The 106870-nt window shown below is 39.8% G+C and overlaps 5 protein-coding genes across 8 annotated transcripts; 4 read left to right on the top strand and 1 right to left on the bottom strand.

Moving 5' to 3' along the window:
- The first annotated feature begins 14870 nt into the window (after window positions 1-14870).
- Window positions 14871-23189, top strand: kiaa0040 (KIAA0040 ortholog). The gene is made up of 2 exons (XM_029525518.1): window positions 14871-15042; window positions 18315-23189. Exon 2 carries the CDS (start codon window positions 18815-18817, stop codon window positions 19136-19138), a length of 324 nt encoding a protein of 107 aa, XP_029381378.1. The 5' UTR covers window positions 14871-15042; window positions 18315-18814; the 3' UTR covers window positions 19139-23189.
- A 2807-nt stretch (window positions 23190-25996) lies between these two features.
- On the bottom strand, window positions 25997-61654 carry tnn (tenascin N). 4 transcript variants are annotated; one of them, XM_029525270.1, is made up of 23 exons: window positions 61638-61654; window positions 57684-57781; window positions 52335-52532; window positions 51907-52107; window positions 51440-51814; window positions 47372-47505; window positions 47133-47262; window positions 45352-45534; window positions 44936-45025; window positions 38645-38908; window positions 36862-37116; window positions 36314-36577; window positions 35623-35886; window positions 35056-35319; window positions 32735-32998; window positions 32204-32467; window positions 30366-30496; window positions 29794-29932; window positions 29513-29664; window positions 29100-29196; window positions 28822-28986; window positions 28148-28311; window positions 25997-26835 (listed from the first exon to the last, which is right to left on the bottom strand). In XM_029525270.1, the coding sequence occupies exons 3-23, from the start codon at window positions 52528-52530 to the stop codon at window positions 26689-26691; spliced, it is 4143 nt and encodes a 1380-aa protein (XP_029381130.1). In that variant the 5' UTR covers window positions 52531-52532; window positions 57684-57781; window positions 61638-61654; the 3' UTR covers window positions 25997-26688. The 4 variants fall into 4 exon arrangements, with proteins under 4 accessions (XP_029381130.1, XP_029381129.1, XP_029381132.1 ...); XM_029525269.1 differs by lacking the exon at window positions 61638-61654 and having other exon boundaries at window positions 57684-57819; XM_029525272.1 differs by lacking the exons at window positions 35623-35886; window positions 61638-61654 and having other exon boundaries at window positions 57684-57819.
- Window positions 61655-69595: 7941 nt separating this feature from the next.
- On the top strand, window positions 69596-71771 carry mrps14 (mitochondrial ribosomal protein S14). The gene is made up of 3 exons (XM_029525424.1): window positions 69596-69683; window positions 70531-70695; window positions 71119-71771. Exons 1-3 carry the CDS (start codon window positions 69615-69617, stop codon window positions 71299-71301), a joined length of 417 nt encoding a protein of 138 aa, XP_029381284.1. The 5' UTR covers window positions 69596-69614; the 3' UTR covers window positions 71302-71771.
- A 369-nt stretch (window positions 71772-72140) lies between these two features.
- Window positions 72141-76031, top strand: cacybp (calcyclin binding protein). Its single transcript, XM_029525199.1, has 6 exons — window positions 72141-72258; window positions 73509-73719; window positions 73839-73935; window positions 74041-74140; window positions 74584-74678; window positions 74993-76031. The coding sequence occupies exons 1-6, from the start codon at window positions 72241-72243 to the stop codon at window positions 75153-75155; spliced, it is 684 nt and encodes a 227-aa protein (XP_029381059.1). The 5' UTR covers window positions 72141-72240; the 3' UTR covers window positions 75156-76031.
- Window positions 76032-77213: 1182 nt separating this feature from the next.
- plk3 (polo-like kinase 3 (Drosophila)) lies at window positions 77214-83980 on the top strand. Its single transcript, XM_029525500.1, has 15 exons — window positions 77214-77560; window positions 78580-78687; window positions 78785-78901; window positions 79172-79301; window positions 79444-79531; window positions 79940-80035; window positions 80145-80343; window positions 80503-80629; window positions 80838-80953; window positions 81046-81166; window positions 81284-81367; window positions 81666-81828; window positions 82041-82170; window positions 82389-82499; window positions 82654-83980. The coding sequence occupies exons 1-15, from the start codon at window positions 77345-77347 to the stop codon at window positions 82849-82851; spliced, it is 2004 nt and encodes a 667-aa protein (XP_029381360.1). The 5' UTR covers window positions 77214-77344; the 3' UTR covers window positions 82852-83980.
- The last annotated feature ends 22890 nt before the right edge of the window (window positions 83981-106870 follow it).

The raw sequence follows: 106870 nt of genomic DNA, 5'->3' as shown, positions 1-106870 counted from the left end.
ATGTAATCAACTGAACAAAGAGTGTGTTATGGTGGAGTGAAGCCAAACCTTTCCACCATGCGCTTCTTTTACTTGCTTCACTATTTAAACTCCCCTTTCAAACACTAAAATCAGCAAACATGGCAAAGAATGTATTCCTTTAGCAGGGCAGGTGTTATCTGCAGTACGCCCATCAAGCATTTTGCTTTATTCAGTATTCACACTGTTGCACAAGTCTTCAGTTCCAGTTAGTTTACTGCAGTTTTCCGGAAACTATCATTTTTAGTCTTACGCCTACTTTGTGGGAAGAAACAAACATACAAAACTGGCTCATCTCTGGCCTCATACTATCAAGGTAAAATTAAATGTTTTCATTTACAATGGAGGGAAATCAATATCACCATCGCTGCAAGCAAATCATGGTCTCATATGCATTAACTGTTCTAAATACGTAGATATTTTCCTCTTGGAACAGCTGGAAATTTCATGTTTCTGTAATTATGTCATTTTAGTCAGCAAATCTGGTTTGTTAATACAACTGTACATTTTTCATCTTTATTTTAGAGTTGGAAACAGTAGTGACTCTCCCATTTATAAACTACTACTAATACATTCACATAGATAGAGAGTTGAACATACTGCTTCTTTTGATGTGTCCCCCCTTTTAACTGCAAACTAATTCATAAAGCCCACCATAACTGTTAACTGCTGTATTTTTAGCCAGTGCTGTGTTAAAGGATGGCTGGAGCCTTCTGCATTTTGACTGAATGCAAACATGAGCCTAATAGTGAATGTCATAGGAAGACGTCCATTTCTTTGCTCATTGTGGTAAGAGCTGCTCCTGTAAGGTTGATGATAATGTAGATTATTGGGTACTTAACCTGTAGTAGAACCAGAGAAACAGTCTCTATGGCAACATAAAATAAACATACCTTGAAGTACTATTTATGGCAAGCTGTTTCAACATGTGACCTTTCCCAGGTCTGATTTATGTTTCAGTGTCACAGCGACTGTCTAAGAGCCTCTCACATGTTCCTCTTCCCATTGCTATTTATTAGAGTAGGGAATTCGCTATTAACTACTTAAATGAAGTTTGCCTCAATGTATTTTTGTACCAGGAAGAACAGAGGTCAAGAAGCTTTGCAGAAAAGGAACAGAACATTTGTGGGGGATTTCTCTCATGGCAAATTATAAGGTGCTCTTTAAACTTTCAAAGTGGAAGCTCATGTATTAATTATGTTTTTTTGTTTGTTTGTTTTTTCCAATTATCCTTCACTAATTGAAGTTGTTCAGTCAATGACGAAAACACAAGAGAAATTGTTTGTCGAGTAGTCATTCTATAGAAAGCCTCTGCCCCGTGCTTTATTTCAGGCTAACGATATATACTTCTCAATATTTATATATACGTAAATGTTTCTTTTTTCAATAGAGTTCATCTATTGCTTTAGACAAAGGTTAAAATGACAAAAAAAAAAAAAACACCTTTTGATTTGATTATTGAGAACTTTCAGGCGAACAAATAATTTGAAGCTGAGCAAATGCAGCCATCTTGTCATGAAAACATGTACAACGTTACCCTGACAAAATTAATAAGTTGATCTTTTTTTGCTGTACGGTAGCATCAAGCAATTTAACTTAAAGATATTAAATTGGCATGGTTTTTGTACAGTATGTTTTTCATTATGTAAAATTTCATCGCGTCATTCGTCTGCATCAAGTTTTAAACACAAGTCTCAGTCACTGGAATACACTGACGCTATGTCAGTTTGTTTGTACCAAGCTTCTTACAGGGAACTTGTTCCCCTTATTTATTTCATGGCTGGTTATTTTAGAGTTTATCACTCTGTGACTGAAACAACATTGTAAAAAAATTTAACACTTAATAATGACACTAGGTCCTCTATGGTATCAAACTAAAGACTGCTTTATTTCATGGGTTTCCTTTTACAAGTTGATTGTAAATTATCTTACCACCGTGTTTGGTGGCATTTGTTATTGAAACCAGAATAGTGATTTGAATTCTTGCCATGGAAATGTAAATGTTGACAAAATTGGATCTTGACTGTCTGAAAAGCTCATATATACTGAACGTATGGATTTATCGTTGGATAACCTTGAAAATTACTGTCAAATTTAGCTCTAGTTTGACTTAAACATGTACTATATAGTTCCTTTTTTATTACATTTTCTACATATTAATAAAATATTCAAATAGTCCTATTTGGTGTCTTTTTTCTTTCTCTTTTTGTTTAGTGTGTGTTGATGGTATATATAAAACTTATGGGAAAATACTTAGACCTTAAAATTGCTGCACAAACAAATCATCAGCGAAGTTTGTTCATTAGTTAAGCTGTGGTTGCTCTAACTACTGCCAATTTTTTCTTCAATCACACTTTCTCCTGATTGGAAAACTGTGATGCAACAACCTCCATCAAATTGTGTGTTGCCTGCAGTGAAAGTGTGTCGCGTGCTGGTACTTTGGTGGTTTGTGATTATACATAAGCTCCTTTAAAAGGTCTCCTAAATTAACGTTATACCTCCCAACCAGAAGCTGAGTCATTAACTCAATGGCAACCTCCAGGGCTGAAAATGAAGCCAACGCTGCAGTTATGAAGTTCCCCTCATGCTCCCGTATGGTCCAACTTTACAGAAGAAATAAACTTGTTTGTGGCCTGGAAGAAATTTTAAAGATATTTATACCAAACCACAAAAAAGAAAAAGAATACAATTATACAGTTTTTTTCCACAACTTTTTGTTTGTAAAGTTTGAAATCAAATTATACTAGATTTTATATACATTATACATGCTACAATGATCTTTTTGGTTATTTAAAATGTAACTGTAACAGTTGTTACAGTTGTACACTGTAGCATCTCCTCAATTGTATTGAATTATTGACATTTGGGAAATTTTACTAAAACTTGCTTTAAAAAACGTGTTACACTGTGATATGCATGGAAGTGCGTACATGATGATGATGATGATGATACCTCTCCCTTATTTTGAGCCAGAGAAAGCCCTGCCAATAAAGTAATGAACTACCAAGAGCCAAGTGACTCCATGCCATAAACTTTTCATATTATCGCCACCTCTAATTGGAGGTCATTAAAAACTGAAGTAAGGCCAGCAGTAGTTACAAGTGAGCAGTGAAAGGTGCCATCATAAAAGTCTGCCGGTTTGTGGTTTGCTTCCAGGACCTCTAATTTATGCTCACACACAGAGGCACAGCAGACCTGCATCACATAAAACACATCTGGAGTCCTGTGGTACAACATTCATTCAGCATTAAAAATGTACTCAAAGGGGATGATCCAGAGCCCAACTTCACTGCTGAAAATGTACCATAGTGGGAAGCATACAGCTCAAACCACGCCCATGTCTGTGTGTTATGTTATGAAACTACTGACAGCTTAGCCTGGCATGAACAGTAGCAACTCCAGGATGTAAGCCCCTTCTGTCCACTCCCATCTCTCTTCTTGGACTTCCTTTGGTTTTACTATAAATACAACAGCTTAAATTTGATTATGCATCCATTACCACACACAAACACGCGGGCGCGCGTCAACTTCAAAGAGGTTATAAACTGACTAAATTTGCTGTGTACATTTACTATATCTTATCAAATTAAATTTGCCATTTAGATTCTCTCTCAACATTAATACAAACAGTTGTTAAGAGCCATTAAAGTGTCAAATGCTCACTGGAGTCACACATGACAAGATAAATACAAATAACCTCAAATCTGCAATTCTTTTATTCATTTTGAGATATTTCTCCACAATGGCACATAAACGGCTATCAGCAGCATTGCTGCTTGTTTGTTTGGGTTTTTTTATGCTCACTAATTTTCATTTGAATACTTATCTTTATTGTTTTATTAAATGTATTTAAATGTCTTCAATTTTTTTTTTTTATTAATGCTATTATACTATATTATATCAAGCACTTGGATTAGTGTGTTAATGCTTCAAAACTACAAATTCAGGCTTGTTAGTCATCTGAATAATCTGGTCTAATTGAAGATTTAAATTAGCTGAGGACTCCACGGATGTGAATCTTCCAGCACACCTAGTTTGAGCATGTTTACTAATGCAGAACTTGAGATGCGCACGCATTTCACAACAGAAGCTACCGATTTTATCGCAACAAGAGATAATCACAAACACTCACTTCAGCAGTTTTAAGATCCATTGGTTAATCACAGCACACTCTAATTATCCATTAATTATCCATTCAAGTGACTGGTCAGCAAAAACAACTTGGTAAATAATGAGCCTGCTGAAAGTTTGTGAATGCAACAGAGGAAGGCTAATAAATGAGACATACAGAACTAGTAGTGTAGTAAAGGTCGGTGTGAAAAGCTCTTGTTCAGTCTTAATCAAAACAAAACACATGCACAGATTAAACGCCTTAACTGTCTTCTCTGGCAGTGATGTTGCAGTTCCATCATGAAATATTCTATTAAAATGAGGATGTGAAATATTTGTCAACAGAAACTGACTTTTTGCAGTACTTTGCAGCGTCACTTGCTTAACCCAGCTGGTAGATTTGTCATTATTTACTCAATATTCAGGACACTTTGTCTTATCTGTCCACTCCATACGGTACGATTGTCTCAATTCTGAGCTGTTGGAATACATCAAGATGTCCTGCACAAATAAAGAAAAAAAAAAAAAAAAACCCACAAGATAATTTGGCTGACAACTATGTGGTGTTGTTGACATCAAGGCTGAGAGTTTTTTTCAGGGCCGCACACAAAAACGCTCAGATGATCACACGTCTAATTGCAACCAGCAGGTGGGGTACTAACTTTTCTCATTCTTGTAGCCTGCAGCTGACCTTTTGTTTTTTTCATGACATCAATAATTTCATGACCTAACTGTGACCCAGTATGAGCTGAGAGTTTGGCTATTATATTGTATAATGTGTAATTACTTTAAAAATCTAGATCATTTCTGTTAAAACGGTTTTGCTACTTTCTGAGGTGATTTGGCACGCACGCTGTACTTCAGCAATATTACACCTTATAGCTGCCAGCAGTTAAATATCAGCCAGGGGGAAGCAATTTCAAAATAAAACCAACACTCAGCAGATCCTGGCTGGGCTGCAAAAATGACTTGACCCTTCCAGGATAAATGAGGTCTTACATAATCTCCAAATGAATTAGGAAAAGTTGATTTGACCTTGACTGGAGTGTGCTATATTACAAACTTCAAAAAAATGTATATATTTTAAATTATGAATCGATTACAACATATTAAACATTGATTTTCATTAATTAAATCATATTAATTGTCCCATCTAGTAGCTCCTCTTGGAATCTAATCATAACTGCATATAATTAATTTCTTGAGGTGAAGTTGTGAGTGCAGCCATCCGATGTCAGCCCTGCCCCACCACCATATCCTGCGTTTACATTTAGACTCATTTGTCACTATGCCTCTTCTTTAAAACAAACCTGGTTATAATTTTGTCAAACCTGCACTGTTCCAGCGCTGGATAATGGATTGTGTATTTGCAAAACATTAAGATGTTGACTTTTGACCAGTTGACCATCTCCTTTGCTTTGCTTTCATTTTTCACATCCTCTTTCTTTTTTCTTCTGCACTTCCTTATATTCACTTAAGATGCCTGGATTCCATCTAGTTCGTTGCAGATGCCTCCAAATGCTTTGTGTATCTAACCACCAACTCATACGCTCAGGCCTCTCGACGCTGCTCTGGCTTGCTTATTTCAATTTATCAAATTGGCTCTCTGTATTCCTTCCACAAGGGTTCTGTTCACTCATCACATTTTGATTTGTTTTTGATGTTTCAGAAGTGTGAAGCAAAAAATGTTTTTTGGTTCCCCACTTGTCTGCAGTAGATGTTTTTAGATTTGTGGATGTTTATGGGTCCGGACTAAACTAAGTCCGGAGTGTTATTTAATTGGGAAAACCTAGGAAAGTTTTTGCGCTTAGAAATTATAAGTAAATTCTACAAGGGCAATCATCAAGTCAACTTTACTTGCAAAACCTTAGGTAATTTACTGATTATTAACATGGTCATTGAATTTTACTTTCTATCTTTGTAAGTTTTAATTAAAACTCATGCATTAAACTGAAAAAGCTCAACTAAAACCAATGGCTTTTCAATGTAATTTTTTCAAGGTAATACTTTTTAAATTTTTAAAAAAATTTTTATGGACTATATTTAACATTCACATAACATTTTACATAATTTTTCTGCAGTTTAAATTGTCAAAATTTGCTCTCAATGCTTTTGTTTATTGAAACAATGACTTTTTAAAAAGAATAAAAGAGGTAACTGAATTTAACACCACCGTTATTTTTCTTAAGTTTCAAAACATATGTTCACAGCTATATTCATATCACTAGAATAGATATAACTTCAGATTGTCCTTTCAACCTTTCTATACATTACATTTTATAACACACAGCTTCAGAATTCTAAATATTTTCTGCTTCATTTTAATTTGGAATAGTATGTATGTTCTGTGATGAACATCAACAACTTATGAAATGCAAATTACTACACAATTTTTTTTTTACCTGAATAGTCAGAAGGCAATTCTTTGTGACACAGCCTGCTGTAGTTACTGCTTCAGAGGGCACTGTGTCAGCTGTAGAACGTTCTTGCTTTGGGCTTAAGGACAAAAAGACAAAGACAAAATAATACATTAAAACTACGGACTCATGTAACCAAAATAAACTGTACCACTGTCAAACCAATCAATTTTTTAAGATATGCTGTCAACATATTTTAAAATATTGCTCTGACCTAAAAAATTACACAAATTTCATACAGAATCAGAACTGTTTCCACAAATGTTAAATCTTAAATTAAGAAAATCCTGCATTTGTACTGCTGTGATTCTGTTCATTTCCTCAAAAAAGCAGCAGAGGATTGCTAGATTCACATCGCTGAGTCATATGTATGAAGTATAATGCAGAATAAAATGTAAACAGTGTAAACGGATTTAGAATAGAGAGCAATGAGGCCTCATATCAAATTATGAGCAAAATATAGACGAGCAAATTAGAAATAAAGGCCTCCAAAAAGGTGATGGTCCTTAAAAAGCACGTTGAAGCAAATTACCACAGCAAATGTTTCTGGATAGATCATTTTTGTTTTCTCAAATTCCCACAAATCAATCTCAATTTCAGATACTTAATGCTAATCAGTAGCTCTATTCCAACTCAAAAAGATGGAAAATGCATCATTTAAACAAGTGGTACTTTTAGAAATATGACACATACGTCTTTACATACATGGAATAAAAAATATACAGCCGGAGTAAGAAACCAAACATCTGAAATGCCGATAAATTAAACGATATTTGACATGATAAACAGTGAAATTCTGTGGGAATGAACATCTCGCCTGCCCTGTTTGCTCTGCAGATGCATAGACCGACTGTGTCAGTAAGATTTTATATTGGTGTCAAACTAAGAGTACCCCGCAAAAATAACAAAAGTAATGGCTCCCTCCTTAGCTTATTTATGACAGTTTATGACAGTTAGCATCAGGGCTTGACTGGCTGAAAGGGGCTTTGGTGGTGGTGATCATGCCATGCAGTTCAAGATGAAACCCATCTCTGTCAGCTGACTGTGTTATTGACTACAACGTTAAGTTTCTGTAGCCGCAGCATCACGAAGGAAGTGACATAAATGCCCTGCCCCGCTTCTATGCCGGAAAAACCCTGAATGTCTTACCTTGAAGATGATTTCGCCGCTCCTGCCTCCATGACGCCCGGCTGCCGTCGCCATCTTCGTGGGTTTTGGCGGACAACGAAGCGCATGCGTCCTGTAAGCGCGTCCGGAGGCGCATGCGCAGAAAACACGCAACTGCTAAAACTTGTTTCTACGTTCATGTGCGATGCGAAATATTACGTGAAAATACGTAGTGACATATGACATAAATCACATATGCAGTTTTACTTGAATAATTCCAGTTCATACTGATACTTACAATTAAATATTGTTAAAGTTAACCTAATAAATATTACTATGCAAAATCATTTTTCCGGTGTAGTATCCATGTAGAAGATAAAATGCAACACCAAGCTTTGCTTTAGTTGTGATAGTTGGATGATGGTTTTTTGAAATTCTGCTTTTAAGGGGTTTTCATAAATAAATTGGTCATCATTGTTTGGACTGTTGTGTTTCACCTGGGCAACGCAGCGACATAGGGATTTGGCGCTGTCACAGGTTTGGTTCCCAGGTCTGGGGCCTTTCTGCACGGAGTTTGCATGCTCTCCTCCTGTTCGTGCAGGGGGAGAGCATCTGCAGAAAAAAGCTGTCTCTGTCAAACCGCTGTGTGTGAAGAGACTTTTGGCTACCTGAGGTTAGTATAGCATGTCTTCATTTATCAGAAGTAAGTAACTTAACTCTCAAACTAAACCGAATTTCACCTTAATACGGACTTTAATGAGTCTGCAAAGCTCCACAGTTTTCACAATGAATATCTGTAATTACAGCATTTTGTCTATGAGTAATTTGGGCACAAAAGTTATTATGTTTTTTTTTTCTTCTTCTTCTCCAATAAGACCAAAGTCGGTGTCAGATATAGAAATCTAATTCCACATTGTGCTTTTTCTTTATTTGCTAATAATAATAAAACCACATATACTGCTATACTACCAGAAGATGATTGATTTTTTGATTGGCTAACCACATATAGGAGTTCACTACTGCTTTGTTAAGGGAGCAGGGAGTATGTCTTTAGAGAGCCACCTGTTTTTCTCCTCTCTCTTTACCTTTCTCAACTCTTTCCCTTTTTTTTCCTCAGCCCATCTGTCCAGTAATGTCTCCACATCTCTCTCCAGGACTGAGCGCAGAGCCGGTGACACGGCGTGGCTGATGAAAAGTGGCGTTGTGAGCCATCCCCAGTCTCCCATGCACTCTAAGAGTCTCTTTACAACTCACTGCATCCAGAAAGTTAACAGGCCCTGGCAGGCATCTGAATAAGAGGGAGGTGCAACCCAGATCTCCCAGTTAGACTCTCTGTGATAGCGCTGTAAACACCAGGGCTTAATTGGTGGACCGACTATAGCACAGCTTGATTTTCATTTTCAGGCATTTATTGATGTTCAGAGCTCCATGAGTTGGAGTGGCGGGACCAGCATAGGGCCTCGTGGATCACAGATACGAGAGCAGCGTGAGCATTTGACATCTTCAAACTGAGCGCAAGGTAAGAGAGGGTGGTCTTGATGGGGACAAAGCTCTACTACTTAAGATGTTTCTTTTTTTTATGTTTGTTTGTTCTAATTAGAGGATCAATGAAAATGAGAACAACCATTATTGGACTAATCCATCGAACTATTCATTACTTTCTTAACAGACTTGAACACTTGCACTTAATGAATAAAAGCCCTGAAGCTTGAACACTGCTTAATGAGACTGTTTTTCTTTTTCGTAACTAATGATGACCAGCCTTTTATGCCCTCTACTTATTTATGCTCAAAATTTTAAGCCTTTACTTACAGCAGTTGCTCAGGATTTAATCATCATCAAAGTACCACATTAAAAAAATGCCCCTTACCTCTTGCTGAATTGGCCTGTAAATGTAGATGTGATTCACGACAAGAGAAGCAGGCAGACTGAGAGACAAGCTGGAAAAGGGTGAAGCAAGAGCAAACGATGAAACCATAAATATGGTTTTATTTTGAACTGCTATGACCAAGCTGCATTTTGTTTTTCTTCCTTTTGTGATTGTATTTATTTAATCAACCACTATTCACTTCCTCTGCTACCCTTTCCTTCTCTTATATTTGATACAATTCACTGATTCCACAGCCATTTGTGATGGACCCCTCCTCCTCCATTATACTCCATTGATGCATGAATTTCTTTTAAAAAGAAAAAGTTAAAAGTTAAAAAGTTCAATAGTCTTTCAGCTAAAACTGGACAAATAAATAGTTAGCCACATTCTGTTGTTATTGTTGATGGTCTTATGACTCATAATAATCTTTCATTTGTGCTTATCTATTTTGTTATTTTTGTAGGAACTCAACCATAATCGATTTTTATGTTTTCTGCAATATGTTTTTATCTGGTTAAAGCACATTTGCTGTTTTTAAAACTGAGACTCTGCAGTTGTACTACTTTAAAAATCAGTATCTTACAAATATTTATTTGTCCCGAGTGTCCATTTCCTGCTTTTACACCACTGCAAGAGGCAAATAGTGTTCTTCATACTGCACTGATTACTTTTAAGATTTAGATTATAGACCAAGAAGTCATTGTCAAAGTTGACAAGTATCTCTTGTGCAGTAGTTTTCAACAAAGTAGCAATTTCCCTCTTGAATGGTTTGAAATAAGGACCTGTTTCAGACTCAAACATCTTCATGTCCAAAACATGTATTAAAATATACTCAATATACCTTATAAAGTTCTTTTTCTAAATCATTTCATTCTGTTTAGTTTGTTCCCAACAACTTGGACCGCGGGAACATGTAGTAGATAGTTAAAACTCGCTCCAACCAGCTGTAACACAGAAACACTTCACCCATTCTGAAGTTTAAGCATAAATGATCTACCAATATGTCAAATGATGTAGAGTCACAGGTATCATTTTCTGCATAATGAGGACTTAAATGCTCTTGACAATTGACAGTACATCATTGCATTCTACTGATAACACTTAAACACTTGCAATGAATTCAGATTTTTAATCATATAAATTAACTTGTAATAGATTATTTTTACATTCTTGCATTGGTACTTCTACCTAAGTTAAGGGTGTAAGTACAGTACTTCTTCACTGACTGTGTCTCCAATTTCTTTTTTCATCCTTTACCAGTTTGCATTCATGATTTAAGGCCAAAAAGGAAATGGGGTTTGATTTTTTTTCAGTGTGCCAGCAGGGCTATTTAATGCTCCCTGCATCAGCTGAACTACACAGACTTCTACAGGAGCCTTTCAGATATAAGAACTGACATACATATGAAAGTGCCTCTTTGGGCTGCAGTGACCTGAGGGATGAGCTCAGCAAAGAGTTGCCTCTGTATTTTATCGTAACACCTACAGCAAAAGCAACGTCGCATGCTCCAGACTTTGTGAAGCATTTGTGTATATGCGTGCACATTTTCCTTTTCAGAGCAGATTTCAACCTCAATTCTTTGCACGCACGCATGCATGCATGGGTGGCCAGTTTGAATCGAATTGAACTGAATGGAAATCATGCTGTAATGGCATGTGAGAAAGGCAGCCAACTGTATTTTTTTTTAACCATGACAAGAGAAATAAAGCTTTATGTCATCATCCACACTTTCCTTACACAAGTCATGGTTTCTCATGTGTGTGTGTGCCCATGGCTGGTTAAAGTCTCACATGGTTTTCAGTTTAAAAGCACGAAGGCTTCCTTCACATGATGGTGAACACAAACTTTAAAACTCAACATAGTTGACTTTACTTCTTTGCTGGAGTCACTCGCATAAATGTGCACTTAAGATACTCTGAGTGAACCCATTTCAGATAGCCGTTTTGCTAGCATGTGATAATGATGAAAGGAGGCACAGTGAGGAGGTTGATGCTCGCAAAAAATTCAATTACTGTGACGCTAATACAAATTTGTCACTGCTGAAAAACCTTACTTGAATTCCCTTGCTGTGTCAGAATGCTCCTGCAGCTACCGATTAGACACGACGAATCTGCAATAGTCTGAACAATCCTTATCATTTTCACTTAAACAGATGTGACCATGCATACAAGCCGTGGCATTTGAAAAAAAAAAAAAAAAAAAAGACAAAGGGGAAGTGCATTCTTGTACTTCTTGGTTGTCCCATGATCACATAAGGTCATAGCACTGTCAGACATTTCTATTTGTAGGAAACAAGAGTCAAAGTCTGTCTGTTTGAGATAATGACATTGCAGTTATTATGTGGCATGAGCTTTACAGGACATACGTCTAATCTGCTTCTCCCCAAACATGAACTGAATGCACCTCTAAATTCAATGTTTTATGTCACTTGTTAAATTCATGCAGGAACTGATATCTAAAAACAGCAACTGTGTGTTTTAAAGTCCCTGTGGCAAAATATTTCTGGGTGGGAGTCTCCAGGAGTCTCTGCTGGTTGCCTGGTAACTGGTCTTTCCAAGAAACTGACACATACGCTTTTTAAAGCAAGATTTTTTTACACCTTGGTTTTTCTTACGATAAAAAAAAGGGGTTTTTATTCATTTATGGGATTCAGGTATTATGGCTATTTTTAGTAACTGCCCCTTCCTGATTTTGTGCTAAGTAAACCAATGAGTATTTCCAATTTCTTCTTTTTTGTCCTTTTTTTTAAGCACAAATGTCCAAAAATGTTGGCAAACATGACTAACCTTTTGCTCCCACGTCTCATTTCGTTTCTCCTGCATTTGGAAATGCTATGAAGCAGAGAGGAACTTAGAAAGTCCCACATAATTGAAACTAAGAGCTTTGTAAGTTGACTTCATCGCTTTTTGTTTATTCATAGAGCATCAAACTTCTTTGCTTTACAAGCCAAGGGAGAAGTGTGTAATACAATGTTTTACAGTGCACAGTAAGAGCTCATGTCATATGATAGCTATGCTGAAATTATTACATAATGGCATGTTAAAATAGCACTGGTACAACTCATAGCTGGAATATGCAATTAGGTCTCCTTGTAAAAGCCTCTAAGTTTACATGCCAACCAACAGCTCTTTCAGAAATAGCTTTTCCACGGAGCAAAATGCAATTCCTTATATAGACTAATCATGTCTTTCCCTGTCCCTGTTTTCGTAGTGCCGGGTCCAAACATTTTACAGCACTGAATCACAGCTAAGGTTAGCCTCTGGGGGACTGGGACATTGGCAGACTATTTCTGGACACTTGTCAGAATCAACTACAGCAACCCTTTAGTCACTTTTCATTAGTGTGCATGTTAAAAAAGCTGTGTACAGCGTTGGGTTCATACTCACACATATTTCAGTGTGTGCTAACAGAACCAGTGGGTCAGTGATTTGCAATGCCCCTTTTGCACAGTCCAGTAAATCCATGAGACTTTTACTTTACGTTGGAGGTAATGTCACCGTCACACATTTAGCTATCGTAGTTATACGATTCGGTGAGTTCAGCGGTCATTCTTTTCAGCCATAGACTCAAATTGGATAAAGGGATGTGTTGTTTGAGCTTCCCTTCACAGGTAACCATGACTAAGAGTCAGGTTTCTGTATTTGGGATGTCTATTATGGTATGAAGTCAACACAATACAAAGGGAGATAAAGGCTGAGCACGAGTTAGGCTTGGAAAAAAGGGAAGGCATATTTGAGCCCTCAAAACAGCCAAGTACAATATGCATCAAATAAATAGGAAAAAAAAGAGAAAATAATTCCCAAAGCTCAAGCAACTGCTGCTCGTTTGTAGCGGGCAGTAGTAGTGTGGTATTTTAAAAATTACAGTAGATCTGAAAAGCTATATTGTTGCATAAAAAAAAAAATCTCAAGTCTGATGCGAAGATCAAATTGAAGATTTTCACATCACTGGCTGAGATTTGCATGGTTGGATTTGTGCATTAAAAAAAAAAAGGATCCAGAAAATGAGATGAAGGTTTCTCCACATAGGTAAATCTGCAGGGGCAATCAAAAAAGTAAATGGAATATATACCGAGATCATTCGTATAAACTACTTGCAAAAAAATATTTCCATCAAAGAAAAGTACAGCTACACCGAGGTCATTAATCAACACTTGCTCGAGGTGAATGGACACTGTAGCGCCTCGACAGCAGCTGGGATATAGTTTCACTGTGTAGCACTGCAGACGGCACTCTCTGTGCTGGCTCTGTCTTATTGTGTGTGTGAGTGTGTGTGTGTGTGTGTGTGTGCGTAGGCGGCTGGTTGCTATTTGTCTAAGATGGCTCAGACACACCTGCAGACATGGCAAGGCTTGTCTCATCAATTTTTATGTAACCATGCCCCACAGCAATGAAAGAACACATTTCCACCCAGTCAGTTCTTCAGGGAGTTTATTTTCATGATTATAAAACAAAATGTTTCCATCAATTGTAGTAAATTATTCTAACATGGCAGCAATAGGCCTGATCGTATTTCAGATGGACGTATCCAATTTCACCTTTAAGTATCAATAAACCTTTTCCTGAATAGCTGAGTTGAAAAGACTGACACTGTGACAAAAGCCCAACTTTATTAGAGGAAATGTGTGGTTATGTGACTCGACTTTGGGCTTTGGGCATACAGTACATTAAGTGCATGAAAGTGCACAGTAACTCGCACCTTCTGCCTTTCAGGAGAGAACAGTACATAGACTGCTTTTTTTAATGCAGCCGAAGGTTTTTTTTCTTCATTCCTCCTTCTGCAAAATCCTATTTTTCTTGACTGAACTGAAAGGGCAATGGCCACAATGCCACAGGAATAGAAAATGTGTGTGTGTGTGTGTGCAAGCACTTTTCATGACCTCACTCTACTGTGCCTCATTCACCAGGTGGTACTCAAAGCACACACACGCACACACACACTTTATTAGCTTTCATTTCTCATTATTGCCGCTGTGGTGTCCTGATGAGGGTGGGGTGTAAAATTCTGCAATTTTGCCTGTAACTCATTTTGGTATTCTGAGGCTTTCACATCAGTGCATTTAGTGGAGCCTGCCCTGCTTTTAATATCCTCCATGTGGAAACCATTGTGAGGAGCAGTTTGTAAATGCTTCATGCTCAGCTTACCTAACTTTCTTTCTCCGTCTGACATCATTCAGTGTTTGTGCAACTAAAGTAAAGCAACTGCATGAATCCAGCGCGCCGCACGGGAAAACACAGGAGTGCAAACAGAGGGCCCATTCTTACACAAAAGTGGGCAGGGTGCAGTGACGTTGTGACCAAAACATACACACTCACACAGAGAAGGAGAGGGAGGAGGACGACAACGGGAAACAGGGGCAGGGAGGGAGAGAGGAACAGAAAGTGAAGACTTGTCAGGATGTCTGGGTGAGGGGGACCAGAACAGAGCAGATGCCAAAACAGAAACAGCAGAAGTCTGAGAAACTGAGTGGATTAGACCCAGGAGGGGACCTGACCTGCCACTTCACAAGTGCCTGTGGGGGTAAGATGCTGTTTTCAAAGAGACATTGAGTGCCAGTAACTTGAAGTATTTTGAAATTGTTCTTAGTGGTTTATATAAGCTGCTGGTGCTTTTTACTTTGTAATTGGTAGGAAATCAAGGTAGAATCGCTGTCAAAGTGTCAGACTCCCTTTGAAAAAATGTTGTTTTGGCAGGGGCTCAACCTGACAGAATGTTTGACAAGTCGCAACGTTAAGTTGAGAAGTTTCTTCCTGCCTTCCAGTTAGAGTGTCACTGTGACTCACTCTTCGTTTTACCTTTCACTTTAAGAAAAAACAAAACCTTCACATTGTTTTGTGTTGTTGTCTCTAACTTTGGCGCATAAAGACTAATTTCCTGTTATTCTGTTCAATGGACCGCTGCAGATTTCTAAGAAGCTCTCTTCTTCCTGCTTTTACTGTAAGAATGCCCTCATTGCTAATTTCATTTAGTCAGGATCACGTTGATGCAACTTTGGACTTCAATGGGCTTGTGTAATTGCTCTTGCTCACTCTGGAGATCTTCACTGCAAGCCTGCATCCAACCAAGCGAAACAGCTGCATTTATTGATATAAGACAACTCATACTTCTCGGAGGAAACCAAACTAATGTGCATTTCATTTGGTTCTCTACTGCTGACTCAAATCAAACTGAACATTGGCAAGTATTAACGGTGCACCGATACAGCCTGATGAGGGTGCTGCTCTGAACATGTGCTGGGGGCAAATCATTAAAAATTCCTGCTTTCCCTTCTGTCACAAGATTGTCTTTTAGGTCACAAATGTTCCTTAAAAAGCAGCAGGGCCAAACTGGGTGCAATCATAACATTTTTCTAAGCCTCTTCCTGGCTTTGTGTGCCCCAGAATTGGCCTTTTCCTGTATATGAGTGGCTCCAGGAGAGCCCACTGTCATAAGAAGGTAAGGAGAGTCTTAGAAAGGCATCTCAGTGAGATAATAGGACGAAAGGAAATATTTTACGGCGGAGTCCCATTTAAAACCTCCAACTTTTGTACGAACATGGCTTTCATTGTCCTCATATGTTATCTTATCTTGTGTCTCTAGATTGGCTAAATTACCACCAAAGCTCACTTCAGACATCAGTGACATCATTTACAGTTAGTGTCAATGTCGTCATCTACTTTCATTGTGCCGCAGATGGCCTCCTGAGAAGGAAGCTGCAGCATCGCAAGCAATCAGCGTGTTTACCTCACGAAGAATTTTAACATCTAATTGTCAAACCTATACAGTCTATTTTACAATAGCATTAGCACAAAATAACCTTATTGACTTATTGTTATGTTTGAGCGCACAGATCAGACAAAATGATATAATGAGATAAATTAAAGTTCCTTTTTTCATCCATTTCATGTGTCACTTAGTGTTAGAATCATGTTTTTACGAATAACGGACTGTGATCTCCTCATTTCTGTCCAGGGACTATATTTATCTGAGCACTTTGTGACTTATTCATTCCATTCAGCTGCTTTACCGCTGAAACACTCAGTCATTTCTTATATATAGCTCGATCACACTTCTGTGCTGGTCCTGTTCTTTGCCTCTCTCCGATACACTTATTGTTCAGTAACTTGGGTTTGTCGTGTTGACAATGTGCTCATAATTTGAGGAAGTTCAGAGAGTGCACAAGGGTGCTGCAGCTCAGCCAAGCTCATCACAGCAACATGCACACACAGCAGAGAAAACAATCAGGAATATTGCAGCGGTGCCACTGTGGCTTCTGACAACGTGCACAGCTCTCAGTTGTCTTTTAGCCACATTTCCACCCAAATTAAATGTAAAGTCTCACACAATTTCCAAAAGAATGAAAAGGAAAGATGGATTATCCGCCATTGTAATGTGGCTGTAAGAGGTTTGGAGCATTGACAGCTGGTTTAACTCATTCTACATTCAGGTGCAAGTGAAATGTTAAAGAGGTCTCCACAACAAGAAGGCAGCAATCACTGATGTTTTTGTCTGCTCCCATTTAGCCGAGGGTAAAGTCACAGGCTTCATGCATGTGATCACTATTAATAATAATAATTGGCTCTCCAAGTTGAAAAGTGAAGAATATATATAAAAAAATAATAATTATAATATTTGGAAAGTACATTTTTCCAATCTTGAAAATACACAGCTACATGGGTGCCTGTGTTTTTCACCTGAAATGGGATTTATTTCAGATCAGCTCTCTTTGAATGCGGGTGTTTAAATTTTCAGAAATGAGACAACTCTTTCTGAACTCTTGTTGTTCAGGTTTCAGTTTGCTACTTATCTTTAAGCGCTCGGTTTCCTGTTGAGGAACTGAACAGAGGAGAAGTCAGTGGCATTTTTGCAAGTAAACCAATTTCACACATGAGACGCAACACACCGTGAGAGACATGCCAAACTTATTTGCTCTCAACTTGCAGGTGCATCTTCCTCCCACTGCTCTGCCAAAAGAAGCAGTCGAATGTGAGTAAAAAATTTAGCAAATAGAATGTAAAGAAGCTCTGCAGCCGGGAGAGGCTCGGCAGGACGAAGTTGAGTCGTTTAAGCGTTTGCATCGTTTGAAAAACTACAGTTCTTTAATACTTTAATACTAAATAAAGATGGCACCTCAAGGTATGAGATTTGGTCAGACAGCCTCCAAAAAAAAAAAGGTACAATGGTTCTTTCTTTACAGATCTCGCTCGCCAACTGAAGTATCTCACGTCACACTTCTTCTCCGGTTCAGCCATTAAGGGGGGATTTCATCCAAGGCCAGAGCAAAGCCTTATAATCAGACATATATAAAAACTTCGGTCATATCCCATTTGTCTCCTCCAATGGGAGCCATTACCTCAGTATAATCAGATGAACCTCACCGACCTGCCTCTGTGCCTTCATTCCCTTTTTTTTCTGTGACACTCTGTCACACTCTCTGTCTCAGCGGGACTCTTAGAAAGATTGGTTACCTCTGTCTAAGTCTCGCATTCCCCCAGACGCTATCCCTCCATTTCTCCCGCCCTCGTTTTTTCTCTCTAGTTCTTTCTCTGCCCGTGTCTTCCACAGTGGGACTCCCTGGGAGCTCTGCCCTGAATCCTGGATGGCTTTTCTACAATATTAATGAGGGGAGAGCAGCAGAAATCGGAAGCTGACAATGACAAGAGGGTTAGAGCGCAAATAGGAATAACAGACAGAGATAGATGGATTGAATGCGAGGGAAGGAAAGACGGAGGTTGAAGATGATCTGTCTGCTGGAATCTGAATTTCTGCTCATGTTCACTTTCTCTCTTTTTTTTTCCCCCCATGCTCTACAGACATGTCCAATGTGAACCAACTCTTTGCAGCTGGATTGAAATAAAGCGAGAGCCAAAGTGAGAGAAGAGAGGAGTCGGCCTGAGAGGACAAAGAGTAAGCGGGCAATAAGTGGAATGCCAGGCGACATAAACAAACTTGGATCAAGTACCGATTTTAGCTTCTGAAGATTACAATCATCACAACTGAGAGATTTCAAAGAAAATCACCTGATAAACAAGCCAGCTTTTGGTCCTTTGGAAGGCTTTAAAAAGAATGCTCTGCTCCATCCATGAATTCAGCCTCCAGTGCCTCATCAGATAGTACTTGGAGTCCTGCTGGAGTCAAACTGCACAGAGGATCTTTTCATCTCAAGTGAACACCTCATATTAATTATTTTGGTGTCTGATATGCACATGCTACTGCCCCATAAACTTCACAATTCTCATAAGGAGTTATTAAAACTTTAGAACTGCCACATCAGCTCAGTTCAAAAGGAGCCACAGCTCCACATCTAAAGGCCATGGAGGGAAAAATAGAGAGCATTCAGGATTTTTTCAACCAGATCTGGAACTTTGCGACAGAAAAACACAACCAGGGGGTCTACAACACGGCCTGTCTGGTTGTCCTCCTAACTCTTCCCCTCATGGTCCTCCTCACCATTCTGGTGGTGTGTTGCCACTGCTGTTGCTGTCGTCATGCCAACAGCTGCTGTTGCAGAGACACCATGGCAACCGCGAGGTCAGAGACAAAGAAGAAAAAGAAAACAGCAAATACTGAGGACTTGTGGATCTCTGTCAAGACCGAGCCGATGACGCCTGACCGGGTCGCCCTGGCGATGGAGTAGGATCTGATTTTTACTTTCAGATCGCTTTTCCTCGGCCTGTGGGGGTGACCCGCAGTTTAACTGAGCAACACGAACTATTGTCGACTCCAAGAAGGCTGACAACATTTGATTGAACTAATGAGAAGGATCTCACTTTGTGATGGGTACAGATTTGGGTGAACTGTATAATCTGCTGACAGATTTCTGTCAGTTTAGTTGGTTGTACATCAAACTAGCCTGACAGGAGCAAATATATGTATAAATGCATATACATGTCTGCAAAAAGGGGCTGTGAGTGGGATAGAGGGTGTTGTATGAGCGTTTGAGAGTGAGATGGAAATGGAACAGGGAGAAATGCAATGTTATTGAGAGCACTTTGTTCTTAGAGCTCCCATGTGAAATTCATCGCATCTGTATTTGGGAGAGAGAGAGCCAATTTAATGTCTGCCCAGCTTCCAGATAGCTGTATTACTGCCTACTCACATTTAGGCTGCAGTGTAGAGTGGTGACTCATCCTCGCTTTCACAGAAAAAAATGCACTGACATACAAAAAGTTCAACTCATAGGATACAGGGAGCGGGCAATAACTTATTATTATTTTGATGTCCCATTCTTGTTTTATTTGATATAATTTAGTCCAGAGTAGGAGCTCTTCTACTTTATTTATGACAGTGTTGCAGCATTCAGGTCAAATCAGACAGAAAGATTCATTAATATTGTCTACCGCTTATTTGTTTCTGGGTCACGGGGGGTGCTGGAGCCAATCCCAGCTCACATTGGGTGAGGGGGGGTTGCACCCTGGCCGGGCCACCAGTCCATCACAGAGACAGACAGAGACCAACAACCACTCACACTCACACCTACGGCCAGTTTAGAGTCACCAGTTAACCCAAACATGATGTTTGGACGGTGGGAGGAAACCCACACAGACACAGGCCTGGGAACTGAATCTATGCCGCCGTGCTGCCCAGGCTTAAAGGTGTAATTCATACAAAATGATAAAGAGGGCTGCGCAAATCTTTGAGGGGCCCTTTTGAATTTCATTCTAAAAATCATCATCACGGACACACCAGATAAAACATTATGTATAATTATAGTAACAGAATTTTAGCCAACCCCCCTGCATTTAATCTAATTGAATGATTTTATTTTTTGTATCCATCAAGATGAAATAATAACCTCTGTCACAGTCCCTCAATGTTCATTGTGTACACTTCTCCGTGGGATGCTAAATTGTTTATGCACAAGCTCGTGATTACTTACATGTTAAAGTCTCCCTTAGTTTTTATTAACACAAATAAAATTTTGAAATCACGCAAGTTTGTGGAAAAGACAAAACAAAACGACGAATGAATAATCTCATGTGGACAAGATTATAGGTACTGCATAATGCTGAGGGTTATAGGACAAAGTCTCTCAAATAAAGTGTGTTGTTCATGGCTCATCCCAGGAAATACAATTTCAAATTGTTTCTTTGGGACATTGTGAAATGTAATTGTTAGAGGTCTGATGAATACCCGGTTCATTTGCATTAATAACATTTGTAAACACAGCTCTGTTCTAATTACATTCAGCTTGGAAACAAACACACTGGTAATGTATTCCACCAACTCCTCAGTTATATACGTGAATGTACCTCAAAGATATGTGATTAAAAAAAAAGGAAAAAAAAAAGACGAGATTTATAAAATTCTGAGAAAATGTAGCTTAACATATTTTTTAAATATTCAAGAAGAGAAGCCCTGAAATAATCAAAAGATTTGGGCTTTGACCAGATTGTGCCTGAAGGCTCATTTTATTTTTTTAAGTGTATGACATCTCAAAGCCCAATTAAGCGTTTCAGCAGTATCACCATCTTTATGCATTAGTTTACACTGGAACTAAGTTGATCCTCTTGCTCAAGTGCTGCTGGGAAAACAGACCCCACTCATTCAATTACAGCTCAGACAGATACAGTCTCATGTGGGAAGCAGGAGTTTGTCTCGTCTGCTCCATGTTCACTGTACATGTTGGGTTTAATTTGAAGGTTTGTCCTATGAAGTAAAAAAAAAAAAAAAGAGAGAGAGAAAGAAGCTGAAGAAGAGAAGTAAAGCAATGCATCATGAGTCATCAGTGCTACCACCCAGACTGCGTTTTTGTATTTGTCGTAATCAGTTTCTTATTAACATTATTAGCTAGTGGTTTATCTGTGGCACATAAAGTGACAGACTAAGAAGGGTGAAATTGAAGGAGTAGCGTGACATTAATGGAGATCTGTCGAACAAGATGAGTGGGGGTGATATCATTCCCACATCTGTAAGGTAAGCAGCTGGGACCAGCGGCCACTTAGCTTGATTACAACCGTGGAGGCTGTATTTTATATAGACGACAGACTGTGGTGGCCCACAGAACAGACAGAACAGAACTGCTTTCAGTGTTTAGACACATGTCCCATTCTAACCAAGTATAAAAAATAAAGATAAGTCGCACAATAAGTTTGAATTGAATGCAGATTGGTCCATTCAAAGACTGTAAAGATCCAAAAACGAACAAAGCTACAGGAGCTGGAAAGTGAAGCCAATGACCATCAGGGCAAATTCATGTAGTTTGCATAGTCTAAAAGTCTAAAAGGAAATGGCCCTACTTCACACTTGATTTAGTATCTTAGTAAAAGTTTTGTGGTCTTAGGTGTAGTTTCAAATCTTCTTTTATACAACGTGATGTCATTTTTTTTTTCTCTCACAGCTCAGCTCCAGCTAATGCTCCAAATTATGATTCTTCTGTTTTCAGAAACCAGCTGGTGACACCAAAACATACTGAGTATGCATGTCAGGCAATCAATATGTGGTTTTCAAGGAGGCTGCCTTTGAGTCAAAGGCCAGCGTTTTCAGCTTTCTAAAGAGCGGCCCCCACTGTGATGAAGTAAATAAGAAAAAAAACAAACAAAAAAAGAAAAAAAAAACAATAAGCAACTTTGATCGCTTTTGTCACTTCCTGAAAGCGACTCACCAAAGCCTCCCGTTTGTCCTGAAGATACTCAGAGCGCAGCTCATAATGTCTTGTCTTGCGCACAAGACAGCAATCCCCATGGCTGTCTGCAAACAATAAATGCTACAAGAGAAAGCAAGACAAAAAAACAAACTATTATTATCTGTGTTTGGATATTCACCATATTACAGGAAATAAGAATTGTATCAATATTTACTGTCAGCATAATAAATAAGAATATTTCCCTAAAAGATATATATAAAAAAAATCCCTTTAAAGACTCTCACCGATGGAAGAGAATTAGAAGACAGCAGCAGGAAGTCTCAACAGGAAGTCTGATGCTAAAAGATCTAAAACCGAATTGATCGTTGTTTTTACGTCTGTAGGATAATTGAAGACAACAAATGCTGTTGGGCAGCATTTGTGATGCTGAGCTTCAACGTATTTTTCGTCCTTGTCCTTGAACACATTTCATTGTATTTACCAGATACTATGCAAATGAGCTCCGGAATATAAAATATACATGCTCTTATTTTTGCGTTTGTCGCTTCACTGTCATCAAAGGGAGCAGAGGGGGGTGAATTTATGCACTGTTTGAACAGCAAATCTGCCGTAGTGGATAGTTTTCTATTTGATAGCATCACTTTTTTTGATCCCATCCAATTATGCTTGACATTGTATATTAAGGACAAGTTTTTGTTGTTCGACTGTTGAAAAATGCTGAGGTGATGTGTTTTTGTTTTTTTTTGCTTAACTATATCCCTTGCTGAGCTTTGTTGGCAGCTTTGCATGCATAATTTATCCTGACATATAGAGAAACAATGATAAAGAACACAATGTCAGCAATGATATGAAATATTTTTACATCTGTGAGGAATCTCACATCTAAACTTTCTATTCCTCATTTAAACTAAACATTACCGACACCCATGTCACATATTGCACGGACATCTTCATTCAACTTGGCTGCTAGCAGGAACTGAGTGGGGCGGAATAAAAAGCCAAACATTTTCTCTGTCATTTTCTCAGATTGCTGACACACTACTTCTTTTGAAATTGCAAAAAAAGTGACTGGGAAAAAAATAGAAAAAAAAAAAAAAAAAAAGCTGCATTAGTTTTTGGTGTATCCACATACAGTGGCTCATGGTTCTGGACTTTGAATCTTATATTACTCTAACATACACTTGAGCAATGACCGACGGAAGACAAGCAAATAAAAAGGGAAAGGAAGGTTTGCACTGGTAAAAACTGTGGGAACAGACCGATTTAAAGGCTGAAAAGGCAATGCAGCTAATGAGCATCTCTACCTCTGCTCGTCCTCATGAACATGCAATTTTCATCATCATTTTGATAGCTGCAGCAGAGCAACCTCTGATGCAAGTAATCACTTTGGCTTGAGGAGCAATTCATCTTTGACAGCATTACCACTCAAATATGTACTTTGGGAAATTTCCATCTCACAGGTCATGATTTATTTATTTAGTTTTTTTTTTTTTTTTGACATTTGTGAGATGTTTAGCGGGGTTAGGGGATAGCTGAAAGCATATAAACAACATGCTTCTTTTTTTTTAAAATTCCAATCTAGCACCTGAGGACATCTCTTTGAGAACAATCTCCCATAACTTGCCATTATTTTCACTACATGTGACATAGAACAAAAGAGACAAAAGGAAGCTTGAAATAGATGAAGGGGTGCATAAAACTTCCTGACAAATCATATCAAATAATTTTATCGCTGACGTGCTTATCCAAGGTCTCATAAACTGTGCACACCAATCATTATGGTAGCAGGAGTTTGAACGATTTGTCCTCAAGCATTTCTGAAAGTTTAGAGTTCAACTTATAGCTGACATAAATCGATACCTCTGAATAAAGTATAACTGCGGTACATTTTCTATATGATGACGTCGTAAAAGGGGCTTGATGATGAGCATGAAATGCATCCGTTGCACAATGAAATTGTGAGCCTGTCTACCATTGTGCCTAAAAAAAAAAAATCCACAAATAAAAGAAAAATGTCAATACAAATATCAACATTGACAAGTTAATAGTGATCATGCATAACTGATCACATAATCACAACATCCCTGCCGTGATTCCTGCTGTGGCCCTTTTGTTGCATATCATCGCTGCTCTCTATTTCCTGTTGTTTCCTGTCTGGTACTCCTGTCAAACAAAGACAAAAAAGAAAAAGAAAAATAATAATTTATGCACATTTCATTTCCTTCTGCAGTATCACTCCAGTACCAGAGGTCCTTGTATGCCTGGTTAAGAAATAGCATTTTTGCCTATAATATAGTTTCACAAATAAAGGTTAATTGCAAATATCTCTTCTCCTCTCCTCCTCCCTTCTCCTCCCCCTCCCTTCTCATCTGTGGTCATTACTTCTATTTTCCAACTGCTTGCACACCTCCCCTTAAAACAAACACTCCCTTGTTGCCACATTACCAAATTGTGTCATGGAAAAAATGCATCACACTGAACCTGACGGTCCACCCGAGTGAGAGGCAGACATATTCTACACGAGTAAAAGCTTGTACTGTACTGTACGCTGTATATGCAGCACAGAGGAGTGAGGCAGAAAGAGAAAGAGGGGCGTAGAAAGGGCAAACTGCTCTTTCTCCCCTCTCTGTTTATTCTGGGGCTGACGAAAACCACTTGCCTCGCAGAGTAATGGCAGGAACCAATCTCCTTAAAGTAATTTGCAATCACTGTGGCTGAAAAGGCCTTTCGCATCGGTGAGCTTTTGTGAGACATTTCATTTCAAAGTTGAAATGAAATGCTATGGTGGAAATATTTGCAGCCAAATTTCAGCTGGCTTCTCACACTCTTATTTGATCTGGATGAATAAATTCTCAAAAATAGTCTCTTTCACCTTCTTCATTTGGCCTTTCTGGTAGGAAGCAGTTTTCTGAAGTGATGCAGTTTTGTTTGGCCAGATTGTGTCCTATATGTGTATCTTTTGTTGAAATGGTCTAATGGACTGTTTATAGCAACAACGTAAAAATGGTTGGTGCCCAGACAGCAGTGAGCTGTCGGTGCTACAGGTTGTGAAACATAGGATTGTGAGACTGTTTTGAGACCAGACAGCTGACAATTATAAGTATGATGAATGTTTTGGACTGTGGAAACATTCAGCATATGTCAGAGAAAATGATCAGGGGAGGGCTTCATCACTCATCTATCGTCAACCTTTTAAGTTAAATCCTTATTATTAATAATGATCATGAGATATCTTTCAAAAATCTGCAAATCAACCTCCAAGCTTTTCCAACACTGGTGCTGTTGAAAGTTGACCTCATATGATTTTGTCAAGCTGATCATTTGAGTAGACCTTGAGATGAGAAAGATTCATTCATTCTAATCATGTTTAAGCCGAATGACAATGTCTTCTTATGACAAAAGATTTGTATTTATTCTATAAATACGTGATATGCATATAAAAGATGCGTATTTGAAAAGGATGATGAGAATGAAACAAAACAAAACAAAAGGACTTTAAATAAGTGGATATTCTTCAGGGATGGACACTGTGAATCATTTCTGGCAGATTAGCAGGCTGATTGATGCACCCCATCTTTGTCATGTAATCAAGTAATAAGGCCAGAGTCAAATGATCTTTGTCAGCTTCCCAGATTGAAAAACAAGACTTTGGCCATTAACTGCCTGAAAATGGGCCAGACATTGTCACTGGTGTTTGACATGAGCCCATCAGAGTGATTGATACACGCTGTCCTAGTCATATGAAAGTAGCAGAAGCAATATGGTCACTCCCAACAGTCAGCCACCATTATTGTCTGGCCTGTCATATACAAGCTAATGTGATGAGAAAGCTTTTGGGAAGAGTGACATTTTACTGGGTCGCAGCTAGCCAGCTTCATAATCAGCAAAGTCCGGGCACTAGCTGGCTAATTGTTGGTACCTAATCTAGAACAAAACACACAAAGCACTTTTACATTTTTTTCTCTTTTTTTTTTTTTTTTCTCAACATTAATGTTATAATGGTACAACTAAACACAGGAAAAATTGTTCCTCAAGGTCTTCGTACAACATGAAATTAACAAATATAATACAAATACAAACCAGGACTGCTGCCCTGAGGTTGTAACAAACAAACAAAAAAAGTTAAAATATATGTAGTAACTGGAGAAAAAATAACTTGGGTTTCCAATTCCAGTTAAATCTTCTGTTTCCTTATTTATAATTATGGTTTTGTATTAGAATCATTGAAACCAGGCTTTTGAAAGTACTATACTTTAACTGATTGAATAAACTTGTAATGTTCAACATCAGTGAACTTCATACAACTCAAAGGCAGTTCCACATCACGAAGAGGAATTTTTGGTCAATCTGTGGATAGTCAGGCAATAAGTTACTATTGCATTTGGGCTTTTCTCTTTTTGTTCACATTCCCAAAAAATGTAAAAACTGTCTAAGTGTGAGACACACAGAAGTATGTTGACCAACGGGAAGTCCTGTGTGGTCAGAGCACCAAAAGTGATGATTCAAACGACACTAATAGAGAAAATATGTCCCAATCTATTTGTGATGGCGGGTTAACATGGCTGCCAACGGCTAATGTGAATCTAGAAGGAAGTGGTCTTCTATTTTTGGAGGTCAATGTTTCTGCTCTGCCGTCTGGCCATCAAAGATCGTCTCTTTCTGCTGGACAAGGCTCCTAGGGGTCGAATCTTCATTTCTGTGAAGTCAAGTGATGTCAAGTGGCCCTTCCATGGCTCCCAATTCACTCCCTGGCAGCAGGACAGCAGATTGAAAGGAAATAAGATCGGGGCAGCAAATGTTGAGAATAAAGTGAAAAACAGATAGCAGAGCTGAGAAGTCATGGAACTAGCCAGCAGCATGATAGATGGAGAAAATGACAAACACTAATAAATACCAGCCTCTGGCTTCATTTCATGTGCGTACAAACTTGTTTTGACTGTTATTGCATTTTGCCAGCAGACATTTGCAGTGGCAAAATTATGGATGAAATCTGAACAAGAGCAAAGAAATCCCCAGGCATTTCCTTCACTATCAGTCTCCCTTAGACATAATAACTATTGTTGTTACCCCATTGGCCTGGTAAAAACACTTATGGTTTATAGCTGGTGTGAGAAATATGTTTTCTTATCACTGCTGATGGATTCAGGCCATTTCTTTCACCTCAACAATCCAAAACAAAATAACTAGAAGTGGGCTGGGGTGTAGTTGTCTTTGATTGCTGGCTGGGGAGCAGCCTTCTGGTCAGAACTCTGTCTTTTTGTGAGGAAAAAAATGGATCCCAAGTAAAATAACACAAGTAAATCCCAAGTGCTGCTGTGTTTGATGTTTTGTGTCTGTGCTAATTGTATGTTATTTTATGAGGTAGAAGTTTTTATATTGTTTTTATGTTGTGTTTTATATTGTTTTTGTATTTATTTAATTTGATTTCGGTTTTTTTTTTTTCTACACAGTCCTTTTGGCTTATTTAAAATGACAAACACTGACAGTAGAACACTTTTAGCATACCAGTGGAGTATAATTAATGTCTATGATAGATGAGTATTGCTTGTGCAAAAAGTCCGCAGTGTAGCTTGCTATAATTGAGTGAGCTTAAATGGAACAACGTTGGAGAATAAATAAATTAATTGAAACAGGAGTGAGGGCATGGTGTCCAACAGCATCAATTCCAATATGCTAAAGCTAATAACTGGTATCTTTGTAAATGTGTAAATGTGTAAATGTGTCACAACATAATACCATCACTGCCACCTATTGGCATGAGGGAACACAACAACTGAAGTGTTCATTTCAGTACTTCGTCCTTGATGTTAGATCATGCAGACCTGGTGTGTTCAGTCAGAGTATTAACGTCAGTATGTTTTAAGGCACTGTGATACATATTCAGTGTGTTGCCAAGGGCGCGCATGGATGGGAAAAGTCGAGGATCAATCCAACAAGCCCTTTTTCTTTTTGCTTTTGCTGACTGGATAGTGTCTCATGACTGAAAATTGCATTTTGCATTCATGATCCAACAAACCTGAATGCAAATCCAAATGCAAAGTGGCATCGCTGCTCACTCACCATACTGTGTCTGTTGTCTCCCCATTTGCCGTTCAGGTTGGCTAGGTGACAGTTTTTGTACCACCAGGCACCGCGGTGAGTCAGGGCACAGTTACCGAGGGCAATGTCGTTGTCTGAGTCAACAGTAGTCCAGGGTCGGCCCTGGTGGTAGGTCATTGCATCACCTGCAGATCATCAACAGCAAACAATAATGACTGACATTGTTGCAAATGTCTCAAACTCAACAGAGCAGACACGAAGCAGCTCCAAGTGCTTCCACAAAATATTATTATTTTCTTCCAGTAACTCCTCCTTTAAATGAAATGCTAAAAACACAGTATATGTGCTTTCAGCACACTGTAGTATGTGTAGACACCGTGTCCTGCTTGTTGTGCGTCTGTATCTGTCAAATACCGTCGTCCCTATAGACCCACTGCCTATTACTGAGTGAATATAAGTTTCTGGATCACGTATCCCAACTCCCAGTGTGCATTTGCTTTCCTGGCACCCAACAGAATGATAGGTGGGGTGCCTACTGCTTCAAACCATCTCTTCCCACCACCCTCCGTTTCATTGCTACTGGATCTACCCTCTCCTCCTTTCTCTGACTCTTTTTTTAGTAAAGTGCAAGGGAGAAAATACAAGCTCTGAAGGCAGCACGTGTTGTCTTCTCAGGCTCAGGTCAAAAGCCCCACCTGCTGTTCCTCTGTATGTGCCAATGGTGAGTTTGAACTTCTGCTTGACTGGCGCAATCTTAAAGTTGTCATACACGGCGTAGACCCTCTCTGAACCCAGGCCCAAATCAAACCGCAACTCATATTGAGTAGGAGTGTTGGTGAGCTCATATATCTTATCCAGACCTGGGGGAAAAAGGAAACAGACAATGCGAAGGAAAGAGGAGATACGGTATCACCAATCATATTAGCCCTTCTCCAGTTCTGGAGAAAAGCCATGAAATCACTGCTGTGCTCACCAATCCAGAACTCGTCCGTCAGGTTGCCAAAACCCGCGATGTACTGTCTCCAGCGTTTCATGAAATCCAGCTTGCCAGTGTTACGGCGCTGGAGCATCTAATAGCAACAACAAGTGAAAGGGGCTTCATAAATGTTTCAAATAATTTGGTTTGAGTTGTTGGTCAGCGTTCCCATGACTAAAATGCCAGCCTCCAAGCAGCAGGGGCTGAGATATTCCACTATCACTCTCCAAAAGCACTGGAAGCTACTCTACCTGTGAAACTAGTCAAGACTAATGCACTGAAGTTAATTGGTAAAATTGGTGGGATGCTAGATTAGTAATCACTGTTATAAATTCTCAATAGTCATACAATATTATGAAACCTTGCTGAAAATAACTATTTTGTCTGTGCAGTGTTTTAGCACGCCATACCAGCCAGCCACCTCCATCAGTGTCCATGTCGCAGTAGACCTCGACAGGTTTGGAGCGGTTATTGTTGATGTAGATGGTGTAGATACCGCTCTCCTTATTACCGTTCTTCATGATCTGAACGCAGTCCATTGGGAAGGGATACAGAAGGCCAACTAGGACACAGGATGTGATGAGAACATGGGTATCTTCCCATAATATGTGTAATCACATTGTACAGTAAAGAAAAGAAAATTAAGGTAGGAAGGAGAATGCTTTGGAAACGCCAGTGATATAATACAGACCTGTTCTAAAGACGGTTTCCACCACCTTACTCCTCTGGCTGCCCCTGTAGGCGAGGATGGTCACTATGTACCTCTTTCCCATCTCCAGACCGGATATGACAAAACTGCTCTCACTGGCTGCAAGCCACTTTTCAAAAGTCTGCCCACAACATAGAGCAATAGAGATTAACCTTACTAAGCACAAGGTTTAACAAAAATCAGCTGTCTCAGTTTGAGCAACATATTAAATGGTCCCCTCCATTTTTCTATACCTTCAAGTATTAAAGACAAGATGTGCTTTACATTAGCTCAAGTATTACTTTCATTTCTGGCCACAGGAGGTCAGCGTTCTACACATCTTAGACTGTACATGCACCTTGAGCCTCAGCTTTATTTTAAAACTGGAAAGTTTTATTCAGGGACTAAAATTGCTTATTATATTTCAATAGTTAGAGGAAATTTGAAGAAAATTCACATAGGAGACAATCCAACCCAAAGTAGAATATTATCCCAAACTGCCGTATGATATTACAGTTGCAATCAAAACTTTATTATTACATGTTTACTGTATGTTAAACCTCATGGCTCAGTACCTCCATGTTACCGTCCTCATCTCTGTAGGTGATGATGTAACCCTCAACGTCAGCCAGAGGAGGAATCCAAGTCAAAGAGGCAGAGTCCAGCGTCACATCTGTAGCCTTCAGGTCCTTTGGGGCATCAATATCTGTGAGCAGAAGCATAAATCACAGTGGATTGATGCACAGTGTATAAAATCAGCTCTGGGCTCGGTAAGAAAGCAAGATTCTGATGCAGTTAATTTTAAAATTGGGGAAAATAACCAACTCAAAACAGATAGCTAAAATATTTATATTATGTATACATCACAATATCTTAATAGGTTGCATTTTCGGAATTTACGTGCTGTTTTTACATTTTATGTGAAATTTAAAGTTGACAGCCAAAAGTTTTCTGGGCACTAAAAAATAACTTTGCATTGCAATATTTTTTCTTACTCCCTTGAGTTAAGCTGAAAGCGGAGCACAGTAATACAATCGACAATATAGCTTTTCAGCCTCTTTTCAACTAAAGCACAGTGTTAAGCTTGGCCACAATTCACCTGCAGTTAGACTACAGGAAAGGGAAATTAAAAGGACACTGCGTGACCATCTGAATCTATCAGTTCAAACCAAGAATCAGACTTTCAGTGCTCTTCTGCTCAAATCACTGCCCTCTTTTTTAAGTAAGAATGGTTCTTCACTTGTCAGTTTTACTGACACTGAAAAAATTAAGTGGCTTTTCTAATAATTGAATTACCAAAAGGGAAATGGCAGCATAGTTAGCAGTAATAAAAGCGGAATGCAACAATATTGAAAAAGTCTGTGGGACACAGACATGATGGACACGTTAATGATGCTTTTTACTCTGGCCAATAAAGTCACAAATGTGATAACACACAATTTAATGAATCCCCGGTGATCTCTTTTGACGCAGTAGATTTCCTGTTTGAACCCCGCGCTGTGATGGTCTGAAGCCAGTAATGGTTTTCAATGAATTACGACGAGACAAGTTTACAATCCAAAACTCCAAAAAGATCCAGCTCTCCCTGAGCACTCTCAGGTGACTTTCCAGATCATCTGGCTCACACAAAGACATCTCTAGGCGAATCCCCATGTGCCCTCATCACTGCCATTCTTCACCCACACTGAGGTACAAGGCCTGCACAGAGACCTGGCTTACCCTGCAGGAATCATTTCCTGTCAGAGCAGAAGTTTTGGTGATTCCTGGTAGCTGACAGTAAATTGATTTTGGATTTAGAAAATTGCAGTTTCATAAATGAAGATCAGATATTTTTATTTTAAAAGTCAATTGCTACGAATTTCTGCTGGCACACAGAGTAGGCAGAACATCTGCAAAGATTCAATCTGCTGAATATTTACAAAAAAACTTAATCCAGTCTGAAAATGTTTAGCTTTTCACATAAGTGAAAATCTGGACGTTTCATGCTGACTGTGGACCCCCCCCCCCCCCCCCCCCCCCAAACTTTCCCGTATTTGCACATACTGCAGCAAATTATGGCCACATGTAGCGTGTAGACTTATCAGCATGTACAGAATAACATTGGCATGTCATCAATGACTTCAAAGTCTTCTTTTACCATTTTCCAGTCTTGTTAAGGTAACAGAGCAAATCATTTCAAAACTTTCTAGATATGATGCAGTTTTATTCTACTTTGTTTCTGCTCATGTGGATGTAAAACTAATGGCTTATTTTAGCACTACCAGACCAGAAAATCTGCTAATTATCTCATGTAAACATCAGACCAAGGACTACCTTAGTTAGAGAAAGCAAGTTTGGTTTTTATATTTTAGTGCTAAATAATTTTTTATGCCACCCGCTGGAAATCCTATCTATCCATAGTATATTAATTAACCTGTCTGAGCTTGTGTTGAGATCTTCCTGCTGACTTTGTTCTCCTTGATGGCCCAGATGTACACAGTGTAGAGGACTCCTGGCCTCAGGCTAGTCAGAGTGTAGGAGGTTCTGTCAGACCCAACTGGGACTTCCCCACTAGAGCCCTCAGAGGAGCTGTAGGTTAGGACGTAGCCATCAATGTCTGCCTGGACCGGATCCCACGAGACGCTGAAGCTGGACTCAGTTTCATCTCGAGCTAAGAGGTTAGCAGGAGCATCCATTTCTAGAGAGAGATGTTAGTGGAGGTTATTGTTACACTACTGATACAAACAAGATTGCAGAGATGGGTGACAAACTGGGTGACAACAACAACAAGTTACGTTGTTGTTTTCCTTTAATTCGTCACCACTGTGTGTTTGGTTTGAATTGATTAACTATAAACGGTTATTGTGATATTCAAAACAAGAAAAGTAGTCGCCTTCAAATTTGAGAGTATCCAGGCAGAGAATGAAATGTTTTGGTTTTGAACAGAAAGTCATAGATGGGACACCTGTCTGAGCTTGTGTTGAGATCTTCCTGCTGACTTTGTTCCCCTTGGTGGCCCAGATGTACACAGTGTAGAGGACTCCTGGCCTCAGGCTAGTCAGAGTGTAGGAGGTTCTGTCAGACCCAACAGGGATTTCCCCACTAGAGCCCTCAGAGGAGCTGTAGGTTAGGACGTAGCCATCAATGTCTGCCTGGACCGGATCCCATGAGACGCTGAAGCTGGACTCAGTTTCATCTCGAGCTAAGAGGTTAGCAGGAGCATCCATTTCTAGAGAGAGATGTTAGCAGAGGTAGTTAATATACTACTAATTGAAAGTAAAACCCTATTTTCATCTCTCAAAGGCAAACAAAACAATTCAGCATGCACTTTCTACAAATATTCGTATCATAGCAGTGAGTACTTGAAGAAATGAAGAATGACAAATCAAATCTAAAAATAATCAGGATGAAACGTAGAAGAAGACTCTGGCTCCAAAGAGGTTTCTGTACATGATTTGAAACAGATCTTTGTCTGTATCATTTGATTTCTGGCTGGATTTGGGATAGATTCCTCTGCTTTGGCCAAGAAGAGACATTTAGTTCTGTATAGAGGAGTGGTTGCTGCAGGAACTGAGAAAACTGAGAGCAGGGGAGTCCATTTTAGGAAATAGCATGCAGATGTGGAAACAGACCTGCTGAGTTAAATGAGGAGTGAAGTCACCCAAACATGTTGAGAGTGGAGGTCAATATTTGTACTGCCAAAGAGCCTTTTGATCAACAATTGAGCTTTGAGGGTGGATCATCTCCACTCTGAGAGAAAAAGCGCCAGAGCTTATGCTGAAGTTAAGAGATACAGACTAACTATTGTTGGCCTCACCATGGATACAACATCTGCCCTGCAACCAGATTTAGTGACTCTGGACTCATCATATTTAAGAGGGGAATCCTTTGCATTAGCATTTCATTCACTTTTGATGAAAGTGCATAGTATCACTGCCTAGAATAACCCTCAGCTCCGTCATACAAGCAGCTTCATTGAGCTGTGGTTCGAAGATGAAGAGTGGTTGTGATTGTGGAAACCCCCAAAAAATTACTGGCGGAGACCAACTGTCAAGACACCCGTCAAGAGTGAAGAATTAATCCTTCCAGGCCTTCAGTCATCTTCCTCTGCATCAGTTGTCTTACTCAATTTAGAAATTCAGATGATAAGGTAGCTACGCAAAGGGAATATCCAGAGCTAGGATTTTTCACACAACGCAGAGCAAGATACGTAGACGACAACGTGAGGGAAAATAAAAAATATGAGCGAGCATCTGTGGTTTGTCATATGTGAAGTTTACTGGTATACTCTTTAGTCTGCAGGGTGTTATCAATCTGATAATTGTGCAATCGAGAAGACTTGGTGGGGACTTTGTTCTGGCACTGATGTGGGTAGATATTTGGATGAGAGTTTTCCAGTGAAAGGTCCAATTTGATCCTTGGGATAAGTGTCTGTTTTGGTATTTTGCTTTTTTGCCAAAAACGAAACACTATAAGACAGATCTTGCCTGCTCTATTCAGAACACTTTGTACATTTGTCGGAAAGCTTGTTTTTCAACTGTTTATCCATGTGCATGTAAGTTACACCTGACTTCTGTTGTGCTTAGATTTTTTCTTTTCTTTTTTTTTCCAATAAACTACGTAAGAGAATAGAGGGCTTTCCATCGTGGTTGCCAAAACATTAGGGGAATTGAATGTGGTAATGCAGACTTAATATTAGATCACGCTAGTGATGAAAAAGCTTTGGGTTTACAGGTTTCTAACTTTCACCTGTAGACACAAACTTAGGTGAAACTTGAAATGATCAGATCGCTGGATAGATAATTATTTGGCCTCAGGCTGCATGGTATAGCATAGGATCTAAGAAAAAACTACAAATATGGAGGTACGGAGCGGCAGGTCATCCTGAGTGGCCTATGGCACTGCCAGTTTGAACAATAAAATAAAAAATAATATATAAAAAAAAAAAAGTCCCTGAGTGCCTCCTCATACTCCAGACATGACTCACTCAGAGACTGCAGGCTGGTCCCAGGGCATGCAGCATATATCTGTGAGCTGGCATAAAGGGAAAACCTGAGGTAAGTTATTGGGGGAAAGGATTTCTGGACCGTTTCGCTCCATGTGACCTGAAAAAGCTGGATGAGGGAGGAATGGAAGGCAATGACGCTCTTAAGCAAATGCTTAAAGCAAACAAAGAGATCCTGATTATTCTACCATGTGAAAATATATTTACAAGGGTGTTACAAGAGATCAAACACGGGCTCAGTGATCAGGTAATTTGGTTGAACAAAAAATTATGTTTGACACCTGTCTGAGCTTGTCTTGAGATCTTCCTGCTGACTTTGTTCTCCTTGATGGCCCAGATGTACACAGTGTAGAGGACTCCTGGCCTCAGGCTAGTCAGCGTGTAGGAGGTTCTGTCAGACCCAACTGGGACTTCCCCACTAGAGCCATCAGAGGAGCTGTAGGTTAGGACGTAGCCATCAATGTCTGCCTGGACCGGATCCCACGAGACGCTGAAGCTGGACTCAGTTTCATCTCGAGCTAAGAGGTTAGCAGGAGCATCCATTTCTAGAGAGAGATGTTAGTGGAGGTTATTGTTACACTACTGATACAAACAAGATTGCAGAGATGAGAGACAAACTGACAGAAAAATATTCTTATTGCGGAGTTGAAGAGAGTTTCCTGTTAGTAATATCCTTTTTTGAAACTAATTATGTTGAAGTTTACTCTTAATTTGTCACCAATGTTTGTATCATTTGAGTTGATGGAGAAATATGCTGATGTTACGATGCTGAATGCCTTCAAATTTGAGAGTATCCAGGCAGAGAATGAAATGTTTTGGTTTTGAACAGAAAGTCATAGATGGGACACCTGTCTGAGCTTGTGTTGAGATCTTCCTGCTGACTTTGTTCTCCTTGGTGGCCCAGATGTACACAGTGTAGAGGACTCCTGGCCTCAGGCTAGTCAGAGTGTAGGAGGTTCTGTCAGACCCAACTGGGATTTCCCCACTAGAGCCCTCAGAGGAGCTGTAGGTTAGGACGTAGCCATCAATGTCTGCCTGACTGTGATCCCAGGACACTCTGAAGCTGGACTCTGTTTCATCTCGAGCTAAGAGGTTAGCAGGAGCATCCATTTCTAGAGAGAGATGTTAGTTGAGGTATTTAATAAACTACTGATGCAAACTATGTTATATAGGTTGGTGACAAACTGATGGGAGAACTTTATTATTTCTGTGGCTTTTATCCTCCCCCTAATATCAAATATTACTCCTTGGACCACTGAAAGGATTTTCAACTGACTTTTAAGAAAGTGCTCTTCTTTTCAGAAGCATTGTGTTCAATCCTCCAGAAGAGTTTCTGAGTATTGTTCTTCACCTTTCCTAAGAGACTTTTATTGTTTTCCCATCATTTGTCACGCACATATGTATTGTTACATTTGACCAAGAACTATGTCATATGATTATGATGTTGAGCACAAGGAAACCCATCACCTTCACATTTGACAGTTACCAGTCAGATAATGAAATGTTTTGGTTTTGAACAGAAAGTCATAGATGGGACACCTGTCTGAGCTTGTGTTGAGATCTTCCTGCTGACTTTGTTCTCCTTGATGGCCCAGATGTACACAGTGTAGAGGACTCCTGGCCTCAGGCTACTCAGAGTGTAGGAGGTTCTGTCAGACCCAACTGGGATTTCCCCACTAGAGCCCTCAGAGGAGCTGTAGGTTAGGACGTAGCCATCAATGTCTGCCTGACTGTGATCCCAGGACACTCTGAAGCTGGACTCTGTCTCATCTCGAGCTAAGAGGTTAGCAGGAGCATCCATTTCTAGAGAGAGATGTTAGTTGAGGTTATTGTTACACTACTGATACAAACAAGATTGCAGAGATGAGAGACAAACTGACTGAAAAATATTCTTATTGCGGAGTTGAAGAGAGTTTCCTGTTAGTAATATCTTTTTTTGAAGCTAATTATGTTGAAGTTTACTCTTAATTTGTCACCAATGTTTGTATCATTTGAGTTGATACGACGCTGAATGCCTTCAAATTTGAGAGTATCCAGGCAGAGAATGAAATGTTTTGGTTTTGAACAGAAAGTCATAGATGGGACACCTGTCTGAGCTTGTGTTGAGATCTTTCTGCTGACTTTGTTCCCCTTGATGGCCCAGATGTAGAGGAACCCAGGCCTCAGCCCAGTCACATTGTAAGATGTGCTGTCAGGCCCCAGTTGGATTTCCCCACTAGAGCCCTCAGAGGAGCTGTAGGTTAGGACGTAGCCATCAATGTCTGCCTGACTGTGATCCCAGGACACTCTGAAGCTGGACTCTGTCTCATCGTGTCCCAAGACATTAGTAGGGGCATCCAACTCTGCATGGGGAGTTATAATTAGTAGAGACAAATAAAGGGCATCATTACATCCAGTGCAAACATAACAGAGCTACACAAGACTGATAGAAATCAGTAGTGTGAAATTGTTATGCATAACTTGCTTTATATCTAAGGGCTTGACAATGTCAAACTTGGATCAAACTGAGTAGGGCGGTTTCATAGTTTTTGGCCTTTTAATGAAAGTTTGAATGACTCAGATTGTTTATGATTTACTCTGAAATTAACTTTAGATATAAAGACTTAGAATTCAAAACAAATTGCTTCTGTATGAAATATTCTAATATGAAGAAAAAATGATTTGATGAATTTCCGTTTGATCGCCATGCCACGTTGCTACTGTAAGCTCTACTACAGTACAGTCAGTATATTAAAAGCTGTGTTATTTCAAAAACATGCAACTAGTGCAGTAAACAATCATCTCAAAAAGAATAAGGCTCACATATATATCTCATTAATATATTCAGATATTACCATATGTCTTTATCTGAATATATCATTTACATTTTCCCTGATCCATTCACTGAAACTATTGTTGTGAAACTACTGTTTCTGTTTAACTCATCAAAAGGAATCAGGAAAACGATCTGATGGAATGAAAAAGAAATAGTGTATAGATATATATCAAGAAGGGAAAAATGCATTCCAGACATGAGTTATTTATAACAAACACAAATCACAAATCTAAGCAGTAAAGTGATATTTATCGCCATTTGGCTTAAAACATAGGTAGTCCTTAGTAACATGAATGAATAAAGGAATGTTAGTAATTCGGTTGAATGCTATTTATTGATATAGCCTGTTCTTCTACTGCTTTCCCACAAATATAAATGCAAGAAGTCAGCACCAGCTGCAAGCTTTCACAACAGGCAGATCAAGAGAAACAATATAGTTGACTTTGTTGACCAAAGAAGATTGGCTCTTCTCAGACTTCTTTCAAAAATTCAGCCTCAAGCTAAACTTAACTGCCTTTAAATGAGGTGTCCAGGCTAATTACATCAAATGGTCTTTTTTTTTTTTTTACCAGCATTCCCCTTTTAAGTTTCCCTCTTGGCAGCTAGGTAAAGAGAGGCTAGTGGATTAAGTGCAAAATGTCAACATTGATGATTTTTACTTCATGCTACCACATAAAAGACTAGAAAACTGTGCTGGAAACCAACAAACAAAAGCTCAGATGGAAATAATTGGTGCATTGCACAAATAGGATATTCTAGATACACATTTCTTTCCTCTACAAAGGAGTTTAACAAAAAAGAAACAAAATTCCTCTCTTAAGAAGCTATACAGATTCAAGGACACAGTCACTACTGCCTGGGAACAGATGATATGTCACTAGCTATTATCGAGGTAAATATTGAATACATTGCACATCCACCAGCATGTTCAAAAGACGGACAAGAATTTTATCTCTTACCTTCGTGCCGTTTTCAGACTTTTACAACTTAATGCATGTGTGCAGACACAGAAATCAAGTGTTCCTGTAGTGACACTGATCAAGTTCAAGGTTTACCTGTTTCAGCTTCTGTTGAACTCTTCCTGCTGACTTTGTCTCCCTTGAAGGTCCAGATGCTGATTGTGTGTAGGGCGCCGGGCCTCAAGCCAACCAGCTTGTATGAGGTGCTGTCACGGCCCACAGGGATCTCTGAGCTGGAACCCCCAGCAGTGGTGTAGCTCAGCATGTAGCCCTCTATCTCTGCCTGGACTCGATCCCAGGAGACTGTTATAGTGTCCTCCGTTACCTCGGTGGTGATGAGGTTTGTTGGAGAATCAAGGTCTAAAGAATAGATGAAAGAAGAGATAAGAATCCGAGAAACTGGGTTCTGTCTTTTACTCTATCCAATCTCTACTACTACTTTATCTAATGTGCAAGTGTTGTAGCTCCACCAGAGTCTAAAAAATGGATTTAATGAGTCATATTAAAATGATGATAAAAAATCTAATAACAAATAACAACCCTTTATTTTCAGTGCTTGCACCCTACTCCCATTAAGACTAGATTTGGAATAATTATCTTCATGATTCATGTTCCAAAGACGTAAACAACAGGTCATTTAAGCATTTGACCAAATAACCAATGGTGCATTGACATTTTGGGATGTTGACTGAATGGATTGATGAGCACCAGGGTATGTGTGCCGCCAACAACTGAGTTCAACATCATGCTTCCCAAGCTCAGTGAAGTCAGGCTTCTTTGCAGTACTGGTCAGAAGGATGACCACCTACCTGCTAGAAAATGGCTATATCGACACCAATTGCCAGAAAGCAGGATTCCCAGGTTTTCCAGGATAAGTAGTGTGTAGAAGGCCAAGTGGGAGAAGATTGACCTGCAATGCGTATTGATCAGTCCGACATCATCTGATCAACTACGCCATTGAGTTCTTCCACATGACCTCTTGCATCAAGAATCTGGTAATCCATTGATTCAATGATCTGCAGATGCACTTTGCCCTCCAGGACTTCACCACTTGGTGGTACCAGCTAGAAGTGGGAATCGCTACGGGGTGCACCATTTGTCCAGCTTTGTTTGCCTTTGAGATAATTCGCAAGACGAATGGTTGGGGGGGATCAAGCTACCATCTGGTTAGAGGCTACCCCCATTGAGGTGGATGATTCATTCATCCAAAAGTGGTTTGGTCTGACACAGTGCCTCTCTGAAACAGGCCTCATTGGCAGGAATGTGCTGCAGCTGCATTCAATCGATTTGGGCTACATGCAAGAGAAGTCAAGGCCGGTTCTCGAGCTACCACTGTCCACTGACCAGTTGGTAAGGAACACAAACGCCAGGGATCCTACTGACAGAGGAGGCAGAGAATGGCAGCTTTTGGCTCTGGCTGAGGAGGAATGATAAGTGCTGGGGAAAGACCAACTAACCCAGCTGCAGGCGGTCACAGGGAGGCTGTCCTGTCACTGCTCCACCACCAGGAGACGTTCCAGAATTAAGGGGGCCAAACATTGGTGAATGGCTGATGACCCTGCTGCTGACCCGTGGGCACTGGAGGAGGTGCGACAGGCAGCAATGCCCAGCAGGAGATTCCACCATATTAGCACACTTACTCCCATTAAATTTTTTTGTGGACAGTCTGAACAAAATGCAAATGCTTTTAACCACAGCAGTAAATTACAATAGTATAAGATACAGTACGGACAGAATGATTCAAAAAGCGGGTGAGTAAAAACAGAAGCAGCAGCAGCAGCAGCAGAGTGCTGTTGGTGAGAGGACGCAGAGGTCTGCAGAAGCAGTTGACAAGAAGAAACCATAAAGTTCCTTGCAGATCAAGCTCAAGAGCACATGGCTTGCAAAACTTCTGCGATCGTGTAAGCTTGTTATCCTGAATTTTGTTTTGCTTTGTGTGCACATTAAAGACAACAAAGGAATCGAAAAATAATTTGCACTGTGTTTAAGCAAACAAGCTCTATGAAGCTCTTCAAAAGAATATCACAAGCAAAAGAGCCAGCCTGGGGTCTTATGCTGTCCACTGAACTCCACAGGAGGAGCTTCAGACAGAAGAGAACACAGGCAGTCTGTTTATGCAGTCAGGGGGCCTAAAAAAAAAAATCACAGGAGACATATGGTGGATGCAGGTGAAGCAGTTGGTGGCGCATGTGTGTGGATGGGTGTTAGTCTCTAAGGAGGGGATCTCAATGAAGTGAACACAGAAGCCAACACAGAGAGGAAAGACAGAAAATAAGAGACAGAGTGAAAGAGGCCCACAGAGGAAGTAAGCAGAAATGTAAAAGCAATCATCGTTTAGGATTATTCCTCTGTGGCAGCCGAGGTCAGGCCCATGTCAGCGCACAGTCTGCGTCATCAAATCTGACTGATGATGCATCCAGGAGGAGAGAAAATCCAGGCAACTGCGTAACCCCACATCTCCTCTTTGTCTCTCCTCTCCTTACCCGCTGTCACTCCTCTGCTCTTGTGGCTGCCCAGCTCAACAGCCCACTAAAAGAATTTTATTAGGTTTGAGTCTTTCCTCCAAGGCCTAAGAATGAGAGGTTCAGTAGCAGAAATACCACGAGCGATGCCAAAGACCTCAAATAGATGCTCATGTATGACCATGTAGGAGCACAGTGCATCTAGTTAAATGTCTTTACAAGCGTGTACATTTTCACAATCACACAGGATGTATGCACCAAAATGTTTGGTTACATTTTTTGGGATATTATACTAGAAATAATTAAAAGCAAAAAGAAATCAGTGGCTGATGGTTTCAGCTCCGTAGCTTGTTAAATGCTCCTGTGAACTTGTTGCCATTAGAGCTGATAATTTAGCTAAAACTGTGAATGGAGGGATTTGAGATGGATTTTTCATGTAATGGTTTACCATTATCATGACAAAGAACGAAGACCCCGGTCTCGAAATATCACATCACATAGAGCTAAGTAACGCTGTGCAGTAACTCATCATGCAGTGGACAAAGCCTACAGCGCCGTGATTTCCACATCCATTCTTAACATAGCGCAGACATAAATGCTGAAGACATCAACTGGAATGAGAGAGAATGTAGAACAGCAGCGGGCCATTGAGTCCTCTGGAGAATAATCCTTGATACATTTCTTTTATAGAATTAGTTTTTCTATCCTTTACAGCAAATGGGTTTTGAACTAAAAGCCCAAAAGAGCCACAAAGACCATTTGACAGTTGAGAGTGGACTAATCATCTTGAGTTGTTCCTGGTTTGCAACCATTTGACTAAAGCTTATATTCAGTACATTGTTTCCTGCAGAGCACAGGTTTCCCTCTGCCTCTCTGATGTTCTCGTTATCCTCTGAACAAAGAAAGGCTGTGCTTTTTTTTTTTTTTTTTTGCTCCTCAGCCTATACACCTTTTTTTCTGTGCCATTTTCAATACATTATTAAAGATTTTACCGCTACCGCTACCTTCTGAGGGTGTCTACATAAGCTCTGAAGTTACAGCCCGTGATAGATGAAGTTATTCCAGATGTTTGACCCTACCAGCTGCTTAGCGACAGCGGCTACTGGGCTACACAACATGAGCTGTGGCTTCAGCCATTTGGAAAACAGCTTATCCTTTATGTGTAGCATGAGGCAGTGACCACAACCCTAACAGTAACAGGCTGTCTTTCATCATTAACAGCCTCACAACTTTACAACTGCTGCAAGCCACACATCCATGCATATGTGTGGATGGAGAGCAGATTTATTTATTTTTTTATTTTTTATTTTTTATTTTTTTTCACATGCAGTAGATTATGTAAAACCTCTGCTTAACATTTACAAAACCACCCTGTTCCTATGGACCTATAGTTCATAGGATGATAGATATCTCTCTCACCAGTTTGATATTTTGAACAGGTAAAACGTTGTTGGTAATACAGTATGAAGGTTTGAGTCTGTTTTCCAACATGAATGCTACAGAACTGGTTCAAAAACCTCCAAGAATGAAACGACATGGTACTCCTGCTGGACCACATGAGCTCCATAATATAAGGTCACAACAGTGATCGTCTTTGCCCATAAATCACGTTCCTGTGCTTTTGATTAGATGGGCCTTAGTGGTGACTATTGACTATTGGTGTATACATACAGATTCCTTTGATTCTGGTTTGTTCATAAACGTCATCTGTCTCTGAATAAATTTCATTTACACACACACACTACGTTATGCTGGCCGCGAGACGTACTGCAGGCTGAGAGAGGATGATTTATGAAACTACACTGGATGCACATAAAGATCACGAGGCAAAGATCAATACTTCTTATATCTCTAATCTAACTCATAGCTTACATCCAGAACCAATCAAAGCGTTTTCAAAAGCAAGTGTATTTTCTGCCTTGGAGCCATCTGTGTTATCATGCAGAAACAGGACAAATAGATTTGTATTACTACTTTTGTGTTCTCATTTACTGGAGAGATGCTAAACTGTTATTTTTAGTTTTTTATTGATAAGAAGTTAGGTGACTGTTGTGCTATCAATTCATTGAAAAGCAAGAAAGGCAAGAAATTGAATTTGTAAATTAGTGGGATTTACAGTAATACAGTCTATTCGATAAAGCAGAGGAGGGAATTAAGTTCCTGGTAACTGCAGTATGAGTTAAAATGTGCCAACAGTGAACTGTGAAAGAAATTCTGATGGAGGAAAAAAAAAAAAAGAAAAAAGAAAAAGAAAAGAGATGAAATCTTTCTACAATGGAGCATCTGTAATGGGAGATGTGAGCTTTATCTCCTGAAGCCAAATATCAGTTTCATATAGCAGGAGTACCACAGCAATGGTTTATATAGTGCTACATAACGTCCCAAATTGCCTCTTTGAGACGCCGTTATTCTAAAATCCTGCCTTATTCTTGCTCTTTATTACAATATAAGTATCTTGATTTTATTTTGTATTCTTACCATCCCTGTGCTGTGGTATCATTCCTGCTCATTTCTTGCTGTAACATACTGGCACGGTTTTCTTTTTTCTTCTTCTTCTTGCCGTTGCTCTGTTTTCTGCTTTTTCTCCCCATTTCCCCTGTATGATTCTTTTTATCTTTCCCCACGTATGAACCGCGGCAGCCCAAGGCAAACAGAATGTTGGGTTAGATAGCAGGGGACTCTGCTCTCTGCTGCATCGTGTCAGTCATCATGAAACCAACAGATCATTTTTGGCAAGTACAGCAGAGGACAATTCTCCTCAAAACACCTCTAAGCCTTTTCATCCTGCACCTAAAATGAAGGATTGTAGCTACTGGAGTGGAGACAAGCCACTGTCTGCCTGGTGTAGATTAGCAGTCTCACACAAACACACATGCACAGACACGCACACACACTCACACACCTGCAATTAGGTGGCACACTCAAAAAGGGAAAAAGATTAGCAATGACATGGGCCTTTGAGCACCTGACTGGCTTCAAAAGAAGAGGTGAGTCTTTAAAATACCTTGCTAACACTGATGACTAAAAGCCATTAAATTGGCAGCCTCGGGGTCTGAAAATGTACAGCCATCACCCTGGAGAGTGCTTTTCAACTGAATGAGCTGCGAGTGAAGGTGAAGCAGGAAAGACGGGAAGAGAGAGAAGTAAAATAAAAAAAAAAACAAAACCCAAACACACAAATGAGCAGAATAATGGAAGTAACTGAAAGTGTTACTTGCTCTTATGGACCGTTAGTCAATCATTTAAGTCATATCTTTAAAATGAAAACCAGCTGGAATCATGTAGTGAATTTCTTGTCACGTTCTTCGGTCGAACTAATCCAGAACCTAATTAGACCAGATATGCAGAGGTCAGCACCACGCAGGGCATATCCAACATTACCACATGGACTCACCCCAACCCCGAGGGAGCATCTTGTGTTTGGTTACACCACTCATATCATGTTTCCCCTCAGTGACCATCCACCCCACAGCCATCAGGCAATGTCCTCATTACTACACTGTAAATTCCAGTCCTTTAAACCAGTAACTTGCTGGCTGTATCTATGTCACTGTTATTATTGGCTGTGTGTGAAAGATAATAACAAGTTGTATCTTACCGTAAGTCAGTGTGTGGTTTTTCAATTAGCATCTGACAACTGGGGACTTACAGCTGTACAATTACAGAAGCAAAGAGTTGCTTTTAATGGCGGAATTTGAGTGCCCTGGTTCCTTTAATGTCTTTTTCTTCCACAAGAGTCTGCTCTATCTTGTGAAGTGTTCATTTTAAGTGTCAGCGGCACCGGGGCACAGCTAGTTGTAGCACAAACCCTGACTCAATGCGATTTCTGTACAGCAGTCAGGAGAGCTGGGTTAATACATCCTCACTGATAGTCATTGCAGTCACATTCACTAACGCCACCCACGATTCATATGTTGACCCTGACCTGTGGCACCAGCGACAGAGGACGTCTTCCCTTCAGATGCTCCTTTGATAGCTTGCACTGAGATCAGGTATTCAGTTCCTGGATACAGACCTGCACAAAGATGCATTTATTAAACTGTAACAAACTGCTCTTTGTGGTATAATGATGCTCAGCACAAATGATTCCCAAATTTAAGGTCAATCTGAAAAGTAGGATTTAGACATGATGCATGATCATTAGCATTATGTTTCTTTTCACTGTTATATAATTATAATTTGATAATATCCAAGGAGTGCATTTATAGATATAGATGCTTTTAATGAGGCAAGAAAATACATAAAGTGCAGGATCATCTGGGCAGATATATGAGTTTCAGAGAAATTTAAAAAAGGTATTAGTGCTTATGCAGATTGTGTTTACTCAGTTAGAAGACTTACCCACAATAGTGTGTTTGGTGCGTGCCTCCTGACTCATCTGCACGCTGAGCTCCTCCTCTTTTCCTTCTGGGTCAGTGTGTGTGAGCCTGAAGTGATCCACCTCAAATGGTGGGTTCTTCCAGGCCACATGGATGGCAGATTCTGTTTGGCCAAGAACTCGGATGTCATCAATAGATGAGACATCTGGGAAGGATGCATTTGTTGGACAACAAAGTGAGACACACAGCGCGACACCCAGAAAGACTACAATATATTACAGAAGCGTCTGCCTTAATCTGCACCTGCATATCCTTGAGTCAGACAACAAATCCAAACTGCCCAGAAATGTGACCTTTCTGTGGTGGGGGGCTAAACAGGAATTTCCCTTTAGGCCATTTCAAAAATGTAATGCTCAAACATGAGGCTTGGATTTTGTCCTTTCATCCACTGGGAATATTTTTTTCTTTACATGACCGCATTGTTTTCTTTTTTAATTGCAAACAGTGCCACCAGCAGAAAATGACTAACATAAAATGGTTGTAAAAGCACTCAGGGATGGCCAGTTTTAAATGATAAGAAACATATTCAAGGTTATGACAGAGGGTTAGAAATATTTTCCCTTTTTTTTTGGGATCCATGTCACTACATTCCAATAAATATAATAAGGATTTTTAGAAGACATCATAAATATTTGCCTATCTTTATAATCAGAAAGGAGTATCTGCACACCTGGGCTTTACAAACTTTGTAGTTTGTTGCTTGTATGGATGTGTGCCATTTTGAATATTGGCATGAAAGGACCATGGTAGGATTTGTAGCATATGGTAAAAACAGAACCAAAAAAAAAAGTGAAAGGATTTTTTAAAATGTCAGCTATTGTGTTTTCCCAAGGGAAAATGAAAAACATTCAATTAAATCCCCTTTTGAAGTAAACAGGCATTTGAAGTTGAAAACCATGCAATCAGTGGAACGGCTGCCTCATGCTGTGTACTCTTCACACAGCCATAAGCCAGATGACGGTGTGTTCTCTCCGTTCTGCATACGGGAATGCTGCGCTGTGTTGGGTTTTCCATGGCTAACCAGGCTAACCACACAATGGAGTCCAAACTCTGCCCTCAGTCTGTCTGTCTCACTCATGCCCGCCGATTCTGTCTAGTAATCTTTTTCTCTTCACATCTGTGTCCTGCCACATCTGTGAAGGAGTTTGATTTCCATTGAACACATCCGTAAGCTCATTTCCTTGTAATTACCCTTAAATTTAATGGTTAACAAACCAGTGCTTCTCGAAACACCTAGTAATGACATCCTTTCGCTTGTTCGTTGCTTCTTGGCGTCACATTTGTGAAGAAGACATGTATTTTGAAATGGATAGGGTAAACACACTATTTTCATCTTATACGAGTCAGTGGAATTTTTCCATAGACTTGGAAATGTCAGTGGAGCTGTTCTAATATGTAGTGAGAGCATTTTGTGACAGTTTGTGACTTAATCATGCTCTTGCCTTCCACACGCCTCATTCTTTTTCCTAGAGATATTAACTTCAGCCGTTCCTTCAGCTAAAGATTTAATGGTTTGACATTTGAGCATTTTGTGCCTCATCACACATGTGCTCAGATTTTATCTAAATCCCTGGACCTACAGGCCATACCTGCCCTCCGTAAATCTTTAATAGGTCACATCTGTCTGTTTAAAAAAAAAAAAAAAAAAAGACAGTAAGAGGCAACATGCCGGACCCTGCCTTATATCACTTTAACGTGAAAGTCGTTCAGTTTTTCATTCTGTTTTTTATCACGAATGCTCACCTGTGGTCGCCTCAATCTTGTCTGCTTCACTTTGGATTTCTTTGATGACTGCATGTACCTGGATAATGTAGGTGACCCCCGGAGTCAGCCCTCTGATGAGGTACGAGTTCTCTGTGTTGGGAATCTGAACCTTGTAGTAGACAGGGTGACATGAACATATATCAAAACTACAACATCTTTTTTTTTTTTTTGACATATTGATGTGAACACCAAAAAAAATTAAAAATAAAAATCTCTACCTTCTCCGGGGCATTCACATCACCTTTGGGATGGTAAGTCAGAATGTAATGCTCTGCCCCACGAACAGACTCCCACTCCACCAGGAGAGAGACATCAGTCAGCTGGACCAGCCGCAGACCCTGAGGACTGAAGACTGAGCGAGAGAGAGAGAGTATAAATGTATAAATAAAAATGAAGAAAGAGACATCTAGTGTTTTATTGCTTTATTTTTGAGTTTTTTCATCTCATCGTATACAGTTGGCCCACTTGTTCTACATTCAATAATGAACATTTACGTGGTGATCTAAGTGAAACTCTTCAAACACCTAATAGTGTTTCTTGCTGTGGTTTACAAGTGAATTTTTACTTTACAAGACCATGTCAGTGTTTCTTTACTTTTTGCCTACTTTTTGCCTTTTTAAAAAATAATGTTCTATGATATATACAAACAATAATAATGATAATTATTGTTATTTTCTATGACACGAGTGACCATTTTTAAAATTGTATAAACGTTGTTTGTGAGGTCACAAATTATCAGCAGTGACCAATTTCAGTATAACTGGGGAATTTTCTTGCAATAGGCAGGTAACAAATCTCAGTAGCCAATGCTTTAGTTTCAAGAATTTCAAAATGATGTCAAAATTATTATTGCCTTGACTTTTTAATAATTCAAGCTCCAACCATGAAAAATGACTTTTGGTTTATTATGACGGGTTGCATAACTCAAGTGGGTTTCAAGTTTAAAATGTACTAACATCATGGAAACCAATGGGGCCTGTCTGTTCTTTCACCTGCCTGTGCCTCTTCCACCATTGGACAGAAACCTTGAATCAAACAAAATCAATGCACATTTTAAATATTGAGGTTTCTTCACAAACCTGACCTGGATATAACAGCGAAAAATGATTGCTATTCAGTGGTTATACAAAAAGCTAAAGTGCTTCTGTGGATTCGATGGGAAAAAAAAAAATGGTCAGGGGCCACAAAGTTATATTTCTACAGGGGAGAACAATAACAAAACAGCAGCCAAAAGACAGCAAGTCAGCAGCGTTGGGGAGTGAGGCTTTCCACAAACAAGGAGAATGTTGTACAGGCTTCAAAGACCGAAATAAAATGATGGTGAGTAGATGACGGTGAATTAAAAGCATGGCATCCAGAATTGTAAACATATTTCAAGGGGAAAAATTTGAGTGCGGGTGTTGAAGGCATCAGTCATAACTTTGGCTGTAAAGGAATTCACATCAGGTTAAGATGCTTCTCCACACAGCTAAGACAGGAAGCTCAATGTTTTTCCTCAAACGTAGCAGACCTTTTCCATCGAGCATCACTTAATACCCCCCTCTCCCTACTTGAGGCACGAATATCAGCAATCTTCCCCCTGGAATTATACTTCAGAGGAGCTCAGGGTGAATTAGTTAGCATATCCACAAAAAGTGGAAAGTAATAATGATTTGTGATGTCTTGGTTAAAAATTAGCAAAGTGCCATTTGAAGAGGGAAAATAGGTATGAAGCAATACAAAAAGACTGTAAATCTGCAAGGAATGAGCACTGAGGAGGTTTCAAAATTAATACTGCTCTGGACCAACAAAAGGTAAATTCAATCACTTTTTTTTTTTGTTCCCATGTAAATGTTATTAAATTTTCCACTTTTTAAAACATTTTCAATTAAATGTTTTCCACATGAAACATTAAAAAGCTACCAATTATGGTTTTGAGTTGAAAATTCAAAGTGTCCGTTGTGTTGAACAGTCTCACATTAATAAGCGGAGACTGTCAGAGAGGACGATAAAGAAATCAAATGAAAAGCACCTGCAATGTGCTGATGTAGCTCCAAAGACATTATTCTATTCATTATATCCAGATTACCTCATTAGATGTGGCTGCTATATTTTCTTCTTTTCCCCAACAGCCTACTAGATTGAGAAGACTTTACGAGAAGAACATAGTTTTGGGGGTATTTAACGCCTGATTCTCCAAAATGCATTACATCTGCCTTTGATATTGTTTGATAGTGTTTAAATGAAAAAATAATGATGTTGAAGTTATATCACCTTGGAATGCAACTTCACTGTATAGGATGTACAGTCTGTTTAATATAATACTGAGAGTCGTGCTGCCATCATCACCCAGAGAGAAGACTGACATCCATCACCCAAGTGTTGAAATGGAAGGCAGCCATAAAAAACAAAGAAGGCCTCGACTGTTTTGGCTTTGTGCACCTCTTCTACCGCTGCTTATTACCATTATTATTACTTACAGATAAAATCAACACAAGGTTTTTTTGTTTTGTTTTTTTTTCTCACTTACCTCCCACTTTCCCTTCCTCCCTCACTTTTCCTCTGACACGGTGCCACTATTGCTGTTGGACTCCGTTCAACAGCACCTACACACGAAGCTGCAGATCTGTCTCGCACTATTCTCTGCCTCTGCAGAGCAAAGCACAGCTTGAAGAAACTAAATCTCGATCAAGGGTTTGACACAGCTGACCTGCAGCTGTGAAGGCTAAACCATTTATGCTCTATTCTAGTATCTAAAACTTTGGTTCAGGACCTGAAGTATGCGGTGGATTTTCTTTTGATGAGTCCACACATACAGTAGTTAACAGTAAAAGTCATCTGCTTCAAAGTGTGCGCTCTGTCCTTCAGGGCAAATGTGGAGGGAGAAATGTCATAGGCGAGTATGGGTAGACTTCATATGAAGGGGGGATATTTTCAAACTTCTTCTGCAGTTTTGACATTCACCTGCAGCTGAATGTTGTGGATTTCTTTAGGAATTGTCACACTGTGAAAATGTGAACTCAGTGAATTAAACTGTCCATGCCTGGCAGCTGTTGCTCACCTTTCTGCTCGCTTGGCCTTAAATTGCCATAAAATGCAATTTTGTACTCAGCTCCTGGGGCAGTACAGTAATAGTGGTCTGGAAAGCAATGCATTTAGCAGGAAAGATGATGATTCTGCTGTGGGGTCAGAACTTGATAGAGCTCCAAAAGACTGATAGGTGTTCTTATTCCCATGGTATTATGTGACTTGATGTCATAAGTCGTCGAAAGGCCAAGGCTGCCTATGGTCATGGGGTCAGCACACAGAAAAGGGACCCATCAGCTGCTATATCTGAAATAACTGTTGGAGGGATGCTTTGAATTCCGCTGTCGTCGGTCACTATGGCAGCCATGAAAAATTTTGTTTCTGTTCGAAAAATCCTGCATCAAGGAATTGACAATTTATTGCAAACATTTAATCGGTAAATTATGGTTCTAGAAACAAGGCTAGAGGCTATTAACATCAAAAGGCTGTGTAAAGCCAACAAAGACAAGAATGGTGGTTGGGGTTGTTAAAAAAACTGCAACAGTAGTCTAAAGTTAGTATGGTTAGGTTATAATTTTGGCCACGATAGAATGCCTCTCTCACTTGTCGAACCACTCTTTGGTTTGAATGTAATTTGATTTAGATATACTAATTTTAGCCAGTGCTGAGTTGTTTCTATGAGGTAAGCCAGAGTGACTGCCGGTGCAAAAATTGCACTGCACTGAAAGTGCAGAGTCAAACTCAAGTTAGAGTCCAGAACAAACAGGTAAACATGCAAAAAATAATTAAATAATTAAATAAATAACCGTGGATGAATGGTACATCTTCAGGAATCAGCAGGTAAGACGCGTGTTGAACTGTGTGTCACTGTTGTATGTTTAGATGGTAAGCATTACTGCTGGACAAGACCACGTGGCGTGATATAAGCTTCAGGGCCAGCTTGATAAATTACGCTGAACTAAGCACATCTTCCTCCTGTGGCTGACTGGTGTTCACTGTTTGCATTGGGGGTGGATGGATTTTAGACATCATGATAAACAGAGAAGCTTTCATGGATGACTTGTTTCCCCTCATTCATACCTAAGAGCCACTGAAAGGAAAAGGACTGCATATCAATAATCATCAAGCATTTCGCACCATCTATATTACAAGGATGCGCAAATGCTGTCCTACTTTATGGTCTGTCAGGACTTTTAACTGTCTCAGATATGAGTTGTTATGCATAAATATGATCTAAAAACTCCATAGAATTTGCATGAGTTCATATTTCAAGGGCTTACCTAATGAACAGTCCTCCCCGTAAAAGCCTTCGTCACAGATGCACTGGCCGTCAACGCACTGGCCGTTACCGATGCAGTCGTTTGGACACTTTGGGATACTGCAGTCCTCACCGGTGAAGTGTGGGAAACACACACATTTCCCGTCCACACAGCGCCCCTTGTCATTGCAATTGTCTGGACACATCAGCTGGCTGCAGTCATCTCCTGTGTAGCCCTGATGGCAGACACATTTCCCATCCACGCATCGGCCATTGTCATTGCACTCATCTGGGCAGGAGGACACTGAGCAGTCTGGGCCTTCCCATCCCGGGTTGCACAGACAGCTGCAGGTGTCGTGTTGGTAGGTGCCATGACCACTACAGCTTGTGTCCACACCTCGAGACAAAGAGGGGTAAAGAGATCGTTTCTACATTTCATGTAGAAATTTTTGGAAAATACACTGGATTTTACATCCCAGAACGACTTACCTCCAGTACCACCTCTCCCACAACAGCCCTGTGTACATTGGGTTTTTAAATAGTTGACTTCCTCCTCCAAGCCATTGACTCGGTACAACAAAGACTTGAAGCTTTCAGAGTCCTCGCAGTCACATTTGGGAGACTGCAACCTGATGTTGTGTCTGAACACGATGTCGTTCTCTCCATTCACAGTGGTTTCTGTCTGCAAACCTGGACATTTGGACAAAACAGAACTTTTCAGGCACAAAATTTACTGCAATGGTTCAAACTGGTCACAGATTAAAGCACCACTTTGATTTTCAGTGGAAAAGTCAACATGCAATATTACAGCTTCATGTCTGTATACATAGAAACTCATCCATGAATATTCGTATTTGTGTCGATAAATATTCTCTGGTTGTAGTCTTTCTCTGCTTCATTTTTTTTATTTTAATGACCTGCTTGATCCTGACTTGGCAGCTGTTCTACTTTACAACTGGAGCTCCCTGGAATATCGATTTTATAGACGTGGCTGAAGGTGACTCCCTGCTCGGAGGCCGAGGGGTCTCGGTGGTTGTCAGCGGAGCTACAGTGTGAGATGGTGCAGAGCAGGGCCAACAGGCACAGGGCCCTCCACAGGAGTCTGGTTGTCATGGCTGGAGGACATAAAAAGAGCATAATGTTAAACTAGCACGAGTCTAGTTTGCATGCTTATGTGGCTCACCACACAAAATGCCGGGGCATTTGTTTAAGCTGTTAACGTGTTTTAACTGAGAAAACATCAATGAGAACAAAATGAAATTCCTCTCTTCTGACTGTAATTGCAAAACAAATTTGCTTCCTAGATTCTTGCACAAAGTGGTATGGTCTCACACTTCATATGGAGCTGAAATATATATTCCATCTGTTCTTCAGGGCAAGTATAGGATTTTTTTTTAGAGACTGTATCTTTTGCGTGCATTAACTTTAACAGACTACTGAAACAGTAGATGTTTGTTGTCATGGCTGGCTGGACTTCAGGCTCTGGCTCAGAGAGGGTCACGTTTGTACTTTCCACTCAGAGTTTAAAGGAGAACCGAGGTCAGAAATACAGTCTGGATTGCACACAAGTTACATTACTTTCATTGGGGCAGGCTGCTGTATATTTGATTTCAGAAAACCATACCCATTTTGTCAGCTTTGTATGTGTGTGTGTGTGTGTGTGTGTGTGTTTTGCCCTCCTTCCACAATATGGCACCAGAAAGTGGGGAGTCATCACTTTGCCAGAGGTCCTTTTGCTCTAAACCATAAATTGTGCTCAGTCAGGCGTTTCACAGCTTCAGAAACCTCCTCAGTGATGATGTCATTGTGCCTAATGACAATGATGTCATGCGAACAAAAAAACCTTGCAGCGGCTTCCCCAGGGAAACCAAATTACATGCTTGCAAATAGCACACCCGTGTTAACCTTCCGTAAGCTTTTTTTTTTTTAAGATTTTTGGAGCTTTGGTCTGAATTTAACTCTCTGGTGTAAAACTTTAAATAGCAGCAGAAAGAACTACTGATCAAACTGTGCTGAGCTTGTGTGGTCTATGGAAACACAAAACCTCTGATGGAGTGACGGAAGGCTCACTAATAAATGGTTGGGAGGCTCAGTGTGACGCTTGAACTGGAAAACTGTAAGGCAATATACACACTAACTTACATGCTTAAATAAATTTGCTTGAAATGATACATCATTATTCTATGGAATATGCATACACTGCAAAACCCCAAATGCTGCACATATAAACCACAATGAACAGGACTCTGATCCTCTCCTCGTCTTATTTCAATGTTAGACTTCATGTTAAGCTTGAATAAAGTAGTTAAAACTATTTCGATTTCTGGTTGCAATTTTGAAGAGGAGATACAGATTGTCTCGAAGGTCTTAATCAAAACATTTGCTCATGGAGTGTCAAAATCTCGAACAGATGGAAAAGCAGAAAATGCCCAGAGAGGGAAACAGATCTTAAAAGTCCCACTGGACACATTGTGAACATAGGCCAAAGCATTAAAATGTCAACGAGTGGACTTTAAATCCACCAAAGCTCCAGCCACCACGATGACACAATTATCAGATTAACAGTGTTTCAGTGTAGGGATGCTACTTGACCTTTTGAGGCCAAGTATACTCACTTATGGGTACAGAAAGTCTTACACACATACAGGATCTGAGGTGAAAAGGTACTTCATTTAAGTCATCTGACAGAATTTGTATTCAGTTAAACAAACACTGGCTTATGAATGGTACCTCTGATGATTTACACAGGTTGTGTCTTAAGTAGTTCTGTAATTTAAAATGGTCCAGTCCATCTTAAAGGTGAACAGATGTGTAATAGCCATAACTTGTTTCTAACTAGTCCAGTTGCCTTATGCCTGACCTTGTTTGGTCAATTTAGCTGTCTGTTTGATGGCTGCTGGTCAAAAGCTCGAGGTTTGACATAGTGCCTGTGCAAGAAATCCAAGCTATGACATCACTAGGAAACTGCTTTTTTTGACCCTGTGTGGTGGCCAAAGCTTAAATTTAAGTGCGTGTTTTATCAATGGCCAACATTTGGTGGGGCAAACCAGAGATGAAGAAAAAGGAAAAAAATCCAGGAAGGAGATGGAGAGAGACAAATGGAAAGTGAAGAAAATAGAAATGAAAAACTGGGTAGAGGAGAACGAGATGAAGTGAATGAGAGAGAGCGAATAGGTAAAAGTGGGAATGATGGAGAGAGTGTGTGCGAATCAGTGACAGTCTTGCAGTCAGCCACGTTAATATACTATAGCCATGTGGTATGGTACTGAGCGCTGGTGCACAGAGACGCCTAACAAGCTTGTTTATAGCTCCCTGTCAAGCTTTTATTTGATACTTGCCATGTTCAGGCCGCTTTGTTATTTCTTTTGGAGGAGATAGCACTGTGACCTTCCAAGCAGAGCCGAATGCCACAACTGACTGCAAAGAACGCCCCATTGTGGGAAAGAGAGAGACAGATGGAGGATTTAATGGAGAAGGGAAATGGAGAATGAAAGGAGTAAGTGGTGCGGCTTCCGTTTAAGATGACAGCAGGCTAGTTGGAAATAAATGATGAATAAATGAGCGAATGGATGGACAGACAAACGCATGGAGGCATTGATTGACAGCTGGTTGGATGATGGACAGATTCATGGATGAATGGATTGACGAATGCACCGTAGAGGTGGATAAGTGGACAAATGCGTTTATCCATTGAGGACAGGGTGGATGATCAAATGGGCAGATGGATGGACAAATAGATGGATGTTAGATGAATGGATGGGTGGATGTGTGGAATACCATTGATTAGTTATAGATGGATTAATCAGCTGAAGAATAGATAGATAGATAACTAGATGCTTGACATGGCCCATCCAGATAGATTTTCATCCTTGCTGCCAAAAAAATTCCACATCCTGAAACACTATTAAAAATTCCTTCCTAACAATAACTTCTTTCTTTCAAAGCACAGCTATGTGAACAGGCCTGTAAAAATGTTTGTGGACTACTGGCATTGTGTGTTCACTCTTTTATAAGGCAGAAAGAAGCACATGGGATTTGGAGCATGTGTGTACAGTATGTGCGTGAAACTTGTCATTTATGGCTTAGAGAGTCAAAGGGGGAATTGCCTCCCGAGGTATCAACAGCAATTTAATCACATAGAGACAACCTTGTCTGAATCTGCCCCTTTCACTGAGGGCTTCCTGGCATGTTGTGAAAAAAACAAACAAACACCAACAACAAAAAAAAGAACCTCCCTATATGTCAGTGCCTGAGGAAACTCTGAACGTGCTTAACATTGGGTTGAGAGAATTGGAGAAAGAGATGCAAGGACAGACAATGAGCACTAAGAAACACAGATAAAAAATAACGTCTTGGGAATAGAGAAGAAGAAGAAAACAGTGCACATATACCCTATCTTCTCCAGATAGCCATTAAGCTTCAGACAAAGGTCCGAGTGTTTCGCCAGGCTTCAACTCTGGACGAATCTTACTGGACCAAAAGAAACGAGTTTGAGGAGGAGAAGAGGCGAAGGATGAAAAAAGGAGCAGCAAGGTCATGCCTTTATGTGTGGTTTCAAACTTGCTGTGTTTGCGGGCATTCTTTTTCCTTTCCTCTCTTCTCCCCTTCGCAGCAGCTCGCAGACAGAACAGCGAAACAGAAGTGAATAAAACCAAGCTGAAAGCAATTATCGTCTGAGTGCCGAGCTTATATCTCAATGATTCTGTCTGCCTCCTGCTGCCATACCAACCACAACGAGACCTTGATATGGGCTTCGCTTCAGGACAGCCATACAGGCACTTTTTGCCTGTTTCAGTGAGGCTCCCAGATGAAAACCTGAACTACCATACAGAAAGAAGAATGATACAACTGGGGCATTAATGAAACAGCCTGAATTACAGACAAAGATTCATTTTTGAAATAACAAAAATAATGCTTTGTGTAGCTTTTTGTTCCCTGGGGTCATTTTCAATCAAATAAGGTAAACGAAAAAACACCATAAAAAACATATGTATGCAATCTAAACACATTTTATAAACCACCCACTCTCTCTCTCTCTCTCTCTCTCTCAGCTTCTCTCTGCCTCTGTCTATCATTTCACACAGCTGAGGGCCCACATCTGTACCTCATTTTGTGAGGGCTTCTGTGTATTCCCTCACAGCCAGCACAGTAGCATTAAAGTTAAATCTTGTGGATTGACAGTCCTGTGAGAATTTCTATCACCTCAGCATATATTTATGTTATTAGCACCAAGGAAAATTTGTGTTGGCTCCTTTTCTTGACAGACAATTTAGGATTATGAACAGTGCACCATGAATGTTAACGAAGTATAACTAATAATGCTAATAGGCTCAACGTTTGTGGACACAAAAGGCGACCAGTTTGCCCAACAGGGAAATAATCATGTCGAATTATGTAATGTTTTCTAATAATTTCAAAATTTTCTAATTCTTTTTTAACTCATCCACATTTCAAAATGTCTTCATAACTTAAATATATTTATGTTATTTAATAAATACATTTAATTATTTTTTTTCATACACAATGCTTAAGAGGGTTTTAATGAAAATAACATAAGTACACATGCCAAGCACCAAAAATTCACATTTCATTCGATTCTGTGTGTCGAACCCCATTCTATATCAATTCCGAACTTCTTGCAAAGTGCTGCCATGCAAACTAAAACTAATATTAGGAGAGCTCAAGTCGCAGGACAGTTGATGAATTCCAGGTGTCAAGTCCATCTTTCAACTGTCATGTACTGACAGCGGAGTTGGAGCGAAAGGCTCTGGGTGTCATTGTATATTTTTAAGCCTCAAAGGAGCCTTTGAGCGGCTACACAAAGAGTTTAGGGATTAGGAGGATAGGAGACAGTGAAGGAGCGATGAGTTAGAGAGTGAGGTAGCTGGAGAGAAAAAAAAAGGAAGAAACTGTAATAGGTGTGATGGAATTTGTCTTTTGAAAAAGTGGGACGCTTACTTAACTTAATTGCTGTATGAATGTAGAAACGCACAGTAGCATTTCCTGATCACAGCAGAACAAAAAACTTTGTGTTGTGATCAAAGTTTTGTTTGACTGTCATCCATAAATCAACTGTCGGCCCATTATACGTTTAAAAAGTGAGAACAAAGTACAAGAATTTAATGTCTATATCGCATGTTAGTTTGAAACAGTGTTGAGCAATTTGTCATTAAAAAAATCTATAAAATAAACATATTGCCTGCAGTAGAAAACAAGTGCAGTAGTTAAATGATATTTAAAACAATAAAACTAAAAGGGTTGCTTACCCTTGAGGATTTTCACAAACGTTCACCTCCTCTGTCTTCTCTCTCTCCTCTGTGAAGAGCCAAGCCTCTCCCTGTGCCACCTGTTGACAGGCCAGACTCTGTGAATCAAAAACCGCCACACTGTCAGTGACTTTTGCTCTACCCCTCCCTCCTCAATTGTCAAAATCTCTCCCAAATGCCTACAGGCCAATGGGCAGTTAGTCTGGGAGTGTCTCTGCTACCCAAGTGACTGGATGAAAAGGGAGAGGAAGAGGAGGAGGAGAGATGATAGGCAGCATTTGTTATTTTCCTCTACGAGTTAATCACTCTCTACCCAAACACACCTCATTCCTTACCTTTCTTTACTTTTCAATAACAGATTTATTTTAGTCCTCCGTGTATGTTCATGGTTGGAGTACAAACGGAGATTGGGATTAATCTACTTAGCAGAAGGAGTGGAGCTTTCAACAGGAACTGGATAAAGGCTGGATTGAAGGGGATGAGTTTGGAGCCGAGTAAAAGCCTAGAGAGGGCTTAGAAGAGACAGATGTAGTTGACAAAATGCACAAAAGTCAAAAGTATAAAGAAGTCTCAAAATAACAGGCAACATACGGACATTGTACAGAGGAAGACGAAGGGTATTTCCATCTGGAAATATCGGTTCCCATGAAAAGTGATAGTATTTAATAATAGCACTTTTTTTAGTTTTGGCGAAAAGAAAAAAGTTTCGACTTGATTTGCTCCTTTTTGTTCTCTTGGATATGTTTCTTGAATTATTGAACTGGTTTTTGTTACATATGCACAGATAAAATTTTGAATATTAGCCAAATGTAGCGTATGAACAATTTATGAAAGAAAAACATCAGCCCGGACCACCATGACCCTCACTAAAGACCCCTGGTGTCAAGGTTGGCAATAATTTATGCTGACAGAGGCTGTCTCTAAATATATAAGCATCAGTGTCACATTTCTGAGGGAACACAGAGGACGGTGAGCTTTTTAAGGTGACACTGGAGTTAAAACTGAAAGGCCATCTCTAGATCTCTGTACAGGACAAATGTATGAAATAAAAAACTTTTCAAGACAATGTTGAATTTTTTACCCAATACCCTATTTTTACCTAATATCTGATGAAATGGCAGTTTCCAGTCTTGAGTAAACATACTTCTAAATCCTTTACTTGTATTTATTTATGACCACCAGTTGTATCATATTACAACTGGATAAAGCGGATATAGTGACCATGTTAGCAAACTGGTTGCCTGTTTACACATCCAGTAACCAACAACAAATACGATGTGTACATTATAGATCTAAGTGATCAATCATCCACCCTTTCTGAACTGGTCTCCTTTAGGCATTTAGAGCCAAAGGGAACTAATGATCCCAAATACATGTGTCATTTTGCAGCAGTGTCTGCAGTCTGTTTAGCTCATGAATGAAGCACCGGATGCTCAGTAATGACACAGCCATTACAGAGAGCTTTCACTTCCTCTGGACATTACGCTGTAACCTTGGAACATCAATGGATATTATTTATTTATCGCTGCATGTCAATAAGATGTTGTGATGGTCTCTGCTCTGAACAATGAAAGACTACTCCTTGCACACATGAAGGAAAGCATCAAGATGAAGTGATTAGTTGACTGACAGAACAGAAATTGATCAACAGAGATGTAACTGAACCAAATTCAATTCTGTAACAAAGAAAATGCCTCTAAACCTCAAAGGATTTCTTGTTTTCTTGTTTCACATTCATTAAAACGGAATCTTTTGCACCGCGAGTTGGACGAAACAGGAAACCTGATGACAGCACCCTGGCTAGACATTTTCAGCTGTTATATGAGGGGGGATATATTTTACAGCCAAGACAATTGCTGCTTTAAATGCAACCTTAACATTGATATTATATAGTTCTAGTGTGAGTGTCAGTCATGTCCTGATTAAAAAGCATCTTATGTGTACTACATTGCTACCCAGAAGCGATTGAAGATGAATGAATGAATGTGTGCTACATGCTACACATGAAGAGCTAAAAAGACGGTCATACTAAAACACTTAATTCAGACACTCTCCCCCTAGCACCGGTCTGGTATAAGTATAATACTGTAAAGACGTTCCTAATAACACAAACCATTACAGAGAGCTTTCACTTCCTCTGGACATTAAGCTGTAATACTGGAACGTCACTGGATATGATGTTGCAGCTAGGATTTGGTCTGGCAGCAGAGATTCTTGCCAGTTTCCATTATCAGAGAGTGGTGATCTTCAAGAACGAAAATGAAAAAAAGTTAAATTCTTTCTTTTTCCCCCATTACGTCTCTCTTTGCATTACTACACTAGTATACTTGCCTGTCTCTGTCTGCGCAGTTGTGAAAACACCCTTAGTGGCTTATCTGAGATCAGCTTTAAATGTTTGGACCCAATTATCCATGCTCTGGGATTTGGAAATAAGTGAACCAAATCCACATCAGCTAGAAGCGATGTGGGATCACACACCCACCCGTGCATACACACACACAGACCAATCAATCAGACTGCAAACTTGTTAACAAGTTTGTCATAAATGTCAACAAGCATTGAGATTCACTGTCAGTTCTGAAAAGATCATTATGTTGAAGCTTTATGGTTGGTTGGAAAATGACTAATCTCATTCTCGATAAGTCAGCGCTTCTGTGGATTTACCATTTCCCGCTCTCATCCAATTAGTCAGAAGCTGTCGTATAGTGACTTCTTTTGTGTGCAACCATAAAACATAAGAATTTAAAGATAAGATGGCCTTATATAAATACAAAATTCTATGCTAACAAGCGTTCTCTTTATGGCTAAAAACTGGGGAAATCCTCAGCCAGAGTGGAAGGTTATGACAAGTGTTTCATGGGGCAACAAGAAAATATTTCATGCATGTTACTAGACTTCTAGGGTAGTATGACTGTTCCCGATTGTGAGATGCCAGGAAACATTTCACTCATGAGCACCAGATGTAACAGAGCTGTGTATGAGTATGAGAATGTCTCCCTTAATGCGATGCATGTCTGTTTCCTCTCTCTGAACGCTTATTAGGGGATCCTACACACCTGATTTCCCGTTTTATTTACCACTTTTCCTTCCAGGCTTGGCAGTTACACATTTAAAACTGCAGCATGAAGATGTTTTTTGGACATGCTTAAAGGTCGACACAGTTGTTGGTCCTTGACTGAGGTAGTTAACCTCTTTAACTGGATGTCATGGAAAAGAGACTACCTTATTTAATTGGTGAGTCTGCCGGAGCCAATCCGAGCTCACAATGGGCGAGGGTGGGGTACACCCTGGACGGGTCGCCAGTCCATCACAGAGACAGACAGAGACCAACAACCGCTCACACTCAGAACTAGAGACAATTTAGAGTCACCAATTAATCTAAGCATGCGTATCTTTGGACAGTTGGAGGAAACCGTAGTAATCGGAGGAAACCCGACGAAAGCACAGGGAGAAAATGCAGACTCCGCACAGAAAGGCCCCAGGAATGGGAACTGAACCTGAGACCTTCTTGCTGTGGGACAACCACGCTAACCACTATGCCGCCATGCTACCCGCTAATAGTGCATAATTTAGCTCAACGTCTAGAAATCCCTAATAAAAATAACACCTGATCCTGATAAATTCAATGGAAAGACACTAGAAAAAGCCCTCCAGCATCTATTTTCCATTAGTGATGGTCGTGACTTGTGGTTTACATTTTTCTCATGCTCTTAAAAGTTAAGTAAGTGCAGATACAAGTTTGATGATTCCCTTATTATCAGACAACAGAACAGAAATGTTTACTTGTTGATGGAAATACGGCCCTCCCCACGGTTTTCGTAAACAACACAGTTCTGGATGTTACATCAGACTTTTTAAAAATTCAGGCTTAGTTAGTTGACTCTGATTTGTAAAAGTAAAAATTATTCTTGTTTCCTGTTGGCGTTTACTGTTTTCTGTTGATTACTCACCTACCATTTTTGTTGTTAATCAACGTGGGCCTCTTCAAAGATATCATAATTTAAAAAAAAATGAAGGCAGATTCAGTTGGTTGTCTCAACATATGCAGTGTTTTCTGCAGAACTAATGAAGCAACGATGCAAAGGATGTTGGTATTTGTCATACTTCCGCTAGTGGGTTAGGATTTTAGTTTCCCAAACAGAGGAAGTAATTTAGTGTCGTCTGCCCTTGCTGCAGCTCATCTTGGTTTTCCTCCAAGCCAAGATAAACAGCAGACCTCCTGATGCTCATATATTTCTACTATGTGAATACAACTACTGTTTACAACCGGCACTTGTGCTGCTCAGTGTCTTGCTGTAATTAACATGCTGCTTAGAACATAACCAAAAACATCATTAACTGAGATGACGAACATATGATTTATCACTGCATGTCAAACAGATGTTGTGATGGTCTCTGCTCTGAACAATGAAAGACTACTCCTACTCCACACATGAAGGAAAGCATCAAGATGAAGTGATTAGTTGACCGACAGAACAGAAATTGATCAACAGAGATGTAACTGAACCAAATTCAATTCTGTAACAAAGAAAATGCCTCTAAACCTCAAAGGATTTCTTGTTTTCTTGTTTCACATTCATTAAAACGGAATCTTTTGCACCGCGAGTTGGACGAAACAGGAAACCTGATGACAGCACCCTGGCTAGACATTTTCAGCTGTTATATGAGGGGGGGTATATTTTACAGCCAAGACAATTGCTGCTTTAAATGCAACCTTAACATTGATATTATATAGTTCTAGTGTGAGTGTCAGTCATGTCCTGATTAAAAAGCATCTTATGTGTACTACATTGCTAACCAGAAGCGATTGAAGATGAATGAATGAATGTGTGCTACATGCTACACATGAAGAGCTAAAAAGACGGTCATACTAAAACACTTAATTCAGACACTCTCCCCCTAGCACTGGTCTGGTATAAGTATAATACTGTAAAGACATTCCTAATAATACAAACCATTTATGACTACCCTCATTGGATTCCCTCAAGTAAATACAAAGAAAGCACATTAACTCTACCATTTGAAACAGATGCTGTGTTTAATCACACACAGGCTAACTGTGGAGAGGCGAATTAAAACACCGCTGATCGCATGTTTCCTTACAGGCCTGGGAACTGTTGATTGAGAGGGCTGATTTGATCTGAAGGAAGGCTACACAGCGAGGGGGTGTGTGCAAAATGAGAGCGAGCAGACGGATCCAAATAACACCGACCGATGTCTAGCACGCAAAATATGTTTAAAAATCGACTAAATGTCTGGCTTGTCTGAGGGTTGTTAGGCTACATTTGCACAGCCAGCTCAAAGCTGACAATTTTCCATCCACATGGCATTTCTCCACTCTTGTCTAAACATGCAAAAACAGAGACAAAATGTTTTCCCATTGTTGACATGAAAATGACAAGATCAGATCAAACGAAGCCGGAACCAATACTGTCTTCTGCATGTTTACTGCTGCCATATGTCTTGGGGCCTGGTTTTTATTTTTGACTAGTGTAAACTTAATGTGCGGGACTTTGGTGTAAAGCCAATCAGATTAGAGGAAAAAGTGTAGAAAAAGCCTAAGTTGTTTAAGTGAAAACACACTAATTCCACTAGGAGGGTTGGTTGCTTGTTCTCCTTTCAAGGCTCTTGGTGTGTGTTCAGTTTGTCTTGTGATCCTACAAACAAATTTGGCGCCATGCACCCACATAATGCTTATGTTCAAACACTATAAGCTATTCCTTGTTTTTAATCATATTTAACGCACACCGCAGGTCAGTTTTATGTTCTTCGTCAGCCACTCATAATAGCAAAAGCAAAAAGAGAGGAATAATTGCACACTGTGAAGATCTGATAATATGAGTTAAACACACCAAACACCCAGATGGCTTTAAAGATTACTGCTGATGCACTTATTGTTCTTAACCTTTCACAAAAACCCAGTTTATCAGTAGCCACTTACACACAGTGCTCGAAAAATATGAAGACTCTGATGCCAGAATGATAATTAGCAACATACCTCATTGGCAAATTAGTTGATTGGAAGCGACAAGGCCAGTCAGGCAGCAGCCCAACAGATGAGCTGGTTGTCAACAGCTGCCTGACCTGACCCCCAGCCTACACCCGCTGATATAACCCAGCACTGCTTAGGCCTTTTAATTGAATAATTTTTTGTTGCCTTAGATAAAAGAAACATACACTGTCGTTTTTGATTGAATGATTTATATTGTGCCATTTCCTCCAAATAAGTAACAACGCAGTGATCAATGTGAGATTTCAACAAGAGAGAAAAATAAAGAGGTAACTGTGTAACATTTGACTTGAGACAATCAGTGCAGTGAAATATTATCTTTCTGCATCGTTTTATCTTCTCAGACATAAAAATCATCACCTCTGTATGAGATATCTGATTTGAGCCAAGAAATAGGACAAAGCTGAGATAGCTTGATGTGTTAGGGCTTTCCAGGACAAGTAAAAAAAAAAAATAAAGGCACACAGTTATGGATTGTGAAAGTAGCGATAAATAACAAACAACTAGTTTCTTGCTGCTACTAAAATGAGTCAGCCCCATCATGGAAAAATATTTCCTCAGAACCTGACATGGAAGAAATTATTTAAGCTTTGTAAAACGACACCAGGAATTACCCTCCACCTGATTCTCTTGGGTCAAGAAAAATTTGTTTTCAAAGCTTTGCAGACTACACTTCCTAGAGCATTGGTGGTCCTATAACTAAGTATAATCCCAGATGTGTCTTCACTTCCTTTCCTCATCCTCTTTGTTGACTCTTTCCTTTTTCTCTACCCTCCGAAGTCACGGTGCTCATTTAAATTCAGCTCAGAGTACCTTCGTTCTTCTCCTTGAGAATGACATTATCACCTAACCGTAAAATCAAGAGAATGCAATTTTGGCTTTTTACAAATATCCCCCTACATCCCCCGAAATGACACAAAAAAAAAAAAAAAAAACAGTATTGGGACAAAACATAAATGAGATAATGATTTTTTCTTCATGAGGTTATGCATCAAATACTGTATTTACACAAATAGTGAAGCAGCGCATGAATATGAGACCTGATGTCTTTTGAAAAATGCTCCCCTTGGCACAGCATAAGTGAATGTGGGACTCATCATTTTTACTTGACCCAAAGGACTCAGTTCTAGATCTGTAACATTGTGATTGATAACATTTAATATGGAATTTATCTGCCGGAACATGAAAATGGTAAAACAGATGATACAAGACAAACACGCATCCCACCAGTGCCCATATTATTCAATTTTAAGAAGGTAATAATGATGAGCACAGGTATTGAACAAACATCGTAAATTTATAACATATGTATAACTTATGTATAACTTTTTTGCGTTTTATTTGTTTCTGTGCCATCCATCCATTCACAGACTTTGTTACCGTGAAATCTCTTTGGCATCAAGAAAAACTTTGAAATGTGACTTTGGTTTATGGCATTTTGCATTTATGTAGGTTGTAACAAAGTGAGACTTAATTTTTTTCCTAATTCACTCAAAACATTTACCAGACAACTGATACAATGTGCTAATGTGTACTGCCATTACTTTTGGAAATTACTCATTGTCCTCAATTTGAAACACACACTACTTTTCATTCTATTATTCTAAAATTTTCATTAATGAAGTAAAACAGAGAGTATCAGCAGACCTTTGTTAGATTAGTATCCAACCCCCAAATACCATTTTTTAAATCTGCACACTGTTTCAGATGCAGCAATCCTGTTTCCAGAGAACATGCTGCCCTTTGCACAGCTAGAGAAACATGCCTCTGGCTAAATGTACTGCGTGATTTCAAGAGTGGTTTCTAGTCATGGGTTTTGTTTGTGTTTGATTATAGATTCATTCATAACAGATGCAAATATGCTTAGCTGTCTGTAAGCTTGCCATGCATTTGTCTGAACCATCGCCTCCTTCCTTCTCCCTCTGCTGTTGGGTATAGTGGATATCCCCAAGGTCTGGAAAACAGGAACCTCTGGGTCAGTTAGGCCATGGCCGCTTGCTAAATGGGCTGTATCTGGCTCAAATGGACACTGATTACTTATTTGATAGTGAAGGAATCACAGTGGTTGAAGACTGCTGATTCATCGCCTAATATCTGTGCACCATGCTGCATGAAGTAGCACAATATTGTGTAGTATATGCATATATATATTACATGCATATGTATGTAATATACTTTTAAAGGTAAATCTGGAGATAAAAACTGTTTGTAGTGCTGAGGGTGCTTTTACTGGTGTATAAAAGCAAACACTGAGGCTAAATTCAGCTGCATTTGTTCCAGTACTGCATCAAGTTATAAAATGGAGAGCTTACAGTGACTTTTTATTCCCCAATTTTGTCTCAGTTTCTCTCAAAGTGCACTAACAGCATTTAAATGTACATGCACTGCTGCATGAGTTTTCCACGATCAAACGTTCAGTCAGTGAATGGTTTGCTTTGTAGGTGATTTATTGAAGTAACTTTAAATACTCAAGCATGTGCTTGGTTCTTTTCATTTGGCTAAAAAGAGTGTGTGGGAGACGTCCAGTACAGAATAATGGACCACTTGAAGGCTTGAGAACGGTGGTTCGGCTCGTGAAGTTTACGACATCTTCAGTCAAGAAATGTATTTATTTTACCCAGTCAGAGAATTACAGGAAATGTCTTGCTGTCAGATTTTTTCTCGTTTCACCAGATACAGCATGCATTTGATTATGGTTTCACTGAAACTGTGGAATATTTAAAATGGACTGTAAGCGCTCAACCACATTTGTATAGACTGGTCTGGTTGTGTGACACAGTACTTTTCTTGACATTTAGTGACTAATTTTGTTCAGTCTATACAAATAGGCACAAACAAGAACCTTTAGTTAAACAAACTTGTGTGAAAAATTGTGTACTTGGCTTAAAATGAGTGTACGATTCTGCATTTACCTGTGAGAAAATACATGAAATATGTAAAATTTCTATGAATCAAAATTATGAATGATTTAGTTGTTTCAATATATTTTTTAAAGGATATAGGAATATTTTAAAACAGACATTATATTATGAGTTAAATCTAAAAGTTGCATGTGCCTGTGTTAGAAATTGTGACCAGGTTATGAGGACTTAAAACACAAGGACCACAGCCACACTCTACAGCACAGGGTTGATCATCCAAGAAGTAGCCTGCGCCAAGTTCCATCACATTATTTACCCATGTATTGTGTAATTAATTGGAAATAAAAGCACAATCTTGTTTTGGCAGCTGGAGATGCCTACGCTCCAAAGTAATTTCAAATATTTGACCCAGAGGAGACATTGAAAGCAACATACTGAGATTCAATCAGTCTCAGCTAAAATCGCAATCTTTCCAAGATACCAAATATGTTTTGATTTTTTTATATACATATTTTTGCTGCTGACTGGTGCATCCTGATTATGAGGGTCTGATTTATGTTAACAGGTAAAGTCGAGCATAGTTAGGTCAAAACGTTCAAGCATGGCCTCTAAGAAAGAGAGCAGTTTGTTTACAGTTTACAAGCTGATTTGGTTCGGTTTAAATGTCTTTGCCCGACATAATCATTTCCACCCTGGAACCTTAAATTCAGCATGTGAGTGTGTGTTTGTCTAAATTTGTCGTGCATTTCATCATTGTATATTATGAAACGCAAGAGATGGAAACATTATAAGAGAAAATGGCACCTTCCCTTATTATAGACAGAAGCAGAAAGCATATTGTTCCTTTTATGTACCTCCTAGTAGTATTCTGGTAATCAGGGGCCACGAGATCCTTGTTTACCATACAGCTTCTCATCTCTGGTGGGATGAGAGGATGCCTAAACCACCATAGCAGAAGGAAAAGCTGATGAACAGCAGAGAGGCCAGCTGGTGGGTGATGGCTGTATGCGTGGGATGTTTTTCGTGTAAAGAGAGCTCTCTCTTTTTCTCTGTGAATGTGTCACATGCACCGCCTGGTTCTTACAATCACATAAGGGCTGCACTTAACAGGGCAGTAATGGCGAAAAATAAGAAATTATCTTTACTTATTTCCATTATCTTCTACACTCAGACTGAAATGCTGCAATCATTCAATTTCTTTGAAAAGTATTTCAACATTCACTTAACCCTACATTAGAGTAGAAACTGTTTTTATATTGACATATTCTTTTTTAAATGTTATAATAAAGGCATAATATTGACTGTGCTTTTGATAAAAAACCACAATACAGGATAATGATGCACCCTGAAGCCTGCATGTGAATTTAGTGTGGAAAAAAGTTATGCTACGTGGTTGCGGACAAGCTACCAGATCAACAACAATAAGTTTTGTATGAATTGTGCACATTGTGTGCTTTCAAATGCTACATCATGCTTCCATTCCAAAGTGAAAGCATTGCACCAAATAGTTTCAGCTTCAGTCACGTTATCTTTACCATGTTCACTGCATTGCTGTCATTGTAATGGATGGGACTGCTGTGCCACTAACCTGCCTTGAAAACAGATCCGTTTTATATTGCATGGCTTTGTTCTGACATCTTCCACAGTCTCAGATCCAAACTAAGGTCTTGATCCCCCCTGTAAAGCACACATCTGTCTACCTGACATCCATGTATTCAATTGCTTCTTCACTAGCCGTTGAGAGGGCTGTACTATCTATGAGGCTTCCACTACCTCAACTCAAAACACTCTCTGCTAGACACAACAACTCAAATCTGCCATCATCATGGACTTTGTTCATCAGCCACAACAGGACTGATTTTGGAATAGCCCCTTCACATTTTTGAAGGTGAGTTGAAGCCAGCTAAGATGACAAAATATAGTGCAGTGTCATTCTGCAGCTGCCAATTTGTTTTACAACTACTAACCCTAACCCTAACCCTAACCCTTCATTTGAAAAGATTTGTAGTCTACTTACGCAAAAAAATTAAGTAGGAAAAAAAAAGAAAAGAAAAGGAATGCTGTCAAATGCAACATCAAATATTTTTCAACAACCACATTTCTATGAAAACTTGCGACAGGCCTATATTCAATGTCAGTTTTACTTTATGCAATCAACATTAAATCACTTTATCTACTGTCATTTATCATTTAATTCAATGCTTGGAGGCCTGTACAGACTTTCCAGCCTAATGCACAAGGTTGCTCTTGGTAGAAGAAACATTGCCTGCAGTTTTGTCAAATGCTAATATTTATCCAGAAAAGAAGGCAACCCCTGAAGGCTCTGGAATAATAAGGATAGTTTGAAGAAACCCTAATTGAATCTGCTGCTGTGGTTATAACCTGTTTTATAAAAACTTTAAGGACAATGTCCCACTGTGCCAGATAAAGAAGACCGTGGTGTGCCACCTTACACAACAGGAACACAAGGACAACTGCATTATTTGGGCCGTCAGCGGAGAAAAGATAGGTCTGAGTTTCAGACTATTTAAAGGTGAAACTTCACTCAGACATAAGGCTTAGATTCAGCATGAGGAGGCCATCAAGCTCATAGACACTGAGTTTATAATCATACAACAACAATGCCACCTATTGGTTATCAGGTATCACCACATGGGTATAAAAATGAAAGCCTCAACCTTGGACTGATTCTTGAATTTGACAGATTAAGCTGCAGAGTGTGAGCTAGTGTTGCATTAAATTTATTATAGCAACCAGATATCTGTAATTAAACTTGTAACACTCAGACATTCAGTTTGCCTGTGATATTGTGGTACTGATAGGGCTACTTGAAGCTTAATTTCTGTGAAATGTTATGTTTTTTTCTTCTTACGTGTAAACGTTTTTTGTGCTTCTTCGTGTTTTATGACAGTGACTTGAATATTGAATGAGGAAAATTAAATATAAAATGAGAAAGGTACGTTTGCTCCACTCACACTTTCAAACTCCAGGTCGACGGACGGCGACATTTTTCACTCTTCTTCTTCGTTGGTGTTCGTGCACATCATCATAAAGTCCAACATGGCGGCCCTGCGGATAGCATGTTCAGGGTTAAATGCCCTCTATTCTTCTGTCTGCGCCTCGAAGCAGGTAACTCGTTTGCCATAGTGTACTATACTATGTTGTTATGCATTTTATTAATGATCGGATTGCTTTCAAGCGACAGAAGGACAGAGAAATCAACACTGAGTACAGGTTTAAGTAGCTCTCTGACGTTAGCATCGCAGCTAACACTCAGTGACATCTTTGACATCGTAGCTAAATGATGATGACTGCTTGGAAACATAAACATTGGTACACTTTTTTTTCTGTAGCCAATACAATTGTCATTTTACTGTTTTTAGGTGCATAAAGATGCTTGAATTTATCAGTTGTGCCATTGAACGTTTCCTTGTAGATTTAGGTATATGTGTGTGGCTAATAAGACCCAACCTTATAACTATTATGAAAATACACTAAGTTACAGAGTCCTCTGCAACAGATTGTGCACTTGCACTTAATGAAGTTACCACTGAGTGTAACAAGCTATCAGGGATAAATATGTAAGCATATAAATAATCTTAGGAAGTAAATGCATTACTACACAAGCCACTAAAATGTTTCCTTCTGTAATTTCTATTAATAAACTTCTGACCCATTTTTCTTCAATAATAATTTTCTCACAATCAATATTAGATAAGTATTTGACCACTAAAAAACTACTAATATTAAGATGACACTATTATGAGATTGTGATTGCGATGATGTGATGGTGAGTAAGTATTTATTTTATTTGGTAGGGATGAGCTCAACATTTTACCTGTGTGAAATTAGTGACTGATCATTTATGATTTCTATAACATTGCCATACCATCAGTCTCAGATCTTGATGTTTACCCTGGCACTATAGGGATAGAATATTAGTTGTAAGTAACAACATCTGAAATATTGTATACAGGCCCTGAAGAGCTACTGGGGGTCTGTGGACCAGGTGAGGAGTTACTACGTAAACTGGAGGATGCTCAGGGATGTCAAGAGAAGGCAGATGGCCTTTGACTATGCTGAGGAGAGGCTACGGATCAATGCACTGAGGAAGAACACCATCCTGCCAAAAGAGCTTCAGGTAAACTGCAATATTTCAATTTCTCCTTGTATGAATGAGGTAACTGGTAGGCAGGATATTTGCATGTATGTTGTAACTATGTTCTCCTTTATCAATCGATTTTAGTAGTGTCTTTGGCTGTTTATATGGTTGTTCTTAAAGGCTGACAAAACAGAACAATGCATTGTTAGCTGGCTTGTTACTTTTGCCAGCTGAAATCCCACTCTTTTGTTGCCAATTGTTTCCATTGGTCAGTTGAAGAAGTGCAGCATTCTGCTTAGCACTCAAAAAAAGTTAAAATTTATAGATTGTTACAACTTTGTCTTTTTTTTTTGTTCAACATGATAGACAATTCATTAATATCAAAGAAGATGATAGTTATTCCAAAAATATTTAAAATAGTAAAAAAAAAAAAGACAAATTTTAATTCTTTAATCTTTGCAGGAAGTGGCAGACAAAGAAATTGCAGCCCTACCCAGAGACAGCTGCCCCGTGAGAATACGCAACAGGTGTGTGATGACCTCCCGACCCCGGGGAGTGAAGAAAAGGTGGCGATTGAGCCGCATTGTCTTCCGTGACCTGGCTGATCACAACCGGTTATCTGGGGTTCAGAGGGCAAGGTGGTGAAAAGGGGATGCATTGGACACTAAGGTTGGACTGGATCACAAGAAACAGCCTGTTTCACCTGCTATGATAAGAAGAGCAGGAGATCATTAAATACTGACCTGCTTCAGCCTTTTTGAGACTCTCTTTAGAGGTATTGATCATTATAAAACAGTTCCACCACCACCTACAACATCCTGGAGCATGTTATTGTGTGTTCAGTTACATTATTGCAGTGTGCTTTCAGTAATTTTATGCTGAAGAAGATATGGAGATTGTCCTTTCTGTACATGGTTTATTCCTGCTTCCTTATGGCTCCTCTAAATATGAAAAACGTTAGAGAGAAAATATTCATGCAACTTCCCAGTGGAACAAATGTCTGAAATGAGTGAATAAATATTGATGCACATTGATAACCTTTTTAATAAATGTTGCATTTTTTGTTATTATTGTAAATATGGTAGGTCACCCTTTGAATATTTTGACCAACCTTGCATCACCAAAGATTAAAAACTATTTGGCCATTAATAGCGCTGTATTTTATCCAAGCCTGCACATGGCAAGACAGTCTCACAACAAAGTCTTTCAACACATACCAAATATGCTGTGCCATTCGGAGTACTTTCGGTTAAAAATGTGGGAAAGCCAACTTACTAATGTTACAGTGAACACTGTATGCAAACAAGATGAGCTTGTGCTAAAATAATATTAAAATCTTTAGGCGAAATTCAATAATGAAGATTAAGTAATGTAATAAAGTTCATAAACGAATGTTTTACCAGTTTAGATCTCGGAATGAATACGTGTGAATAAGCGGACCGACAGATGGCGGTAGATCACTAACAGACCGGCTATTCGACCAGCAGCTGTCAGAAAGAGGAAGAAAACAGCGGTGCCTCTAGAGAGCGGAGGAGAAAACGCACTCCCGATCCAACCTGACAGAACCGACTCAACAAAACCCAAATGGATCTAACCGAACAGGTAAAAAGCATGTATTTATTCCGGTAAAACCTGCAGAGGAGCAATGTTTGTACAGTACAAACCGGACTTGTTACGGATTCATCCCTGAACTGCTGCTACTCATGCTAGTGCTAGCCAACTAACGGGCAATAAGATAGTTATTATTATTAGTCATATTCTCGGAATTGTCTCCAATTAAAATGAGGATTCCGTGTTTATTTGTTTTTCTTTTTTGAGCAAAACCCAGATTTGTTTCAAATGGCCACAGCGCGTAGTGATATTTGAAGCATTGTCAGCAGTTAGCTAACGCCATGCTAACCATGGAGTTTATCAGAACATTCTAGCAATCTAATGCTAATGCTAATGTTAGCCGAAACCACGCTATTTGTCGTGATGGCATCAAATGAAACGAGAGTTTCTCTCCCCCTCTCTCTATTTATTTATTAACTTGCTTGATTGCTTCATTTCGCTGCATTGACGTGTTTGTCACATTTAAACGCCAATGGGAGAGCGGTATGTGGCGTCTTTGGGGTGATATATTTACCTGTTCAAGTGTCAGTTCCAACGAGGCAGCAAACTTTGCAGGACCCGCTCCTGCTGTGTGTTGAGTTAGCATTGTCAGCATGTGATAACGGGGATGCTACATGAGCCGTTTCCCCCACTTTCCATGCACGTTGCACTGTTGATGCAATGAGGGGTGACTGCAGTGGATCGGGCTCACCATCAGCTCCGTGTATAGTTGGGGGGGTGGGGGCATTTTAACAGGGCACCTGTCAGCAGCTAGCTCTCTGTACCTGCGCAGTGCAAGGGACGTGGGAATGCTGCATTTTATGGAACATTCATATTATACGCTAACACGCTTTACTGAAAGTAAAATGCAAGCAATCATGCAAGCCCAGCACCGAAGCACTCCACTTCTCCAGGGTTTGGACTGGCTGATTTCACGTGCTGTGAATGCAGCCAGGAAAAGAACCGAGAAGCAACGCACCTGCGCTTGTGGCATTACGGCGTCTCTATTAGGCGGAATACGACCGTCTGCCAGTTCCCTATTCATGTCCTGTTGGCAGAGCAGGTGCCATCTTCATGAGCCACAGAGTCTTGAGTCTGATTCCTCTTTGTATCTATGAATCCTCTTTGTGTCCACATCTGTGGTGGGGCCACCCTGCAGCTCTGCACAGTTAAGCAAGCTCTATAGACAATGGATGGACTGTATAAACTGTCTCCTTCAGCAATGCACATTTATAAGTGGTTTACTGCCTTCTCCTATCTAGATTAACCAATTGGAGGCAGACCTGCTGGAACTAGGGTCCCTCTTGGAAAAGTCAGAGAGGAAGCGAGTGCAGGAACTGCTAAGGCAGGAGCAGAAGAAGGTGGAGAAGGAACTTTCACTGAAACGACAGCAGAAGGAGCAACAAGCCAAGAGACAAGCTGATCCATCTGCAGCATCTAAAGCAGCATACACGGTGAAGATCACCAACTATGGTATGGTGCCATTGTTCACGAAGACTATTAGCTTTTTGGCGGAAATGTAAAACAGGGACAGTATCTATGTCTTTAAGAGCTAGAAATGCGTTTGAAAGACTTGTGCATCTTCTCTGCAGCCTGGGACCAGTCAGAGAAATTTGTTAAGATATACCTTACGCTGAAGGATGTGCATAAAATCCCCTCAGAAAATGTGGAAGTCAGCTTTACAGAAAGGTAAAGTATTAATCAGCATGCTTATCTATGCACACATTTAAGTGTAAAGTATTCATTATAAGTTGCTAACCATACAGTTGTACTGTCTCAATCACTTTGTTGCAGGTCATTTTCTGTTCTGGTAAAAGATCTAGATGGGAAAAACCACCAGATGACAGTTCTCAATCTGTTATATCCCATTGATGAAAAGGATAGCTACAAAAAGGCGAGTAAAGCTGAGTCAGTCAGTTTCTCATCCATCTCCAAGACAAAATTATGCAGCATTAAATGGCTCTAATTAAATTGTATGGCATAACACCTTGCAAATTGAATATCTGAATTTCTTTTATATTGTCTTGCACACAATTGTTGTTGCTTCCTCAGTTTAAAATCTACATAACATGTTGTGATATGGCTTACTTAAAATTGTTTAGCCACCAGAGGGCAGAAAGTACACTTTACTGTATTGACTTGTAATGGCTAATGTGCCAGCTAAAATCTATTCAAGGTGACTCTGTTGTTTTGCCTTTTCTTGCCTGCTATGGAGTGCTTTCTCTTTATTCACTTTGTATTTCACCCTTGATTTTGATCTGTCAATTCCTGAGGAGAATGTGTAGGTGTCTTTGTCTTTCTGAAAGGCTCGTAACCACCTTTTCCTCCCTACTACAGATAAAATCAGACATGGTCCTGGTCATGTGCAAGAAGCAGTCAACAAAGAAGTGGGACTGCCTAACAAAGGTGGAAAAACAGTCGAAAGAAAAAGAGTAAGTTCAAAGTTTTATGATGAAATTTGAGTTCATGGCACGTCCAATATATTCCACTACATATGTTAGAGATGTGTCAGCAAAAGCAAACCATAATTTTTTAACCATGTGAATTGGTGCTACTTTCCTGTCAACATCTGGCCAATCACCCAAAAACAGCAGTGTAGTACCAGATCTACATGCCAGGTGTCACTGTGTATCACACAGTGAGAACATAGCTAGACTGTACACACACAAGATGTTAAGAATAATCCAAACACTTCAGAGAAGCACATACAAAATCGTAATAGAATTCTCCTAATGTTTTTCAATAGTAAACCCAGTATGGATGAGAATGCTGACCCCAGCGAGGGTCTGATGAGCATGCTGAAGAAGATCTATGCAGAGGGAGATGACGAGATGAAAAGAACCATCAACAAAGCCTGGTCAGAGTCCCAAGAGAAAAAGATTCGAGGAGAAGACATGATGGACATTTAAACTGCACTCACATTTTCTTCAATGGCAATGCCACGTGAGATCATCCAGGGCTCTGGCAGGCACAAGTTATTTTTAGGGGTTGCAACTGAATTCCTACTATAACATGTACATTATATTTCCTCAAAATCTAAAACTCATCAATAAGGTGGCAGAAATATTTAATTCCTGAATGGCCTCAGTTTGGCCATATATGAAATACCAGGCTGCTGATGTTCTGTTGGTTATTAGTTAGAATGGCAGAAAAATCAATAAATTATTGTACAGTTCAAGGGTGCTATTCAACAGAAAGCAAACTAAACGCAGACAAGGATGCTAATTTTTTCATGGTTAGAGGATCATAATGCAGTCATATGAATGTCTGTCAGTAGAAGGTGGTTGATATTCATGAAAATTTCAAGTGTGTATTTTGCCAAAGTGACATTTCTGTTCCTTCAAAGAAGACAACCGTAGGGCTCTTCAAACTCTTTTCGTCTTCCTACCAGCCTTTGACTTTCCTTGTCATTCCATAAATAGATCAGATAATAGCTGCAAAGACTGTACAACTCATGCATCAGTCCAGTCTTCTAATACATTCAATACTACCTGTATGTGATTGAAATTAATGTATTTCCATCATTTCTTTCTTTTCATCAAACATTCCTCTTCTTTAAAAAAAACAAAACAAAACGTAATGTGGCTGTTGTATTTTTATAGGTATGGACAGTTTCCTACTAAATTTCTTATTTATGGTTTAGCTGTTCACGTGATTTCTCTGCCCATTTTTGTGAATGTGTAAACATTTACGTTTTAATTATCTATCTTTTTCTTTCAGCTATGTCATCATCTCACATGTTCTGTTGCTCATGCAGTTCAAACTAATATAAATCCTGAACTGAGCCCTCTTTGTTTTGTGTCCGTTTTCTGAATTTGAGGCCAGATTTTATTTATTTATTTATTTATTTGTCAGGCTGCCATGCTCTACATTTCAGTTGAAGTACTTCAGTGTTGTATCAAAGTATTTGTCGGCAATGTACCCACATTAGGTTAATCTAAAATCCTCCTCTTTAAACTACAGTTTCTAATAAATAAAAATATCTGCACAATAAATAATCCCCTAAACATTAGAAAAATAAGCTGTGATGGAGATATGTTAATACATTTTTTGCTTATTGCCGGTGCTGTTTGTGCAACAAGACAATTTGTATTGTTAAAAATCTGCATGGCATTTATAATGAGAAACAGTCCAACTGACAAAGGAGAATTTTCACAGAATCAATCAAGTCTTTAAGGGTTTTCTCCACCAGGTGGCAGCTGAGAATAAAATTTGGTTTCTCTGGCGTTAACACACAATATAAAATAAAAAAAAAAACTACTATTGTGGCAAATAAAGCTTTTTAATTTGTTGGACGCTGGAGGTTTTCAAAAGTCTGATTCGTAGGTGCCAAAGAAATATTCGACCAGACAGTAAATGTGGACCTACTTCTAAAAGTCACGGTAAAATATAAAAACACATTTTCAAGTAAACGCGATTCCTGTCTTAGAACTAAGAACAGTTTATTTTTATTAGGTCTTTGCTTGGTTCAGTAAAGTGGATAACTATAAAGGCACAATTTAGATTCACTTGCTTCTCTTAATCTAATTCCTTAAATAATAAAAGAGCGAAGGGTAATGGCTCATTTTCTTCTCATGGGGATTAAGTGAAATCACAGTTTTAGTGTGAAAACGACCTTCAGCTTTTCTGGTGTACCACAGAGTTTATTAAACCAGGTTTGTGGATTACGGATGACGAACGGTGGAAACCCCCGCCAGCCTAATGGGGTCACATCGAGTCACCGTCCTCACAGCAGCCGAGACATCATCATCATCACCAGTGTGACAGAAAACCGATTCTTCTTTCATCGCCTGTTTCATTCATAGTTTTTCTGCCCCTTGCATTCCAGGTAATGTTTTGATTGAGAGTCACTCTGAGCAAATCGCCTGGACTTTCTCCGCCGGTGCCCCGTCTGGCCCCGCCCCCTGCCGCGTGACGTGCGGCTCGCCTATATAAGCAGAGGGAGCCCGGCCCCGACACGCCAGATGGATACGGCTGGAAGGGGCGCAAGAAAGGCGACGTACCAGACCAGCAGCTAAGACCAGAAAACAAGAAAAGGATAAATAGGTTTATTCATACGCGCTAACAGACGAACTCGCCACTTCGTCCGCCGTGTTAAATGGATACCGGTTGTTTCTCCGCGGCGCAGCGTCTGTCGTGTCACACCATGAATGCGGATTTACTGAAGCCCGGTCCGGAGCGGGGACCCCAGCAGTCATCAGTCCCGGTGAAGACCAGCAGGAATAAACCCGAACAGACCAAACCAGAGCTGGCCCAGGTGGTGACAGACTCCAAAACGGGAAGATCTTACACTAAAGGGAAGCTTTTGGGAAAGGTACGAAGAATTCTTCTTCTTTTATCTTTTTTTCTTTTTTTTTTTTTTTATCTGATTGTCTCCTTCGCGCTCGGAGTCTGTGAGGCGACAGACGGCTGCGTTAAAGTGATTTCACACGGAGGTCCGGCTGCTTTAAAGGAGGAGTCATTAGTTTTCAGTTTTCAGGTGTGTCAGCCCCCTGATGGAATAATGGTGACCTCGTGGTGGATGTGAACAAGCCTGCCCTCCACCTCCAGCGAGCGCGTCATTACTGAATGAATCAGGCTCAAGGTGTGCCCGTATGATTGGCAGCCCCCCCCCCGGCAACAGGAGTGATAATTTTCTGACACATCAGATGAGTGTTATGTTAACTAATATATTTAAAATAAAAACCGTGCCTGTGTTCGCCTCCCCATTTGGCCAGATAGCACCTGTAATGATCTGGGTGGACTGTATTGCTGAGTATGAATGGAGCGGCTGTATCAACGTGTTGCTGGTCGTCTATACTCTGCGTCGGGCGGCCAGCCAATCTGCCCCCCCCCCCCCCCCCCCCCCCAAAGTCTCTGTGTGCTGCCTGCCGCAGAGCTGGAAACGTCTCCGTCAATTTCACGGTTAATGAATGCAGCAGCCCGGCCTGCCTCGTCCCTCATGTCCTAAAGCCGTATATACTCCTGTTGACAAGGAGGGACGCGCGAATAAACGGCTGCAAACGTGACAATTGTGCTTGATTGTCGGTTTTGGAAACGCATTAAAACACTCAAGGCACCAAAAGATGCTGATCACCCCGACTGTAAAATGACTCATCTGAAGAGATTTAACCCTTTTTTATATTTAATCCAGGACTGCAGATTTTCTCACCTGTCTCACAGATCCTCTATCTCCATATCAGAATTGGTTAAATTGTAAAATAATTTTGACTGACAAATAGGTATTGGATCTTTGGATCAAAGACTTGCTATTGAGGCCGTTTCCTTTTTAAATGGCCATTGCAGGTTTTCAACCTGCTGCTTTAACTGATCCTCATGTTTGTCTCCCCCAAGGGTGGCTTTGCTCGATGCTATGAAATGACAGACCTCTCCAACAACAAAATGTATGCTGTGAAGGTGATTCCACAGAGCAGAGTGTCCAAACCGCACCAGAGAGACAAGGTAGACAATCACAGAACATTACATAACCTCATTTCAAATATGTGGCTTTGTTATGTTTCCAATGTACTCAAATGTCTTGAATTTGGAATTTTGACAGATTACAAATGAGATCGAGCTGCACAAAACCCTGTCACACAAACATGTTGTGAAATTCTCCCATCATTTTGAAGATCAAGAAAACATCTACATATTCCTTGAGCTCTGCAGTCGGAAGGTGAGACTGCAGCACTTGCATGACTTGCTTGCAGATATACTGCTTTTGTGTATTGCTCTACAGTGGTGCAACAGAAACAAAATGAAATGTAGAGTATTTGTTTCCGACAGTCTAATCGCTATTGACTTAGTCTAATGCACTTTATTTCAATGCTACTGCACTCCTGTGTTGTGTGCACACGCAGCAGTCTCCTGCAGCCCGATAATGGGTGCCCTTTTGACAGATATTTTTTATTTATTTAATTTTTGTTTTGTTTTTGTTGCTCTGCAGTCCCTAGCACACATTTGGAAGGCCAGACACACACTCACAGAGCCAGAAGTGCGATATTACCTCAGACAGATCATATCTGGCCTCAAGTACCTCCACAGCAGAGGCATCCTACACAGAGATCTCAAACTAGGTATGTGATCATATGAGCAAAATATGCAATAAGTACACACATGCACACAAGTGTCTCGGGACTTTACTGTGACTTTTGGTAGTGTTATCTGTGGAATGCTAATTGGACAAATGGGTTTGTTTTTTTTTTTTGTCCCTTTTAGGTAACTTCTTTGTTAATGAGAACATGGAACTACGGCTGGGAGACTTTGGCCTCGCTGCCAAGCTGGAGACAGTCGAACAGAGAAAAAAGTGAGACTAGCTTTCTGCTTTAATGTAAATGGCTTTGCTCAGATTGACTATTTTGAATGTTAGTCATTTATTTTCTATTTTCAGTTCTCATAATGCACATTGAGCTAATACATTACATCAGATTGACATAGATTCCTCCTCCCACTACCCCCCCGGTACCTCACAAAACTGGTTTCCAAGTGGCAGTTGAATGCTGTGGTTAGCTGAGTTTCAGTAATCGTCTTCCACCTTCCTGTGGAATACCAGAAGAATGACTGACAGAAAAAATGTTTCAACCACCACTTCCTTGTCTGCATGAAACATGAACACAACAGACAATTAAATGAATAGTTTGAGGCAATAGGTTTATACTACTTTATTTTTATTTATTTATTTTTAATTATTATTTTTTTTTTTTTATAATTTCAGAACAATTTGCGGGACTCCCAACTATTTGGCCCCTGAGGTGCTCAACAGACAGGGTCACGGCATAGAGTCTGATGTCTGGTCTCTGGGATGTGTAATGTGAGTGGCTTTTCTTCTGCTAATTGCATCTCATAGTTGTTTATTGTCAGTCATGGTGACAGTGTCATTATTTTCATCCCTTGGCCTGGCCTTGCTTTCTTCTATACAGGTACACACTGATGTGTGGCAGCCCTCCCTTTGAGACCCTTGACCTGAAGGAGACCTACAAGTGTATAAAGGAAGTTCGGTACAACCTGCCCTCCACGCTTTCTCCTGCTGCACAGAAACTCATCTCAGGCATTCTGCAGAAAAACCCCAGCGACAGACTCACACTGGATCAAATCCTCAACCACGAATTCTTCACCAAAGTATGTTTACTTGACGTGTCGCTTGGGTTTTTAAATTATTATTATTATTATTATTTATTTTATTTTTTTTTGTTTGGAAATGAAACGGGCACTTGAATCATTGTGCTGTCTGCCTCATACTTCCCTTTTCATCTTCACCTTTGCTTATTCTTCCTCTAGGGTTTCACTCCTGATAAGCTTCCCCCGAGCAGCTGTTTAATGGTGCCAGAGCTCCATCCCCCAAGCCCTGCCAAGAAATTTTTCGCTAAAATGGCAAAGAGCTTATTTGGCAAAAAGAAAGCAAAAGGTAAGCAGCATCATGCGTGTAGCACAATAGAGTGCCAGGCTGTTTATACTGCAGGTACCTCAAACTCTAGCCACGCAGTACCTGCTTTCTTGTTTATCTGGTTTGCTCTCATGGGACAGCACTGGGCATCTTAGAATGATTCCCTCCAGGCATTTCAAAGAAGACATTTAAATGCATTTGTGATTACAATGTATGAATCTTGTTGCAGTGGAGAAGATTCCATGTGAGGAAAAAGATGACAAAGACATCTCCAAACTGGTGTCTGGCATTGTTAAATGTTCAATCAACCGGCAGATCAGCTACAAGACAGTTGGACCCCATGAGGTACAGCTTTAAAAATCTTAGTGTCTTCAGCTACATTTAGGCTGTTTCCTGTGTTGAGGATCTGTTGAATCATCTTTGCTGTTACTGTTCAGGTGCCCTCTCCCACTGGTCAGCTGGTCAGCTCTGTGCCTCTGGAACAAACTCCTGCAGAGGAGGAATCCAGGAAATCAATCTCTCGCTCCTTCAAGGGCACCATGGCCAGCAGCACTGAACGTAAGAAAATATATTTGTGTGTATATATATCTTTTTTTAATGCCATCCTTTTTTTTTTCTTTTTTTTTTTTTAAATGGTTCTCTTTCTAATCAGTGTTTTGCTTGTTTCCTCTCCAGCATGTGAGGACGTCCTGACCCCTGCAGCTGTCGCCGAATCCGCAATGAAAATTCTCAACAGCTGCCTGGCCACCATGCCTTCAGGTAGGACCGCATAAAGCAGGCACATACTGCGTCACTTAAAACACGAGCTGTCTCTTGCATTCCATTGATGTAGTTTAAGATGGATGTCGACTCATTCAAGTGCAATCAACCAGATCTCTTCCTCGCATCAGCCATTTTCTTTAAATCCTCTGAATTTCTGCTGACTCATGTGCCACCAAATGCCTTTAGGATTATAGCTTTCCTAACATTATTAAAAAAAAGTTAATGTATCCATATTAATGTTGTGTTAGACTATGAAATGGTTCTTTACGCCAACATTTTTTCTCCCTCTCTCCAGCCAACAGAAACCCACCCTGTTTGTCCAGACCACAGTCCTTCCTGTGGGTGACCAAGTGGGTCGACTATTCAAACAAATACGGGTTTGGTTACCAGCTGTCGAACCAAAGTATCGGGGTTCTCTTCAACGAGGGAACACACCTCAGTCTCTGTGACCAGCGCAAGTAAGTAACGTGGGGGTTATTTAAACATAAGACATTGCACCGGTTATGTAAAGACTAGACTCAGCCAAGTAAATGACTTGTGCTGCAACTATTCTTCAAGTGTGTACATAGCCAAACTAGTCATGTTAATTTGTATCATAATTATTGGACATTTTCGGTATTTAGTTTCTACAGTTAATAAGACTTTTTTTTTTTTTTCTTCCTTCCAACAGGACAGTCCACTACTGCTTGACCAACAATAAACACTTCAGTTTCTCTGCCACTTCTCTGCCCGAGCAGCTTCGCAGCCAGAAACAAATTGTTGAGTTAATGGCCAATTACATGGAACAGAACCTCATGGAGGTATGGGGAAAATGTCACTGAATCTTGAAAGCCGCTGTCATTTCTAATGTAATATTATTAAATGAAAGCAGGCCTGCATCTGCTCTTTGCTACTCATACTAAACAGTGCTGTATTAAAGCTTTTAAGTTCATATGACATGAAAAAAGAACTGACTTTGTAGTCTTAAATTGTCTGAGTGCAGCTACATAACTGATTAAATGTTTTAATTCCTCTTCAGGGTGGAGATCTACATTGTGAGGAACAGGTTTCTGGTCCTCCTCCTTTACTGCTCCAGTGGGTGAAGACCGACCATGCTCTTGTCATGCTCTTCAACAACGGCACCCTCCAGGTTCGAAAGTGCTCTTAATTAAGTTTATAAAAACACAGCACTGTTAGCAACATTACAAACAAGTTAGTTTTATGTAATCTATTGTTTATATTATCCTAATCTTACACCAAGTTGTTTTTTTTTCCTTTGTTTTTTCTCCCCCCAATCATTTCAGGTTAACTTCTATACAGACCATACCAAGCTTATCCTGTGCAAGTCATCTGATGACTCCTACTTGCTCACCTACATCAGCCGGGACCGCATCTCGTACACGTACCTCCTCAGTATGCTGAATGAGATGGGCTGCACGTCTGAGCTGCGACACCGACTCCGCTACGTGGTGCAGCTGCTCCAACATCACACTGATGCCTGAGAGCAAAGCCCTGTTTCCCAGGCTGTCTCAAAGGCAGCCTTGGCTGGTTGATATCATTTCTCAAGGCAGCACTGGGAGGGAGCTGATGATGGATAGAAAGCTGCTCAACTCCTCTGAGCAATATTCTTGCCTCGACTGGTGCTTTGGCTGCTGATGATCAAATTGACTGCTCTTGATGGACGTCAGTCAGGAAGTTGCCCAGTGCATCATCTGCCTCAAAGGTATCCATCCGGAAGGTATTTCTACAGAAAATAAGAAACTGCTAATGAAGAATGATGGATTCCTCACAGGCAGATATCTATATGAACACCCAAATTCCCTATTGCCTTCCCCTCACTCACTCAAAACAACAGCTTCTTGGCTGGATGTTTTAAAGCCACCAATCCCTGCATCTTCCAGCTTCCCCTGTTAACCAATAATCCAGGCATGGTTTCTCAAAGGTATCTGAACACTAAAATTGTCCTAATTGCTTGCAACGGAACGGCGATAATCTTGCAGTTGGAATGCTTTCAGGTTACATTTTCTAAATGCATTTCAGCAGCAACATTATTTGTTCTGTTGACTTGCACTAGACCTATGATCATACAGCAGAGATGCTTTGGGAAAGAGGTGTGGTTTGACTGCAGGGAGAGAGAGTGTGACCCTGCTACCTTCGGTTGGTTTCTGGCCTCTTTGGACTATGGTGCACATATTCTATTTTTTTTTTTTCCTCCCCCTCCTTTTAAAACAATTACGAGCCAGCTATAGGATCACACTACGATCTTGACCTCACACGCACAAACAACATTCCTGGCCTTATTTGATGATGGTGATGTTAAAGTTTGGAGAGTCATTGCTGCTTCTGCTCCAGCGTCACTTTTGTCTTTTTTTTTTTTTTTTTTTTTTTTTTGTTTTGTTTTGTTAGATGTAAGACTCAAATTACACACACGTACACACGGTACACAGCTATTTAAAGGGGCTATGGGAGCAACACAATTTTGCACTTTTTTTTTTTCTTTTCTCGAAAGCAAAGCCTTTTACTACCCACTTGTTATATTTTATTTGTTTTTAACTAGATACCAAAAGGCATTTCTTTGTTGGTTTTAAAAAAAAAAACAAACTCAGTTTTAAATTCACGTACAGTAGGTGAGTGTGTGTGTGTGCACGCCGTATGTGCTGGTAAATGGAACTGTTGGAATATGAGGTTTGGGAGGGCGGGGTAGGGACAAAAGTGCCTTTCTAAGGGATGTATGTTTAGTGCAATAACAGCCCTTTGTGAATGTCAAGCTGGATACAAACGAGATGTGGGATTTACTTTTGTACTTGTCAGAAGTCAAATTTAAAAGCAAGTCCACTAGCACTACACTCTCACTACCTGGTATAAGCTTTTAGAACAACTGGTATCATAAGTATATAATCCCAGTAATATGTCCTAAGGAAAACATTGTACTCCGTTGTACTGTACTGTAATCCTTATCGGTTTACATTGCTTTCTCGACCCAGAGTTGTATCCTTAAAAACTGTGACCTGGAATGCAAGTATTACGTACGTGTTTTCAAAAAAAACCCAACATTGTGAAAGCCATCTGCCAATTCAGAGTCTTTATTTTTTGGCACATAATGTCCTGTTTATTTATTTTTTATTTATATATAATTTTTTTTTTATTTATTGTGTAAATGTTGTCTTGACACAAGGAATTCTGATCACTTTTTGTATTGTAACGTATTTGGGGGGGGAATGGGACTAAAATAAAGTTTGAAAATGAATTAAACTTGCCCTTCTGCATGCTTCATATGTTTAATATTGAATGAGAATGACACTAAACGTGTAGCGATGTACTGACTAGATGGAGACGATTGCAGTGTGACAGAAAATAAAAACCTAGTTAAATTTTATTTTTTTTAAAGAAATGTAACATGCAGCTTTAGATGACATAGGGTGGTGTGGATTAATATTGCCATCTATGGAGCTGGTACTCCTGTTTATTTAGAAACCTGGACACTAATTTCTCAGCCATGCCAAACTTTATAGCCACAAAAAAAAAATCCCACAAGATTATCTGGATGCAGCATTCCCTGTCTTCTGTATCTCTCCCCTTAACATTTTATTGTTTTGGGTGCCCTGGGTAAATATCAGAGGCAGCTTAAGAGGAGCATTAAAACTTTGGCTGCCAACTCAGAGGGGCTGACCTAAGGTCTATGAACGGTAGTTTAGTATACTAAGACAGCTATCATTCTATACATTGACTTATGCCTCAGTGTGGACTTGGATACTTGTTGAAGATTGTTGAATTGATGGATAAGATCAACTGTTCTAAGAGAGAGACACACCACTGACTGTAAACAGCATTGTTTGTTGGTCCTACAAATGATTTTTTGTTCCTGAACAACAAACATCCAGGTACACTAGAGTGAACTGCAGCACTCCTGGTGTGCACAACAGGCTCTGAATGGCAAACATCAATACCCCACACAATGTGGTCACTGTGTGTTGTCCCAGATCCTGGACTCCTCTTTTTGTGGGGTAAGTCCTGAAGGAATGGGAATTATGGGATCCACATTCAAGGTTTAAACACAAAGCCAGTGTAAATAATGTTTATCACGCATCAAGTGATGAAGCTTCATTTGAAACCAGATCAGAAGAAGTAGTAGTAGAAGAGATGGTATGTTCTTTACTGTTCTTTACATGGAGGAGCTACTAAACATGACCCTGTTACTCTTGCCTTGGGCAGAAACATCACCGACATTCCCGAGAGAGTTCCTCATCAAAGTAGCTATACTGTCGCAATTCTAACTTCGTGAAGTAAATTGGGTCTGTAGGCGAAAGACTATGGATATTTAAAATAGCTTTGTTACAGACTTGAAAAATTAACAGTTCTATTACAATATAGCACATTGCACAATGTACTGAAAGGACAGCATAGTGTGACTTTCTTTATCATTGAAAATGTAACCTGGCACATCAGGTATAATTTTTTATCAATTTAGGCAAAAAAATGAATGAAAGACATTTAATTTAGAGTAAACGTTTGAGGAAACATCAAAAAGACATCATTAACCTTTAGTACTATTTACTCATAAACATATATTACATAAAAATTTTCTGAAATGTTCATTTATTGTTTTTCCATCAGACAAAAATCTGAAGTAATTGCTGTAGGGAGCAGATATAAATAAAAGCTAAAGATTAAAGAAGCTGTTTGATATCTGGTGAAAGCTACATACTGTACAGCAGCAGCTGACAGACTCCATCTTTAGATGAGGAGAAAAAGTTTGAGTGACGTCAGTGGAAGAGTCACATTCTTGTCCTACACTTGTAAAACACGTTATGTTGCATGGACAAGACATTTCTTTCTGTCAAGTTGTTGCTACGTTTCCATACTTGCGAATACCTCGTAAAGACAGAGTTCAGCTGTCAGTTATACCTCTTTAGTAGGAAAAAAAATATCCTGACACAAGATTGCTGCTTGTGAAAACGCTTTACCCCCCCCCCCCCCCAAAATGATCCACAGATGCCTCAAACCTGCCTCTATTGTCATTTCCGTTACAGAAGGACCATCCATCCATCTTTTGCAATGCAAATACACAAACACTGACTCACAAGGTGAGTACACCGCCAGCCACGTACATGCAGATGAACACAAAAATGCAATTTCCTGCACATGCACACGTGCTATTTGCACGTACACATAATCGAAACCGATTCATACACAAGGGCCTTCACCAGATCAGCAACCAGCAGACAAAACTGGTTGTCTGGCAAATGCATACACAGATCATCACACAAGCACATACAGGCTGGCTCAGTGCCACACACTCAGCTGTTATGATGCAGTGCTGCTCTTCTCAACCGTGGACAGAGAGAGAGAGGGAGAAGTAGAGGGAGTGAAATGTTCAATTTCCCTGCTGATTGCAGGGTCGAATCTGGGACAGCAGCATAAGATCATGAGGCTGCTTTGATGTGACTCACAGGCCAAAATGTGCTGATTCCACATCTGTAATTGCAGCATGAGACATTTACTTCATTCCACCAGCAGCCAGTTATTGCTCTAAAAAGGCATAAATGGAAATCTTCACTGCCAAATTTGCCAACATAAAGAAAGGCTCTCAGTATCTAATATAGAATTCCTGTACTAATGAATAATACATATATCCTAAAGTTGCACAGTTTTCGGCGTAGCCCACATATTTGAGTAAAGATTTTTAGGGCAGGATCAGGGCATTAAAAAAAAAAAAAAAAAAAACACAAATGAGAGGTATCACACGCACACAGAGGAATCTTATAATCAATTCATGATCATGTTGATGACACGTGTGGTGGTGTGATGAATCAAGAGATGCAGAGAGAGAGATGAGCCAATTAAGATTTGTGTTTTGTGCTGAATCGCACATTTGCTGGAGAGATATCTGGTCAAGCTGGCTGTTAGAAATTGAAGAGGGAAGCTTGCTGAACTCTGAATATATTCACAGGACAATTTTATAGGCAGATTTTTTTACCATGTGCTTCCGTTCTTCAGTGCTGGAGTCCTCCGTATTAAAGAGGTGCTCCTCTTATTTACTCCATAAACCTGTGTCTTGTGTGGACCTTAGTTGAACCAAGACATTGGTCTATAAACTCCGTTGGATGCTTCAAATGAACAACTTGGGCCTAAATGCTCCTAATGCTTGTTTACTGTTTTGCATATTCCGTGGTTAAGATAGAAAATTAGCCAAATCTGGGATTTTCATTTCAATTCCTGCATCTTTAATGATTTGTGTGTCTGTCCCATCTGACTATTTTGCGATGTTGCTGTGCTCCTTGATGACAGCAGCATCATTTTGTGTCATGTCAGGACTCAACTGCAAAAACAATTTAAAATAAGTTTGGATTTCTAATGAAGTGGAATTATCCGTTAACAAGAAAGAAACACTGGTGCTACATGTAAAACTGCTGAAAGCAGCTGTCACATGCGATATCATCTGCAATGCAATTGCCCCTTTTACCTGTCTTCTTTCAAAATGAGTGTTGCTCATATTCTGTTAAAGCTCCGGAACAGCATTTGGTGATTTTATATTTCTCCAGGAAAAAGCCACAGTTTCGCACAAATCAATGCAGTCCATCCTTGAAGCAGCGGCTTGGAATAAATAGATTATCTCTGTAAACAACATGAGCAGCAGTAGCCAACAAGACACGAGAAAAAAACAGGATCATAAGAAATCCATCTTCATTGACGAGTGCCAGAACTATCACATGGCAAATGTGATTTCTAGCACAGTTGCAGTACATTTTCCAGTTTACCATTTTTGGAAACTGTGTTTTTCCAAACCACAGTACAACAACAAGAACAACTGTGAACATCTGTAAACATTTAGAATTTAAATATCGAATTTAGGATACTATGGAAACATATTGTATAATATCCATACTCCTTTCTTTCTTTCTTCAAACAATCTGTTGGGAACTCTTCTGGAGACAGAGGACTAATGGAAGGGAGACAGGTCTGTCTCTCAAGCAACTGACATAAGGAAAGAATATAGTTTCCTTATAAAAATCATATATGGAAATAATTCACAAAACTGTGATTAAGAGTTATTAACAGGGTTGGTTTGGTTGTCAGAATTTTCAGTTGAAATGAGCTTTTGTTCTTAAAAAAAAAAAAAAAGATCCTGTAGTGTGTGGGAATGAGTGAGTCGAAGACTTTCACGTGTCTGAACATGTCTGGACAGGCCTGGACACAATCTTAGCTCTTATCTAGTGTGACCAATGTGGGCAGTTGTATTTGAGCTGAGGGCCCGTGAGTTTTTAAGTTGGAGCAAGGAAACAACACAGATGCAACAAAGATGTGTTGTATTTTGTAAAACAGCACATGAGTAGCTGGTTCCAGCATTTGTGTTGATTATCTCAGAAATACTTCTCTAACTACTCTAGAATACTTGGCAGGGAGAACAACAAGTACACCTACAAAAAAAAAATCATATTAAAAACACAGGATCAAAAAAAGCCAAATATGTGATGCATTCAGTTTCTCATCATCAGCCAAACATTTACTTTCATTCTCTGTAGTAACACTAACAACAGGCTTTCCAGGCTCGAGGGGGTTAATATAAGTTTGCCAGTCAGAAATCTTTTTTTCTTTCTAAATATTGCATCACTACTAGGCTGCAGGTTCAATCTGTGCTCTTCTCTGTACTTGTGTTCCTGCAGATATATCTGCACGTAGTACAGAACAGATCAGACAGCAGGAAGTATTATCTCCTGTTTCATCGGGGAGACACTGGGAGCTGCTCCTAATAGCCTCTTAGAAATTCATGGCTTACTTTGCTGTCAGTAGCGTTTTAATATGTAATATAAGATTCCTTTTGGGGGATGAAATATCTTTGTTCATGCTGGTTTGCCTGAGAAGACAAAGCCAGTTGCAAAGAGAGACTGTGGGAGTTTGAAAACAGCCCTGCCTTTGCACGTAATCGAATTTTCTTTTCAAATATACATTTATTGGATATCAAGTACATCTTCAACTGCACTCCCTATCAATGGCATGTTCTCCTGGAAAAGTCTAGTTGTGAACCTTTGAATCAAGATTATTCTGCCTTGTCTCCAAGTGTAATCACCAATCCTGAGCTCGGCTGCTGATATCAGCAAGAACCCTGTTCATATCGCGGCAGTTCTAACCCTAACCCCATCCCTTGCGGGCGGGGGGGGGGTCATCTCATCCTCTGGATGAACCTGCTAAAATCAAACCACTGAAATAATGGGTCTAAACTTGGATTCTGTACAGAGAAAGACTATTTCTCGGACTGCTGGCGACAGGATAATTGCAGCACCTCTAAAAGTTGTTGGTAATTCTTCTTCTGTTTTATATAACAGAGAAATGTTTGTTGAGAATTGATTTGTTGGTGAATGTTACCGTAAACTTTAACAACTTTGCGTTCTAAAATGATTGCTATTTTTTTAATTAAAAGTAATATGAAAACACTCATTCTTCTTCACTGCTTTTTCATTCATCAGAGAAGGAAGGGAGAGGAATATCAATCAGTGGACAATGTGAGGAGTTCCTCTGACTACAAATGTATGTGAAAAAACAAAAAAACGCTTTAAGGCTTTAAACCCTTCCCTGTTACTTCTTAAAGCATAATGCGAACTAGAAAACATGTTGCTGTCACAGATTAAGATAAAACTCTTTAGATAATATCCCCAAAATGGAATGTGATATCATGTTTTCACAGTGAGGTCAACCGCCCACTCCCAAATCTGAAATCATTTCCTGTGGAAGGATACACCTGTAGTTTGTAGGCCAGAGGTACAGTGCTTCGCTCCACTGATGCTAAAAGTTGATACAAAGAAGATATAATTTTAGCATAGAAATGCATCTGAGTATGAGGATTTTTATATTCGCTCAACTTTCCTTTGTCGCCATTTATGTGTTGCTGTCTTCACACTGTTGTATTCACTATTCTCATGGGGGGAAAATGAGTCGAATGTTTTGTGATTGAGCTGCGGAGTTTGTTTGCTTGCTGTGGGGAAGTATGTTATTTCCACATTTCCACGCAGCTTTGTCTTTTAATGGAGTTACAATAAGCTCTTCCATGAAAATGCTTGAAGTGATTACCTTTCCTCTGAGAATGGATGATTGTGTGGTGAAGCCCCCCCCCTCAAATTTACAGTAAAAAAATGAAGGATGGTGGCTTTGGGTATAATTACAATGTCTGAAGTCGGAAATGTGAGGCAAGGCGAGGTGGGTGGCATGGAGGAGCACTGGAAGGCGGAGATGTCCTTCCCGTCCTCTAGTTTCGCTGACCCACGGCCACATCTTTTTCTGGCTTTGATGTGTGTTTGTGTTGGCTGTGGATCATCGTTTATATGGGATCCTGTCGCTGATGTCACATCCCTCCCTGTTAGGGCTACAAGGAGTGTCCCACACACACACATGCACGCTTGCATACGTCACACACCAGCCTTACAGGAAACGTGTGTTTCCTTTTACGATTTTCCCTCTGTTTCCCATTAAAAGCACAAAGGAAAATGTCATCAGCCCTCATGCTGCCAGACTGAGATTTTCTTGCCAGGTTTTAGTGATAAAGGCAATTCTGTTTTAAAATGGATATGAATACAAATAAACTCAACATGGTTTACATTTAAAGACACGTAAAGAAATACACAGCTATAAAAATCTGAGAATATTCATTTATCCATCTTCTACTGCTTTTCCATTTCTGGGTTGTGGGGGATGAGAGAGTGGAGTCACCCTGGACAGGTCACCAATCTATCACAGAGACAGACAGAGGCCAACAACCACTCACACTCAGACCTACAGACAACTTAGAGTCACCAGTTAACCCAAACATGGTGTCTTTGGACGGTGGGAGGAAACCGGAGTAGCTGGAGGAAAGCCACACAGGCACGGGGAGAACATTCGCACAGAAAGGCCCCAGGCCGGGAAACAAACCTGCAACCGTCTTGTTGTAGGGCAACAGCGCTGACCACTATACCGTCGTGCTGCCCTAGTTTATAATAAATGAATGCCATTCAGAGCCAAACCATTTAGTGCTTCGTGGAAGAGGGATTTTGGAAGTGCTTCTGTGTGTGAAAGCAAACAATTTAAGCAAAATTTGAAGATTTCACTTAAAATTTAATAACTAATTAATAAATAAAATAACTAATCACCAGTTGGACCTCTGAGGCAAACTTCAGATGTCTAACTGATGATAGTAATGACTTGGAAAAAATTTAAACAAATAAAGAAATAATAATGATAAACAGTGAGTTTTACAAGACTTACAAGAGAATATGATTTGATGACGAGGGTTAACTGATAAGTAGCTTGGCATGGTGGGGTATAGTGATTCACTGATCTCCAGCTTCCTTGCAAAGCATGCACATTGAGTGAACAGCCAATTCTAAAGTGCCCACAACAGCTTTTCCAGGGTGTATCCTGCTCACTGTCAGCTGGGAATAGACCCTCTTAAATAAGTGGCATAGGTAGTGGATGGACGGATGGCTGATGAGTGAGCCGTATGTGCTGCCAATGAATGGAAGTTTGTCTGGGGTTGGGGAACTTCCTCCAAAGCTCAGCCTGACTCCAACCAAAGAGTAGCTCTAAACTGACATAATGACACATAGGCTGCCACACAGCTAATGTTGGACAGGTATTATTCTAGCAGTGCGACCAGTGTAGGTAGTAGAAGAAATAGATCTTGCAGAACTGATTAGTTTTGTACCGGCTACATAGGCTAACTTTTAAATGTCTTCTTTTTTCTTTTCTTTTTTTTTTTTTTTTGTTACTTTTTTTGAAAATAGTTGACATTGCCAGGTAAAGTATTTAGACACTAATTATAGCTTTTAGGGGGAAATGACCAAGACCACACAATGAAATTAAAAACCCATGTCAATTGTTGTATTGGTCTCGACTTCCTATACTGATTCCTACATTCATAAGGAGGCCTGTGGAATCTATTAAAGCACATGCCATGCATGTCATGGCTCCCACTTCATTTATTTTTCCTGTTTTTTTTTTTTTCTCCTGTAGTGTCTTTCTTTTATGTCTTTGGTGTTTCAGCTGGACTCATTATTCATCCTCACTAATGATCAGGCACAATGTATCCTGCTGTGACAGCAGAACATGAAACAGCTCTAAAACCAAAGTCAGTGCATCAGGAAGTCAAACATCTGGAAGGAGACGGATGACAGAAGTGAAATCTAGTGCTGTGGGACAATTTCACCAAATTAGTAACTTCTGTTTTCTCAAGAGCTTTCCCGAGCCCTGCTTTTTGTGTGTGTCTGTGTGTGTGCAAGACAGAGAGAGAGAGAGAGAGAGAGAGAGACCATTGTAATGTTCTTTCCTCAAATGAATTCCAGCCAAGGCCACAAGCCAAGGCCTGTATGAGCGTTTGCGGGGAAGTGGGGTTTTTTTTTTTTTTTTTGGCTTTTGAAAGCTTTCTTAGTCAACATGCGTTTCCTCTGAGGAACAGGCATCCCTGAGTCATTTACAGTCAGTATGATTGGACCTCCTTTCCCTTCCCACGACTCTGTGTTCAGACCTGGTGCATCCTAATGCATTGTTCAAATGTGCACCTTCATTTCCCAGACAAATTTCTCATGCTTATGGCTTTCCCATTCACTACCTTAGCACAGTATAGCCCACTAAGGAGGCATTACACTGAAATACTTCCAGTTCACTCTCAGCATCTCGGGTTACCGACAACCTGTTTCCTCACAGATTTCCCATTGTTCTTTTCAGAAATGCTTGTTCCCTGGTGATTTTCTTTTTTTGACCAAAAGAATTTCTAATATTCTTAGCAGTACAATATTACAAAATAGCTAATGCAAGTTCTTGCATGCAGGTGAAGTTATTCATATTTTTTATGCTATTTCGCTGACAGTCAGTGGCATCATTTTAAAAGTGCAAGACTATATCAGATACAGCTATATGGCTGAGACGCATATGACCAGTGTGGGTGTGGTTGTTGAATTGCGATAAACAACTGACATCATGATCTTGTGCTTGTATTTTGCTGAGTTGTTTTTAAAGTGTCATCTGTTTGCTTTTCTCTTTGTGTGAACATATTTATAAATATCTTGTGACAGCCAAATTTGCAACCAAGCTACTCTCACTTATTGTGTTTCCATTGTCAGACAATGCAAGACGTTTGTTTACAAGGTGACTTCCTAATAATTTCCTAGCTCCTGCTGAAAAAAACATCACATCGTCTGGCAAAATTACCACTAAAGGTTTACAACGGTACACACAATAAAGTCATCAGTCAGAGAATTTTGTGATTATAGAGCTGATCAGACTCCGTGAAAGGCTGTACACTAACTTCAAGGAGCCATTTGTTAATTTACCAATCTTGGCAAGAGGAAAATCCAAAGCTGCATTTTTTTAAGAAAAGAGGATACTACAGTGACTCAGTATCGGAAAATGATAAAATACAGGGTGTCCATAAAGTCTCTTTACAATTTAAAAAAATATTGCAAAGGCAATTGATGAGATATCTTAAGCAGATTTGTTGTATGTACTGGTTATCAAATGTTTCTAATCATATTGTATTTGTGTATTTGGCTGTATTTGGCAGCCTGTAGGCCAACCAGTCTGAGGCTAGCTCAGTGATAGAAATAGAAACAAACCAAGACACAGCTTTCCACAACTGGAGACAGCTCTTTGTGTGTAAAGGAATAAAGTCTGATGATTAACTCAGCTGAAACAACAGTTAAACTGTAGGCTAGAGAGGGAATTATGACGCCCTTTAGAGCGGACTCATAGTATCCACCAATGCATCATGAAAAGTAGCGAACATGTTATGGTCATTAACCAAATTATATATTGGCACTCTGATAGGCTGAAAACAAAGAAACACTGCGAGGAGAGCCATGTTTTTACATTTTCCCTGAGAGTTCACTACGTAGTCCGATGAACTGGACTTTAGATAGAGAGTAGGGCAGAGTGAAGACTTTCTAAATCTGCTTCTTACTGCAGCTATAAGATCATTGTAACAATACAGTACTCATGTACATCTGTGAAAAACTCGACTTTAGTAAAGCGGTCTAGTGTTAGGTGATTGTAAATAGTAAAACCAAACCCTGCAGTCCTTCTGATTCAAGTCTGAATCTGAATCTGATTCAAGTCTGCAACAAATGACAGTGTAAGTGCCCAGATGGCTATCAGCCATTTGATCACAAAGCCAAGCCAAAACTGTGACTGTCCTTCATAACTATGCATGTGTGTGTTTGTGCACATATGCCAAAATGGAAGTATATAGTAAGCATAGTACGTGATGTCATGTGAGTTATGATGGGTGCTCATGGAAAGATGAGCTAAAAGCATCTAAGCATCCTGTTTGTGTTTCCACACACAAACACACAAACACACACACACACACACACACACACACACACACTGCCCTTGTTTGTCAGGTGTACAGGAAGTCTGGCACAGTGCCCACTCAACAACAAATGAGACAGAACAAAACAAAAACAATTTCCATGGTACAGTGTGATTTTTTTTCCATCAGTTAAAGATCAAAGATGCAGTTGAGTTATTTCAGTTTAGACACTTCAGCTGAAATGTCAGAATCACACAGATGTGACCTTATCAAAAGTCATACAGCTGATGCTTGTTGAGTTAACAAATCTACTGGTTGTATAGACTGTGACACTGACTATATGTACAAAAGAGCAAAAATATTGTGTTTCCATCATCAAGCACAAAGATGTGAAATTTGAAACTTTCTTTTTCTTCACTAGCTTTTGAAGAGATCTTTTTGGAAACAGCATGTCAACACCCTTGAATTATAAGGGGACACCTTGTGTGAGAGACTGTTAATCCACTAATGTCTGTGGAAGGAAGAACTCTGCTGACAAGACAGAACAGGCACATCTTGGAAACAGATGGCCTGCTCACAGTGATGCAGAGGACGTTAGACAGGCTCCAGATTAAGCTTTCTAAAGGGATTTCACGACTGTAAACTGCTGATTAATTAATGAATTAATAACACTGCATGTCGTTTAGATTTAATATAGAGTATGTGTTTTCTGTATATAAACAAATATTCTTCTCAAAAGCAACAGCATCGTCTCAGAGGGAAGGCCTGCAGATATTTGCTTCATTCTAATAAAAGGTTTATTGTTTTCAGCACATTTGTCAGGGCATTAATCATAACCACGGACCTCGTCAGTGCTTTAATGTACTGAAAGTGAGATTTAACATAGAAAACACAGCAGAGAGTGACCAGACCACAATGTGGTGAACAACACTCGTGATAGGAAGCATGATCAGACAAAAATCTGTCATTGAGAATGACAGGTCAGCGGCGTCGCCACCCATCTGACATCTGACTAAGGTCACTCACCAGCCAGGTCAAATGACTGACACTAAAACTGAGCTCTGATGAAAGGACAAGGCAGCCAGTCAGCTATTCGGCCATGCTTAACTTCATTTATTACAGACAATGATCAGTGTAATAGTCTGCATTGTCATTGCGTTTCAGATCAAGTGAGACAATTCACCGATGAAACATTTGACAGGAGAAAAGAACATGTGAGGAAAAAACAGAGAAAAAGAAGCAGCTACCACTGCAGCGTTTGACGTAAACGGCAAATTGATAATAATTAAACAAAAAACGGACGTGTCCCTCCAAAAGATGATTCAGTCTGAAAGACACTGAAGTATAAAATTAGTTGCTCTGAAGCAAATTACATCACGTTCGTCACCCGATGGTTTCCCTCAGTTGTCTTAGAGATGGGCTCACAAGGTGTTTTTATGCATACAGTAGACTTTAGGATTTCCTACACTATACGAACACACAGCTGTATGGAAAAGCCCATGTGAGCCTCGAGTGAAGTCAAAAACAGAAATATCTCTTGGGACTGCTCACATGATAACAAGAGAAGTCTTGGTGGAAGCGCAAATACATGTAAAATCACATGAGTTTTTTTTTTTTTTTTGTGTGTGTGTGTGTCTGGAACTTCCAAAGAAAATCGCACTCTTTAGTTGTAATTTCTACTTTGATCACACAGCTCACAAGATCACATAGTAAGATTTAGGTTCAGCCCCTTGCAACTAAATAGTTCCCCTTTTCAATGAGAAGTGTTTTTGTAAGCCTCAAGACAAGTTTTTTTTTTTTCTTTTTTCTCGTCACCATAAAATATCTGAAGACGTTGAAAAACCTCCCACTACAAGTATGTTGAGCGCCACTCTGTCTGTTGTAGAAAAGGAGTTTATTGTTGGACAAGTCACTCTGGACCCTCACACACGTTTCAATGGGACACTTTGTGCTGTGTCCATTTGTGTGTGGGGGCTGTTTGACAAACTCCCAACAAGGCTTTACTAGCTACTAATTCAAAGTCAGGATTCCACAGAAAAAAATACAACTAGCAGGCGGAGAAAGGCTCACAAATTGTATTAAATAATATTGTTCACTGAAATAATCTAGATGTGGTGATTTGGGGAAAAAAAAAAAAAATCAGATGAGATAAGATTAAAAATGATTTGCCAAGACATGTATCAGAGATTTTAATTTCACAGGCTTTCTTTTTTAGTCTCTCTGTTTCTCTTCCTCTCGGCTCTTTCACCCTTTCCCTCTCTGATCTCCACTAACCCAAACAAACATTAGTGCTAAAGAGAGATTCCAGACCAAGCTGACTGATAACAGGGGAATTCCCACACTGGGGATCATTTGACACACATGCGCTCTTATACATACACACACACATATGTGCTCAGACATACAGTATATACACACACACAAACAGAAATTACAACGTCTCCCCATGACACAAAGTTCTGTTCAGATGAAAAGCTCACCTTTACTTCTACACTGGCTTTATTTTTTCTGTGTTTTTGTAAAGAAAAGGGGAGAATATCTGACGTGCAAAATAAGAAGAAACTGCAGCGTAATTCCCCTACATGCTGGGTTTTCAGAGAATAAAACAAACGATTAGATTGTGAACCAGAAATCTCCCAATAAACCCCAGTTTTTCTCTGAATTTACAGAGAAACATATACAAAGCAGAAAAGTTATTTTCTGGCTAAAGGTCAACCAACATAACATTAAAAAGGCCACTGTACCACTGCACACGGTACTTAGGAAGCACATTTTTAAAGCTTGAGGTAAAATAACACAAAGCCAGAAGTGACCTTAAGCACAGCACGCTATCATTTATTCTGTACAAATAAAACCCAGAGGCAAGCTTACAATACACAGACAAAGATAAGAGGAATTGAATTTAATCCAGGAGGAATGAGGGGAATACCCACAACCTGACTGACTGGGGGCAGAGTCAACTAGCCATGATAATGAGATTATTGTGCTGTATATCTAAAGTGTCCTGTGCCAACAACTAGAAAAGCTGTATTACTTTGTCTACTACAGTAGATGTCTCGGAGGATCTGAGCCCCTAAAGCTGAAACCAAGACGAATACATTTTCTGCTCAGTCACCACTTTGGATCTCATCCAGAGCTCAGGCTGAGAAACAGGATATTGTAGATGGTTTGCTGTAAACCACAAGGAGCCATGTGTTACAGAAGTCATCTTATTTATCCTATAGTCAAGGTACAAGTCATTTATCATTGCAATGTTACAATGTCAGCCTGTAATTAATGCAATGTCAAAGCGCTGTATTTGGAAAATGATCCAATTTAAACAATGGAGAGAAATGCTTTGTTCTGCCTGATATTACTGTTTGTAGCTGCTGTGTGGTGTGTTTATAGACACCAGACCAGATGATGCCAAATTGAAATCCTTTTGGAAAAAAGATTTTCGTTCAGTGTCCTGGACCAAAATGGGATGTTGAATATTGATGTCTGTGTCTTCGATGGAAATACCGGCATGGACAAGCTTGGTGCAGTGGATGGAGGTAGTGGGAGGTAGTCAAGCTTCAGGCAAAAAGAACAGTAGGATCTAACTCCTAAATTGTCTTATTCGGCTATACATAATGTCTTGGTAGTTGGATTACTAATGTTTGCTACTTGAAAGCCTCCACTCAGGAGCCATTTGGTTTTGTTTGGAGTTGGGAGTGTCAGGATTGGATGGCACAGTGGCACAGTGAACAACTGTTCAATAACTCCTTGTCTTCTCTTTCTACACCGTTTGAATACACAACTAGGGATAGGGATAGCCCCGTCAGTTATACAGTAATATCACAGTAATGTCTAAGACTGACCAACATAAGATTACAGTTAGTGTGAGCCAAACTGAAACCAGAGCTTCTTTCCTGTTCAAATGAGAACAATGACTTACTTACTTTACTTTTAAAGAAGGACTGGATGCTGAGGAGACTCTTTCAAGAAAGATTAAAAACAAAAACATTAGAGGAGAGAGTTTCAGATTACTGCTGTAGTGAAGGGGATTCGTCTTAGAGCGTAGAACAAAGGGGCGACACAGTGGTGCAGTGGTCAGTGCCGGTAGCGCACAGCAAGAATGTTCTGGGTTTGATTGTGTGCCTTTGTGGATTCTCTCCATGTTTTCTAGCTTTCACCGAAAGTCCAAAGACATCTACCTTTAGGTCAATTGGTCACTCTATAATTTCCCGCAGGCATTAGCTTGAGTATGAATGGCTGTACCAAGAGCCAGTTGTCCTGGAAAGCGGAGACGACACTCTGCTTTATGATGAAGGAGTTGTCACATAAATCCTAAGAAAACCCACAGCAAATCTGTAGAAAAACACAAAAAGCTAATTCAACGTGTTCTGAGCATGTATGGCCTTAAATATTCAAGCCTTTGAATGTAATTCTCTTGTGCAGTTCTAGTGATGCCATTTATTTCACTTTATTTCTAACAGTCATGCCGAAGGGAAATTTTATGGGGAAGATCTGAATAAGTCACTTTGTCATTTATATAACACAGTAAACAGTTGTCACATAAAACACAGAGTGCAGAGGAGGGTTAGCAAAAGTAGTTTTAGTCGGTGAAACACCTAAGTACCCAGCTCTGGATCTCCCCGCCACAGCCTCCTCTGCTTTTCATAATATCCATTGATGCATTTCAATAAACTGTGGGGCTGTCCCACAGATGCATCCTTCACCAGAACTACCCACAAAATGTATGTACAAACAGTCTGTCAATAAGGGGATCCCAGAAAATGATGCCTCACATCTCATGGAGGCATGTGTGTTGACGTGTAGGCGAAACCAAAGTGAGAAATTATCTTGAAAGAGTCAAAGGTTTCTTTACTCGACACTGTGGTTTTTACTTCTTTTTGGAGTTTACCAGGAAGTTTGTTTTTCTGTGTGAAAATGAAATAATGGGCCATAAGAATAAACACCGGGACCACTATAATTAGTTCGGCTGAAAAACATGTTTAAAGGCAATCGAAACAGCTCATATCAAAACTCTTATCTGAAAGTCAAATTGAAATACAGCCGGCTGTAAGGAAGTGAAGTTTGTCTAGCTGTATTTCATAAAGGTGAGAGATAAGTCTGGTATTTTTATTGCTATAAATGTCGGCTTATGTTGGTTGCTCATAATTTTACGAGTTGCTTTCATCTACTCCAATGTACTGTATTTTCTTGTGACTTCTGGTGACATAAAAAAAGCTAACATTGTCATTCCCCGGAAAGGAATACAGAAAACTAATGTTAATGTTTGGGACTGCTTTTATCTGGGTTTCACTTTTCCTCCCTGTGGTTTCTACACATACACATACACTCTGGGGAATTAAAAGAAGGAAGTGAAAGGATTCTGGTCTGGAGAAAGCTGAGGTGGTGAGTAAGAACAAAAAAACTTCAAGGGAAGTCCAAAATGCCATATTGTCAAAGTTAAATGCCTTTTAAAATAAATAAAGCATTATAATAATCATTGGTATAATATGATAACATTATGTTTATTCTCCAACACAAACACATTTACTCTGTGCCCTTTCTCTTACATAAGTCAGTCAGAGGAACCTGGTTTGAACTCTGCGGAACTGTTGACCGAAGGAGGGAAAGATCGCAGGAACTACTGTGACTTTTCAGAGTAACTGACACTGACAATGAGCCCATTTTAGATTTGCTTCATGTATTTATTTAGATAGTGTTCTGCCTCCTCTGAGAAAGTACCCACACCCTAGAACGACAGCAGGATACTCTCAAAGAGAATAAAGCCACATGAAAAGGAAACAAATGTGTTAAAAGTTGTTCACCATGTCAAGCCTTGATCATGTAAACGTGCGGATAATGACAATCGATATTGGAATACATTTACTGTGTTGCACTCATTTCCACACATCAACAAAGTGCCAAAACCTAATTAACTTTCTCACTCGGACGCACACTGAGCTATTATATTGGATTGTCAGTCAGAAAGTAATCAGAAATTTCAGCCCCCAGATTATGAAATTCTGGAGGGAGGAGGGACTTTCATATTCTGTTTGACTACTTGCCAAACGCCATTGGTCTTCCTTTAGCAAACCTGCTGAGTTCCAGAGATTAACTTATTAAGAACATTAATTTATATAACATGTGGGGATTTGCCACAACCAACAAACAATTAACGGAGTAAACAGTCCAGCAACCAGGTTTTGAGGCTGCGTATCACTGTCTGATCATCAATAACAGCACACACACAGGAGATTGCATAGTTACGATCGCAGTTACACTGCTGACAGACAGCATCAGGGGAACCATTTTTGTGAAAACTGAAGGGATTAACAGCTCCATAACGTTCAGCGCTCCCACTCTGAGAGGCTGTAGAAATTCCAGGTTAACCTTTGCTGTGATGAGAGTCAGTCCCTGTGTTCTGCTCGGTTGTGAATATTTTAGTTGTATCACGAACATTGTTACCTCTGTTGAATATTCATTTACAGCTGTGAACTGCATGTGTGTGTGTCTGCTCTTGGTATGGGTTATTAATTAATCTGTTCCGACCAGTGCGGCAGTTAAAAGTGACTGCTGTGGAATTTATTGCTCAATATAGTGTCAGTGCAGCTTGATCTTAATCAAATGTCACACGTATAAATCGTGCATGCCTCCACTCATATGGAATGACTGTACCCCCACCAATGCCTTCCTACAATTCTTTGTATCTTAGTGTGGGTCTTAGACTGAGACAGATATTACAGATAACACTGTCTCATATGAAAAAGTAAACACAAAACTGAGATTGCTGACACCAATGCATAAACTTTGCTTGTATACACCTACCCATGTAAATGCTGATATCTAGTATCGTGTAACACAAAGAACCACAAAGTATCGCAGACTGCACGCTCACACTTACACCAAAACAGCCATCCACACACAGTGTATTTCTGTGGTATTCGTATTTGAACCATGATGCTGTCCCTCTGTCCACCATAAATTGAAGTCTTGACGTGAACGCTAAAATCTGCTGTCAAACCCCCTACTTTGCACACCCACTAGCAATTCTCACAATTCTCTGCTGCTAAATATTTCCACACTGGTGATTTCAGTGAAGCAGGAGGGGGGTCGACTTTCGTCAATGCATCATCTATATCAGAAGTTTTTTTGGTGTCTTTTAACTAACCTCAAGTCAGAGGTGGTAATGTTGACTCTGCATACTTCTGTATGTTTGTGGGTTGTTTTTTTTTTTTTTTTTTTTACACCCGCGGGACGTTACATCGGGGATGTTGCTACATCTTTGATTTCCACCTTTGATTTCAAAGGTGGAAATTGTGACTTGATTTTGATCTACAGCTGATTTACAATCAAGATTGTGACACCCCAACACCCACCCACAATGACTGCCTCCCTGTGGCTCCAAAACAAAAACGTAAATGTCTCTGCTCATAAACTTGGCAGCAGAGTCTAACCGTTGAGGACATTTCTAAATAAGCGTAATTTATGTGGCACACAGTGCAAACATACCGCTGAATTGTGGCTGAACCAATGATGGTCGTAATGTATTGCTGTGGGTTAGCATTAAAATATGGGGTGTCATTTTACTCTGTCCATATTTAGCTGTTACATTCAAAGACAGTAGCAGCTTCTGCAGCTTCCTGGTGAAACAAGGTTGGCATTTGACAACACCCTGACAGCAACGAGAAATCAAGTTACATGAACACAATGTCAAGCAGGAGGGGGAGAGGGGGAAAAATGGCAGTGCAGGCCGCTCATTCATATCTATCTGTTCGAGCTATAAATGAGAATGTTAATAATACATTTTTGCACTTTGATCATTAACTTTCAATTGAGTGCCCCGCTGAATGTCCAGTCATTTCTCTAGCACCTCTCACTGTGCAGCCCCCGTGTCACATTGGAAATATCAGTGCTCTGTGACTCTGTAATTAAGGGCAAGTGTGACATTATTGTCAGTTTCCACCCACTTATAGACAAACACACACACACAGAAATAACGCAATGGCACAACACAGGACGTGTTACCATGGTAATGTGACAACCCATAATCACACTTTGAGTGTGGGTCTTGGTGAGTCATCCAGTGTTAATCCATATTCAGTGATTATTTCTTCTACGTGTGCCTTTGTGCGCATTTGCTGTGTGCTTGACAGACGTTCACAGACTCAGCTGATGACTGTGCCCAGAGTTTTCTCCAGTCCACACCTGCCTCATTGTTGTTGCGACCCCCCCACGCACACTTCTCTCTCTGTCTCTCTCTATCTCTATTCTCCAGAAACTAAGTTCCTGCTATTTCGCCCTTGCTGAGAATAGTTTCAAGTCTAAAGCTATAAACAGTTGGATGGAAAATCCTGTATCTGGCACTGCAGGCCAAGCAGCAAAAAAGCAAAAAAACAGCAATGTGACATCTGATGCCAGCCTTGTGTCTCGTGAGAAATTAGTCACTCAATCTCTTACAAGCAAGTTGTCAAAGACATACTTAGGTCTGTAAATTGTGTTTTTATTCGCCTTTTTCTATAGAGTGCAGCACTATGAGGTGCCATCAGTATCGCAGCTCTACTTTGTCATGCTTGAATAAAGCCATTTATGGAGATCTGCTTATCTTGAATTAAAGAAATTAATCACAAGAGCAGATAAAGATGATTCTATATCGGAAAACTTTCCACATTCCTACATCTGTATGCTTATTGCTCTTTTGTGTTCAGTTTCTTATCTGATTCCAAGTTTTCATTTGCCCTTTGACTAATCTCTTAGCTGGAAATCTGACCATTTTGAATATTTCTATTTGATTTCTATTTGAATTCTTCCTCGGGACCAGACGCCCCTGCAGTCTCCACAGTGGACACCACCCCTGTTTTATTACTGAAGTGGGTGTGTGTTGCTGGAGACAGAGCAATCTGTGTGTTTGGATTTAACACTTCCGGGGTGAATCATGGCCCTGGCCTCATGCAGGGCTGACGCTCTCTCGCTGACTAGTGTGAACTCCTCACAGCTTTTTTATCACATCGCTGTAAACATGTGAAGCCAGGGGACCGAGGTAGGGATAACACTTTATAGTTTGAAAGGGCATATCTGGCTCAGAAGAAAACAGAGAGACGTCAACAAATGGCTACACATTATTCTCCGGGCAGGTTTGGAAGAGGGAGTTTTGGTCTCCAGATGCAATAAAGCTCCAGTTGTCTTGTGAATGAATACTCCTGAAATCTACTGCCTGATTTTTAAAGGGCATTGGTGTGTGCCTCTCCACGGCGGGAATAAAATGATAGATGACTGACATACTTGAAATGTGAATTGCGATAGCAATAGAATATAATTTTTGTATTTGTGCTATATATCACACATTTGGTTCTTTCTTGTAGCAACTAAATTGTCATACCTAATACTGACGCACAAAATACAAAATTTTCGTACTTCTAATTGTTTTTCTAGGCAGCTTTGGTTCACTTGGATTTTCCCTTCAATTAGAGTATTAATGAGTAATCCTTTCCTAAAATAAGAGACTTTCAAAGTTCCAATCTGTATTGCAGTGTAGTTGAAAGTATATCTGATATATAAAAAATATCAACTGAAGCATTCAAATACACTATTATCAAAGATTGTCCCACAACATATTATTCCATTTGTGTTATTTGAAGGTCATAAGGTTTTTCCAGCATGTATTTGGAGAAAAGTAGCATGGAGGGAAAAAAGCTAAATTATAGCATTATTTGGTACCATTTTCCAAAGCTATGTATAGATAGTTATCATTTCGCTTTTTGAGGAGTGTGATGTGTGAGGAGTAAAGAGATCTAGACTCTGTATTGGAAATCCCTTTTCCTTTTGTGTTTTTCCCCATTAGGAATTGTTCGCTGATGGCGAGTTCACAGGGAAACCTTTTTATGATATTTTCCTTTCTTAAGCATTCTCATTACATGGCAGTAATAAATAAAACCACCCAAAGAGAACAAGACTTTCCACTTAACAAGTATCAACACTCAGAAAATGAGGAAGAGTGCGAGCAATGACGCAACTTGCCACATACAGACACAGCAGGCACAGGTCAATATCAAGCAGAATATTTGCCAAGTATTTGTGAACACTAACACTTCATGATATGCAGGAAAATATTGGTTTCTCTGCAAACTTTACACTTGCATTTATTATGTGGTCAAGAAAAAGTGACTCAATTCAAGTAATTGAATCCATTCTTCCATTCGTCAAACAGAATAAACGACACCACCCAACAGCACACTCTGCGGCGTATTTTTGCATAAATAACTTTTGTATTCTTTAAGAGATTTGCATACAGTAAAAGAAAACAAGGCCCCAACTGTGACCGCTCAACGGATAAAAACCGACTGAGGGAATCAGAAGACTGAAGTCCTGATATCTTGCATACATGAAGACATGACAAAGAAAACATTGCACAACAGCAACTCAAAGGAAAGGAAACATTAAAATGAGGAAAATGTCTCTGAACATCTGCTGTTTCAGTTCCCCACACCCACAGATTGGCCATAGAAAAGACAAAAGGAAAACAGATCATGATCTAGTTACCATAGCAGCTGGAACTTTGCTAGTGGGATGCGAGTGTGTGTACAGCACGACTCTACATAATGCATGTGTACTGCCACAGGCATTGTCCCTGAAAACTGTCACTCCCCGTTCCCGAGCATTCACCTATTCATTGAATAGTATAGTAGAGGCCACTATCTTTGTGTCTTAATGTATTCTTCAGTTAATGACACATGACTCACAGAGTTTTTCCTAATAACATCAAACACGAGTAATGCACAATTAGTGTGAGCCAGAAGTGTGGGATGCCATTATTGGTATATTTGTTGGAGATGAGTTATAGATTTGCATCTTCGTGCCTTTCTGCACAACTTTACTGTGAGCTATTGAGAGGTTTATCAGTTTTGACTCAAATACAACAAACAAAATGACAAAATAACACCTTGTAGTTAACATTTAATCCTTAAATTTGACTTCACGTTCCTTTGCTGTGTCTAACATACAACAAATCTTGTTCTATGTAATCCATTATGCCTTCTTCTTTGGGCCTTATAACGTTGGTGTGGTACAATTAGAGGCAATTAGTGCAAACAAATGCCAAAGGTTGTTATTATTATTATTATTATTATTTTTTTTTTTAAAGATTAATTCATTATTTTGGAAAATATTGTTATTCCCGCCTGAAGTAACATGAATTTCACAAGCTACATCTATTGAATGGAAATGTATTCCCGAAATTCATTACTTTAGCAGAGCCATAGGTTTCCCACCACAATCAATAGTCTGGGAGAGCAACAGACATGTAATCAATACAAGCTCCTGATGAAGTGAGTCATGCATCTGATGCTGGATCAACACACACAAAACATGAAGTTAGAAAGAATCACGGCTGCCGACATTCATCCGTAAAGTGGAGACAGTACACCAGCATGCCTCTAAATGAATAGCTATTACGTTTCTGTATGAGTATTGCAACATCTCATCACTGAATGAATAGCTATTTTCACATAACATCGTTGCTTTTGGGACTGTTTGCACATTCTCCAGCCCCGGGGATGCAGCCAAAGTTATATCATATGCATTTTTGTGCCTTGAACTGAATTGAGATCAGCAATTCCTCCCACTGATGTCAGTGAAATGTAATCCAATATTTGTGGAGGTCTCTTTGTGAGGTCACATTTGATATACAGTGACGAATACTGTTAGTGCTCTTGTTTAGAGGGAAGAAGCAGCAAGAGGAAATGCATGAATGATGAAGTAGGACAGGATGACAGTGTGCATCATGCCTCCCTCAGCACAGAAGATGCACTGTGCCAACAGAGTGAGAGGAAGATACCAGAGTACCAGAGAGAGGAGAGGCATATAATAGCTTCCTTTACAAGCAGGCGACCATCCATGCATTCAGGCACAAACAGGCAGATCCCAGAGGTGCTTCTTTAGTGAATAAAAATTGGAGGCGAGGATTTTGCCATCACTTTGTCTGTCTCTGCTGTGCTGCCTGTCGTTCTGTCTTTTCTCTCCTCCGTCCACCTTCATCTGCATGTCTTCCTCAAACTGCAACCTTCAGCTTTACCTCTCACCCTTTTTTCCCGTCTTGCTTTGTCCTTATCTCCACCCCCAAAATCCCCTTTCATTCATGTACTTCCACTCTCTGGGAACAGAGCAGTGTCTCGTGGAGTAGAGGCCACAGCTGAATACTAAATTGGAGGGCAAGGCAGAAAAAGAGTGAGGGGGAGAGAGATAGAGAGAGTGCAGCGCAGTGATGTCACAGCTCAGAC

This window comes from Echeneis naucrates, chromosome 17 (assembly GCF_900963305.1).
Source record: "Echeneis naucrates chromosome 17, fEcheNa1.1, whole genome shotgun sequence".
Classification (NCBI taxonomy): domain Eukaryota; kingdom Metazoa; phylum Chordata; class Actinopteri; order Carangiformes; family Echeneidae; genus Echeneis; species Echeneis naucrates.
The sequence above is the reverse complement of the archived record's forward strand: the minus strand, read 5'-3'. Positions and strand labels throughout refer to the sequence as shown.

Coding starts and splice junctions, on each gene's coding strand:
- mrps14 (XM_029525424.1), top strand. CDS start 69,615: ATGGCGGCCCTGCGGATAGCATGTTCAGGGTTAAATGCCCTCTATTCT. Junction 69,684..70,530: donor CTGTCTGCGCCTCGAAGCAG/GTAACTCGTTTG, acceptor TATTGTATACAG/GCCCTGAAGAGCTACTGGGG. Junction 70,696..71,118: donor TCCTGCCAAAAGAGCTTCAG/GTAAACTGCAAT, acceptor TAATCTTTGCAG/GAAGTGGCAGACAAAGAAAT.
- cacybp (XM_029525199.1), top strand. Junction 73,720..73,838: donor GGTGAAGATCACCAACTATG/GTATGGTGCCAT, acceptor TCTTCTCTGCAG/CCTGGGACCAGTCAGAGAAA. Junction 74,141..74,583: donor AAAAGGATAGCTACAAAAAG/GCGAGTAAAGCT, acceptor TCCCTACTACAG/ATAAAATCAGACATGGTCCT.
- tnn (XM_029525270.1), bottom strand. CDS start 52,530: ATGACAACCAGACTCCTGTGGAGGGCCCTGTGCCTGTTGGCCCTGCTC. Junction 32,468..32,734: donor CTCAACACAAGCTCAGACAG/GTGTCCCATCTA, acceptor ATCTCTCTCTAG/AAATGGATGCTCCTGCTAAC. Junction 30,497..32,203: donor CTCAACACAAGCTCAGACAG/GTTAATTAATAT, acceptor TTCTGCTCACAG/ATATTGATGCCCCAAAGGAC.
- plk3 (XM_029525500.1), top strand. CDS start 77,345: ATGGATACCGGTTGTTTCTCCGCGGCGCAGCGTCTGTCGTGTCACACC. Junction 78,902..79,171: donor TTGAGCTCTGCAGTCGGAAG/GTGAGACTGCAG, acceptor GTTGCTCTGCAG/TCCCTAGCACACATTTGGAA. Junction 80,630..80,837: donor TGGCAAAAAGAAAGCAAAAG/GTAAGCAGCATC, acceptor ATCTTGTTGCAG/TGGAGAAGATTCCATGTGAG.
- kiaa0040 (XM_029525518.1), top strand. CDS start 18,815: ATGGAGGGAAAAATAGAGAGCATTCAGGATTTTTTCAACCAGATCTGG.